The sequence below is a fragment of the Strix uralensis genome, chromosome 6 (genome assembly GCF_047716275.1).
Source record: "Strix uralensis isolate ZFMK-TIS-50842 chromosome 6, bStrUra1, whole genome shotgun sequence".
NCBI lineage: Eukaryota > Metazoa > Chordata > Aves > Strigiformes > Strigidae > Strix > Strix uralensis.
Genome location: NC_133977.1, coordinates 29,402,831 through 29,547,009, shown reverse-complemented (window position 1 = coordinate 29,547,009; position 144,179 = coordinate 29,402,831). Strand labels below are relative to the sequence as shown.

The 144,179-nt window shown below is 44.2% G+C and overlaps 1 protein-coding gene across 10 annotated transcripts; it reads right to left on the bottom strand.

The window, feature by feature from the left end:
- Nucleotides 1–42,300: 42,300 nt before the first annotated feature.
- BIN1 (bridging integrator 1) lies at nt 42,301–143,888 on the bottom strand. Of its 10 annotated transcripts, XM_074873525.1 has the most exons (19): nt 143,702–143,888; nt 99,954–100,034; nt 92,937–92,991; nt 92,404–92,498; nt 90,430–90,525; nt 85,833–85,940; nt 83,018–83,110; nt 77,899–77,984; nt 76,224–76,299; nt 74,133–74,215; nt 71,350–71,394; nt 66,378–66,528; nt 62,225–62,353; nt 59,240–59,347; nt 57,430–57,453; nt 53,766–53,858; nt 52,877–52,987; nt 51,399–51,500; nt 42,301–47,901 (listed from the first exon to the last, which is right to left on the bottom strand). In XM_074873525.1, exons 1-19 carry the CDS (start codon nt 143,783–143,785, stop codon nt 47,794–47,796), a joined length of 1,728 nt encoding a protein of 575 aa, XP_074729626.1. In that variant the 5' UTR covers nt 143,786–143,888; the 3' UTR covers nt 42,301–47,793. The 10 variants fall into 10 exon arrangements, with proteins under 10 accessions (XP_074729626.1, XP_074729627.1, XP_074729628.1 ...); XM_074873526.1 differs by lacking the exon at nt 57,430–57,453; XM_074873527.1 differs by lacking the exon at nt 71,350–71,394.
- Nucleotides 143,889–144,179: the final 291 nt, after the last annotated feature.

The window sequence follows — 144,179 nt, the reverse complement described above, 5'->3', positions numbered from 1 at the left end:
TGTGAAGATTACTTCTTTTTGTTTGCTCTAAGACTGCATAATGACAGTTTCATGCCCCAGTATTGGAAAAGGTATGGGGCTGTATTTCATTAGATTTAAAAAAAAAAATAAAATCATCCCAGTCAGTACAAGAAAGTATCTGGCCTGCAGAATACTCCAGAGACCAACATCAGAGCCTCACAGGGCATGTTGGATGTTCTAATACACACAAATCTGAAGGCTACTAGTACTTGGTTTACCTATCCCCCATGTCAAGAGCTCTGAAAATATTCTGAGACCCAGAAGAGGAAAGGTAAGGGAATAAAAGTTCTCAGTCTGAACTCCTTCTCTTTCTACAAGCTATCCATCACATTTTGAAATATCAGATATCTGATTCTGGTTTTGGAGACTTTTGTAAGCTCTTTTTCCTACATAAATAGGTGGGCTATCTTCTCTGTGTACAATATATTAAATATCATCCAGTTCTGCTTGAAATAGTTAATCCGCCTCCAAAAGCTGATCTTTATTAATCTGCTTTGAAAATCTAAAAATCAAGATTTTTTTTCTTTTGAGGCTTCTCAACATTTTGAAGAACTACTCAATCAGACCCTCAGAGTAGGTTATTTATTAATCTGCTCTGAAAACCTAAAATAGAGAATAAAATTAAGATTATCAATGTCTTGAAGATTGATGAAGGTGATTTTCACTGACTCTCTGTGGAGGAAAACTTAGGGCTGCTAATACCAAATATAGGTCAATAAATCATTCTAGTAAGAGTGACCTAATTAACACTCAAGTCCTGATTTGAATGCATGAAGCTCATTATCTTGACACAAGGTTCACTCTCACAGAAAAGAAGAAAAAAACCTAAAAAACTTATGGAAAACTTCATGGGAGCAAAGTTTCTGGACAAAATGGAAAGCAGCTGTCTTCTGTGCAAATATTGTTGCTGGTTTCACAGTCCTAGATTCTTCAGGAACAAGGAGAGATGATAGGAAACACTTTCAATTAGTCTGGTACAGCAGAGAGGTGGAGTCATCATTAAACACAGATTGTTGTTATACTCCAGCACCAGACACATGCTAGTATTACCCAAGAGAAATTATAACCTTCATTGGTTTAGCACTGATTGGTGATGACTACCTTTGTAAAAGCACCCATTCCCTGGTTGAAAGGATTCCCAGAGTGCAAAGGACATCTAACCACAGAGAGGTTGTTGTAGTACCCAGACAGCATCTCTGCAGTGACCCGTGGCCATGGAATACACAAGCATGCACCCTGAGGTCTTACAGACCTCAGGGTCTATGTCTTGAGGAATCAAATCCATTGCTTTACCCCCTCAGAGAGGCTGAGAGCCAAAGTCTATTGTACGATCACTTAGGTACCTAAGAACAAAAATGGTTCCCTAAATTATTGTAATGGCCTAAGGCTTAATCTACATAGTTTCCTGTTACAATCCCTTTCTTCCCAGCTCCAATCAGTTGAAATAAGAATTTTGTCCTCGATTTCATACTAGATTAACAATGAACAAGGGAATATAGTATGGCAGATGAACAGAGCTATATTTTTTCTGAGTATCACATGTACATTCAGAAAGATATAGACCAGAAAGTGACCAGAGCCTGCTCTTTGACAGACAAAGTGGATTGTCTCTGTGATACAAATGCCTACCATTACATCCCTGAGTAAACATCAGACATAAGGGAAGATAGCCTGACTACGGACACTCAGCATTTGAAAGAACTAAACACAAGGTAGTTTAGACATAGTTAATCTGGAAACCAGGAAATTATTTCTAGACTATGGAAGAGAGGATTTCTAAAACGAGAAAAGTAGAGATTTGAGGGTTTGAAGCTGAAGCTTGATTATATCACAGGGATTACATAGTGCAAAAGCACAAGTGTCTGCAGTGGAACAGAGCTCTTCTGTGTCCTGCCTTTACAAAATACAGCTGTGAGGCTATACGCAGATATAAACTCATGTACACGGTTCTTTTACAGTCTTTGGGGAAGGTGTATGAAGTCAGGAAACTGAATCCATTTATCTCATTAAACAAAAAAACACAAAGTGAAATCCTGTTCCATACAGCTCACTTGACTTAATTAACTAACATCTGAATCAGTGTTTGATTGCAAAGACTGCCATTCTAAACCAGAAGCCATAACCAGCAATTGTTCTTTTTCTATTAGAATAATTGAGGAGGCTGCCATTTGATTAGCCCATGGCTTTATTGATTAATTTATCATTTCTTTGTTTGCATTTGATTTTGATTGATTTTCTGTGCTCTTTGCAAATGAGCAGGTTGTCATGAATACAAAAGTGCTTCACACACAACCAGTACCGCAGCTCATTCGTTTGTTGTTTTCCTGATGTCTTCTTCACTGAAACTGCATCCTTTTGCTGTCCACCAGCTTTCACTCACAGCAGCTGCTGGCTGAACTAACGAGTGCACCTGGGCTGCAGCTTGCAAAAAAAGCAGTGTCCTTACTAGCAACACAACAGGATAGAACAGCGTGGAGTCACAGTGCTGCTTTGGTGTGAAATTAAAGTCTATTTAGATATAAACCTCAGTGCAGCATGACACCAGATTTCTGCAGACCTATGACATCTGTAGAAATCTCTGCTGACACACAATAGTAAATATTTTAGGAAGGAAACAGAGATATGGTGGAATTTTAGGGCAATACAATACCCATATCATGGCACCAGCTTGTCCTGTTTCATTTTGCAATGAGCAGAAACACATGCCATGGCTAAAGAAACGTTATTGCAGTTTTACATAGCTAGCTAGTACATATAGTGATCTCCTTGTGAACGTTGCAATGAAGTGTTATAAGGCTCACTTCTCACGGTTGGCTTAGCAGGGTGTATTAGCAAAACTATGAAATGGCCTTAGGCAGAGGATTGGAAAAGAAGTCCACTGATCAAGCTCCAAGGAGTCTTGCTCAGCATTTCTTGATCAACGTTCTTAAGCCTTTCTGATACTCAGAATACGACTGGTTCCTGGGAGGATGGCAAGGTGAACTGCAACTTGGGACTTAGCCCTGAGTTTGATAAGGGCTGGTCCAAACATCTCATTTAAGCCTTTCCTATGAGGCACAAAGCACACAAAGTGATCATGCTGCCCTCCAAGAGCAGGGGCAAGCAGAAGTATTCCACCTAGTGAACAGCTAGTTTTGCAAAGGGAGCCTTCCTTCATGAGTGGATTATCTGAGATTGTGTTACAGACCCACCATGCATTACTACCTCTCCTCTATGTCACCATCCCTCATCATGGACCCATTTGAAAGCTTGCACTGAGACAGCTAAATGTGTTAATAAGCAACCAGGAGGATGGCTTGCAATTGTACTAGCTTGGGTCTCCCACTCCTTTACCGAAGATCAGCTGCTCAGTGACAACTTGTTGAGCTGTGGTAGGTCTAGCACTGATATCACCTGGGCCTGATCTTCTTGGCTAAAGACCAAACACACCTTGCTCATGCACTGCCATTTTCTTACAAAGCCAGTGGAAGAAAGTAGACATGTCCTTTCAGAAAACTGATGTTGGAAACCTCATCATCAGCTGTGAAGGTTAGTAATTTATAATACAAAAGAGAAATCAAGCAAAAAGGAAAGGACATGCTCCAGAGTGTCAGTTCATCACAGAGTTTGGGTTTGTTTGTTTTCTAGTAAGACAGTGATGAATTGCAGCTTAGACTAATGAAGGGCAAGGGGTCTTTGGGACCTGAAACCAGCAGCCCTGAAACTTTTTGGTGTTCAGTGAATGGAATAGCTCAAAATTTAAAGCAGTATAGAAATAATATCAAAATATCCATGTTTTGTATCCTGCTTGGGGACTGAGATTTGTAAGCAGAGGTGTTCACTTCTCCACTTTGCTTTTTAGGTCTCCAGCAAACGGTTTAGTTTCTTTGCACCTAAATTTCTCCCATAAAATAGATTATCTCATTGCCTGACTGTAGCTGGGGTTTGTGAGGAAGAAATGTCCAATATGATCAATGACTGGGCTTAGATGAGTGAATGGATGAGGAGAGAGTAAAACAGAGTTGTAACAATCATATTACATGATATTAGGTAGAATTTAATTAACACTTGTTACTTTGGTTAGGTTTGTTTCTGCCAACTCACTGTAGGAAAAAGTTCCAGCCACAAACTGATCAGAGCCATCTTAATGCTCTTTATTCAAAATAAGAAGATTAAAAAAAATAGTCTGATGAAGCAAAAAGCTTGCAAGCAGTTTATTAGTCTCTTCATATTCACAGATTTCTTAGGCTAGCAGGCTAGCTGTTGTTATTTTTAAAAATCTCATACTAAAGAAAACCCCAAAGAACCACTTCTCACACACACTCTTTTAGAACTTAGACTAACTAGTTTGCATATAGCACTAGTTCATTATATATGTATGTATATGTATGAAGGTTCTTCTTGCAGTCATTAAAAATTAATCTACATTAACAGCACTTCTATAATTTTTAGTATCATTAAGGTCACAATACTTTTAAAAATGTTTTCCCAAACCTTTTATAGCTGCTTAGTCTATTCATATCTTATCAAAACCTTGATTGTCTGAACACCTAGTCTCCCAACCATCTTATCAAGATTTTCTCATCACCTGACATGAAAGCAGCCTTGCCATCCTCTAAACACATTTCAGTTGAACAAATTAACAGAATGCATGAACCTAAAGCTTCTGACATGGAAGAAATCAATTTGCATTTGTTGGGAAAAGTAACTGGCTAAATGTAGCTGATTCATATGCAATGCCAAACACCAAAGTTCCTAACCAGGTAGAACCTTTAGAAGTTGAGTTTCCTCCTATTTACTGTTACCAAAAGATATTACCCCAAAGTTATAGCCAGCAGTATCAGATGGACACACAAACAGAAAGACAGAGGATCTGTTAAATTCAGATATACAATACACGAGTTATTAAAAGTAATTTGGTCTTATGGTTAAAAGTTCAGCAGTCAAGAGACCTAGGTTTGACTTGTGACTCTCCCTTATACATCATTAGGAAGTCAATTAATAGTTCAGTGCACCCATGCATCATCAGCAAAAACAGATATTATACTCTCACCTCCTGGGAGAAGTTGTCATGAAGATAAATACCTTAATGCTATGAAGTGTTCAGACTGTATGGACCAACTGTCTAGCAGTTTATGCAAACATCAGTACTTTGTGCTCAGTTTCCTGAACCAGCAAGTGTTGTTTAACTACCATTCTGTCCACAATATTGCAAGAAACTAAATCCCAAGTGAGTATAGCTATTCTTTTATTATCTCATGCTGCACTGTTGGAAAAATTAGAGGGGTTGTGCTAATAGAAAATGAAACTGATTGTTAACAAGAAATGAACTTGAGCTATGAAGACCAATTAGGAAGCAAGACAAAAAAAATTCAGGGAGAGGGGGAAAAACTGCAGAAATAACCACTGTGCTTTCAACCGTGTGTCAGAAGTAGTGTCCTTTAGAGCAGCACCATTAGGAATTGAAGATGGGAATTATGGTTTTGTATATAAGTGCCTTTGTATATGTACACATATATATGTATTTATTCACATTTGTACATTAGTATCTCTTCAACTGGCAGTTGTGAATTCTTTATCCATCCCTCAAACATAGGTCACTGGAACTGGATGCATCAAAACAGTGTCTCTTACTAGTAATGGTTTTAAAATATAGAACAGCCAGCTTGAGGTGGTAGCAATTCAACTGTGACGGAAAGCAGAACAAAAACAATAGATTCAGGCTAGAGAGAGCAAAGGAACATCGAGCAGATCAAGAGTCTGAACCTTTTTCCATTTACCCCAGTAGAAATTCCATATTAAATTGAAAGGATTACACTGAATTTTTAACAGCATGCCATAGCACTATTCTAATGTCACTTCACTCAAACCTAATAGTAAGCAAGCCAGATTGATACAGAGAGGATGATTCTTAGAAGCCTGATAAGTAACCCCACTAGCTTTTTCAATAAAATACTACACAGCAATGAATGAAGCCAAACTAATTTTCATTAAATCTAAGGGTCATGGAGAAATAGAGAAAGTGGGATATTCTCCTTTTCACCTCATGGAAGAAACTATGATAACAATCCTGCAATACTTATCCATGCTGCCTGACATTATAGAAACCCCACCAAAAAGTCATTAAAGATCCAAATACCATGTTATATATCTAATTTAAGACATCTTTTTAAAAGTTTTTAGTTCCCCTGCTGGGCTAATGTTGTGATCTTAGGAAAATAAAGCATCATTACTCCCCTACACAAAGACACAGGTGGGACCTAAGCAGCCCTTTTTACCTGAGGACTAAGATAGCACATTGCTTCCAGTTTTAGATCTGATGCTCAACAGAAAATGTCAGAAGGTCACAAACATAATTAGATCCAAACCACAGACAAGCATATCTTCACTTCAGCCCACATCTCCAAACAGCAGCCAGTTGGCAGAGAGAAGCTCAGCAGGTTAGCCATGTCCTCTCTGCCCACTTGCTAGAACAAATGGAGCTATTTCAGTCTGCCACGGCTGCAGGCAAGAGATTAACTCTCAGGCTGATGAATTGAGAGCAGAAATAAATGAAGCAACCCAATTTTTCCACTGGGTTCTCTAATCACAATTCACCACCTAGTAGGAAGAAGTGTAATCTTAGATTTTTTGCAGCCTTTCTGCTGGGCAACATGATTATGCTGTAGAGCCATAATATAATATAATGGTATATACCTTTACGGAGCCTCTGATGGTTTGGTGGCATTGTAAGAGAAAACCCAACCCACATTACACAGCATAGAATATATTTAGGCCCTGTTACAGGGAAGTTGAGAAGATAAGACTAAACTGATCAATACAGAGTCTGCAAAACCTCCCTGAAAAAAAAGCAATATGGGAGAGGTGAACTCAGGGTGCAACAGAATCAAAAAGAATTGCAGGAGAGAAATCTTAAAATTAAAGAGGAATAAGGAGGAGTCACTGTCTGAGAAGTGAAGAAAGGAGGGCATGATGTTGACCAGGACATGGGGAACCTGAGGGAGGATTTCAAACAGACTGAACTGAAGCTAGAGAAGAGAAGATGTGGGGGTGGGAGGAGGATCAGCCAGGTATTCAAAGAAAGGGACAAGAATGGTTGCAATGGAGAGTTTCAGTGGAGGAGGCCTGAGAGAGCAAATATGGGGCAAAGAAGAGAAGAAACAAGATTGAGAAATTTGAGTTGAAAAGACAGGGGAAGGAACTCCCAGTAGAAAGGCAGAGGATCGCTGAAAGAAACAAAGAAATGGGTGCAAAGAAAAAGAAATTTATTAAAACCCAAAAGATGTGATCCTTTGGGATTGTCAAGGGATTGACATACACTGAGGCACTCACAACCTTGTTCATTGCTGGATCTGGCTTTTTACAGAAGGTTCTGCTTTTGCTTCATCCACAGCCCTAGAGGAAAAGTCAAAACAGTCATTAAGATGGGACACATTTACCATACTTATTCTCTCTGGGACAGAACAGCAGAAACCTTGTTCCTAGGGAGAAGCTGATAGTGACCTCTGATTTGAACAGGTACCTTCTCCACTCAAAAAGGCCAAACCCCACAGCCCTGCCAGCTCCCTGCGATAGGGGATGCATGCCTTCTCTGTGATTATATCAGTTTAGTTGGCTCAGAGCAGCTGGCAGGAGGAACAAGACTGATGGATGTGTTCAGATTGTTCACCTTTCACCTCCACCCCAACTGCAACCTCTCACACCCGTCCATTAACACCTCCCAGCCTGGAGAGAGGGCAGAGACTGCCTCTGCCTTGTTGCTTGGCTGTTAATAACAAAAGGTATTGGATGGGAAACCTGCAGACTCCCTGGTGCTAAAAGGAAAGATAATTCTCTCTGGCTTGTCTGACCGCCTTTCTGCAGGTTGGTTTTCAATCGACTTTTTGGCTACCCTGGAGCACAGTGCTCAGGAGATGGACAAGTCTGTTCTTTCACGTGAGCCTTTCATCTGTTATCGAGGCAAGGTGGAAATAAAAGACTGGGTCACAGCATTCAGCTAAGGTTTCTAAAGCGATTGGTTTCCCATTCCCCATGGATAGCCTGCGATCACACCAGGAAAGAGTAATAGCCACATGTTTGTTATGATCAAGCAAAGGGATTGCTGATTCACATTCTCCAGGCTCTGTGGTATGTGCAGATTGAGTCTAGAGCTAAACTGTTAAGAAATAGCATTTTAAACTAAGGTCCCCAGACCAGATAGCTGGAAAGCCCTGGACTTGGACCTTATCATTTGTATTTCCTACAGAAGCTGCTGAAGCAACAGGTCTGGTTTAATCCCTCCTGGCAGGCGACACTCCCTGAAGCACCAGTGACGCCTTGGAAGCACCTCTTCCCCCCTTACCACTAAGGGAGTCCAAACAGACAGTTTGATGTAGGTGTCTGCATTGCAGGTGGTTAAATTGGCCAGATGAGCTCTGGAGACTGAAAAATTAAGAAAGGAAGGAAAAAAAAAACAAACAAACAAAAAAAAAAACCACAAAACCCAAACCAAAACAACAGCAACAAAACCAAACAAAAAACACAAACAAAAAAAAACAAACACACAAAACTGTTTGAAACTAATCTCTCATGACCATTATAGTGCTGATTCCACTGGCCTTTACTGCAAGGCTTTATCACAAGCCATTTTAAAAAGAGGAGGCGTGAGTAAAGGATTATTGGATTATTTTTGCTTTAATTGCCTTACCCAGGTGATCAGCTATTTGAGATGAAATAGAGCAAATGTCAAGGGGAGGGACTGTCTAGATGCAGAAGGGAATCTTCTGCCTTGGGAATTAATCAAACCTCCACAGAAGTTCAGAAACTTTCCAAAAGCTTTTTTCAATGTTTTGATCACTCCAGAGATCTTGTTTACAGTAATACACTGGAAGTCTGATCTTTAGGGTGGATTGGTATACAACCTTTTCAGCAGCCCAAAACAAAGATACAATCCTGTAACAGTCTGCAATGTACTCAATGCAAAATATCTGAGCATTAGCAGAACTTACTCTGCAAATGCAGATTCTTTTGGGAATTTGTGGAACCACCTGAACCATCAGAAAACTAGAGCAGTCTGGCAAAACAGAAATTCACAAATGCTACTAAGATGTTTTATCACAGTTTTTTCCTGAATGTTTTATAAGCTCAACACATCCATTAGTCTGAAAATTGGACTCACTCACATCTGCTCAAAACCAAGCTGGGGCCAAGTTAAAAAGGCATCATGTGCATAACAGCTCTGCTTGGAAAATATGGTTTATCAGTAGTGGAAAAGTCCATTTTGCAAAAGGCAAGAATCGTAAAAAGAAAAATTCCCTGCAGTGTTTACTAACCTCAGAGTCCTTGCACAGCTCCTGCCAGTTACACACACAGGAACCCCTTCAGAGATCAAAGAACAAGTTCATACCTTCTCCTAAGAATCATCTGCAATGCTCAAGAAAGTTGGAGGTTAGTTCATATTTGCTTTTCTCTCCTATATCTTTTTTACAGTTACCATATTAAAATCAGAATTGGAAATGTAACAAACATTTCTTCTCAACCAGAGTAGAGTTTTGAGAACATTGTCGAAGTCTGCTTATAGATTCAATAAATCCCTTAACTTTTAGTAGGATTATTTAGGTGCTGCATGCACACGCTTGAGACATAGGGCCTCACACTTGAATATAACAGGTTTAAACACGATTTGCCATGCAACCTGGCAGCAAAAAACTGGTATGGCAACTTAGACACCCTTTCATCTGTCCTTATTCCTATAAGGACTTAATCCCTTACTTCCTACTAAAAAGACAACACAGCACACAGATGTTAGTCTGATGCCCAGGACATGGGGCTTTCTAATGCCTCTGAAATGGCCATGGCCCCAGACAGATGGGGAAAGGACTTGAGGGAAAGAGAACAGAGACTCATTCTTCCATTTTAAAAGTGCCGCCTCAAGGACTTGCACACCTTGTGCTCAGATCCTCTGAGATGGGCTGTAGTCCTACCAGGGCTTTAGAGGAAGGCTGTATGTTTGTGGCTTTGAAATATATGGGAGAGAAGCCCCACTGCATTACCAGCATCAAGTAGAGCACTATTCTTAGCGTGCAGGTAATGAGATCACACCACATCAAAAGTCATTTAAGACTTTGAAGCTTTGAATTCACAAAGACAAACTAATTCTTACAGTTTTTGCCTTTGCCAAGCTAGCATTTCTGACAGGCACCTGAAAAGAAATGTTAACTAGACATAGAGTAAATATAAACAATTACTGTGTTTTACCCATGTGTTATCCCAGTGGTACTTGGCATTTTAAGAGTTTAAAGTTTAATTACATTCTTGCTTTTGGTACATTGGATAGCCATTCACCTATGAAGAAAACCATCTGAGGGGGTTTCAAGCTCATTTAAAACACTCAGAAGCAAAAATTGCTGAAGCGTGTGAGGCTGGCTCTGTGTTTTGATGTGCTATAGAATAATGTATGGAATTATTTATACATTCACTAAGTGGTGCATTTTCATTGTGCTTTCAGCTAACTTGCAAACTCCACTGACCCCATCTCAGGAAACCTTTCTCTCCACACTTGCTAACACTTCCAGTAATATGCTGAATTTTTCCTTGCCCCATCGCACTATTGTGTGAAAGTAGATATTTGGAAGTCTGAGCAGGCTGCAGATGTTACAAGAAAGCAGGAAAGAGATGATCGAGAACATTTCAGTCACTCCATTGCTCACAGAATTGCTTATTTATTCAGATTTTCCACTCCCAGCTTCCTCCAATCACCTTGGTTTCTGATGCCCTTTCTGCCACTCTTTCATGAGACAGGAACTGGGGACCCTTTCACATCAAATGTCTCTGAATGCATTCATTAACAAGGAACCCTCATTACAACATTAGGCACCAAAGGTCATGTCCACAAGGTCATAACATGCCCCCCACAAGAAGCAGCGTGTGTTGAGGGGACAGAAATGGCCATGTAGAAGGCAGTTCTTGATTTTTGTCAGGGGCCAAGGAGTGTGGACCAAGACAAACAGCCATCAGTGCTACCAAGCTGGAAAGGTTGAGCAAAAGGTATGGTCATGGTATTGAGCTGTGTCACACACCCCCCCGCCACCCCCAAGCTGGGTTAGTGGAGTGGAGCATTTTAAAGCTGTCCCATTGCCCGAGAGGAAACCAGTTGTGAAAAACCACCAGGCATCAAACCCCCCTTTAAGCAGGGAATCCACATCACCAGCACCCTGGCCTGGAGGAGGCACCTGGAAACCAGAGAGCACAGTATGAGACCATGAAGGAAATAAATCCATGCAAGTCTTTAATATGTCAGGACGAAGCAGACACAGGTGTGCGCATAACACACCGCACCCCGACCCTGGTGGTGTTACAGCAAGAGGTGGCTGCTCAACACAGCAGCAATGCAGGCTTGGAAATGTCCCACCATGGTGCCTGCATGGAGCTTGTGGTTACAGTGCCGGGGGAATGGCCATCACCATGAATCACTGCAGAGGTTTCCTACTCTCCTGGTTACATCCTGAGCCCCATCACCTGCATGTCATTTGCCTCCTCCATCCCTCTCTTGCTGTCCTGAGCACTTGCTGCTGCCACAGGCATGGAGCCCCTGCTGTGCTCAGCCTCCACCAGCCTGCGCTCCGGAGTAAGTGACTTGATTTCGCTAACACACATCTACAAACAGTTTTTTCTGCTGCAGTAAATCAACACAGCTCCACAGGATCAGACCAATAAAACACAAAGCAAGCTGGGGGTCTATTTCCTCTGCCTGAAGGGTGCTCTATCATGCCAAGCTATGATTACTACAGCCCCACGCCAGCAATCTCTCCCATTTCTCAGGTCCAGTCTCAGTAGTGGGGTGTAGGAGCACATGGTTGTTTGTTTTAATCTAATCACCATTTATTTTCAGTTATCCAGGGAAAAGAGAAAATCTTTCACACACACAAAGCCCTGTATTTCTTTTCTTCAGGCTATGAGTGGGCCAGTTGCAGGAAGACGGGGCCTGGCCACACAGGTTCTGATTTGGCGAGAAGATGGAAATGCATTAATAGGCAAGAAAAGTATAAAAAATAACATAAGAAGCATAGGGAAAGATGCGATCAAAGGGAAATGGCTAAAAAAAGGTCTAAGATTTCTTATGCATACATGTATACGTATATGACTATATGTATGTAAAGTTGCTGTGTACCTATGTATAAAGGTATGCATGTGTGTATAGAAAATGCCTCCTTCACCATGTTTGGCATTCATTAGGAAAGCCCTTATTGTCATTCTAATCTGTGAGGGAAATAGGCAGCCTGGTGTGCTTTTACAGAGAAAATAGGGGAAGCATTTGAAGACACTAACTCCTACACTGCCTTCTCCCACTTTCAGTGAGGCTTTTTTCCTCACTCAAAGCTGTCCCAAGGATTCATGCATGCACACACACATATGCTTATCTCTTTGCTCAGATGCTTGAAAGGCTGTCCTGGCCAGCAGCTACACTCTAAGTCACAGGGAAAGCTTGTCTTTTAGCAGTAAACTTTGTGAGAGACCTCTGGACTTCCTCACTGTTGTTTCAGGTTTTGTTACTTTTTCTTATTTCGCTGCAGAAAATTGTTAAAGAGAAGAAGTCCAGCTCCTCACAGTGCCTTTCAAAAGCATTTCAAAAACACCCCACTGTGCTGGGACAGCTGTTTTTCCCTTCTTAGGGAAAGAGAAAAAAAAAAAAAAAAAAAAAAGAGAGAGTCCTTTTGCTCTTTTTTTTCCACCCTACACGCTTCCCTTTAAAAAGCCACATGTTTCCACTTCTGGCCAAAGTTTCATGGCTGAAAGGCAGCATCTCCCCCACAGCCAGCAGCCTCCAAGCCTCACTGTTCCACAGGGAAAGGCTCCAGAGCTTAAGACATTGCCTTTGTTTCTCTCTGCACTAGCTGGGGGCAAATCTCCATATAGCACCACACCATGATACTCCTTGGAGAAAGAGAGGTTATGAGGGCATTTTTATTTCAAGGTCACAAAGCCAAGTGTACCATGAGTCAGGACCAGCTGCTATTGACGCTTTGGAAACCTACCTGAAAAATCATGGTGGTTGGGCTCCTAATCTGTACATCCTAATCTATACCATGACTGCACGTGCTCTTGCAAAAATGCTCCAGAGAAACACCCAGGGTTAAGTGAGCACAGTGACTACACTCCTAGGATGGACAGTCCTACCAGGTCCTGACTGAGAGACCCACTAGGTAAGGATGTGAAGTTTCTCACAGGTTTGCAGAAGAAATGAGGTTGTTTGCAAGACCAAGTCATGTGCTGGATCTTGGGCAGGACTGGATTTGACTGTGGCACCTGATCAGGCCACAGAACCCAAAAACATACAGAACCAGGAATCTATCAGTTTACACGGGGCTACTAGGCTGATGAGCAATCTGTCTTGCTGCTATCCAGCTTTCTTTTTTGAGGACTCACTTCTCATCACTGCCATGGGATGTCCCCAGATGAGGCCAGATGAGTGGAATTTTAAGGCATTGGAAAGTTATATCAAATATGATTTATAATCGTAGCTGTTACAGAGCAGCTCAAATTAAAAAAATAGAACTTCTTTGACAGAAATAAAGACAACTACAGAATAACCTTTCTGAGACACTAGCATTCCCATGTAAGAGCCTGAAACCAAATCTAGACTGCAAAGAAATAGTTTTCTGAAAAACCATGCCACAGTCCATTGGCTGGGTCATGCACATGAACTGAACTCTGACTCTTGGATCTAAAGGCATCAGTCACTCCTGTCAGGGCAGCTTTAGTTGTTGTGAAGCAGGAACCAAGATCTGATCTCTGCAAGGGGACATAGACAAGTTCAGTCAATATATTATTTGCTGTGTCTACACTGACAGCTGGATTGGATCCAAGCCCCCTGGCCACCCTCTGATTTACCGGAGCCTTTTAGCAACCGCATGTCTGCTTTAGCACAGTGGTGCACCAGAATTACCAAGCCCTGCTGAGATCCCCATAGAAGGGTTGGAGTAGGTCAGGGTAGCAGTATCCATGGAGAGAAAATGGCAGGTTTCTGTCAGTGTCCAGTTAGAGGGATTATGGCAGCTCTGTGGGAACCTTTTCCTAAAATAAACTAGGTAAAGATGTCATGCCTCGAAGGCTGATTGAGCGGCTGTCCAACAATGCTGTCACATGTGATTGGATGTAAATAGTTACAAAGAAGAGAGTCATAGCTGAATTAAGATCCTTTCCTCTTGGTCAGCAGTGGATACTCGCTTTCTCATCTTCTCAGAGAAACTCCTATGCTGGATTGCCAAAGGACTGACATTGTGTAGAGCTACAGCGTCCCTGCAGAGACCTGTCTTGGTTTATTATTATGTCCAAGTCACCCTGGCCCTACTGGAGGCTCTCACATCCTCCAATCTGAAAAAGGACAGCACAGACTCAGGGCAACAAGGAAAAAGATATTTCATGGAAAGCACACCGCAAGCTTAACTAAAATACAGCGAGCTGTGAACCCACCCAAGGGACACTCAAACCGAATCACACTCAAAGCTCAGGCTCAAATTCAGGTTGGAGCAGAACCAGATCAGGTTGCTGATCAGTACATTATTACACAGCAGCTGGGCTACAGTAATTATCCTCCTCCTTAGCCCGTGTTATCATCCCAGATAATACAACATAATAATCCCCAGGAAAAAAAAAAAAGTTAAATCATGCTGCACCAGTTGCAGAGTAAAATCATGTGAACAGAGGGGCAGTCACCAGTGCCCAACTGCCTCCCAGTAACACACTGAGCTGCTTTAATTTCTAAAATTGTCTAAACCCCGTATCTCTTTTAATATGCATGCTGGAGGCTGTTTCTGATGTTAGGCTGTGTATCTTAGGGCTCTTCTGTGGTCTGTTATGGAGTGCAGTTTCCTGACAGCACCCTGTGCAGGTGCTGGGGAGGATCACAGGCATTACCCTCCATGCCAGCAAGTCATGCACCGCTCCTCTCAGGCCATCTTGCCAGCCTCTCCAATTGTACAGGAGTGATCCCTATGCTGTTTTATCCATTTTAAAGTCCCATTAAGGCTGACACTTATGCAAATGTAAGTGTCTCATCCTGATTAAAAGGGACGTTTAACTCTGAGCTCCTAAAAGAAGAATACACGTGCACTGTAGCCATCCAGGAGCCTCTCACACACCTTCTGCCTGCTGAGACAAATAGGTCATTTCCACCAGCCACCCACCTTCTTCCCTGTGAGACCAGAGGCCGCCTGCACAAGGGGCTGAGGAAAGCCAGAGACATACTGACACTGACTGACTTGTTCTGTGCCTGCACCAATGAAGGACGGACAGACATTTTAATCTTCATTAGCACAGAGCCCTGCATCTGAAAGGGAAAAATCGAACACTAGGAAAGGACAGGAGAAGCCTGAAAAATTAACACAGGGCCACGTTCCCACCCCTTTCTTATTGTATGAGGAAAGGATACTCTGATCAGGACTGTAAAGGGAGCCCCCCTTTTGTGAGAGATGTCAAGGTGAGAAATTTTTCCCCATGCTCTGTCTCTCACAGATGCCACTAAATGATAGTAATGGAGAGCTAAACTGCTATTCCTTTCCTGAAGTGATTTCCAGTTATTTTGCCTACATGGCTGGTTTTGGTCACATTGCTGCATGCGTTGTGAAGTGATCTCAAAAACCTTTTTTGAAAGGTGACTCCTAGCACTAACATGCTTCCAGAGAGGGGGAACTGAGGCATATCATGGTGAGGGACCTTCCCTGTGTTCTAAGGGATTAGGAATAACTGGAGCTTGTTTTGCAGCCACAGAGTAATTCAGGCTGCATAGTCCAGGCTGGTGGCGGGTAGCTGCTAGCACTCTCAGATTTTGTTCCTGCAAGGAAACAACAATTCTTTGATCAAGAGATTTCTCATACACTTATATCAGGCATGTACACATGGAATTAATTATAACTGCCTCCAATCTAAGCCACATGAAGTCATTAAAATTCATTCCAATTAATGGCAATGAGCCGAAAACAAACTGAACACCTGCAAGCCAGAGAGAAATCAGCAGTTACAATACTTTACATATGCCACCCCACCTTGGAAATTTTGCTGGATCTTTAACATGCAGGATGTGAACTGAAAAATGAGGATTTCTCTGCTCAGACAGATCTTCCTAGCTAAGAAGTCAAGGAATTAGAGGAGCCAGTGCCCAGTTAACTTCACTGCGGCAAACTGCATGAGCTAGTGCAGAAGTATCTGCCTGGGATAGTCTGGAAACCTTTCTCTCATTTTACAGCCGTGAAAAGAGAAGCACAGAAGGAAAGACACGATGGCACTAGAAGTGGTCTCTTCTGAGTACCACCTCGAGGAAGGGCATGCACACAGTTGTTTACCTGATCAGGGTTGGACAAGCAGGCAGAGTCTGCAGCCTCACTAGCCCATAATGCTTCATCAGGGAGTTAGGAGACAGGAATAACCAAGAAACCTAGCTGCCAAAAGCAGGCACATGCTGGTGGTGAGAACAGCCTGACAAGCTGCTGAGGTCCAGCTGCAGCCACCAACCTCTGCTTGAGACCTCTGTCGACCATATAGAGCCCTCTGGGTAGGGAAGAGAGCCTGAAAGCACAAAAGCACACAGGTTATTTGCAACAGCCCACAACATCGCAGCCTTTCCCAGCTCTGCACCAGCTTCTGAACTGGAGGGGATAGAGCTGAGTCCCCTCTGCACAACTATTTCCCTTCCCAGGGTGCTCCCCAGCTCTGGAGACATTAAGTCACGGAGACTTCACTTTAGTCTCACCCACATGAATATGCAAACTACAATTAAAGTACCATTGCTTTGTGTCACTCCATCACTGATGGAGCTTTTGGGGAGGAGGCAGGAAAAAAAGAAAAGATAAAAATTTCTGAAATTCATGTGAACTATTTCCTGTGCTTTTGTAACACAGCAGCACTTCAGAGGCAGAGTGCACATTGTGTTCATTCTCTCTCCTATCTGCAGCGTTGGTATATGCTTTAATGATTTTTTTTCATTTCTTCTCTGGGTGTTCAGTGGGAATCTTCTGCATCTCTGTTTCCCTAGCAGGAGTGAATGAACCACGAGTGCGTTTTGTATTCAGCTTAACAGACTGATTGACTTTAGACTAAGTTTCACTATTTCCCATCTGACTTTCATTACCTAGAATAAGATGGTAAGTCAACCTGAACTGAAAGTAATTAAGGGAGCTTTGGAAGGAGGGGAAAAAAGAAAAGAAGAAAAAAGCATTCTCTCTTCAAACACATAATTGTAGAAAAATAACACAAAATGCAAATGACTTATAGATGCGCCAATCTGGCTCTTTTATTGTCACTTTGAAGGCAGTAACTACAAAGGGCTAATATTTGTAATCTGTCGACAGTAGTGCTGCTAAAGTATGTTATTTACCATCTTCCAAAAACATCTTCTGGTTTGTCTAAAAGTATCTGAAGGAAGCTTAAAAACTCCTTCCCATTCAGACTTTCCCCCAAAGCAACAAACCAGGCAGGGTATGGAACAGACTCATATGGGTTAACACCCCCCATCTTGGAGTTCACACAAAGTCAAGTACAGCCCCTTTGTCAGTGAGACTGGCTTCAAAACCAGAGGAATATGGATTTAAGGACTGTGTTCAAGGTTAAAATATCTTAAATGTATCTTCTCCAAACAGGGAAGTTTACGGGCTGGTAGGCATCAGCTAGATCTTAAAGAGTGCTGAGGTAATGGGTAGATGGATGGATGGACAGACAGATATCGCTTACTGTTTTATTTTTTTTTACTGTTAATGATGAGAAACATTTAGAAGAAAACCGGTACCTTCTAATCTTAAAGACAAGATGTCACAGACATTTGGTATCATCGCAGCGAGATCTGCTTCTGGACCTGCATGTGACAAGGAGGATTTGTTGTGTAGCTACAATCAGCAGTAGGAACTTCCAACACTAGGAGATGACAAAGGTAAAAGCCCAGACACCTATAAGGGACATCACAAAATCACATTGAAATGATCTAAATGTATTACAGTTTGGTTTGGAAAAAAAATCAGGCTCATGGGGACAACATGTGCTGAGAAGGCTGGTGATGACACCCTGCAGCACTACCTGCTTCGTCCTATAAAAAGTCTCTTTTCAACAGGTGCTATTAAAACTCTGGTATTTGAGGGTAAATCAGGAGTAATTTTCGTTCAGGAGCTGTTCTACTGAGCAGAGAGAGGGCAGACAGCAGGGCACAGTGCACTCTGACTCTAGCCCAGTATAAATTACACTCCTTCAAAAAATCACCTACTGGTGATTTCAACCTAGACATTATGTTGCTTAAACCACAGGAAGAGATAACAGGCTCCATATATGGCCCATCATTCACGTTAACAGTGAGAGATTAAGCAGAAAAGACAAGGAGTAATGTCAGCAAATCCCCAGGAATGAGGCAAGAACCAGCAGCACAGGAGGAGGAATACATGGTGCCAGCTTGTTTGAGTCCTTACCTCTGACAGCTGATAAACTCCTACCATTGAATCAGCTTTTGGTCACTCCTCTAAATAATGCTTCCCATAAAGTAGAAGGCTTCAGCAAGAGAGGAAGAACTAAACTCTGACGTTAAAGCCTATCTCCATCTCAGCAGCACAATAAAACGAATTAAAGATAAAACTTGGGTCAGGGCTTTACTTTGAGGCAGGACAAAAAAACAAAGCATAGAGGTTGTCCTTCACCCAAAACATAACGGAGTAAACAACAGCCATGTGACTGCTGCAGCTGCTGTGAGATGTCTATGAAAGCAACAGATTTCTGGCCACTGTGTTTTGCTCATGATGCATGGACTGGAACCACACATTAGATGTGTATCGATAGCCTTTGGGGGCTTGCTTTTGGATAACTTAACATAAAAAAATATTTTCTGTCTTGTTTCCAGACAAGTGTGCTCTGCAGGGGATTTATCCTCTAAACAAGCTTCTCTGTCACATCAAAAATAGTCAAACCTCTTACATCTTATTACAAAGAAGAATGCATCTTCAAATAGTGTGTTTAAGCATCCAACATAATGAAAGAGGATAATTTATACATCAAATAAGAAGCTGCCACTTTGCTCTGTGATGGTGTGAAATTCATCTCTTCTGATACCTCCCAGCAGGAACTATAGGGAACATGGATGTGAGCAGAGTGCCCTGGGTAGCAGGAGTCTGCAAACCAGCATCCTCTGCCAGTTTTCTGCCAGACTATGAGACTCCAGCATGTCCTTTGGAGATTTACAAGCAAGAATTTCCATATATGAAAAACAGGAAGGGGATATAAGTGTAGGGTTGTCTCCTCACCTGCTTTGTTCGTAGGCTCTTTGTGTTTGTTGCTGGTACCTTCCTGGCAGGTGAGAAATAGTATGAACCTCTCATGCTGGGTCTTTCATCTGTGCTTAAGAAGGGAACATATTCAATGTCTTGCTTGGTCAGGAATGTGTTTTCTTCTGAGTTTATCACAAGAACAAGATCTGAGTTACCAAAGTTGCTGCAAGGCATCATGGTGGTAAGAACAAGTTATCCTCATACTGCACCTGTGCTCCAGTGCCATCAAAGCCATTTATGGAAATCAAGTCTCTCACAATTACATGGAGGGCTATTATTCTTCAAATCTAACTCTCAAATCTAACAAGGCAAATAATAACAGTCCATCCTAAACCCTACTCATAGATTCCAAACATATCTATTTCTCTGTCCTCCTGTCCTCAGGCTCTTTCTATGTCACATCTTAGGTTCCAGCTTAGATGACAATCTTTGGACAGCATGCCCTTGATACAACACTGCTTGTTCTACATGGCATGACAGTGGCCAGCCAGTCCTTTCCCACATTCTGCTAATTTCTAGTGATGCCAAGTCTAGCTGAGCCAAATGGACATCAGCTATTCATAGCATTAGTTCTGGAAGCAGTAATGCCATGAGTTGAATTTTTTAGTAGTGACTGTCCTCTCCTACCCCTACAGATGTCCTCTGACCTAAAGGAAAAAACTTAAAAGATAATTTTTTCATTAATTATTTTTTAATTCACTCAGTTTCCTGACCCTGTCCACAGCACCTTCTGCGCAAGCAGTGATTGGCTGTGCAGCAAAGATAAGACCAGGAACAAAGAGCAAGGGGAAGGAAGGGATTGAACATCTGACTCAGTATCATCATGAGAGCTTGTCTTGGGAAATCAAACCTGAATGTTCCCACCTGCTTCTGAGATTTTAGCAATCCTTTCCTCTCTAATTGTTTAACTGATTCATGTAATTAAATCAAAGTAGGACAATTGTCCCTAATGTTTCTTTACCTGGAAGTTTGCTGCTTCTGTTTCAGACACAAAGAAAGGCTGATGTGCCAACAAGTTCCTTCAATTTTATTTTTTTTTCTAGGTATGGCTCTTGATCTAGTAATAAAAGATAATATCCCTGTCTGTCAATCTTGTCTTGAGTATTTATGGTGATTATGCTACAAGGGGCTGTAGAGTTACTTATTTGTCAATATCTGCTCACTAATTTATTTGTTCATAATATTTTTTGTAATTTACCTGCAAGACTGATTTTTCCTCCTTCTTTATTTCTATTAAGCAATAGATCTTCCCTTATGACAATGATCCCAAACACCAGAAGCAGGAAAGAAGGCTCACACCATGAAAGTCCCTGGTTTTGGCTGCCTTCATGATGCAAAGGCTTCATCATGGGGGAGATGTTTCTTTGGCCTGTTCTAGTATGGTAGTTTTTACGGGTTTGTGCCCTGCTTTCTTTTGCATTCCTATGCCTATAGTGTTCACTGTGCTGCACTCACACACATCTCTCGCTGGGTACTCCCCTATAGGGAAATCTGAATTCTTCAGGATTTCAACTTATAACACTTAGCACAAGCTGGTTAAACTTGAACTAAATCTAGAGAAGCCAGGTTTGGTCCAGAAGTTCAGTTCCCTCCTCCCTCACATTCCCTCTAAATTGTGTGAGTACAAACACATAGCAGCTACAGAACTACATTTATACAGCTGGTCTCATATCCCAGTTGATGCCTTTAGGTGTCTAAATACCTTCAGAGAGCTGTCCCCAAGTCCAGCGGCTGGGAGAAATCCACTGCAGATCGCCTTCTGAGCAGGACAGACACAGCCAGCCACCACAGCGGTTTCCTCCTAGAGAAGTTATCTTCATAAATAACAGCTTCAAAGAAATTCCAGGCTAAATAATAGAAAAAAATCATGCTGAAAGCACAGCTGGGGTTGAAGGCAATGGCAAGATGAGAATCCTAGGGGAATCCAGTGAGGACAAACTTAAAGCCTTTGGGATGATGTTGGAGGATTTGGTAGATCTCTCAGATCTCTCTTCCCAGATCTACCAGGAATCTCCCATTTGAGATTCAAATCTTATACAGTAAAATCCTGAAAAAAATTAGGTTTATGAAGGTTTGGTCAAGAGGCCTTCCTTCTTTTTCACCTTTTAGTGCTGTCTGTCTCATACAAGGATCTCATAGGGCGTTCATAGGCCCTATATAGGCTTGAGCAGAGCCTCTAGCTGGAGTCATATCAATGAGAAAATGTAGAAGAGAGGGGGAAATCATTCTTTCAGGTTGCCAAAATTGTACTCAATGCAAGGAAACACCTCTTGGCTGCAGGGCATTTTATCTCCCATTCAGGTCCTTTACATTCCTGAGGAGCTTGTCAGCCTTCCTCCACTCATCCTGTTTCTCAGCCTGATGACCAGCTTGGTCCTTTGAGGGATTTTTCAGCACCCTTCCAGGTTCTTCCAGCTGAGATAAGAGAGCGACTTTTAGACAAAACCAGCTCAGTGGAAACACTGTCCTCTTTATTTTTTCAAGTACAAAAGCCTCAAAACCTTTGATTTGGATTTGCCTTCAGAGGACATTTGCATGTCTGCAAAACCTGCCTGAATGCCAGGGCTGAGAAGAATGGATCTGCATATTGGGCAATTATCCAACCGCTAATTTTGATAAACAGAGCAGTGACTGATCTGAAACGTGCTGGAAGGACAGAGCTGCCAACCACTTTCAGCGTGTGTCGGAGCTGTTGTTCCTTTAACTTTAGAGGACCCATTTTATCTCCGCACCCCAGAAGCAAGCAAGTGGAAGAGCCATGTCAAATGTGAAATAAAAATGAGCAATGCCTATAAAAGAGAGATATCATGAGAATCTTGCACTTGGGAATAATGAAAGGCTCGAGCAGGTTGCGCTGATTGTGCAACCTACCAGAGGCCTGTCAGCTTTGATAACAATGGCAGCCATCAATTCCTGTAAAAATGGCAACAGCGTGAATTGGAAATTGTGAAGCACCATTTAGGGTCGAAATGAGATTTTCTTCAGAATGCATTTGTCGGCGTGTTCCCACTCACTTGAAAAGCACTGGACAGATCAGAATGAACATGAAGTAGCCAGCATTGGGAGCTTTATTTTTTTTTTATTCCTCCTCCTACTCTTTCTTACAAAGCAGTTTTAAATGCCAAGCGCTTTCACAAAACAACAGCGATTTCAAATCTGCCAAAGGGCAATTTGAAAGTGAAAGGTATTCTCTTCAAATTACCTTGGAAAATGATACATGTTATGAAAGGGGTTTACTTTTTGGAGTGTTAAAGAGATACCAAAAATCCAATTTTATTGTCAGATTATGGAGGCAGGCGGTGGGGGTTGGAAAGAGCTGAATAAAATTGCCAGAACTCTTCTTTAGACTGCACATATGTCTATTTGCCTTTCACAGACACTTACAATGAGGTATCAGACAAGAACAAGAGACAAGGAAGTTGTGATTGTTTGGAAAATCTTTTTTGTTAGAATATTAAAAAAAAAAAAGTCAAAACTTCCACAAATGGTACATATTAATAGTGGGCAAAGCACACAGCTTGAGATAATGCTGGTCAAACTTCCTGGAGAGACAGGAGTCACAAGAAATTTTTGTATTGGTTAAGCAAGGTTGAGCCAGAAGAAAATAAGTCTGTGACCATCTTTGTCAGCTCTAGATTACAATATTTAGGATGTGGATTTTCTATGTGGTTTTCTCCCCACACCCTTTGGTGCATAAAAAGGGGTTTTTTTCTTTTTATTTTTCTAAACACCATGACATCTATTATTCCCCAAGGGGAAGAGCAAATCAAGTCAGCCTCTCAAATGTACGTTTTCTAACTGTAAGAGTGGATGGATGGAAAATAACAGCACAGGTCTTAGAAAAAGGAAGAAAAATTGAGTCTGGAATCTGAATAGAATGAACATAATCACTGTGTTCAGTGCAGAGGAGAAGGAAAACCTCAGGACTGAATTTTCTCCCAAGATGAGCAGTGAAATGTAAACCAGGGGATGGGTTCAGACCTGATACACAATAGAGACTTTTTGCTTTTAAGTCCCAGTTCTATTTTCCATCTTTTCTGTATTTCTGAATTGCTTTTGATCCTTCAGAGAAAGAAGAACTGGTAAAAAGGGGCCACTTTTCGAAGAGCCGAGCACACTTAGTGTCAGCCAGTAGACATTTCTTTCTCTGAAATCACAGAAGACTTCTTCCTTCTCTTCCAGGCCAGAGTGGCCAGTGACAGCTTTGTCCCCGTGACCAGAGATGACGCTCATCCACCCAAACCCAAATGTGACAGTAATGAATGATGCCCTTGGACAGTTTCTAGGAGAAAAATTCTAAGTTGACTGCTCTAAATCAGAGAAGTCAAGTCCAGCTCCTGCTGGGGTCAGGTGTTTCATGCACTGGTTTCAGTCCCTCAACAAGCACCAAATAGTCTGATGAGGAGGTAAGACTGGTGATAACTGGGAATCCTTTTCTATCTCTCTATTTCTTGAAAACAGAAAGCAACATGTTGCCTCCTCTCCTCAGAGAGTCGCTTTTCACATGGAACCAAATCTGGTGGCCCCTTCCTGGAGGACTGTCCCCCTGCATTCCACAGCTCTGGCTTTTTGCCTGTGCTAAGTCACAAGCCCCACTGGCAACTTTATAAAGCTGAAGTCTGTGACAGCATATAATTTGTTTTAAGATGTACTAGTACTTGCTTTGCATAACAGGCAAGAAGCCACAGCATTGGTTAGTGCTTGCTATGAGTCCTGTGGAAGGAGAGACTGAAAGCACACTTACCTCTAACTTTCCTCTCCACCTGTGACCCCTAAAAGCACATCTGCAAGAAGGGAGCAAAGTTGGCTTTGTGCTTTCTTTGAGCTCCAAGACTAGCCTTCAAGGGAGAGAAACTGCAGTGTGAGCCTGTGTGAAACACACTGTATTCGTACAATCCAGTATATTGCAAATAATCATAATGAATGAAACACGCTTCAGACAGCAACTCACTGCATTACTTTAAGCTTGTGCTTTCCTTGCCAGCTAAGCTTCTACAAATGCACTGAAGAATTTCTTTATGAATCAGATAGGCCAAAGGAAAAAGAAGGGAAAAAATTGTTTTACACTTCCCATCGTTGGTTGCTTGCTTGCTTTGCTATTTGAGCTTCAAAGTTCTTTCATCAAACAGGCTACAGATCTGTGTTTTCTGAGGATGAACCACACATAGGTGTGCACACACACCTTCACAGAGTATCAGTCCATTGCATCTGTCAACTGCAGCAGGCTCTTTCCTCCTGCCTTTTTTGGAGAAGGCTGGGAACCATGTTCCCACACTGAAGTAAAAAGCAATGTAGCTAAGATAACAGGTTCAAATTAAGGGGGATTGAAAACTTTTTTGTGAATTTATTACATTAGAAAGATTTGTTAAATTTACAAAGCCACACACCAAAATCAGGCATTAAGTCCTTCTGGAAAACAAACCCTAATTTGTTTGTAAGTAACATCTGTGCATATACATATGCACATGAATATTTTCCCACCACCAGAAGCTCTGATCATACCCGCTCTTTAAAAGCCAAAGTTTGTTGCTTCATGACTGCAAGAGAAGTTTCTAAGGAGAAAGACAGCTTGCTGCAGGAAAATAGCATTCATGATCCACATTAGTGGCAAAATTGTTTCAGCTTGAGGGGGTGGGGGCATGGAGGGGCCATTTCCTCCAGTGGGATATTAAAACACAAGATATTTGACCATTTGTGGCAAGCATGGTTTGTCAGAGACGTTACCCAGTGAGGGCCTGAGGGATGGTATTCCTCTGACTGGCTCTCAGCCTCCCTGATTACATGCTGCTCCCCACTGGCAGCCGCAACTGAACCAATTTTTTTCCCTTCATATTTTATACTCAGATACTGGCTTTTCAGTCTTACCATGTGTAGGCAACAGATGCTTCACTTTGTAGTGAAGAACATGTTTGGCAGGTAGACAGGGCAGCCTGGGGAAAAAAGCAGCACCTTTTCCAACGAGAGCTCTCGGGAAGCATTTAGGGCAAGCTAGAGCTTTGGGTACCCACTTTACAGGAAAGCCCAGAGAGACTCAAACAGCAGAGCTGGATCTTGGTGATACACACGAGTGAACAGCTTTGGGCTGTCTGTACAGCAGTCATGGCAAGAGATTTGCAGGAGCCATGGACGTGGGCTCATGCCTCTCTGGTAGTAGTTGCACACTGTCATCCTCTCCCAGCACATCCCTATATACCCTGGGTATCCTGTGCCATGCTTTGATTGTCCCTTTCAGATCAGGGAGTGATGCAGATTCAGCTCCCTTCCTCTGCCGGGGGATTTCTATTCATTTTCATCAACTCCATAAACCATCTTTCGGTGATTCATTCCCACTGGAACCAAAGGGTTTAAGCCTTTCTCCTGCCTTCGCTTCCCCATCCATCACCCTGCAGTGGCACAGTGATAATGAATGCATTAGAGGCTGGGCGATGTTCACACACTATCAGGATGCAGGAGAAGGCTGGCGCAGGCTTATTTCAGCCAGCTGGGAAAGAAAAGCCTTGAGAACAGCTTGGGGCTCAGTGTGTGCTTCCAGAACAGCAAGGGCATGTGCTACACTACTATTCGCCCATCTTTGATATTCCACTTCCATCATCATCACAAAGAAGTAATCGATTAAAAATTAATACGCCAGCTCTGAGGTAGCAGTATTATTTCCTAATGAGTTTCTTGCCAGCTACTGCAAGGCAGTAAATCTGACATGACGTGGTCATAAGAGGAAAAATATTAAATTTCACCCTTTTTTTTGAAATGTCTATTCAAAATTCACCCCCAAGCTTGCAGAAGTTTCCATGTGTAGGGAACCTTGCCCTTTCTTTCAAAGCAGTGTAAAGAGCAGTAGCAAACAATAACTAATTGTATTATTTGGCTTGATAAAGCCTTTTGCTGTGTTTGACCACACCCTTATCATTAGAGACCCCTCTTTCCCCTAGGGCACCTAAACCTCTTCATCACATTACCATCTACACAGTATCTGACAATTACTTTCGTGTTAACTCCTGGCACCTTCAGAAGGCTACACCTGAAGTGAGAAAGGTCTCATACCTTGAGTTACTAGTAGGATCTCCATTCAACCACTCTTCTTTAAAATTTTTTGCCCAGAATATTCATAACCCGTAACATAGAATTTCATCCCATTTTTTCTTGTCCCTAAGGTCTCATCCTTCCCACAGCAAAAGGATGCTGGAAGCTGATACATCTTGCCCCAAATCCTGGTGTTAAGAGCTAGAGCACAGTGTTTCTTTCTTACTAATCCCGTACCTCCCCAAATCTAGCCTCTGCAGTGCTCAGACTGAGTTACTTGCCTGCTGTGGCCCCAGTGGCTCAATGTTCAGCATCTTTAAGCCATCTTCTAGGTACAGGCAGACTCCATTCAAAGTAGGGCATTTCTAGGCAGAGAGGGGATTTAACAATTGAAGGAGGAAACAGCAGCAGTCAAAAGAAAAAAATATTGACTTGTCCATTGTGACCTGAAATGTCTAATAATAACCAATGCAGTCCCTCTACTCACCAGCCTAAAAATCTCTGCTTTTCGGATTAATGCATCATTACTCAGGCTCCTTGCCTTCATCCCTTTAATGTTTAACACAAAATATTAAAGCAGAAAACAATGCCCCCGGCTCTTTTTCAGGAAGCACTATGAAGTAAAGTATATCATTATCTGCCTCTTTATCTTTTCTCCAAGGGAAGCTTTTCTCTTCTTCTCTCATAAACCTTCCTGGTAAACTAGTACTGTTGATTATCTTCTGCTCTCCACTGGACTGGCTTTGCTATTTGCTTCCATTTAATTCTTTTTTTGTCATAGCCTTTTTGCTCTGAGGTTCAGTCCCAACAACCATCAAAACACCTGCAGAGCGCTTTGGTTTTGGACTGGACACACTGTGTGCAATCTCTTTTGGAAGAGAAGTGCTGGAGACGTCCACTCAGCTCCAACCTCCAGACAGACAGATGGGAGAGGAGAAACAATACGCAGGAAGAGATCTGACCCTTGCACAAGTGTGTGCACACACATGGTGAACTCCTTCATCCACTAGTGTGGGGTCCTCCAGGTGTTGCTGGCTTCTGCCGGTGTCTGACAGCCCCAGAAGAAACTAGTTCCTGTTTTACACTGGAAAGTGGCAAAGCTGAAAGCAAAGACAACCAAGGGCAGAGCGAGAATCCAGCCTCCCAAGTGACAGCCGGGCTGCGGCACAGCAGCGCACAGAGCCCAGACCCCCTGTCTCTCAGCCTTCTGCCTAAACCACAGGGCTATTAAGCTAATAGGCATTAGTGTATGATTTTTCCCACAGGAGCATTTATTTCCTTGTGTGGTTAACAGCTCTGTCTTGTATTTCTCGCTGCCATTGCTGTGTTGGCATTCTGCAAACCTCATTATTTGCTGTTCTTTGCCCTTCTCTCTTGGGTTTCTGTCTGCACTGGGATTGAGGTAGACTGAGGCGTATTTCATCTTGCTTGCTGTAGTAATGATGTTTGCCATGAGAGAAAGGGTTTGATCAGGGAGAAGGAGGGGTAGAATTTAGGAGAAAAGCAGTGAAAGAAACATGAAGGAAAAGCAACTCGGGCAGAGAGAAGAGATTGAAAATGTTGATTTAAAATCTGATGCTTTGCAGAAATTCTTGGTCATGTCAACTGAACAGGAGGCTTTGTGCTCCCTTTCTAGCAGCAGCAGAAGCAGAGCAGCAGCAGAGACTCGTGCTACAGACAGTCAACAGAATCTCTCATCCTCCAAAAAAGCAACTGCTGTCCCTGCTCTGAGGGATAAAATGCCTGGCCTGGATTTTGTGGGGTTTGCAAATCCTAGAAAACTGTGTTTGGCTTCATTTTACACATGGCTACTTATTCTTTGTGCTTTGTCTTTTTTTTTATTTCCAGTCAAAGAGTCTCCAAAGCCTTGGCAAAACGTCCCTGCTGTTATACGCCTATGGGAAGTGTGCGCAGGAACAGACAGCAAATCTTCTCTGTGATGGACCATTTCCCCTTGGCCAACACCATGTTTGACTCCACATAGCCATAGGGTTGTACAAAACAGATTTGGAAATAAGTAGAGATGGTCATCCACCACCATGACCAGCTCTGCCTAAGCATTGCTGACACTCTTGCTTTATAAGCACAATAATTAACCCCCTTATGGCTCAGGGTTATTACTTCACTGCACAAAGAGCAGATCCAAAGCACAGCAAGGGGAAAGGAGAGGGGAAGGGAAGCCTCTGGCTGGACGAGGAGCAGAAGTCATGATTCAAAAGCCAACTAACTGCCCTGAGCATTGTCAAAGCTCAGGGGAAGACCTGATGCTGCCTAGAACAAGCAGAGATGCTTTTCTGCCCAAATCAACAAAGCTTCAAGGATATTTCAGGCCTTAAATCTGCCACTGCTTCAGGATGGGATGTTTCCTCTGAGGCTGAAATAATCCTGAGTGATACATTACAGCGAGGAAGCATACAGCTGTATATATGTACTCGCTTATATGCCATGCCCCACAGCAGGATGCCTGCGATAGGACACCTTTCTACAAGGGCTCCTGAAAAAAATGGAGCACCACAGTAAATGGGGGTGTGTTTGGATTTATGATTCATATATAGACACATAAATGTATTTCTATATCTCTTTACAGATCCTGAGGGCTCCCTTATTTCTGTCTGTGTACTCCTGACAAATATATGTGCTTTTAAACACATGGGCCACAGGTTCCACATAAACTGCACAGAGCATCCACACAGCAGATCTACTGTTCAGGGGAAAAGTAACTACATAGCACAGGTACCTTAAGTCAGACTACACTGGAAATCCAGGAAAAATAATGGAAATTCTTAAAATCAACGCAGACAATGATTTTTGGGTGGCTAAAGTGGACATGCCTAGTAGAAAATGTGATTTCCAATTGCCGCCTTCTCTATGTATGCAACTGTATCTAATTAGGTAGGCAGGTAGATGGTGTTAGATAAATAGATTTCATAGATAACAAATTGCACGGGCAAACACATGAAATATATGTAGTAGGCAGATTTTTCATCCGTGTATCAGCTGCTTGAAGTTTCTCAAACATGTAAAACACTGTCAGTCATTCCCAGGAGACAGATCAGTGCCGAGAGCACAAGCGGAATAGCAACCAGCGCGCTGCGAGGCTGTGTCCATACCAGATGCGTGTGCCACTGCTGCCTCCCAGCCAGATGATGTGGAGATGAAGTGCTGTCCTTCAAAGGCTACACTTTCCTTTGGGACTAGGCAGTGCTAATGATCAATGGTGTGGCATTTTACATTGCTCTTTTCCAATGCTTCCTACAGTGGTTATACATTTTTTTCTTTCTATCAGTTGTAGCAGAAATGTGTGTTTGGCACATGTAGTCACTCCAAACGCAGAAAATAGAAATAACATTCTCTTCCTACAGGGCAGTGATTTAATACTGCCAGATGTGAGCCCAAACTCAGCCTTGCCATAAAGTCACTTGAATTCAAACACATTGTGACTGCAGAGAGGTGTTACTGAGCAGGGACTTTTTCAGCATGCCCTTAATTAAACCCAGCATGGTGGGACACAGATTTCTGCAGTTTGCATCTGTGTTTTTTTCATATGAAACCCCTAATGCTCACTCTGGGGATACAACTCCCTGCGTGTCAGCAAGAAAAAGAAATCAACCCAGGAAATGGTTCAAACCACAAGGCAGCACTGCCACCCTGAGCTGTTCCTGTGGATATGCAGACCAGCAAGGCAGAGCAAGTTTAGCTGTGTAAGGCAACAGGATCCTTGTGTTTCCCAGTTTAGGCAGCAGCTCCCATAGCCCTGAAGAAAGGTCTCAAACTTCTTCTGGCTTCAGGAATTCCCTCTCCTCTCTGCATCAACTTTGGGTTACACCACGGAAGCCACAGATGGTGCGGGACCCCAGGAATGACACTCCAGTCCCCACGTTCTTGCAATGGTGTGGGTATACTCAATGGTCCCAGCCTGGCCACTCGTGATTTGCAAACTCTCAGACATCTGCATCTGTGGACTGAGTTGTTTTGGAGACCTGAGCAGGGATCATGCTCCTCTACATATACCCCACTGCTTCAAAGTCATCGCAATGCCACCCATCCAGCATCCATGTGGCTGATGATCTGTCCTCTGAGGGTACTCAAGGGTATGACTGATCGCTCACGTGTGGGGACTTGCACGAGATTTCGGCTCAATATCGACAAGTGTCAGTCTTACATCAGGTGGCTGAACTGGAGTGTAAACAGGACTATTAGAAGTCATCTTTCTCCAATGATACCCACAGGGCTGAAGGGAGAACAGGTCTAAATTGGTTTAGATATGAACAGATCTGACGTGCCTAACTTCTGTTTTGGTTGTGTGTCCACAAAGGTAGTACGACTGCTCTCCTGCTCTGTGTGAGTGCATGTACTTAAAAAGGTGTGGAGGTGTTGGCTGAACATGGGAAGCTTCAATCCTCCTTTATGCTCTTGGAAAAACTCAAACCATTTCTGTCCACACATGGTGCAATTCAGCTCCCCACACCTAACGCAGGCCACCTTGTTGCTGCTATCTATATCTGAGCTAGTTGGCTCAATTCCTCTCCAGCCAATGGGGACAACTTTGTCTGGTCTACACCAGGCATTGTAACCTATAGGTGCTTTTCCTCTCCCTTCCTGGGCACTGGACTGCTAGCTTAGCTGTAGACACCTTCTATGAGTTTCCAAGGTGGATTACATATATCTCATTCCTAAAGTCCAAGTAATATGTCAACAAGACATTGCACCCATATCTGCACTGTCTAGATAAAAGCCTGTCAGCTGTATCATCAGTCCATTGATCCAGATTCCCTGGTTGTTCTGCATAGCCAGAAAGTGAAGAGGAAATTTGACAGAGCTATCACTGAACCTCCCAACCTTCCTTAAGGGGAGAAATTCTGTAGTTCCAAAACAGATGAAACATGAAGTGTTTAAGGGAAAGAGACTTCTCTTGACACCATGACATAGAGGTCCTTACCCATACCTGGGCATTTAACTATAAGCTGTGGCTATGTCTCAGCCTTGACTGTAAGGCCTTCTGTCCCTCCCACAGAGTGCTATTCCTCTTCTGTCAGGGCCACCCTTCATGCATCCTCCCCTGCTCACAACCTGCCTCCTGCAACTTCCCCATGGCTGAGAGGCCACACTGCTCCCAGAGGACCTGGTGACCTCACGGGGACTATTTTGCTTCTTCACAGGGGCTGAGCCATTTCGAAGGAAGAAACATGCCCTTGCACAAGCGTGTCAGTAAGACACAGAGGTTCCCTGAAGGGTGGTTCCTGGAGATACCCTGTCTGCAGTGCCCTGTACAACACTCAGTACACTGACTCTTTAACATTAGGCTGAATTCAGGAGCAAAAATAATGATATTCTTTATAATGCACAGCTCACTGCCATAAATCTGTCCTTTTATAAGTGCCTGGTGTGATCAGCTCTTTCGTTACCATTCAGCATGGCCATAACCAGTCCTGTGGCTTTCACTCACTGCAGGGTGTTGCAAATGGACTACTTTGGTCCAGCAGCCCAGGCACTTTTACACCACCAAAATTTGTTTTGTCACAGAGTCCATTAAGGGGAAACAGTGCCGTGCTGCAAAGCAACTCTTTTGTACTCCCGTAAAATCATATAAAACTACCAGTCTCACTGCCGGGAGAGACTGCAAACAGGCTGAGGGAGTTCTGCAGGAAGCAAGGGCTATTAAGTGCTACTAACTGGACTTTAAAACACAGGGCACTGCCAGTTCTTTTAAACTCCGTGGTAATGACTGTAACACACACACCCCAAAGGTGGCCTTGTCTTCTATTTTTTGCTGAAAAACCTGCCCAGCTGTCATTATCTTCTGCCCTTCTCCATCTGATGACCGGGCCACACTCCTGGGTGCAATCCAACCTCAGACAACAAAACTTTTATCCTCTGAGGAGCAGACACCACAACTCGCTTCCCAGTAGTAAGAAAGCAGAAAAGAAATTACTAAGCTGACAGCTGTAGGGCTTTATCCTAATTACAGAGCTCTTTTCCCCAGCTGAGATAAGGCCTGTTAGCTTTCCTCCATCCTATCCCATGGACCAGTGACACCTGCAAGACAATTTCCAGCCACAGCATGAGGCTGGACATGGGGAGCATGCCTCTTGCTGAGGCTCCACAGCCTCCCTCCCACTCTGATTTTTTCCTCCCAAATGCAGAGTTGGGCTGAGACACTGCAGAGCTGAGATCTGGATGAGATGTTTCTGCTGAAGGAAGGCAACTGCAACATGGTAGCAGCAGCAGGATCATAGCAAAAGCCCCAAATGCCATAGTGGCAAGTCCTACAAGAACTGTAAAGGAACTGTTTGCAAGCAAGGACTTATCCCTGTCAAAGCCCAGCTCCTGAGACAGCCATGACCCTGGTTGTAGCAAGAGAAGAGCAAGATCTGACTGTCGTAAGGAAGAACCAAGCCTGAAAGAAGCCAGAAGAAGAGGGTGATGCTTGTTCTCCATGTCTGACAGCTGAAGATGGCCTGCTGCCCTGTAACCTCATATCTGAAGAAGCTGTCATACAGTACTGTCTCTGGTAATGACGAAAGACAATTTATCCTTTCTGCAACGGCATTTACAAGACAGACATGTTTCTTCCAGCTTGTCCCAAAAGGAAGATCAACCCCTAGAAGACGTACATCAACCTAGCATGATACTTGGGCTTTTTGTGACAGGTTTTCTGCTGAGAAAACATGAACAGTATCACTTCTAGAGATGAGAAGAAGCCCATCTCATCCCACAGGAAGCCCCTGGCTACTCCCCAGTGCCAGCCAGCACAGAGTAACCATCACCCTCAGCCCACAACCTGCACCCACAGCAGAAGGTACCAGCATAGGGAACGCCAGGTCCACTTTGATGCAAAACCCTTGAAGGCAGCGGTGAGAGATGCTACATGCAGATACTTCCTACACAAGGTTGTTGTGCACGTAGATGGCCATCAAGGGCAGGTTTTGCACATGGAAAATAGCTCCTCAGGCTCCTGCCTGCCCAGTCGGGCTGAGCCCAGGCACGGGGCCGGGCTTCCCCCTGCAGACCAGGGGAACAGGGCAGATAAAATCTTCTGTAACAGAAAACCACATTTTACCCAAACGTTTAAAGGAGACGAGACCAATGTCTTAGTAACTCTTGATGGAAACTGGATACAGTGGCCATCAAAACCTGTTCAAGGACTAAAGAGGACTTGGGGGAGGAGACCTCTAAACTAGCCTCAACTGCTATGTTTTTAACAGGCTGGGCCTCCACAACCTCCTGTGATCACACAGCAAGTCTGGGGCAGGATAAAGAACAAAGCTAGTTCTCCTGAAGCCTGCTCCATCTGAACTTTCTTTCCTGACACATCTACCCTTCCTTGTAGATGATCGCTAATATTTCAAATCCCTGATCCAAATCCCTTTTCAATGGCAAGGGCATCAAATTATATATTTATCTTTTTTATTCTACCTTAGCATTAAGTATTTTTGTAGCTGCCACCTCTCCATGACACAAATTATATTACCAACATTTCTTCTTACAAAATAGGACTTTCCAGAAGCACCTCAGCAGCTCCGACACCAAAGCACCCATGATTTCAGCAAGATTTAGGCACAGAGGCTTCTCAGGCATTGTCAATCCCCACATGCACTTATGTGAGTCTTCCAACACCTAAACACCTTTGAAAATCCAGCCCAAACATCGCACTGTAGCCTCCCACTAGGATGTCTGAATTGTTTCATAATCAGCACGAAAACCCAGCAGCCTCCATGCAATTATCCAGCTGACAGCTGCTTCCACTACAGCAGTGCTAACATTTGTATGAGTGAGTATCAAAGTGGGACAGCTTTTGTACATCAGCACAGGAATATTTGGCCAGAAGACTACTAAGCAGCCTATCAAAGCTGATGCATGTAACAACACAGACAACAGAAGATGGTTTCCAAGTACAACACAATGTATTCATTCACCCTTTTTTCCCCCCATTTTCATTGCTTTTTTTTTTTTCTTTTTTTAACTCAAGCAACTACCTAGTGACTCTGTCACATCTGAAGGCAGGCAAAGCCAAGGTGCTTTAGGACTGCCATTGCTGTGAGACACCCCATGTTTGTCAGCAGCAGTCCTCTGTCGTAAAGGCTTGCCCTGGCTATCTGTCCTGCAGAGAAGGGCTGCTGAGAAATTGCTGCTTTTGCTACTGTTGTGCCAATGTGTCCCTTCACCTTTAGCCATGGAGAGCATAATTTTTTTCTCAAGATCTTTCTGCTCAGCAAGTGGGATAGTTGACACCAGCATTGACCATAAAACCAACCCCTCAGTTTTAAAAAACAGGCTGAGTTCAGTCCTTCCTCTGAGGCCAGCAATGGCTTGTTGAAGCATCCATGTCCCTGGTCATACAGACTAAGATGTGAAAACTGCTTGGATGTAAAATTAACAGTACTATGCACAGGCCTAGGGAGGGCAGAGGCAAGAATGACTTTAGTGCTATATGTGCATGGCGTATTACACACACTCACAAAGTATTTCAGTTGCTACAGGCTCCATATAGAACGATGCAGCCATAATAGCTAATACTTTAGGAGGTTGTGTCTTCTTCAGGCTACACTGAATCCTTTCAGTGGCAGCATCATTTATACACCTGCGCATTAATAAAAAGGGAATATTGGAATGACCATTCCTCTCCTTGTGCAAGTGCTTTGATAGAACCTAAATGAGGCCTTGCAGGAGTTAAAGAACACCAGAACAGTAGAAAGTTCAAGTGGAAGTGAAGAAAAGTCATTACAGATTTAACTAGCTGTGTAAAACCCCCAAAGCTTAGAATTAAAAGCTTTTAAAAAGCCTTGGCTGGACTCACTGAGTCATCAAAATTTAAAGGCAGAATTATTCCAAAGGAGATGTTAACCATCCCTTTAACTCAATGATGGAGAAGGAAGTGGGGCAGGAAAGGATTTTAAAAATAAAGAAGAGAAAAATCCCTTCAAAGCCACTACTAGACTTGGGCTGGTCAAGCTACTGATAGCAGTACTTCTGAGTGGCTGTAAATCCCACACTTAATCTGTATGAGGAAAACGTGCAACTGGAAATTGTACAGAAAAGGCTTGAGTGTGCTGGGTCACTCACACAGCACCCGTCCAAGCAGCTCACCTCTCAAGGGCTTGCAGCCACCACACCTGAGTCAGTGGTCCTGTGAGGTCTCTAATCCAACAACCAAAGACAGCAGTGGACATTCAAGGCTGGGAAGGTCTCATGGGATTCATGCTTCCTATGTTGTATCCATGGCTGTATCCAGGAGTCACAGCAACCAAGAGGACTGGTGCTGGTTGTGACTCTGAACATTGGCTTTCATCAAATTTCCCCTGCCCTTTCATGCTCTTTAGCCTAAAAATATAAGGACTATTGCATTTCAGGGTTGGGTACATCCTTCTTGAGATTCAGAAACAAGGCTCAGAGAGAAACAGAGGTACAGACAGCCCCAATTTTAACACCTAAAAAGTCTCCATAGGAAAATGCCTTTTGGGCATCCTGATTCGTACTGAAAAGCTTAGGGTTTAGCCCTTCCCTTTTCTGGCTATTTTAATATGATCACATATAATTGAGCAGACAATTGCACTTTCTTTCCCCTTGGGTTTCTTAACGCACACTAAGCCCTACAGGATTCCCTCCTGCTGATGGAGGTGAAAATGGTGCAAGCCTGGGGCTCTTCTCCTGAGGAGTACTCCTTTTATAAGTCAAACACAGCTGGTCAGCACTCCTTCAGCTGCATCACCTTATGTCAAAAAATGTTGATTTAACAGAATCATAAATTTTTGCAGAACTTCACTAACTTTCCTGAGAATATCCGTAGTAAAAATGTTATGGTCTAGTGTATTGGGTTTGATAGCAGTTTTCACTTCCACAATAGCATCATGTAATTAAAATCAGGAAACAGATGTTTATAATAAAATTGAAAAGTTGAAACAGGAAAATACGGAAAATAGGAGTTTTGTATTTGGCAGAATTATATTTTGCATCAGCTCATTGAAACTGAATTTTAACTTTTCATCTCAATTTGCTTTTAAGGCAAATTTGGAAGTCTCAGGATAGCCCACAGGTAGCAAACTTTTGTGTCCTCCAACCCACATTCATCCCTGCACCACCTTCATCACCCAGAATTTATTTGATCAGGACAATAATGGCAGAGGAAGACCCCATTTTTGGCTTTTGCCCAAAGTTCCAGCATTAACAGGCAATTCCTGTGGATTGAGAAATCTGCAATTCCTGCAAACGGACCTGGAAAATACACACAGAGCTCTCCAAGTCTGCTAATATGGCCTCTTCATGTAGTTCACGTTCTCTGGATTGCAGCTAACCCTGTAGTAGATCCCATGAAAAGCCAGCGTAAGATAATACTGCTTATAAAGAGCATCAAAATGAATCATGATCAAGTAACAAGTCACATGAATAGCACCTGAAGGGAGGAAGCCAACAGCATGGTCTAGTTTCAGGCAGAGAAGACCTTCCTGGCTGTCTCACACACACATCAGGAAACCATTTGTTTATACATTATTATTATTTATGATAAATGGAGTGTGCTGTAAACCCAAGGCCGGAAGAAGCTGTGCAGCTGGAATAAGATGCTCCTCAGATGGCTGCTCTGGGGAGACTGAAATGTTTTTGCAGAGCTAATTGCCTCATAAATTGGTTTTATTCTCCTGGCTGAGGCTAATGTCTTCTTTTAAAGTTAATAAAAAGAACTCAATTTGCTGATTGTTCTGGACTGGTACTAGCAAAAAGAGCTGCTCAGGGACTCTGGAGGGGCCCAGACAATTCCTCAAAGCCATTGCAGCTTGGATGCTAAGTGGTGACAAGCAAGGTGTTCCCTGCCTGCTATTTAATCTGCTTTCCAGCGATGCTGTCACATTGGGTGCCTTGGGTATCCCCATAAACGTCTGAGGGGGAGAGATTACAATTGACAGCCTCCTGTAGCAGACCCCAGGGCTTGGGGATTGAGAGAACAGAGCACACGTTTATGCCAAGAGCATGTTATCAGCCGGCATGATATGAGCTACAGCATCACAGCAGCACTCAAAACCCAGCCTAGCCTCACACAGCTTGGTGCACAGTATCATGGCTTCCTCGTGCCCACCCCATTTCATGGGTCAGTGCCATCAGCTAACGAGCACACCAGTTAAAAGCGCATCCCTCCAGAGATCAAAGTCTGAGCAACTCTGCAAAGGTTTCTCAAATGGGGCCCATACAGTTTTATATAAAACTGATGCTCATTGACAAAACCCCATGGGCAGGCAGGTATTATATCCTGCCTCACCAGCCCCAGCTCTCAACCATGGCCAGAGCCTGGAAGCAAGTGGAAGAGCACCAGCATGCACTTTTTTGCCCCGGTCAGGGGCTGATCATTACTCTGGCACCCAGAGCAAAGTATGAGCTCCTCACAATACAAACTCCCTGCTTTTCTAGCCGGGAAGAAAATTAACTCCCTACCCAACACATACCTTAATGAAACTCCCAGTGAGATGCCATGACCCATATTTAAAAATCTGTGAGCCTCCTTTTTATTTGTTTTCAACATTTCTTCTTTTCTGCTGAACAAACTTGTCTTCACTGAGGGGAAAAAGAATACCAAAACCTTCTGTCACATTGGTGCTCTAAGCAATAGCATGAGGCTCAGGGTGAGATTTTTTTCTGAGGGAACATCAGGTCAATCACCAGCACTACCTTGGATTCACAAAGATTTCACCCAAATGCCAGTGTGGATAGTAAGGAACAGTGGTTAACTGTTAAGTTAACCTTAAGTTAATCTTAAACAGTTAAGATAGTACATTAACAGCAGGTTAGATTGGTTCAGTGATGAGACAGGAAAGCTTTCAACAGGCACCTGTCAGACTCCCAGCACTGCAAATTCTCGGTGCCTTTACCCAGGGGTGCTACACACAGAGTCATTTGTATGACACTAAATTTGCCAGTGACCTGTTAGCAGAATAATCATGGGGCCAGAAAGACTTGGAGGCAAAGGCAAGAGCAGAAAACCCACCACGTCCTCTTGCTGGAGTGGTGGCTGGATGCTCCACACAATCATTGCAGCACACTTACACCAGCTGCAGCCACCACGCATAGGGAGCTCTTTGATAATCTGAGATAATCGGGAAGGTGTCAGACCTACAGCTTCTTACATGGACACAAATTTCTCTAGAGTTAAGCAGGGACTGACTCAGGGAAGAAAACCTTAGCAAATATCCAAGGAGACTGCTTAAAACTTGGGCCCCTCAGCTTCCCCTGGGCATTGAACGGATCAAGTCCTCTCCTAGTGCTGAGCACAGGGAATTCAGCTCTGACGCTGAGCTTAATTAAATAGAAATATGAAGTAAAAAGGAAAGTCTAATTAGATAGAAATGCAGAGTTACAGGATGTGAATGCTGATTAACCTAATAATAGACAATAATGTTGTTAAGGGGAGTTAAATGGTTTGTTTAATGGATGGAATGATCTATAGTATATAATATATAAAGTACTTAACAGTAAACATTTAATTACCAACTTCAGTTGCATTTTTCTTCACTGTGCAGAAGAAAAGCATTTCATAAAAGCGTTACTGGATGGGAGTAATTTACACTCCTGCAAAAACATCTGTATCATATGGAAAAGAGCAACAATGCTTCACAGACACAGCAAAATGCCTGAGACACAGTGACCAATACTGGGAGCTGCCAGATAGGAGAGGGAAAAGCAAAATGAAATACCTGTCCTCTTGATCTGAAATATCACTACCTCTGTGGGACAGGATGTACAGCCTTCCTTGACATACCTGCCCATGGGAAAGAGGGCTTGGGAGGCAGAAGATGAGCACGAGACTTCACAAGACAGCTCCAGGAGCAACTTGCTGAGGATTTAGGAAGGTGGCCACTTGTCACAGAGGAGCAAAGTCAGCCTCTGGTGTGGGCTACAGAGAAAGCCCTTAGAGGGCTGAAAGCATCTCTGGCTAATGCGATCCTTCATGTGATCAGCAAAAGCAAAGCCCTGGCCCAGCCACTAAAACACCCTGCTGGCTCCCAGCACAGATGTGCTCAGTATGAGCTTTCCTCAGAAGAACCAGAAGTCTGGCATACGGAAAGTGTTCATCAGACATTCAGGATGTTTTGTACCGAGGTATGGCACGTGCAGATTTCATGAGTGCCTCCATGTGGCTGGATCACTGCAACCACAGCATTGCTTTAGACAGCAAACACAGCACATTCTGCAAAATCAATAGTCAGGTCTTTCCTGGAAGCCTCTAATAGAGATGTACAGTGGCAATCCTGGACATTAGAGAGGGGAAGTCACTCCAGGAGGCTCTCACAGCTCTCTGGATTGGAGATAGGAGAAATTACAGTCTGCAGCACAGGGGTTTCCAAACATGCTTGACTTCTGCCATAATAGTCAACACTGGGGCAGTCACAGAAGGTGCCCTAAAGGGGAACACAATCCCCTTTAGGACACAGGACAACAGGCTTGCACTGCTTCTCTTACTGGCGCAGCAGCAGCCCAGGTCCCATCACATTCATTTCACACCTTGGACTGTGCCATGCTGACCAAACAATGTGAACGTGTGCAATTTAATTTTAATACCTTGCACTTCTGCTAAAGCTCTTCTTTCTCCTACCTCATTGCAAAGCAGCTGGGACAAAGGTGATGACCTGTACTCGGTGGAGCTCAACCCCTGCCTGGCAAGGCCACCCATGGAGCAGATCATTTCATCCCACTTATATTTCAAAAAACAGCCTCGCTCACACGTCCTCATTACTGCACGGCTCTATCACCCCCCCATGCCTGATGTAGCATAGGTGGTACCTGAATTTCTATGTATAAATTTATGAGAAAGTGCTGAGACAAGCAGAGTACATGTGCAGAAGCCGCTCAGCCTCAGTAAGAGGGACCACTCCCAAATACAGGCAAGAGATGGGATAATGCCACTGCTAGGAAAAGAAAACCCGATATTAGATTGGGAACCTGCCAGCGAGTTGGGTACCTGGCTCCAATAACTAGCAACCACTCTTACAGATCTATCTCCCCAGTGTCTGAAAAAACAATCTCACCAAACACCTATCAGCAGTGCATCAAACCAGCTTGCAAATTCTGCACATTGCTCCTGGCAGAGGGCTGCACCTTGGCCAGTGAGAAGTGATGCCTAGTCCATTACCTGCACCACGGGGCCAAGGAGAGCAGGCTGGCCATTAACTGCCTGTGATGAGCTAATTAATCATGGGCACTTGCTGAATTCCTGTTCCTGCACCATTATTAATGGCTCTGTGGATTGGGCTGTGCGGCAGACGGGCAGCAGAGGCTCCTTCACCTGCTGAAGCAGCAATCCTGCTCTGTAAAAGGCATCAGTTTCACCCAGCCAGCAAACAGAAGAAATTGCTGAGAGCTGCCCCAAACTCCCATCATCTCCTCCTCGGGTTGCAGAGTGACTCCCAGCTCTGCTCTGGGGCTCAAACTCCCTGCCACGGGGTCTCCCAGGCAGTGTGGGCTGCCACTCAAGGACAACCCTGGTAACAACTTCTCCCTTCACACAGGGATGCTGTGGGGCGACTGACACCAGTCAATGCCAGTCCCCTGCAGCCTTGCCCACTCCCCAGGCACCCTGGCCTCACCTGGTGTCATGTGTGCCTTCTCCATCTGTAGAGGTTTCCTGCTCCCACTGCATTCCCGGAGCGAAGCCCAGCTGTCCCTGCAGCATGGCAAGGGCTCTCAGGGCCAGATCTAACAGTCCATGAGCCTGTTTCTGCTCCAAACATGCTGCCAGGGCTCACATGACCACAGCCTGCACATGGCCAATGAGCCCAAGCTCCGCTTGTTTGGAGCAAGACGGCATCACTGGGAATGAATTATGCAGCTGAGCAGAGGTGGCTGACAATGAATTATGCACAATGGTCCCCCTTGGCCACCTTCTCCCCTCCCCTGTTCTCTTTATCTTTCTGGGTGATAGGAATGAAACTGCATGAGGAAGGGCAAACAGAAGGCATGCACAGAGCCCCCACGCCTCCAAGTTTTGCTCCTGCCCTGCAAGCTCCCAGCCCCATCAGAGCTGGCCCAGCTCAGCCTGGCAGAAGTCACCATGCCAAGCCGAGGCAGAGCCTGAGTCACCAACTGCAGCAATAGTTTCAGGGGCACAGCCTGCCTCTTTCCCTCCCTCCGCCACAAGATTTGATTCAGGTCCATCCCAGTGCCACAGAGGTGAGAGGCTAAGAGGTACTAAACCCTCCGAGCCGTCTGGAAACAAAGGAACCATGCAAGTACAGTCTGGCCAGCTCCCCGCACTGGCTCTGAGGCTTGCACACCCGCACGCTAAAGCAGAGGATTCTGGCAGTCCATTCATCAAAGTGCTAATTGGTGCATATTTGCATCAGATCATATTCCAACCTTTGGCCAGCACTTGCTATTTACACACTGCATCCTGCGTGCAGCTGCGCCGAGCCTATCTGGAATAAGGCATCCACAGGAGTGGCCCCAAGTTAGTCAGCTATGAATTGTGAATCCCCCTAATCTTGTCTCTCACGGGTCCCAAATCACTCTGGTTGAGGGGCAGAAACATCGCCTTTCTATAGAAAACACCCCATTAAAGAGCAGACCCCAAAGACTGCCTGAAAACTATGGGCTCACACAAGTGTGCGAACAGGCCAAAGGGAGCTAGAGACGTTTGGCCAGAGGGGGCAGGGTGCCCATGAAGTGTCATACTCCCATCAACAAACTTGCCTTAAAGGATGTAGATCACATCACGTTGGGGTTAGTAGCTATTAAAAAGTAAAGGTCTCAAATCCTTCCATACATTGCATTCCTGTGGTGTCAGGTCCTCACAACAGACTGGAACAGAGACAGCAGCTAGAAGAGCTTATTCTGCCGTTGTACTTGTTCAGGGAAGGACCAGCATTGCCCTCTCCATCTCCTGTGTTTGTAAGACCAGTGTTAATTGTGCCTGGACAGACCAAGCTTCTTTGAAGCTACTCACCTTTTTGAGGAGAAAGAGGTCCTGAATTGTTTCAGTTTCTTAATATAAAGGCGGTTAAAAATAAGAGAGAAACTGACGCGGGACTTAGGATGACACAAATTATATTTCTGAACATCGCCAAGAAACAAAATGGGACAAATCCATCTAGTACTTGTCACTGGAACTGGGCATCACAGCTCTGAATACAATGGGAATTGTTCAGCTTTGTTTAAACAAAACAAAAATTAAAATAATTAAAAAACCACTCAAAACCTAAACATTTCTCAGGTCACTGTGGTTAAACTCAGAGACTGAATTAACAGAAGGAACAGAGATTGCCAATACATTGCCAAAGTCGTTGCCATTTGATTCAGTTAAAAAGAGAAGCAATAAGCCCAGGACTGCATCTGGCAAGTTTCAAGTAGGGACCATCTACATGAAATGCGCACTAGGAACAGGATTAGCAGAATATGCTATGAGAACAGGTGAAGGAGTTGTAGCCATAAGACACATCAAAGTACAAGTTCATACAGACCAGTTTTCACAGCTGTAGCTTCTCCATCTCGTTTCATAAATGAAATTTCTGAAATGGCCTTCTAATTCTCAGCCAGCTACAGACCCCAACTTCACGAGGGCTGATGGCACAATCCAGCTCTGGGCACCACACAGGACCCCCTTCCATCAGAAGTTTGCTACTCAGAAATGTCTAAACTAGAGCATGCAAGCAGAGACGTGTCTGCACCAGTGCCAGATGGGATGGTACCTGTGTGGCAAGTAATAGCTTCCCTTTGGCAGCCCAGAGAAGAAAAGCTGTTGCTTGTTTTCCTCATACCAGCATTATCAAGCTGCATTATGTAGGATTTGCTGGTGGACACGTTTGTGCATTTCCTAGCTTTGCATTTTAGGCTGGTGGGAAGTGCCATACGCTACCGTCATCCTGGAGCATGGGAGGAGCTGGAGAGTGGGGTCAGATGCTAAAAGACACAGAGGCTACTGAACTCAGAGGCTACTGTGTTAGAAGCACGCAGGCCTTGTCTGTGGAAGATCAGTAGCTCTTCCTAGAAAGGGCTGAGACAGACACCTCTGCATCCTTCAGCAAAGGACATTCACTGTTTTAGGGTAGGGACTGCACAGTATCCAAAACATCTCCAGTAGTGGCAAAGAGTGTTCAGTCTGTCTGGCACAGAGCAGGAAAGAGGAAGCTCTGAAACCAGTGTCATTTGCAGGAGAGAGACACTTGTTATCGTATTGACCGTGCACATCTTGACCACTCACATTTTGTTCTCAGTCCTAAATAAAGAGGTTTTGGACCTCCCTGGAACCAAGAGGTGAGGCAGTCAGCTCGCCAAGCCAAAATGAAAGATAATGTATCATCCCTCTGTCCTCTCCCGGCATCTCCTTAGCCTTAGGCCTTTTCCCTTGTAGAGGCTGTTGCAAAACTCAACTGAGCTGACATCCCAATTCCAGGCAGAATATGGAGCCCTCACACCTACTCCAAGTCATAAGAGAGAGAGACCCCTTTGACTTGGGGGTGTTTGCCTTGGCCACAGTCTTTGGATAGTGGGACAGGAAAGGGTTCTGCAACTGTGAACAAAGCTTCAAGGACTGTGGCAAAAAGATCACAAAGCAGGACTAGCTCCGAGCAGCTGGAATGAAGCCTGCACGATCCTTTTACTGCATCACCTTCACAGCCAAGAAACATAAAGGTGGTAAAAGCAGACAGTTGAGGAATGCCCATGGAAAGTAGCACATGGAAAGGAGTCTCGCCTAGAACAACGCTTTCATCTTTACCCTGGGACCTTTCCCTGATTCTACCTAATAAAGATATATTACTGAATCTGCTAAGATAGAAAAGGGGAGAAAAAGTAATGCCTTATTTCTTTCTTACCAGTTAGGCAAATGATAATTGCCACTGCACAATGGGATTAGGCTCAAATTGGAGTAGCATCATAAATTTATAGTCATAAATCCGTGACCAAACTGAGACTGACAGAGCAAGAATGTCTTTCTAAGCCAGGCTACAAAACCAGTCAATGGGATGGGATCAGAGATGCTTTTATTGTTCACCCAGTAAAACAATAAAGTGGAAGATTATTAGATGGGAAAACAGCAGTTTTGCTGGGCCAGATACCAGGTAATGCCTGAAATGTGGCCAGTGAACCTGTCAGTACCCTGCAGAACTGGGCAATAGGCTTCTTTGGGGTCTCTTCAGTGGATAATGTATTCACCAAAAAATTCAGTTTAGGGTTAATCGAAACCAGTCATCGGGTTAAGAAAAAAGGCAAAGGCAAAAAGACTACTAACATTAAAACATTTTCTTTCAGCATTTGCAAAACAAAGTTTCACATTTTTGCTTTAAAGCAACTTGTTACAGCCCAAGTCAAAATGGTTTTTTAAAAAGTGAAAAAGCAACCCTACAAATGAATGCTTTGTTTTGGTTTAAAATTATTAATTTTTTTTAATGTTTTGATTTTTCCTTTTTCATTCCACTGAGAAAAAAAATTGTCTCAGGTCACCCTTACAACTCTTTTCAGTTCAGCCTGCAAACTGAAAAACCACTGTGGGATCAGCCTACTTGGGAGTTTACTGTCCCTCTTTCTATTTGAATCAGTTCTAAGCCAAAGAAAATGAGAAGTTTGCTTCACCAGATAACACCAACCAGAATCAAGGTATTTTAGCAGATGTAAAAATACTGAAAATGGAAGGAGTTGTGGTTGTTAACAAGGGGCTGAACATGGCCCAGGAAATAAGAGATCTGGCTCCAAATAATACTGCCTTCTACAAGCTTCCTGCTATGCCATCCTACCCTCATATAAGGCAATTTATAAACTGTGGGTCCCATCCTGCATTTTCAGAATCTGACTGAGGTGTGCTGACACCACTTATTTGCGGGCAATGCAAGACCCAGGTAACCCACCCTACCTGCTCTAAGCAAAGGGCTTTGGGGGTTGGGGGGAAGCAAATGGAGAGACACACAACATCCTCCCCACTAGCAATGTTTGAGCATCACTCATATGACCTGAAAACAACATCCCTTTTTTGCAGAGTGTTACCACTTCTGCAGGGACAATACAGTACTGGATAGTTGCTTTGCAAGTTCAATAAAATGAAAAGGCCTCACAAGGATCTTTGTTGGGACAGTCATCTGGTTCAAACACAGCAGAAGACAACAACAAAAACAGCAAAAAAACCCACAATAAATTAGGTATCAGCACAGCTTTCTAAATGCTCTAGAACAATTACTTGCAAGACAAAAAATCACAGCTCTAGTACTTCGAATCTTCTCTTTTTTTAAAAAAAACCAATAATCCACAGGTTTTGCATAAAAATAAACATTTTAAGCTGACAGCATTATGTTAATTGGATCAACCTGCTTTTTAATATATATTTCTATGTATATTTAAATGTATATTTTTTTCTATGAATATTCTTTAAAGGAGTAATGGGAGTCACAAATGCATAAAAATAGATATTTTTGGAAAAAAAGAGTAACAATAAAGACAACCCCATGAAAAGGAAAGGAAAAAAAAAAATCAAACAGGGCAGTATTCTAAAGCAACAGCTCACCATACTATAACTTGCGGAGTCCAGTCCTTCTGTATTGTGAGCAGTTACTCCTAAATACTATTAGGTTTTGTAACAGTGATGTAAAATAGAAATTCCTGCATGTTCATTTAAAAAAAAAAAAAAAAAGGAGAAGGAATTTGGGTATATAGAACAGATTTTGATGCTTGTTACATCGCTGTAAATAACTAGCACAGACCATCTCTCACATGGGAAACAGAAGCAACTCCAGCAGTTTTTGCATCTGTAAGAATATATTTTCTAATCAAAATCTAATCTGTCCCTCTGAACTAAAACTTAAAAAAATATCCACTTTTGCCCTACAATGTTTTTTCTGTTGTCCTACAAATAATCAAAACAGATTGGAAAAGGTGGAACCTTCAGTAGTGTGTGTCAGCATTCCATGCATCTTTGACAAAAGCCAGCTCCTAACAGTTAGGAAGATTATTTCAGAGAGTGATCCTGTCCCTTTACAGCAGGAGGGAACCTCACTGATAAAAACCCCTTCATGGCAAAAAGATCAGGGAGGGGGGTGGTAGGGGGGGAAAGCCATAAAAAATTATAATAGCCTGACCCGCTTGCCAGCTGCATCAGTATTCAAGTAAAGTTTAAAGTACCTTTGTGGGACTTCAGAGTCTTGGAGGGTCAGACCAGCTTATTTTAACAAGTGTAATATGCACTTTGAAACAGCCTTATCATCTGCTTGTTTAAACTAAAAAACAAAACTCAAAAACAAACGGGAGGAAAGAAAAGGCATATGAAAGGTCTCAGCATCAGTATTAGACTGCAGAGTGTCTTCTTGACACTAACACTTGGATATTCTTGCCTTCCTTTCTAATGCATTAAAATATTGTGAAGTCATGCAGCCATTTTAAATGAATATTTCAAAAGTCCAGTTTTTGTAGAGGTTAACTTGATCACCAGCACAGCACTGGATAAAGCTGATCTAACAATATTTCACTTACAGAAGTCTTCAAAGGAAAACAGAAATACAATTCCACAAATAACAATGCCAATTAAAAACACAGAAAGCAAATTGTTTTTTCCTCGGTGTTTTTCTTTAGACATTCTTTCAGAAAACAAAAAAAATTTCTTCCCTTATCTCTTTCTTTAAAAGCCGATTTTCTAACCAGTCAGATTTTAGAGCTACCTTCCATCTACACGAATCTAAGCTTTTCTGAAACCACCTACGGGGTTTTGAGGGCAGAGGATTCCCTCTCCCAAACTGCAGAGCCATCTAAATGGCATCTGCTTGTTTTGTCTTGTTTCTCCTCTTGAATTTGTCCACTCCCCTTAGCATTTCACAGGCCAATACTACTGCGAGAATTTAGGTGTCTGCATTCAAAAGAACTTTGGACTGAGCACAGCTTCACACACTTCATCTTCTCCATGCCCTTTCCATATAGTTTCTTTTATCTTTACATGTACAAAATCACAGTTTGTGTAACGTTGTTTTAAAGGAAGAAAATAAAATACACACACACACACATTGTATTGGTGAACACTATACACTAAGTATTTTTTTCAACAGCATAACAGAAAGTTTGGCCTACTGTAGGTTGAACACGTAGGGAAGGCTGAATTTTTACGGTTGCCATGCAAGCCACCTTCAAGACAAAACAGATGAACCCGCCCAAGAGCAAATGCAGCTTCTACTCTCAAGCTATTAGACAAATACTGCCTTTCCAGGGATCAGACTGACATCTCGCCAATTCAGTCAATGCAGTATTTAGAGAACCACACTGAGTTGCTTCTGCATCAGTCCTCTGAATCCAAATGCTGTTAAAACCAAAGGGGGGAGAGGGTATTTGACTTGCCTTATTATTAATACATATATATTTTGGTAACACTTTCAATTTCAATTTACTTCTGAAACCTCGTCCTTTGAGAAGAACACACCCTTTAAGTTGACTATTTTTCCAGGCTTCTGTTCCTTTAAAATTCTCTCTTCTCTTCATTTCGCTGTTCTTTTTCAATTATCTACCAGAAAACTTGCTTTCTTCCAGCAGAAATGCAGCTGGTGGGCTTCGTCTTTCACTGCACTCGCTCTGTGAAATTCTCTGGGAAAACCCCTCGGCATTGGTCAAGTTCCTTATGCTGGATCCAGTCGGACTCCTTCACGCCCATCAGCCATCCTTCATCCTGGAGGAGAAGAGAGAGATCAGATGCTGAGGGATAGATGTGAGCAGGGAGTTTTCTTACAGAGTGCAGGCCAAGGAGGTGTCAAGACATTATCAAAGCCATGCTCGTATTTGGCTTGGAGACAATCCAGGAAGATGATGGGGGAGAAGGAAAAAATGCTTTTGTTCCCTTTTAAACAGGGAGAAGGCTACATCCCACCAGAGTCAGTAGCAAAACTCCTATCTGACCCAGAGTGTCTAGAGGCAGTGAAATTGTAAGCAATTAGCAAGTGTAATAGAAATATGTCATAATTTACACCCACTGAAGCAGGAGAAATTCTGCCAAAGAAAGTCTGTAGAGCTACAGGACGGGAATCACGTATCTCACCTTTCAATCTAAACATAAGGGGTCTAGCATTCTCCATAGTCATAGAAGAGACAGGCACCTCCACAGTGCAATTCATCCCATTCATCTTGGGCACAGGTCTTTGGAAAGGATGAATCATTCCCTGGAGGTGCTCATCCCCTGCTCCAGCCAAGGCACCTGGACGATTAGCATTTTATAGAGGCGGCATAGGCAAAATGAGTCTTGTTTGCTGTGCTGAAATTCTGGTCTATGAGAATTGGGAGCTGAGGAGCCCAACCCACCTTCTCAAAGCCCAAGCAGTCTGTTGGGCTTGATGAAAGGTGAGGTTGGCAAAACTCTCAAACTTGTGCTATGCATGATGTAAGACTCAAGGTCTCTCACAACGGTCCTCCATAGCCACCAAACCTATACATCTATAAAGAGGGATGAATTTTCACTGAAGCAAATGGAGTCCTGCTTGGTAGAACCTGCTCAGGAGGAGAACCAGACTTCCCACCCTCTGACTGCAGGGTGTCTGGCATCAAGATTTCTGCTCTACCTGAAGCACTTGAGAGAGACAAGATATTCAAGGTGGGAAGGCTGCATTGCTTGCAGCTCAGGTGTGCAACCACGCTACTCTCTGCATTCCTTAGAGCTGCCACCATGGAAGCACCCCTTCAGCATGCAAATAGACCCACTCACGTGAGTCATTTGCAGTGGGGCAGCCTATGGGTTAAGACTGCAGCATGAGGTGAGTGCACTGCACGGGGCACCGCTGCCTCCAAACTCAACAGCCTGCTCTGCATCCACTTCTGGGCAAAGCATGCACCAGGCTCATTTAGAGATATGTTATCACATTCAACTACATAACTTGCCAGGGCAGAAGTGCTCAGGCAATCAGATGCTCTAAGCTGTGGTGAAATGAGGCATTTGTGCCTGTGGTTCACACAGTTGTTCTGACACTTCTGCTTTCCTGGAACTGGCAGGAGTTACCTGGGTATTTACCTAAGGCCAAGTAATGCTTCCCTTGAAACATGTTCTTTAAAAACATACCTGCACAGTGCAGGAGTAATGCAGCCCTCATGAGGGGTGATCTGTGGGGCACGTACTGCTTTCCACTGCCAGTTTGCAGCTTCTGCCCTCTTGTCCTGTTTTCTGCACATTTCATGTGGCAGCAGCTCAGGCCAGCCATTGTATCCGAGTTCCCTGCTCCTTGTAGGCTGTACTGGGTGCCTGCAGGCTCAGTCAGCCCTTGCTGCTGCCTTAGATTTGAGCATTCAGGGGATGTCATGGGAATGGCATGAGACGGGAGCCCATCTGCAGCAGCCAGCTGCAGGGGCTGTGGAAGGACTGACATGCCATAAATCAGGAAGACAAACGACTAGGCAGAAGGCGCTGGGCCCAAGTGTCTGGAAGGCAGCTTCCAGCTCACAGCACTGCAAGCACAAAAGCTCATCCATTTGCACATAGCGTCTGTGCCATACCACATGCATCACTCCCACTGCATCCTGCTACGAAGGGCCTCCTCAGCTACAGGGATTAGACAGGGGGACCCAGATTGACCCTTGCCAATTTTGAACCATGTCACTTGAAGTGACAGCTTAGAAGTGTTACTGCTCTCAACCCTTTCTTCTGTCAAGAGAGATGAATCCAAGCCTGGCTGATGTACCCACAAACTGACACCTAAGCTGCAAGATGGGGACATGGATCACAGTCTCTTATCCTAAGCTTCCTCCACTCACGTGCACAGTTCATGCACATGTTAACAGCCAACGTTTTCTGGCTGGGTATGGTCAAGGTTAGGAAAATGAGCTGTAGCACAGGATACACTGTAGGAGGGTTAGAGGGCTTCAGTGCAGCTACAGCATCATGTTAGCAACACTCAGAGCTCACCCTCTGCAGCTTGGAGAGTCTCGAGTTCATGGCTGTTGCACCCACATCCAGCTAGAGTGCAAACATAGGGCATTGAAAAACTGTGCTCCACAAATGCCATCTCATACCAAAGAAACTAGGGGAGCTGCCACTCATTTCCCATCCAGAAAGCTTTCTGAGAAAGAAATGCTCGCAAATGCTTGTGCAGGGCAGTCCCACTCAGTGAAGAGTCTTGTCTCCAGAAGGAATCACTGCCTCTTCCCCATAAAACCCTTCCCCCCAGAGTACCTAGCTCTGAGGGAGCTGTCACCACATTATAGCTCCCCATTTCACAAGCAGCAGCAAGATCTGCCTCCATAATTCACAAAGTCAACAGCTGAGCCACAAAGAGGATTCATATCTTCTGTGGCCAGTGAACTACACCTTCCCTTTACCCCTTGTGGAATCCCCAGGTCTTCTCTGGACTTGGCCAAATCCAAAGAGCTGGTGACTACTGACTCGATTTGGAGAATTCCCTTCCTTTTCCAAACAAAAACCTGGAGACGTGAGCATGAATTTTATAAAATCACCACCTCCCTCATTCAAAGTAGTAAAACTGCTGCAGACTTTATCAGCTAGAAGCCCTCAAACACAGCAAGTGAGGATTTACTTGAGGCTTCTAGAGATAGCTCAGATTAAAGAAAAACATTGCCAATTAAATTCAGGTTGGAGATGGACAGTAAGACTGTTCTCTGGGGCTGAGCAACCTGCTTCAGCCTTTGGTTCTACTGCCATCTCCTGACCAAACACTGTCTTTTGGAAATAGCCATTGTTGCTATGCTTAAGTGCAAGACATCATCCATAGCAAGCTGCTTTCTCAGAGCTCCAGCATTTCTCAAAAGGGGAGAAAACATCATCATAAGCTGAGGGTCACTCCTGCCAATGCCACAGTCTGCACTGCAGTGGTCACAGGGAATGTGTATCAAGTTTAGGAGCACCGTGGAGGAAAAGTATGGGCTCTCTTGGGCTCCCTGATCAAGCAATTGTTTTGGCTCAAGTGCCCTGACAGGGACAGGAAGCCACGGCTATTTCACATGCTTTATGCAGGATAATGTCTCCACTTTCCAGTCACAAGCAGAGTCCTCCCCTCTGTTGCAGGAAGCCAATCTCAAGCTCAAGTACAACCGGCTGTCCCGCCAGCTCCCAGCCACAAACTGATGGCTCTGCATCCAGCCAGCTGACTGTTAGTGGAGGAAGAAGCAGCTCTGGAAATCCCCTTGGCTCTTCCCGGCCCAGGCTCACACCCCGTCTTCCCTACTCACCTGCTCTTCAGGGTTCTCAAATGGAATCACAAGCACCACGTCCCCGGCCTTCAGCTGCAGCTCATCACTGTCAGTGGCCGTGTAATCATGCATGGCCTGGACCTATGGGGAGAGGAGAGCAGAGCTTGGGTGAGGCCAGGACTCTCTCATCCAGCTTTGTAATGGGTGACAAGGCTTTTCACTTCATTGATTCACTGGATGATTCAGGTTGGAAGGCACCTTTGGAGGCCATCTGATCCAACTTGCTGCTCGAGGCAGGTCAAGCTTGGATCACAAATGCCACATGTACGAGAATAACCACTTCCCTTAATCTAATGGCTACATGCTTTTCATACAGCCTGGCACGCAGCACGCCTTTGCCACAAGGGCATCCTGGTGAGTCTCATTCAACTTGTTATGCACTTCCCCATCCTTCCTTAGGAGGGTTGAATTCCCATGGTTTGGGCCTAAAAACCTCACAGGGTAGAAAGTGTGTATTCATTCAAAGGGTGCCCTATACTCTTTCTGCAGCTGAACAGAGATTATAGCCTCCCATCTCTGTCACAGCAAGCAGGGAGAAGAAACATAGGGAGGAGTATCAGTTTGAATCTTAGAGTGATTGTATTCTGACATGTTTTCTCTCAGGTATTCAGTTTAATTCATATCAACATCTGCGTTACAGCTTTTCTACTTCAAACCACAGCTCTCCACTTTGATCAGAACCGTCCATAATGCTGTCTGTAACCAGCCTAAATGTGATGAGTCTCTTATTGTTCTTCAGGCTTTTGTCATTCTTCTGCTTTTGGTAGAACTCCCAGGAAAAAAAAAAAAAAAAAATGCATGGACATGACTAAAGCAGAAGAAAAGCATTCCTATAGCAGGAGACAGTCATCTCTGACTTTCAGGGCATGATGCATCTGTGCTGTCTTGCTACCATATTCCATTATGCATGTTAAATTTGTGGCCTATTCTCACCCAGAATCAATCCTTCCTCCACACCTTCGAAACAAGCTGCAAGTGATCTTTGGCATATTCAGAATACCCACCTAATCCTATATTTCTCCCTGTTCATCCCGGCTTTCTCATTTCCCCAAACATTAAGTCCTCTGTACCTACTGGTGTTTCCAACTCTTCTTCACTTTTCACTTGCATCAAAGTTTAACCTTTCCAGTTTGGAGCACAACTTCTTATCTACTATCCAGAGTCTGTGACTGACACTATACCACACCATCAGAGACAGAAATAACTGCAGCAGAGAGGAGAAGGGGTTTTGCTATATAGCACAGCCAGACATTTAGACACCAATGCTCTTATACAGTCCTTTGAAACATCTGGAACTGCATGAAGCTGGGCTGGCTGGAGAGGAAGGCGTATCTCTTGTTCAACTTCCTTTCTCCCTTTCAATGTGGCATAGCCCACGGTCATGCTGAGCGAAAGCAGTTAATTCATTACAGGAAAAAAGCCATGAGGAACTCTGTGCCCCACCACCATGCACTCACCTTGAACAGAAAACCTGGGGGCATGTCAGCTCTTTCAGATGAAGTGCCTCCTTCCACAGTGCCATTGACGGTAGCAGGGAAAGTTTCCACAACGACAGCAGGCAGAGAGCTCTGGTAGGCAGCAGCAGTCAGGGGAGGAAAAAAAGCCATTAAGGAAAGAGAATCCAAAATTGCAGGGATCCATCCTGGAGGATCCACATCCCAACCCTACCCATGGCTTCAGTGGGTTTTCCCAGCACACCAGTCAGTGACAAAAACACTGCAAAGGACAGCAGAGGCAGCAGTGAGAAGGCAGGAGAGATAACCACTGTCTTCCTTTGCTTAAGGCTGCAGAAGGGCAGAGAGGATTTAGAGTTTTTCTGGAACCATAATGCCCAGCATTTCCCATTCACTGTGGTCACAACACAGCCGCTTCTTGTAGAGTCCTCATGGAACTCAACTGGGACAGCCTATAGGAACCAAGCAGCCATGAGATAGGACCTACTCCAGTCCCCTAAAAATGTGGCAGTGTCAGGAAAAAAAGAGGAACCCTGGATATTCAGGGGACACCAGCAGAGCCCAGAGGGCAGAGCAGGTAAATAGCAAGCAAGGAGGAATCCAGCAGACAAAGCAAGCTTAGCACAGGATGGGCTTTGGGCTGGCTTCACCACATGGGTGAAGGGACAGTTCTTTTGGTGGATCTTCCAGCAGAGCTTCTCCCTAAGCATTACACACATGAAGTGTAACAGCTAAGTCTGGCCCCTGAATAAGAGCATTGTAACTGCTGGGATGGCAGGGATGTGTTTTTCCAAGCAGTCACACATCTGTTTTCCCAGGACAGCCTCCCACATCTGCTGATGACAAAGGAATGTGATAGAGAAAAGGGACTACAGTCCCTTAAGGTGCTTACCGATCCTGCATCAGCTTCATTTTTAGATGCTTCAGCTCCAGCTGCTGCTTCTGATCCAGCTGCTTCAGCTCTTGCATGGGCTGCTTCTGCAGGCTGCAATACAAAAGTCATCCAGGTGGAGAGTTATGCTTGTTACACCTACGTGTAATGCAGAAAAGTGCAACTCAAGTCTGTCCAAGCGCTCTATGCTGTTGACTGCTGCCATCTGCTGACAAATAGGTGAGAAACCTCATGGTCTTGCTAGGTATCTGTCTCCCTCTTTCTCTGCAATCCAGTGAAATCACAGTAAAGCTTGCATTCCCTCACTCCAGCCACGCAGCAAGGAGTACTCCAGAGGAAATCAATGAAACGCCAAAAATCCTGTGCACCTCTCTTTTCACGATCTGAATCGCAGACGTACTTTACACAGGCACAGTATCTATTACATACAAATTGTCCACTTATTTGTGGATACAAGACTGCTCACATGCAAAGGCACAAGGATCTCTCAACAGGCTACTTCCAAGGATCAAGAATCAAGGAATATTTAAGCTTTTGAATACTCCCAGAAACAGAAAAGCATGGTTATAATGTGTCCAGATATGGAACTTAGTCTGGACCCAGCATCTACACGATATTAGCACTGAATCAAACTGAACTGAAAACTGCTGTCACTCAATTTGATTTTGGATAGGCCCAAAGAGTCGTTAATTTGATTTCTGTTGTGAATATTCTATTACTAAGAATTTGGTACGAATATTCCGCATGGTGTGTACACACATGCACACATTTGTGTTGGTGCAGAGAGGAGTTTACTGCACAAAAGCTGCTACCACCATGGAGAAATTTTCAGCATCACCTACAAATCACTGTCTGGCAGAGACTGTTCTAGGAAGCCTGGGGACAGCAGTTTCTGTGCACAACAAAAGACCAACTAAACACCTCTGATACACTTCCAGTGGTTCAAGTCTTTATCCTCCCTTGCCTGAAGTCAGCATAACCCTGTTTTAACACAAAATTAAAGATATTCATTTGCCCCTCCCAGAAACTGCAGCAATGCAGGACATAAGTTTGATCTAGTAGCATCAGTGCTGCAGATGAGCCCCTTGGGAGACTGGCCAGGCAGCACCTGGGCAGACTCCTGACAAGAATCTCAGGGGTCTAGTTTGCAGCCCAAGTGTCTTCATGGCCAGATGAATCTAACCAGATGCCCACTTTATACTTGCACAATAGAGATTTCCCATGTTTAATACCTGTGAATAAACCAGCTTTGGCATGCCTACATGACTCATACATTTGATAAACACATGTACCCCTGAATATAACCATGTTCAAAACAAGGCATTGTCCAGATTCCTTGATATTGCGATTCTCATAGTCCCAACCCTACAAAAGCTCAGTGTAAAGCCACAACCATGGTAACCCTTAACTCTACACCCAAATGGCTACTAGCCATGCAGTGGCACAATGCTCCAAGTAGTTTTCTAATAACAGTAGCAATAACAAAGTAGTAAATCCTTGGTTTAACAAAAAGCCATTACTTTACCTTCAGCAGCTCCAATTGTACCATTTAACACATGCTTTCCTCTTCTATCACATCCTTCCTCATGTCTCCCCACCACCATGTCCACAGGCCTACACTGCCAGAGGATATTATAGACAGCAAAGCTGTTCCCATCCTGCAGAGTTTTCCCACAGCAGCTTTGGTAGTGTTAAGGTAAATGTACGCATATGAAATACTACAAAGGCTTCTCGTGTTTAATTAGATTCACTCCCAGGCTGCTTTTTATTTGGATTCAGTGAAACTGGAACTGGGACAGATGCATAGTTTTTACGTGGACAAGTAAAAAAAGAGCTTAACGTGAGCTCCTTTTTTAAAACCAGCTAATTTGCAAAACCAGTCTTTAATAGTCAGGGAAACTGAATCTAAATTAATCCCCTGGATTTCAACAAAGGGCATTTTCATGTCAGCTACTTATTTTTCTATTTTATGTACCTACGGGCATCCCAAGGCCTATAAAAGCATTTACAGTCATGGAAAAATACTACAGGGAGAATAGGAAGAATTGCTCACTGCTATTGCCAGTTTTGAAAGATCTGCTTATTCCAACAGCAGCTTCATACACACTAAATGCAAGTTTCCCAGGCTGCAGAACTAAGCAAGTTCCGCTGCATCCAAATTTCTATGCAGTTGTTAACCTCATGGCATATGGGACTATGTAACCATGCCACAAGTCTCCTCTCATCAACAGCTAAGAACAACATTAGAACAAAAACAATTCAGAAGACTTGAAGAGCAAGAGGATTCCCCAGCTATAGGGAGCTCTGCTCTTTAACCATGTAGTATATGCCAAGGTGAAAAATGGTGTAGTGAGAACATGTTGTCTAGTAGCATTCCCCAGTTGATTAAATTGTCCTTTGGGTGAAATCAGTTTTCAGGATGGGGGAAATGGCCCAAAACACTTTTTACACCCCAGAGTGTAAGCACAGCTCAGTCAGATACGGTCATACCTCATCCCTACCCATCCACCTGAAAGGCACGAGATCTTTCTTTGCAAAAACACAGACTTCGTTTCTTTCTTACTAAGACAGACTGACAATGCACATACAGGGGAATGACAGATGTTAAACACTGATGGCTGATAAAACATACAAGGGAAACATCTTTCTTGACGTGACCCAAGCTCATATGAAGGACAGCACTGGCCACAGTGAGTCCTCGGGCCAGGCTCTCAGCAAGGGTTAGGCCATGTCCTCCCAGGTACTGACTCTAGGTGGTGATCTGGCCCTTGAAAGCTGAAAGGTTGGCAGGACTCGATTCCCCACCATAAACCAAGGACATGTGCTTACATATAACCCCACACCATGGGATATAGCCAGCTCAAGTAGCAGGCGTGAGTACCCAGACCAAGCGCTTTCTGTCCACACTGCTGGCTGTTTGTCCAGAGGTGCTCCAAAGCAGTTGGTGCTTGAAATATCTCCCAATGGGCTAATCTGCAGCAATCTGAGACCTTTCCAGGCCCGATATGTCTGGAGGGCATAAATGAGGGTCTGGTTTTGGTTCAGAGACAGAGCATGTGTAGGGTCTCCCTTGTCAGCAGGCTCCAAAAGCTGAGGTTGAGGCAGATGTCAACTAAGTCTTGGGCCTGCACTTAACTTTCAGTGTAGACACAGGCTGAGCCATTTCACATCAGCCTTTTTGGCAACAATGGTCAATAAACAGCAAACACCACAGATAATTCCAAACATGTATGTATACCCATCCAATGGTACAGGCACAACAGGTACAGACAAAGGGCAGCTGAGACATTTACGCATCGCACACAAGACCAACAGGATGTACAGAGTTTAGGAAACAGGAGTGAGTGGAGGGTGAGGATGATGCCACAATGGGATTAAGTTCGAGGAGAGCGTCACAGCATCATGCCAAAGGACAGATGAGTGAATTAGCAGGGAAAGGCAATGTGCACTGGTGGAGACATGAGTTTCAGAGTGCCAGACCTGACTTGTGAACATCTGGCTGCCCCTGGGGCTTCACAGAAGATGCAAAAGTGGGTTCAGCAGCACATGGAACAACTTTGGTTTAGGGTGTGCAAAAAGGAAAAGGAGATAGGTATGCGCACAGAGATGGCACTGGCACATGCACAGTACATGATGACAGATGAAAGCCATATGAAGTTCTTACCTCCCATAAATCCCAAGGTAAAGACTAAGCATGTCAAAGAGCAACAAAAATAAAACATGTTTATATGTGATTATTTCAGCGAGTACAAACATTACAGATGCTGATCAGACTGAAGCAGACATACACATTCAACAGCACTTATCTCTGCATGTTTTTAAAATATTTTTTTAGTACCTGAATTTATACACCCATCCCCACTGCATATTCAAATTTAAGTACCAAGGCAGTTGAGTAAGGGTTTTTTCCACCTCTGGTGTGAAGGGAGACAGTCAAGCCACATTCAGTTATCAGTGGCAGACCACATAGCCAGAAAAAAAAAAAACTTGTGGTCCACCAGGGTTAAATAGGCTCCCATATATCCACACCCAATAGTTAGTATGATTTCAGAACAAAACTTCAACTGGTGTCTTTGGATCAGTAGTGAAATCTCTTAACCCCTTTGCCACAGTGCCCACCATATAGGAAATAAATTTGACTGCTTTGAAAACTAGGTGGTTTTTGATAGGTTTTGTAATATGGTTACCATTAGAAAGTATGGATTTCAGACTCTTAATGACTTCTGAAGCTACTAATAAATACATTAGAACACCAAATATGCTATTGCTATGAAGTTTTAAAAACAGTGTAATGTTTGTTGCTTGCTGGAAGGGTAAAAAATAATTCTATTTTAAGTCAAATTTATACTCATATCCTATGCCAGTATACCAAATTATTCAAGTTATAACTGGTGATTAAGGAAAAAAAAAATCCCAGTAAATAAATTAAAAAGCTTATCCTGGCATGCAACTTGTTCTGTCAAGCAAGCAGACATGAAATGCCAATCTGCCCACTTAAAGTTCCAGAAAGTGGTAGCTTGCCATATTGGTGTGTATCAAACTATGATAATAACTAGTATCTTGCAGATACAGTATTTTAATTCTGAAGAATCAAATGCCTAATGTTTGATCTCCCTAATAAGAGAGGTCTTATGGCTACAAAATCTGTGACATACAGGCCTACTTGACATGATGATACCAGAGAAATACTGTAAACATCCCAATTATGTTTATTACAAATTTTAATGGCAACCACACGCAAAAAATAACCATGTCATGGAACATCTCGGTGAGGACAGCAGCCAAATTCAAGAGGCACTTCAAAGCCAGCAGTCATTTAGACATACAGTGAAGCGCAGTGCACCTGCCTCCAGCAGCGGACAGGACCAGGTACAGGACAGACCAGAATTAGGCATCTTCCTTTTTGATACTGCACTCCACAGCACTGTGCTCAGGGAGTAAGCTACTTCTTAATTATGAACCAAGGCTATGTTATACCCAGAAAAAGAAGGGCTTCACATCACTTGAATATCTGTCTACAGCTTTTTTCACCTTAAGCAATTGCAGATTATCAGAGTGTCTGTTTATTAAAAATCCCTTTGAGAGCAATTTCTAGCAGCAGCACAGAACTGAGGCTGAATTCCCATCCACAGAGTAACAGTTTAAATCCATATAGCATACAGAGGATGCTAATCTAGGGAGGGACATACATTAAGTTGAATGAGTTGTCAATCACTAGATCATCAGAGCAAAGCACAAGCATCCCACGAACACCCTAGTGCCAGACTGTAGCCAGGCTAATAGCCACCCGATTCTCACTGGACTTACACATCCAGCAGAGAAGACCAAGGTGCCCATCTGCAAGGCACAGGTCTGGGCACCCAGCCCAGCCACCCACAGCTCAGGTCCACATTATCGTTCACGTGGGTGCAGGTCACACTACACTTGACCACAAGTCAGTTATGAAGGGAGAAGGAATGGTGATATGAACCAACCTGGGAGGCGGGTGTGGGGGTCTTCCCCACAGTGGCATCTGGTTTAATGGGATCAAAATCCAGATCCAACAGGCTGGCTCCCTCCTGGAAGGGCCCAGGGGCATCAAACTTGGCAGCAGTGAGGAAGAAAAGCAGTACGAGCATTAGACACACACACGCGCGCACAGTTGAGGAAGGGTACGTGATATCCAGGAGCTAAGGTTGCAAGCACAGAAGACATGGTGGCAATGCAAACACCTGATGTGACTCCTGACTGCTTGCTGCCTATAATCACGGGCAGTTCGCACGGGTGCCACTGTAGACCAAACCTGAGCCTTTTCCAGAGGAGTCATTCATCTTCACACCTGGACAAATGAGCCGACATGGTGTAAGCACCTGACCTGCTGTGGTCAAAAGGATCATTGCCACAGATGACTCAGAAGGGCTTCTCCCATGATGAAGGGCTTCCCCATAGCTCGTCCATCTGCCTTTGTACTGAAGGCCCAGGACAGACTCCCTCAGCCACATACGTAAGAGCTGCCATCTGTACAACTCATCTCAGGAACACGGATCCAGGCAGAAAACCACTCAGACTGCTAGAAGGCAAGTCTGAGAGACCTCAGAGCTAACTCCCAAAGCTTCCAATTCTCTCCTGCCTTCTGAGACAGAAACACAGAACATGGCAGCTCACCCTACCTAAGCAATTTAAATCACTCCCCAATCTAAAAAAGCTGTTTTCAATGGTTTCCATTTCTGGACATCCCAGAAACATATACATACAAATCTTCTAACAAAGTATAAAACTGATGGGCTTTGCTACTCTCTTCAAAGTCAGCAGAGTAACTCCCTTTGGCTGATTAACACTCTCATTAAAGACAACAATGGCACATTCACTGATTACCATTAATGAAGCAGTCACTACAGAGGACACGAGTCATTAGTATTCAAAACTGAACTATCACTTTTGGTTTTTAGATTTAACCTAACCACTACAAGACTCTTCCTTCTACTCAACTTCAGAGGAAGCTGCTCTCTCCGGGAAGACTTGCCCATTTCCACTGACCTCCCAGCTCACTGGCCCAACTGCTTCAGCTACCTTTCCAACACACACAAAGTGTGGCAGGTTGGTCTCCACGGTTATATCATAGCCCCACAATAGAAAAACTCCATTTGGTATAGCAAGAGACACCACTTAAGAGACAGTCCTCTGAATACAAACCATACCACCACCATTTTCACCGCCTCTAGTTTCCTCTTACTCCAATTTTCTTACAAATTTTTCTCTCCTTTATTAACATCTCTTTGAAATCCACAGGGATGAGGACAAGGAACCAAGCTCTTCCACCTCACAATAATAAACCCTGACCAGTAAGGAAAATCCAACTGTCATTCTAGTATGCTCCTTCAGCACATCCACTCATCAGAGAGGCCCCAACCCCAATCTTTAGTTTTGTTTGGTAATGCAACATCAAGGCTTCAGTCATGGAATAATCTTACCTGCCATTCAAGACTTACATGCAAGGGCCAGCATCCCTTGCCTTTACCCAGATCTCTCACGAGACAGCTCATTGGAGCTAAGACATTTGACAGGAATGGCCCTTGGCAACACACTGAATGCTAGTGGCTGTTGGGTGCTTCAGTGAAGATTGTTCTGGCAATCAGCATCCTCCCTCAGAACTCTCATCTGATTGAAAGTCACAGCAGATCCCATCCTGGGTCGGAGCACTGATCAGGTGCAGAAGAGTACGTCTGACTAAGGGCTGGCGTTCACATGGAAACACATGATACAAACCATGGAGCAGACAGAGCTGTCCATTACGATACAGGAGAAGGAAGCATAGAAAATGATAGAGTTACTCAGCTGCCTGTGGGCCCCACCTTCCAACATTGCTGTCAAATCATCTCTCTGCTCTGCAAGCTTTATCTACTGCAATGCAAAATCTGACATCAACTTCTTTCCCTCCCCACTCTACCTCTGCTCCTCAGCAGCTGGGTGGAAGGTGGCAAACCAGAGGCAATGGAGCAGCATGATGCAAGGAAAAGTTAGGGAATGAGTCACAGATGAGCACTGATAAAGATATTACTTGTGCTTTAACAAGCATTTAGGAAAAAAATTTAAAATATATATATACATATACATATAAAAAAAGTAGATGCAGGTATCTCATGATACAGCCAGAAATCTGGTCAGGCTCCTATATACATAATAACTGCCATCCTCCTAGATCCAACACAGAATTCCCCACCTGGGCATCCAGTGATGTAAATCAAAAGGAAAGTGAAGAGCTAAATATATAATTTGAAAATGTTTTTCCTTTTTCAGCACTTCAGAAGGTGCCACATGACAAGAAAGAAATATTCTGATGGGAACCACTTGCTGGTGAAGAGTGACAGACTCTGTCAGCAGTCCTGAATTCACAGCAGGCCCAATCCTGCCCATCTAAACTGGAGGCACCTATTCTCTGCAAAGAGAACTTTATGCAATTCCTATTGGTCTTTCCTGTGCAGGTATGGGCTTTAAACCACAAAGCCCATGCGTGAAGGCATAGAGAGCACAAAACTACCTTCTCCCAGAACTGGCACAGATGCCAGGTTCAGCACTTGGGGATGTACACAAGCAGAAAACACATGCTTCATTCACACCCAGGATCAGTGAGTCTGGAGAGAACATATCACGGAATATGAAGGGAGTCCTCATAATCCATGTGCACTGCTGCTGAACAGATGCAGTGATTACCTTCTGGCATCTTCACCAGTTGCATTTCTCCTGTTTCTTCTATGAATGAAAGCTCTCAAAGGGCATAATGTTAGTCAAAGCTGCCTTCTAGCCACCCTCCCCTCTAAGTTAGCCTCCTATCTAACCCTCTGCCTTCTGAGTTCTAATGCTGACCTTGCCTTCATCCTTCACCTGACCAGGTTTCATGGCTTGACACCTCCAAAGAGAAAAAAGGTCAAAAGAAAAAGTTCAGAAGCAGACAAATATAAGGCAGGGCATTAGCAGCTAACCTGCGAAGGGGTTGTCACACTTATCTCAGGGACAAAATTGTCATCAAACAGACTGATGATGTTCTCCTGCTTGATCTCCTTGGAGGGGGTGACTTTTGGAGGCGGAGGCACCGGAGGCCCTTTCCTCAACTGCATGCAAATGAGCACACAGCCACAGCACAGACGGCGACACCCAAAAAAACCAGAGACAGGAACCAGGTTAGCCACAAAAACTGAAGGTGGGGGAAATCACAACCACAGGCACAGAGCAGGGTCCAATCAACTCCATCTGAAGAGAGAGGAAGGGAGGTTGAAGGGCTGAATTGAAACAAAACAAAAAAACAACCACACGCCTCCAGAGAAGGTTTGGCATCATTAGTTACACTTCAGCTGTGGGCAAGTTTCCCTCTGCAGAGGAGAAGCGTAACACAATTAATATGCATTGACAGGACATGCATACATAATTAAAGCATGTGCAACCTTCAAAAGAACCACTGGGAAGGGGAGCAGATCAGTTACTGAGAACACAATTCCACAGACCAGGTCAGTACTGCCTCCCTTTGCCGTACTTACCATACCTAAGGGAATGAAAGACCAGACTCAATTTGTCCTATTATGGGTAGGTGACCATAAGGACAGACTCTGATCTGCCCAGTACTGGTTTCCTGGTGCATGGGTTATCAATGTACCGTAAGAAATGTCTGAAGGATCTTTTGATAGCATCTTACTGCTTCTCAGCTTTAGGCAAGAACAATTCAAACTCCTGAGAAGCTATGACTGCTGTGGGCCCAACTCTGCTCTCAGTTTCACCAATGAGCATTGACACTAATGAAGCTGTGTTTCCCAAATGGAGATCCCAGAGAATGCATAACAAAGTCTGACCCCATAACTCTAACCCATCCTAATACCTACCATCACACTAGAAGACTCAGCCTGACACTGCATCCAGAACCCCATGGGAAGCTGTGGTAGACCCTCCCTAGATCAACCCACCCATATCCTTTTCACATTTTCCTGTGTCCAATGCTCAGTGATTATTTCCAGATCAAATCAAACTTTGAGGAGCTGCTGCTGTGTTGGAACAAAGCAGCCATACAAGTTCCCAGCACCACAGCAATGCTCAGCAATAACAATGCTTTCCATTTACAGTAATGTTTTACAGTTACTTGATTTTCTCATCATACCTAGGATCCCAAGGCAGCAAGTCCTGACAATGGGCACCCAGTATATCAGCGTCGGGCCCAGATATGAAACACAGCAATCCCCAATTCCTAGTCCTCTGTTCACACTCCTCCAGCATATAACTGAGCTCTACAAAGGCATTTATTCTGACTGCTGAGGATATGCCCAGTTTTCTACTGGGTTAATGTACTTTAGAGAGTGTGAGTGAGTATGCAAACACGTATTTTCCATTGAATGGCTGGCATGGGGAAATAATGAAAGTAGTGTGTTCACTTCTGACTTTTCACTGTTTGCAGAAGGTGGTGTGTCCATATTCCCTGAGAACAATCCCTTCCTGAAAATCACCTGCTTGACAGTTGCAAGAAGGGACCAGAAATTTCAAGGAGAAGCTATTCTCAATTCTCTAATTACAAACTCTTAAGTCAAAAAGATCCCAACTCTTCTGCTATTTATTTCTCTAAAATAGTCGGTCTCCTTTCTTCCGATGCATTAGTGTCTTGGGAGACCACCACTTCCACAGTGTCCAGCAGTCTAAAACCACATTTCAAAGACAACAGGATTGCATATTGATGTTGGGTTATAACTAGAAATTCACAATCAAACAACATCACCACCTAGAATAAAACAAATCCTCTACAATTTTTCTGCTGACTTGGATCCCACAGAGCTTTACCTGTCTAAATTCAACATAGTTGCACAATTTCAAAAGTGTCATTATAGTGTTTCAGTGGTGTAACTGAGAGCAAAAGTCTGACCTTTGAAATGTCACAGACCCCTGAAGTCCTGTGTCATCATCAAATTACTCAGTGCGGAGAGCTGATAGCAGTCACTTCTTCCAAAAGACAGAAATAAGCTGCTTTCAAGAATTAAAGCACAGTAAGAGCTATTTTTTGGCATAAGGAGTTAGTATTTATTTGGTCTCTTCTGTTTTGTTGTCTTTCGTTCCACAGCCTTTGCTTATGGTTTGCATTAGTATTTCAGAGAGGAAGAGGCCAGAGAATTGTACTAGCTTGTTGCTTTTTGCTCCATCCTCCCACAGAGGATGAGGCCCTTAGCCTCCCTAGGAGGACCCTAGAACAAATCCCTTACCCATAGGTCAAAAGTAATGACACCTGTGAAGATTTCAGTATTAAAGGCGACCACTGTTACAGTGGTAGTTGAAGACTACTACTAAGAGTAGACACTTGTGTTTTCCAGCTGGCTGGCAAGCTGACATACACTTAGTTTCTAGACTTTATCCATACAGACACCAGGCTTGGCTCTGAGTATGAAACCCCTGCCCTTGACTTCCCTCCATCTCTCAGCACCTAGTACAAATATGGAGTGGAGCTCTTGTTCTTCACTGTAGTGAGGCCCGGGAGCATGAATTTAACACAGATTGGGAAAGAGCTGCCAGGCGGTGGCAGCATTAGCTACGAATACCATTTCAGTCTTGCCTGTGCCCCATTTGAGGCTTCAGCCAGGGCTGCACTGGAATATTCTGCTTGGTCGACAGGAGGTGCCTCCAAGCCCCATTCCTGTGGGCAGGAAGGCAGCAAGTGAATGAGAAAGCACTTGCAGGCTGGCAAAAACATGGCTTATATGTACTACTTAAATGAATGGGAAGAAGCCAAACTCAGCAAGACAAGTCCACAGGCAGGGTGAGTGAAGTCTGCAAGTGAACAGCTCAATAAATTTGTATGATTTCTTGTTCCAAATTTCAGTCAAGATATGGCAATCTCTGACAAAACGGGAAGGCAATTCTAGATGCACTATCCTCCCTCCTCCATACACATACGCTACTCCAAGGCCCTAGCCAGGGCAGCGGTAAAGCCACTCTAGGTTGTGCAATGCTGAGTGATGCAGAGACCCTGGAGAAGTCCTGAAAAGACACTGCCAGGCACCCATACATCTCACAGGGCTGTAAAAGACCCTTTTGCCAATGTACGAACATCTCCTTTTTGCCCGTAGATAATCCTGAAAATCAAAAATGCAGTGGAGACAAAAATATTGTGAGCAGCAGTCCAGAAACAGGAGACAGCCTACACCACTGGCCTAGATTTGGAATCACATTGCTATATATGACAACAGCAAGGAAGTTCTGAGTTTCACCCATCTCTTTTCAGAATTAACAAGTTCTCTCTTATCAGTTTGGTCAGAACACCTCTCAGCTTTAATTCTTCCTGGAAGATTCCTCCCAAGTGTCCCACTGAAATGCCAAGGATTGGCACCAGACATAAATTCGGCCTAGTTACTACTTTTCCCTACTAAGCTTTTCCCCACTCAGATGGGAAGAGGAAGTAAATGTTTTATTTTCCTTAAATCCCCAAGTAAAACATATCATATGATATGCTGAGTAGCAGAAGTTACATCTGCTATTTTAAACATGCCACTAGGTATCTCCTGTGTAAAGAAAGGACTACCAAAGGCCACATAGAAGGTATCAGACTCCATATAACAGACAGTCTTCTTCCTGGTACCCACCTAATTTATAGCATAAGAATATAATGCCTTTATTTTTAGCATAATATTTTATCTTGGGATTAAAGTAAAATATCATGAAAAGTACAGATGTTCTCCTTATCCCTATTAAACTTTTTGCTTTGAACCTTCCTCAGCTGGAGAAGTTCTTGAAAAGAAACTGGACCACTGAATTCTACAGGTTAATTCAAATGTAAAGAACAAACTTCCTGGCCTAGCTACAACTCCCTCCTCCCTGGATCTTCCTGGCCATGCTACCAGACAGCAAAAGGTATTACTGGTCTTCCCCCTGTAGAGGCATTCAGAAACAACTTAGTTCTTCCCAATCTGATCTGTAGATGACCAATGAGTAACTTGCATTCTCAGGAACCTTTCAGGAATCAGTGAAGGAGAACAATTATCATGTCATATTCTCTGTGGTCAGTAGCAAGCAGAGGTCCAACAAAGCAAACAATGGATGTCCTTGACTCTCAGAGCCTGTATCATCAGCGGTCATACTGCAAAGACATGATCAATGTCATGGGGACACTACCTGAGATGGTGACTTTGGGATGCTTGCCCCGGGTGCTTCCAAAGTGGACGGTTCCAGCTCATGGTTGACAGTCTTGGTCTCAGGGCTGGTGATAGGAGATCCATCTGGTGGAGGTGAGGGGCTTTTATTTGCTTTTGCTGGGGTGCTGTCACTGAAGAAAGTGGAGAGATAAAGGGAAAGAGGGAAAAAGAAAGAGAGAGAAGTCTGAGCCAGGCCTAGGAGGATTTATGCCAACCAGCACAGATCGGTGGGCCTCCATTATCTCTTTGCTTTGCTGCCCAGACACACAGTGAAGATATCTGAAGCCTCTACAAGCTGCTGAGAAGCATCTTTGCTGAGTCATTTGCAGTCCAACACACTGCAGCAGCATTACTGTGCAGCAGGCTACTCACTGAATTCCTACTGCATGGATATACTTTGCCTGAGACACAGGAAAACAAACAAAAAAAACCCAATCAGGCATTCTTAATTCTGCTAGATTCTAAAATAAGTGCCTGACATTAAGTCATAGTCTTTTAATACTGGGGAAGCAGATGGGAGAAGGAATTCTGTTGCAGCTCATTTAGTTGTAGATTGTACAGATAAGGATTTTTCTGCATGGTGGCGTACTGACACCTGCATGGGTTTTGACTAATAGATTCACAACACCTGTACTAAGGCTGTAATCATAGAATATCATATTCCTCTATGTGGTACAAACTGGCTAAGCTGGAAGAGGGGCAAAGTAGCCAGAGGTTTCACAGATTGTTCCAGACAACAAAGAAACAGTGAGATTCTGGCTACTAATAAAAATTTTTCTATTATGGAAAGTCTCCCCAGCCCTGTTTTCAATGATGAACCTCTTCTGCCCTTGCCTTTGCAGTTGGTCTTTATTCCAGGAGTTTCTGACACACAGTCAAGAGGGATTCTTCAGGGAATTAAGATGCAAGGAGCATATGCCAATGGCATTTGTTGGTTCATAACTTGGTCAGATTTCAACAGATTTTTCAAAGGAATGGCAATAGGCACACACCTTTCCCTAAGGGTACACCCTGGCCAAGTGTCAAGTCTGTGCTTCAAAGTATGGAATCATGAAAGGTTTACTAAAAAGTTGGTTACCAGAGAATTCCAACAGGGATAAAGGTAAAACCATTTTCCCAGCCTAATTCTCAGGAACAGCTGAATCATCTTGGCTGAAATTCAGCTCCCCAAAAAGCAACTGATCAATTCATCTCAAGTCATGCAGAAGCACAGACACTGGTAGGAGCTATTTTAGCAAAGAGGTTACAGTTTGGCAAAACTATACTCAGCTGAAAACAGAATATTACAGAATATTGCAAAAGGGCTGTGCAACCTCATCTACAGGGAGACATATTTGCCTCCATTTATAAAGCTGCAGTTCTTGCAAAGTTAAAGACCTTGGAAGGCTGAAAGGAACAGATCCTTTCCTACAACTTGAGACAATAAATCCCAGCATAGAGCCATGACTACTAGAGCAATGCAGATCTGATTCTGCAGGGACACCAAGTCAGTTATTTCTTTGCTCTGTCCCAAGAGAGCCCAGAGCTCCAGACACGTACATCCACTCATACTGGATGGTGTGGTGGTCATTGGTTAACAGGCATGATGACCTCATTCCTAAACACTCATGAGTAGGGTGACAGAGGAGGAAGGGACAGCAAGGCACTTCAACAAACCTCCCCTTCCAAGCAAGCATCTCCCCCTGCTCAGCATTCCAGCTTTCAAGCTCCCCACCCCATTCCCTCTTCATTCACTTCGCACTCACCCATTCCGCCCACTTTCTCCCCATATCCACATCCCACGCGCACATTTCCCCTCAAAGCGCTTGTTCTCAGGTCCACATGCAGGTCGGATGTTTCTGATGACACTGATGCCAGCAGCACACCACCATGATGCAACAAACCCAACTACATTCTCTGCCAGCAGCTCTCAACCAGGGGCACACACACCAAGGGAAAAAAAGAGGGAAAGGAAGAAGAAAAAGGGAAGAGGAGGAACAAGAACATGTATGCCAACCCCTGCAGCTCTTCAATTTGACTGATATACCTACAGTGTCCTTCCTCAGAGGTCCCCAGAAATCACTTCAAAACAGTAGGTTGTGTGAAGGATTCTGAAAAATTGATAAGGTCGTGCTACAGATTAAAAGAAGTAATGGTTGGAGGGTGAAGGTAAGGAAGTCCCGCTCTAAATGGGAGTCACCAGGGAACAGCAGGAAACAACAGAAAATGTCTTCTGATGCTAGAGCTGGGGAAAAAATTACATGTTACCTTCTCTGGAGTTGAAAGCACTTTGGAGAAGATGGGGGACAGCGATCTATAGCTAGACTGCTGGGACTCCTCAAACGCCCAGACTACATTGGGAATATTGGGACTACTGTCTGTCAGCTGGCCTACCAACACAAGGGTAGACTTTTCCTTCTAAGGACCTGAAGAGGCCATTTCCCCCAGTGAGAAAGGAATTCAGGCTTATTTTCTAAAGGCCATGAAACAGCTTTTTAGTGACTTATTTTAGGTGCCCGACAGTGACTTAATTTGGAGATATATTGGTAAAAGGCTCCCACATGAGAGGCAGCCCAGTTTCTTCCCCTCATCGTACAAGGGCTGAGAGGGCTCCACACTAAAGCCTTTATTAAGTCACTACTATTTACAGCTTGTTTGATGTGTTGGCTGATCCCCCTTGGAAAATGCCAGTGCTAATTTTGGCTGACCCTTTTCCAGTCCCCTGAGCAGCACCTTCATTCCTGCACTTGTTGCTTTGCACGCATTTAGCCAGTGCAACCAGCATCAAGTGAGCCTGTCACCAGGATCCTCTGTCCTTCATGGGTCCCCAGGGAGCACACACTGCCCACACAGAGCAAAGTCCTGTCTCCAAACTGACTGCTTGCTCCAGGAAACACAGGGAAAAGCAAGAGTGTGGGTACTGTCCCCACTGACCAAACGTGAGTACCACAGTAAAACCAAGTCAAAACAACAAGGTCATTGCTCTCTCTTTTTCCTTCCCATGAGCAATTGGGAAGTGATGCCAAATCCAGGAATATCAGGCAGGGAAGGGAAGGGGGTGTCAACTTTCTTCTGCAAATAGAGAGCTGGGAACAGGGTCTAATGCAGTTACTAAAGCTGAAGGGAAAGCCAAAATCCCCCAGCCTCTTTTAGTGCTGCTGAGCTCCCAGATCCATCATGGGGCCACCTCATCTGTTCTAGAAGAGCAGAGTAACATCTGCAGATGGGGTTCCCATGTGCTTGTAACAATCCTCTGGTAGAGGATGAAACCTGCTTTTCAATATGGCGAAAACAGACCAGTGACCTCCTGCCAAGTTCTCCAGTTAAAAAGAAAAAGAGGTTGGCATCTCAGCTAAGGCTCAGACAGGGCTTTTTAGCCAAAAGTAACTTTATTTTTTAGCACCAAAGCAAGCTGGTGAATTACTTTTTTTTTTTTTTAAAAAAAGAGGGGGCAGGAAAAAGAAGGAAGAGGCACCTACATACCCAAACATACAGCGGCACAAATGTATATTCTTGCTGCAGATCAAAGAGTGACCAAGTCCCAGACCCTTCTTCCCTGCACCAGGGGTTGCACATTTCTCTGTGACCCCCGCAGCTGCTCTGACAGCAGAAACCCCCAGCACAGCCCAGGTGAGGCACCTTAACTGCTGGACCAGGTGGACTTTTATGAGGGCAAAACAGGAGGATGTTGTGGCTGGAGCTCACAAAGATGAGATTTACTAGCTCTCCCTCTGCTGTAGCATCCATCCGTTCTCAGTGACTGGAAATACTAGACCTCCTGCCTGGTGCAGGTACAACACTGGTCCAACCAAGGACCAGGGAGAAACATCCAGAGAAGTACTACTGGGAATGGTCTTTTTCCTACAGCAGAAAACCTCAGAATAGTAACAACACAGACATTCCTTCTGTTTTTCATTTGAGGACATAAAATCAAAATTTGCCCATCAGCTTCCCTGTGAAATTACCATTCCCCACCCTCCAACCTCCCACTTTACAAAGGATGCATAGCAGAGACAAAGAGAAGGGTTGTGTGACTTGCCCTAGTCAGTGGGAAGCCCAAATCAGAAAAGCAAGGATCCCTATTCACCATTATTGCTGGCAGGACATCATCTTGGGAATTTTTATTTTTTTTCTTCCTATAGGGACCCCATGGAGAGAATACCAACACAAAGACTAAGGAAAAAAAAAAAAATCAGAGGAAGCTTCCATGCCATTATGCAGCAATTGCCACTTTGCTCCACAGCATGTTCTTGTCAGAGTCCTTGACCTTGGCTACGGTAACTCTAGGCATAGTAGCTATCCAGTTATTCAATGCCATCACTGTCTTGAAAGGCAAGATGCTGACATTTGTTTCTTTATACAAGACAACAGGCTTTCTTTTCCTTCAGCCCTGCACAAAATTTTAAATGGATAGAGCAAGATATTGAGGATCCTCAAGAACAGAGCAAGTAAAGAGCAAAGCTGGAAGCATCCTTCTCCCATCCCATCATCCTCCCAGCTGCAACAGGTAGATAGGACAGGACTTCTGAGTTTGAAAGACCTGCCTCGTGGTCCTCTCTGGCCTGGCAGGGAATGAGAACACAGCATTTCAGACCTATTTAAAAGGGCAAGCTCCACTAGGTAAAACTAGTTGTTAATCATTAAAATTGCCCTTATTTCCCATGGAAAACCCAGCACTGCGCTCTTAGTCACACAAAAGCAACTGAACAGACAATGTCTGAGCTTTCACACTGCCTTCTTAGATAGGAAAAGAAGCAAGGATTCAAACCAGGCGCACAAGCAGTTAATGGGATTATCCAGAAACAGAGAGATCTCAGCAGGACCCAGCAGGCCATGAACACATCATATCATGCAAAGACCCCTCTCCCATCACAGGGTTAACACGTGCCAGGCTGTTAGAGTCCAGCAACAGCCTCTCCAGCTTTAGGAACTAAATCAAACATGTATCGAAATGCTGCTCTCCGTACCGGTACCTGCTCATCTTTTTCCTGAGCCTGGCGAACAGTTTAGTTTTCTTTCTGTTGAGGATGGCACGCAAATCATTTCCGTTACAGGATGGCACAGTCAAACCAAGGAGGAAAAATTAAGCTTCTGAGCAGCCATTCACTTGGTGCCACAAAACTCACTGTAATCAAGATGAAAAGATCTCCTCTCTCTCTCTCACACACACACACACAGACACACACACGGAAACACGTGCACACTTCCCTCGGTTCCTAGAAAGCTATGGCCTGCTTTCTAGGAGAGGGCTTTTTGTGACTGGCAAAGATCTACATATATGTGAGCAAACTACTGTTTTCCCTGCTCTTTGGAATATAGGGCCAGGGTGCACACCGAGAAGAAAAAGGAAACTGTATAAACCAGCAGAGAACTGTAAATGTCTTTTTTTCCACAGGTAATCACAGCTCCTCAGTCTCCCCTGTAAATATTGGTACACAAGAAACAAGCTCCCCATTCCCCTTTACTTATGTGATCTGTGCACAGCCTTATACATGGAACCTAGTCAGCAGCTTTCCTACTACATTTTTTTCCAGTTTGATCATACTAGAATTACACTACAGATCTCCTAGGTCTTCCAGGCATCTGAGCCCGGAATGCTCAAACTCTTTCAGAAACAAATCCCAAACATACATCTGAGGTTTCCATCTCTACTACTGTGCTACACAGCCAGCATCAGATACAGAAATACTTCTGTAGGGCCTCACATGAATGTCATAATGATGTGCACAGATAATTGCCTCTCTTCTCACACCTCCTCATTCATTTCCTGCCATTGAATCCATCTCCAATCCCCTTCCCAGTAGAGAAAGGTTAGGGAAGCATCTGCTCCTGCTGCAGACCACAATAAGCAATCAGATCAGGGGCTATTTCCTCCTGCACACTCTCGCTCCAGCCCTGCACCACAGTGAGAGGCCAGATGTGCAGGAGAGAAAGAAGTGCCTCACAGCATTTCCTGGTCACTGCAAAATATATTTACTATCCTGGCAAACCTTTGCTATATCCTCCTACAACACCCTGCTCCACTGTGCTCAGGAGGAAGAAAGTTGCTCTGGGGCAGGTCTGGCATCTCAGCCGAGATGCAGGGAGTAAGTGATGAAGCAGCAGCACTCAGATTTCTACCCGCACAGGGACCTCTGTGTGTGCTCTCGTTTTCAGTTTTTAGGGCCATGTGGTCTTGTAGCCAGCCAAAGAGCACAGAACTGCGGCTGAGACACCCGTTACAGCCCCAGATGAAGCTAGTAGTTTGTGGGGGTGGAAATCGTGAGGACAGGTAATCTATTCATCGGAAGTTCTTTCAGGCCAGAAAACTTCATGCCACAACAATACTGAACATGTCTGGGCCAGACTGTCACTGCAGCCTGCCATCACTTCCTTGACGAAGAAAGGAAGGAGAAGGAAAGAGCTGGAGAAAGAAATGGCTACAGCTTTCAACTGTCCTGTTACTTCATCCTCTTTCAAGGACCCTGGAGAATGCTGCTATCAGAGACAACATGGCACATGGCAGCAAGAGGCTGGGCACCACAGCCTCCTCACAAGGCTTCAGTCTTGTTGGGTTGTGATGATCAACAGACACCACATGCTAATTTGGGAAGAAGATATTATTTTCGCAAGAAGCACTCCTACTAGCATCTTGGAAATTTGGTGTTAGCAATCCAAAATTCAGGGGCCAAATTCAACTCAAACATCCTCTTTCTTTAGAGCTGGAACAAGACACACAAGTTGTCTATGCACAACTGCAATAGGAGGTTAAACTGGGAGGAGAGACAGGGAAGCACAGAGGCCTCAACAGCTGATCTAGCCCTTCCAAATCAGTGCACTCCGACCACAGCTTGCCCTTATTTCATGCTGACTTCACCTCCTCCCTCCATCAATACACCAATTGAGGACTTGGGCTGTGTTCCTGCTCACACGGCACGTGGGATTAGCAGCAGCTGGAAGCCAGAGCCCGACGTTGTTTCATCACTCACGCATTTGGATGGGAGCCAGACAGCCTCATCCAGAGTCGGACCTCTCCCTCCCCTCTCAGTGCTAGAGAATGTGCAGACTTGCACTTAACCATACAGGACTGGACCCCACTGAGGAAAGAAAACTAAAGGCCTGAAGGACACCCACTCCTTGCATACATGTAGATTAGAAGTGCTCTGAGATCAGGAAGCCTCATATTAGTGAGGCTGCAACTACTTCCACAACTCACACAGAGGAAACACACCTCAGCTGGGTACATAGGAGGGACTATAAGGCTTTGGCAGACAGGTGGTTCCAAGTTTGGAGGGCCAAAGAGGAGGCTGGGGAAACAAATGTGCTCTTGTTGCTCAAGCTCCCAAGCTGCAGATACATGGTGGAAGCTTTTGAGGGAAAGAACAGGACAGGTGCTGGGCAACTGGACCCAGACGGAAGGGCAGCTCAGTATTACATGTCAGTGCATGGAATTCGACTTTAAAAAAAGCAGAGCTGAGAGTCAGTTGCCTAACTATCAGCACCTAGTTTAGGTCTATCAGTTTAGGTCTCTATCAGCACTAAAGTTTAGGCCTCCAGATGCTATTCTAGAAAGGTAAGAGGTATTACATTGCGTCACCCAGCCCCAAGTGCAATCTTGGACACACTCTAGGGAGTCTCAGGAGAGCACTGGCTGGCTATATGCAAGCAGTCAAATCACTCCCCAGCTGACAACACGGAGGTTTCAATACCCCTGGTAGAGAAATCCCTATTCCTCCTCCCCTGGTGATGGAAAGACACTACTCCCACAGTTACTGACCTGGGCTGTGCTTTAACGGGGAAGGCATTGCCTGAGTACTGCTTGTCTAGACCCAGCAGGACATCATGGAGATTTTGGTTCAACTGCAAAATATAAAAGAAAGAAAAAGAATGAGAAATGAGCCCAAGTGCCAGAAGAGAGCCTGGGCTGGCCTGCACAGGCTTGTGCCCGGACATGTACACATACTCAGCTATCCCAAGAGAGGACAGCTCTACATCTGTTTCCACTCCTCCATGGAGTATGAAATGCTAGAGTACTCAAACTGTTGAAGAGCTGCTGATGCCTCGTGGGAATGCTCTGTCTCCCTTACACATCATCCTCTCTGCTTCTCTATCACCTGCCCTCACTGGTGTGCTGCCAGGTACCATTGCAGAAGGGGGCAGAGTGTTTGCCTAAGGGTCTAATGTGCTAGAACTGAAGTTTCACTCTGGATTTGTAGCCAAAGCTGTTCCTCAGACTGCTTATCAAGGCTTGGGATATGGCCATTTCAACTGTGGAGCCAAAGGCAGCTGGACTTCCAGTCAACAACGGGCCTTGACTTCACAGGCTACCTGGGCCATCTATGTTTGGGCACCTAGGTATCTTTGCAGAGATGCAATATTAGGGGTTAAACTCTCCCTGGCACCGAAGGCTGTAATATTCACTCCAGACACTCCTATTCTGAAACGTCCAATTCATAAACAAGACAAGATGCCAGATTTATCATTGGTAGGAGGAGGGATCCAATGCAATCAATGTTGGAGGCATCATGCCAGCAACACCAGCAGTTAATTGGATGCTATAGCAGTAATAAGAAACAGATGGTTCTTAAGGAATAAAGCAAAATCCCTGCTCTCATACAAAACTCCTCAGGAAAGAAAAATCCAAGACATGATGCAAGAAGAGAATTCCTGTCTAACAAGCATCTTTCCCATGTTTTGCTGACTTAAATTAACAGCAACAAATTGATAATTATAACAATCCTCCCTATTCTTAACAATCAGTTCATCCCTCAGTGGGGAAAAGCAGGCTATTAATTGGAAAGGTCCCCATGAAATGTCAGCAGGGCTCAAAATTGATGCATTACACCAAGGCAGAGGGCCCCTGACTGCTTGGAATTGAAGGACTGTAATGTTGCTTGTTGCTTAGCGGCTGTCTTGTTGTCAGGATGACATTGGGAGGGGAGGGAATACAAGAGTTCTCCAGCTGGGCTCTCAGTCGTTCATCAAGATTAGTGCAACCTTTACAGAGGGTGTGCAACTCTTAGGAGCAGCATACAGACCTAAGAAATTCAAGACTTCTCTAGCTTTTAAGTGAAAGAACAAGAACATATTTGTAAATGAAATTGGCAAGGGGGGGCTTTCCCACAGACTGTTCCTGAGGTCTCTGCTGGGCACTGACACACAGCACCAGGATCCGGTCTGCCGCTACCAGCTTACAACACTGCTTACTGCTGTGATTCCCAACTTGTGCCCAACTGGTAGCCCACGCAAGCCCATGCTAAGAACTCAAATGCCTTCTTTTGGGTCACAGGGCAGGAAAGAAGCCAAAGCAGAGAGGTACTGCTGGTCAGTGCCTTTCTGAGGGACCAGAGTGAGGTGGGTCTCAGTCTTCAGCTGACTTGCAGATTGGCAGAGTCCCTGCTGTTTTCATCCCCACAGCTACACAGATGAGGGTTCACAGCAACTTGCTGCCAGGCAGCAGAGGAGGAGGAAAATAGATACCAGGCTGAGAGTGCCCAGGTTACAGATCTGTAATGTAGACAAACTAATAAAAGACAGCAAGAGATAGGCCTGCAAGTTGCTTCCCTTCCCTCTGTAGATCTGCGAACGAGCCCTGCCAAGTGACACAAACTCCCCACTGCTGCATGGTCCTGTGGTCTCTTCCCTGTGCTCCATCCCTTTATATTACGATCTCAGACAGCCTTTCTCCCAAGCGGCTCATAAAAAAATAAGGGTTAACATTTTTCTCTGATATAGGGCAAATACTCTCTTCTCTCCAGTTGTTTTTTTCAGTTTGGGGTGATTTTTTGTTTGTTTGTGGGTCTTGTTTGTTTTTTTAATAACAGTGAGAAAAGGGTATATTAGTAGGATAAGCTGTTAGTTGCCTTACCTTGCTCATTTCTTTATGGAAGTTCTCTTCTAGGCCTGCTATACTCTGGAATGTGTTGACATAGAAACCAACACGACTGCCAAATGAAAAATGAGACAGAAGAACATAATGGACACAATGCTCTCCCAAAACCTTTCCATTCTGCCCCTTCTGCTACTTCCCACCCACCATTCCCATTCAAACTCTACTCTGTCAGGTCTGGTACATGCTGGAAGAGAAGGGCAGCAGAGAAGAGTGAAGGGGGTGATGGAGCAAAGGCCAGGTATGGGGGGATAGGATCTGAATATGTGCTGGGCTAAAGGGAGAGGGAGGTGCAGGGTGGGGAGAGCAAAAAGAAAGAAAGAAAAAAAAAAAAGAGGATATTAAAAGAGAGCCAGTGGTAGGGTGATGGAAAGGAAAAGAATAGAGGCTGTGACGCAGATGGAAGTGTGGGGAGAGCTAGGGGAATTGGCAGGAGGACAAATATTAATTCGCTCTGAAGTCTCTCGGCTCCAGGAGAAGCAAAAAGCATGAACTGTTTGCTTCAGGGGCATAAGAGTAAGAAAGCACAGGACAGGCACAGAGAGCACCAGGAAAGCAAAAGGATCAGCTGAATAGCAGGAGCCTCTGAACAACCTGTGGCACCTTAAAATTCCAGCAGCTGCTTGCCACCCTCCTTCCTCTAGCCAGCTTGCCAGCTGCCAACAGAGTGCTGTACCAGCACCCGTCTGGAGGAACAACAGCAGGAGGGAGATGCTCTCTAAGGCCAGCAGCATCACCATTCTGCACATGGAACCACCCAGATGTCTAATCCCTCCCAGCTCCTTTCTCAGTCAGGCCTACACGCTGCTTTGAGCGGAGAGTCCTGACCCAGGCTGGGAGGAAAGGGAAGTGAAGGAAGACATCAGCACTTTGCTTTCCCTTTCCCGCCCTGCCGCCACCCACTCTCTTCATCACCCACAGACCAGCACTGCCAACCCAGATGTGATCACTGCATTTAAAAATAAGAAACTGGAACACCCCTAGGAGGATTTTGCCTGCTTTCCACTGTGCCCTCCCCATATATCAGCTTCTGCTGTCCTCCAGTTCATACTCCAAGCTAAACATTGGTCCAAACCTGAAAGTGGCATCCAAAGCAGAGCACCCTCTTGTCTCATCCTCCCTCCTGTGTTAAACTTGCTGCTTCATGGGGTGCTCACAATCTTGCATGGTGAAACACAGTGATCAAGGCATCACCTCCTGGCTCTCTCCAACCCTGGTGACTGTATAAACCCTTCTGACATCTCATTTTCCCTTAACTAGTCAGCTGACATACTCAGCTGCAGATGTTTCTTCCAGCCAGCCAGCTCCACACCCAAAATCTTACTGATCCACAGCCTGCTCTGTCTGCCATCCACAGCAGAAGCTGGGCCACTGCCCAGGAAAGTTGGGCAGAGTTGGTGGGGCAAAGGGATTAATCAGATGAAGCATAGAAACAGTTTCTCTTTGTGGTAAAATTGAGTTTTTCATGAGGATCATGAAGCAAAGCACAGAAAGCCCAGGGTGAACCTGGCTGGGGGGAATTCTAGGATGGATTCTCTGAGATGATCCAGAAAACAAGAGCAGACACCCAGTTCAAACTAAGGACAACAGTGATACAAGAGCTTGAGTCTTCGCTTCCTTCCAACCAGCCCCTGGGAAAACTTCCAGCACTCACCTATTCCACAGTGAAGGCAGCTCCTCCTGCAGATCAACATTCATCTCTTCAAACACCTTCTGAGCCTTTACTAACTCTTCTTCAGCCTTAATAACAGAGAAGGGAGATTGTCAGATCCAGCGCAGACAAGTATCCTGCAGGACTGGGACAACTGTGACTTTTGACTTCCTTGGGACACCAGACAAAATTCTGGCATAGGGTAATCCCCATCCCAAATGAGGGAACCAGGGTTGCATCACAAGTGACTTGATGCCCCTTCAGTTTGCATGTGTTACTCTCAGGTTTTCTCTCAATGGATTTCCCTGTTTGGATACTCAGAAAGTAATTCAAACATCTACTAATGTGTTTTAAGTTCTCTAAATTTCCCTGGCTTCAAAAACTGAATGGAACTGGTCAGGCAGTTCGCCTCCGGCTTGGACACAGATTAAACTAGCAGTGGCCCCTGTCCCTTGCCAGATCTCTGAAAGAGTTGAAATCCATCCCAAATGGCATTGAAGAAGAGTCCTCCCTCGTGGGGACTCTCTCTCTGCTCTGGTGAGGTCATGCCAAAGCCCCATCTCTTCCGAGGACAGGAGGAGGTCTGCATCCTTGGCTGATACAGCACTCTCACAAAGCTGACTGGAAAAGCAAGGAAGGGTATGCAAAGCAAGAGTTGTGCCAGCAGGAGGCCAAGCTGGAGTGCTTGAGCAGCAGGTCTTGGTTTCACATACTCTCATCAGTGAGGATCTAATACAAGAACAATCCCTGGATGGCTGTTGGCCACCAATACCAAAGGAAATATGCCTTATACAGGACCGCTTCCTCCAGTTGAGAGTTTAAACTTGGTCTGTTCATTTGACATAGACACTGACAGACCCCAACACTGATGCATGAATTCTGCCAGGTTTCAGTGACAAAAAGGATGATCCTGGTTTCTGTTGCTGACAGCAGACACCAGCAACAAGCACAGTCCCCTTCCCATATTTGTCCTAGGTGACCTCTTCCTCTTTTCAGTGCTCCAAGTTAAACCTTGAAACTTGCTAATTAAAACATTTCTATTCTGTAATTTGTAAGAGCATAGCATTCTCCCATAACCTTGTGCAGTGGGATGCAGGATAGCAAATCCCTGCCTGAGCAACTTGATAACACACCTTAACAGGAACATCAGCATGAGTGCCTAGTGTGTGACAACAGTAGGAATGTCACGATGACATGGGGCTCTGCGGAGCCCGCAAGCCACTGGGGAATGGGATCTCTCTACAAGCCTGCACTCAGATTCCTACCCCTTCTACAAAATTAAGTTTTATCTTCTTTGTGCCAGCTTAATTACAGAAATCCAGCTCACAGCTCCTTAGTGACCAGTATATGCAAAGATAGAATTGATAGGAGAAAGGACTTAAAAATATTTTGCAGTTCAGAGTCCTGTTCCTCACTGTGTTGTGTGAGACCCTTATACTCTCTATTTCTCTCTTGTCTTATGAGCAAGCCACAGAAACTCCTACCTTCCAGCTAGCTCCACCTTTCAGAGGGTCGCCCACTGCTGCCAAAGGCAATGCTAAGACTTTGTACTCAAGATCAGAAGATAAAGTTTCTCCCAGAAAAAGACATAACGGGGAGGTATTCCAAAAGTTAAGCAGACCTTGTGAGGAACAGGCAGGGGGAGAAAGGGCCATGATGCTTCTACCCAGAAACCCCTGTATTTCGCTACTACACTCACTGAAAAACTCAACATTTTGAGAGAGTTTGCAGAAAACAAACAAAAAGCCAATTTAAACAGAGAGACAGTTTATGCTGGATCACAGATGATGATCACAAAGACTCTTTCTGCCTTAATATCTCTCTACAAATGAATGTTTCTAATATAACCATTTTAAAGGAAGAAACAAATTCCAGTCCATCCTTTGGTTTTATCTTATTCTAATTTCCAAACTTGACTGGAACCAGAATTAACCCAGGAGATGGGATAGCTGGGAGATGAGGCACCACTGAATGCTGTTAGTTTTTCAGATACAATGGATATTAATAACAGTCTTTCCCTCTCTCGTTTACCTGTTCAGAAGGTCAAAGAACCTAGAAAGCAACATGTGAATATTGCAACATCCTGAGGCAAAGGCAAAATCAGCAACAGGCAACGTTCACTCCAGAGTAGCTGTAGGAATTGGGGATCCATCTAGTGCCTGTGGCTCAGGTAGTGCTCTCAGTCCCAGGTACTGCATTGAATTAATTCTTCACTTCTTTGTCAGCCCTTTCTATTTCAGCTGTCATCCTTGCCAACCTGATGGAGAACTGAGGCAGAAGGACATAACGCCCAGGCCCATAAAATGTGATCTCAGAAAATTCTTCCTTTCCCTTCCTAAAAGGGGGAAGGTTTGAGCAGGAGCTGGACAACACAAATGCTTTCCTGACCTTTCCCCTAGCCAAGGCTCAGAGTGCCAAGCACAACCAGTTCAGTTGTGATAAGGGGGCAGTTATTCCCCATTACGCTTCCTACCATCATGCATCCCAGCACTCAGGAGTGTCTGGCAATATCCAGCCTGGTGCTTTCAGACAATCTGGTGACCATTTCTCTTCAAACACTATGCTGTGAACTGTGGTAATTATACACTGCTCAGTAAATAGTTTAGACACCCATGAGGCAGGGGTAAGGAGGAGACCTGTGCACCCCATCCCAGGCCCAAGACCCCACCAGCCCCAGCCAGACCTGCCTCTCAGAAGGGCAGCACAGCCCAGGACTCAACTTGCTGGCTTTCTCCTACAGACAGAGATTTAGTTCTGTTATCACTGCAGCACCAAGGATGTTGCTTTTTCCTCTGTATTCAGCATTTCAGGGGAGCTTAGCAAAAAGGCAAGAATTTGCTGGTCTAAGCCATTTTCCCTTTTGTTTCAAAAAGCTAAGTCACAAATTTGTAACTGAGAGCAAGCAATAGCAAACACCCCAGGAGACTTTACAGAAGATCCCCACTGTATTGTTTTTGTTAGTATCTGCTAAAGGCCTAAAAAGCCAGCAGTTTGCACTGGAGGGTTTACAGTAGAAATAATAGGTCTTGCTGACGAATTTTTGCTTGGAAGTTGTAAAATTATCAGGCAAGAAGAGACAGCAACACAGCTGCTGGTAAGGGGAAGGACTTTTTTTTTTAGGCTTAACATTCTGAAGCTCTTCAATAAATGCAGTGTCATCAGCCTTCCTGCTTTTATCAAGACCTTAATGAGATTTAGGATTCTCAGTAACACCTTCAGTCTTAAAAGTCATGCAAATATAAAAACTGAAGCCTTTTTTTCTCCTGCCTGCTTGTGTTTGTGAAGAAAAGATGGAAACCCTATAGGTACAGAATACTTTGAGATTTTTTTTGTTAGTCCCCAATCAAAATTAAAATAAAAAAAAAAAAAACACAAAACCCAAAAATCACACTATTAGAAACAAAAAACTAAGGTTGCCAATAGTACTGTTTAGTTCAAGAATGAAAGAGGAAAATCTTAAAGGCGGACTTGATTTGAAAATATCTGGGGTGACTGAAAATATTAATGGAACGTAGCAGGATGTCAACACCCCCAGAACAGAGAGGGTAGAAAGACTACATGCCCCCTTGTCACCTGCTTTAGAGCAAAGTCACGCAGTACAGTGAAATTACTGAATGAGTCTCAGTAGCCTAAGATCAGAGTGCAAGGGATGAGGGAGAACTCTTAGGTACTGTTTCTCTAGGCAATCTGTGGGCAGTGGTATTACTCCTTGTCACCCCAGCCAGTCTGGGAAGGGCAAAAATATCCAAGAGCCAATTTATTTATTTGTAGCTTGAGAAACTTCCTATACCTGCTTTCTAGTCCTCCAGAAATACCACCAGCCAAATGGACCAGTCAAGAACCACAACCGCGCAGATCATTCCCAGCATGGCAGAAGAACAGGGAAAGCCCTAGCAGCCTGCCAAATGTCCTTCTCCCTTCCATCCAGAATGGATACATATTTCCTCCCTTTGCTATGCATCTTAAGCAGGACTGCTAACAGCTGTTCTTTCCCCAGGCTTTATGGATGTGGTAATCTAGTTTTTTCCCTGATCTGCAATCATAAACTGACTGTGAAAAACCCAGGTGCTTCATAAGGTGAGAGCAATTTAGTGTTTCTAAACTCCAATTCATTCACTGACAAGGAAGGTGAAGATGTAGGAGCATCTGAATGAGAACAGATTAGCTCACCAGGAACTTGTGAACAGGTAACCGGCGGGCGCTCTCCCAATTTGGGTAATGATTTACTATCCCTTGCCCATTGAAAGTATGTTCTTCTCTCTGACTGTTTTCTGTCAGCTCCCTCTTATCCCTTAAGGACCTCGAATGTAAATACCAAGGGAGATTTTATCAGGAAGCCACACTTCTCCTATGCAAGTAGGATTGGAATTCTTAGTCCCTACAGTTTCTCTGAGCTGCTCTCATTTCCCTCAAGATGCTATAACCTACACGTTCAGCCAAGTTCTGCCACATGACGCAACCATGACCTCAACCTGGAGCTGTTCAAATATATTACACGGGGTGCAAATTCCCTGGTCTGGGCTCACCTCTTCTACGCAAACTGAAACTCTGTATATCTGGAAACAGCTCTTTAGACCACGAGATCCAGGACAGTGCCCATTTTGGAAACTTGGATTTTACCACAGGAGAATGTCACAACCTAATTCAGCAGCCATAGAAATTGCTTTTGAAGCAATGAGGCTTTTTTTCTGGCTTTACTCAATAGCACAAATGCAGAAGCCAATTTTTCAGTGTTTCCTCCTTTTTCTCTCTCTTTTTTTTTTTTTTAACAGCAACAATAAAAATTGACTGCTTCTCTCAGAAGAAAAAGAAAGCAGTAATTGGAGAAACTACATCACATCACCCTCTGCCTTGGCATTGTTCCATAGCCTTTCTTCATCACATTTTATTTCAGAGAGAGAAAAGAATAGTCCAGTATTAACACACCTGATTAGAAATCAATAGGGCAGGCACAGATTCACTCACTGGTCAGCAACTTCCATGTGTACACCTGTGAGTCAGGAGTATCAAGGACACACTTAAAGAGGACTAGAGTGAACGTTGCCTAAAGATTAGTTGCATGGTACAATCTAGAGCCCAAAATAGCACATGCAGGGTTAGAGCCAGGTAGATCAGCAGTCACCTGATTTCGGAGCAGATTAGTTTGCGCAACGAGGTGAGCTTGTAGCTTCCCTTGACACCACTGAGGCGCAGCTTTCTCAAGCAGCGAAACAGGCTGGGGGGAGGGAGCATGTTTGAGTGAAAAGAGAAAAAAAATAAACAGAACAAGAGAGACACAAACATATATCTTTTAGGATAAAAAAATTAAAACCACAACAGTGAGTGTATTTAGAGGCTGGGTCAAACCAGTATCACCAAGGCGAGAGAAAAAACAAACATCCCGGGATCAATCAGTTATGAATCCTTTGAAGCATGCCAAGTTTAGCAGTAATTAATGCTCCAGTGTGGGCTGGGATACTGCAGACCAGCCAGGCAGCTGCAAAGAGCAACAGATACAGTTGTTAGTGACCTAGCACACAGACAACTCTACTCCAAGTCATGGCTGTGAAGTGGGAGCTCCTTAAAGAGAGGTCAGGATTAATTAACCATCATAATTATTTGCATGCAACAGCTGAAAGTCCACAATGCTTTATTTTAATGGCAGATTGTGAGTTTAGCAATAAGTGGCAGGAGTCCTGAGTGGGAAAAGAACATTCATGTATTAGAGAAGAAAAAAAGAGACTATATAGCGCCAAAAAGTATTTGCATTGCTGTTTCTGTTACTATACCATGAAACATCAATCAAGTCAGTTGCCATTTGTATGCTGTGTCATAAACATGATTTCCCTTTCTTAGGGGCTTGTCATCATATTCCAGAGTACCTTACGCTGGAACAACCCTACTTCAAAGGTCACATGAGCAAAATTGCAGTCACAGGAACAGGGACGAGAACTTTCTATGTCAGACTAGTGCACGCTGAGCCCTGGCTGCTGCCCACAGCCCTGCAGAGCTGCGTGACTGCAACTGTGGGAACACAGCCTGGGCTGTGAAACCGGCCCATTTGGGAAGAGCATACATACGTAACTTTCAGGGACTCACTGCTCCCATCTTTACAGGACCAGGACAATGTAATGTGTCACATATTATCCCATGCATGAGTTTATGGCCTAAAGCACAGAGGGTGGAAAAATCTGATCCAGCACACAGTTTGGCTAAGGCGAAGAGTCCAATCAAGTACTAAGAGACACTTGCACAGGCTGAATCAGGAACAGAGAACCAACTCCTAAATCTCAACATTTCACTCTTCAAGCTGCACTGTTCTTCATACTTTAACAGAAGAGCAACAAACAATCCCTTGACAATAACATCTTATGTGAGGATTTGGGGCAATGTGAGTGAGTGCAGCAATGACAAAGAAGGCCAGCCTCTTTGGTGCAGATCACCAGGTACCAACCTGAGTAGATAAATTCCTATAAAAACCATTTCCACTGCAGCAAAGATCCCACAGGCACACACCAATAATAACACCACGCCCCAGCGAAATTCTGCTCTTACCCCCAGAACACAGGGAAATACTGCTTTGAACAGGAGGCACAACCAGCTCAGTCTCATGCCTTGCATATAGAACCAAGACTCGCTTTGCCACACAAACGATGCAATGACACCTGAGCCATCAATCTCTCTCCCCTTTATCTGTCAAGGTTAATCACAATGCATACACTGGGTAGACAGATGACTGATGACTTGCAGCTTAAAATTCAAAGTACTGTGGCCATTAAATGCAGATCTTGCTCTTAGGGAACAATGCATCTTTATTTCTTCCACACGGGAGAACCACATAGACCCTATTTGCCCCTACTAGAGAGAAATAACTCTAAGCAAAGGATGACAACTCTTCTTAGCCTGGTTAAAAGATACAGATCCAGGCTCTTTCTTTCCTGCACTGCTTCTACCCTGAAGAGTCCTAATGTGCCACAGGCCACATTCAAGAGAATTAAAGATGTGTTCTCATCCCTGGACTATTCTATTGCCTTAAAACCTGTCCTGCAAAGTGGAGCACATAGGTTCAGATCCACTCAGGGCACAGGAGTAATCCACAGCTCATTTTCCGGGCAGGTATTCAAACCATGCACCTCCTCTAGAACAAGGTTAGCGCTATTATGTTTCTTCAGCTACATTTAAAAGAAAATCTAAATCTTAATTTTAATGAAATTTCTTTTAATTAAAAATAAAATCCTTTACTTGTGTGTTGGACATGCTCTGCAGTTAACCCTGGATCAAGCAGTTCACAGGCATGAAAGAAATCACACCCTGACAAGAGAAAACTCTTGGGTTTCTGCTTTCAGCCATATTTATTATTCAGTAATTGTGACCAATAGACAGCAGAACACAGTCATCAAGCCTGCATAGGGTGCATTTCCAACCATGAACTTGTAACTCACACTCCTAAGGGTCTCTGTGCTAGAATATCAGAGGACTTCACAAACACAACCAACCTCGGGCAACACTCAAACACTTACTCTCACCACCGCTCTAAGATGGGGAGACAGAGCCCCAAGAAGTAAACAAACTGGAAAATTTTTCTGGATCACTGCAAGGTTTTGCTCCCCCAAGAGGCACACGGGCTTTTCTGATGGCAGTTACTGGTCCTGCAGCATCTGAGGAAATGCATGCCTAGGCCTTGGACTCCGAGAGATGCAGACTGATAATGGTGGGTCTGAACCAACATAACAGGGACCATCCTGCCTTCCAGAACTAAACAGATGCGAAAGAAATACCTAGCAAAACCTCACCAGTTCATGACACTTCAATGATCTTAAAGGTCCTTTCCAACCTAAATGATTCTATGAAAACACACCCAGTGAAGAGGTACAGGTGCACTTAAAACCTGCTCAATAGGCAAATGCAAAGGCCTCCCAAAATGAAAGGATGGCTGCACATCCTTCTGCTTGCTTTACCTTTGCGATTTTGGTTTCGTCCTTCTTCTTTGCAGTTTGCAGGGCTTCAAAGTGGTGTCTGGCACTGTCGTAATCCACAAGCTTCCTTCCTCGCTTTGCTATACGAGACTAAGAAAGATGGAGAAAAGAGTTGTGACAATCTTCCCCAGCAGCCAAAACCACAAAGCCTCTCAGGAAAAGCACCCTCTTCTTCACCCAACTTCCAGAGCACCCCATGCACTGCCCACACAAGGACACTCACTGGATACTCCACACAGGCTGCCCCAGAGAGGTGGCCCTGGGAGCCACCTGTGGCAACCACCATTGTAGAGGGAGCTCCTCAGGAGGAGACAGGGAAAGCAAAAGGATCCAACCAACAACAGGCCCCACCTCTGGATGACATTTAAGTTTTCAAAACTGTAGCTCCCGTGCTTCCTAAGCCTCCCCATGTGCCTGCTTCCTACAGGCACCTGCTTCATCATTTTCAGGGCTTCCTGAGGGCTGCAGCCAGACTCTAACTAACCAGCTCACAGCCCTAGTTCGTGTGGAAACTCAAAAGATTAAGTTCAACAAAAGAAGGCATTTCTGTTGCCAGCACGCAAAACCACTCCCACATGCTCAGGATATGCCTAGGACAGCATTTTAGACCCTGCAACAGGAGGTCCAGACAGAAGTGACCACAGCCACAGGCAGTAGTCCATTGTAACTAGCTATTAAGCAAGACAAGTGGGAGGGGAAAATTGTATCATCGTATCACTAATAGGCAAGACACACTGAAGCCATAACAAATGCAAGGAGGGACCAACTGTGTACCAGACTCGTGTTCAGGAACAGAGTCCTGACAAGTCCATCTGTGAGAATCCAGAATGGACAGCCAGGCCTGTGGCCTGATCCGCCATTACCCTTTTCTACCTGAGGTGCCTCAGGCTCTCTCCCCCAGTAGAATTTCACCTTGGTGAGGCTCAGGCCTACTGGGCTACCCTGTTTTAAGAACCATCCATCCCCCTTACACCCTCACCGCCCACACTCCAGACTAGCTGGGTTGAGCACATATCTTCTCAGCCTGACCCTAGCACCTCCCCAGCTCACAGAGCCTGGTTCAGTGTCAGTGATCAGCAATCTAGAGACAGGCTGTAGAACCGAAAGAGATGGCAAGGAGCCAGGAGAGTTTCTAATTAACCACAGCACCCAGGGAAATTGAAAGTGCAAGATGAAGAATCAGCATTGGGATTTACTTGCAAAAGAAGAACCCCCCCTTCACTACACTTGGCAGAGAGATGCGGTCTCCTCTCCCTAGGCTCCTGCAGATAAGCTGCAAAACCGCACTCAGGGCTGATCTTTCTGCCAGACCAGCTGGGACCAGTTCGCACGTCTCCCACACATGCTCCTCTGCACTTTCAGCAAACGCTGGTGCAGCTCTGTGTGAGTCACAGCGGATCTGCAGGATCTCAGCCACACGCACACCCAAACTGATTTCAAAGCGCTCAGCTCACTCCAAGAGAGGAATCACGAAGAAGCTGAGCCACCCTGCAGTCAAGGTCACTAGAAGACACCTCCCAGACATCACGCTGCCAGCTGGACACAGAGACAGAATGTCAGAGGGGGCTTCCAGCAGCGTGACAATCTCAGATGCTTGTTAATGTGTCTTACACACACACCAGATAAATCCCAGATTTGGCCACGTGTTTTGAGAGGATTTTTCCCCCAGATCAGACTAGTAGAGATAGCTGGAGTTTTGCCCACCTCTGACACAGCAAACAGCCACTTCCAGGTTTCCCTGCCACCCCCACCAGGGGGTTTGATACAATGTCACCCATCTTTCAAATTAGGTCACTCCTGCCTTTTTTTGTAGCTCCTGATCTTCTACCTCCCCACCCTCACAATTTCTACTAGAGTAAGTGGAAATGCTGCAAGGTACAACTGCACTGTGTGGGAGTCCTGATCACATGACTGCCTGCGATGGCAGTGATGGGACTTAGCGAGGTCATGGAAGGCTGGAGGGTAGCTTCCTTGTATGGCTCTAGGATAGTTGCAGGTACCCACCACTATCTGAAGGTAAAAGCTGAACTTCAACAGTTTACTGCTTTGCAATAAATTTATATTAATTTGAGCTTCCTTTAAGGGGGAAAAAAAACAAAGCAAAAAAAACACCTAAACCACAACAAAACACTCCCCCCCCTTACTGATATTTGGTTTTAAACCTAGTAGAAACAGGGCACTGGTTTCAAAGTAAGATGTAAAGTCACTAATTCCTCAGCTATTCAGAACTTGGTTTATGGTTTATCTTCTCTGGGCCGGCTGCAGAGACCTGTACTCTTATTGCATACTCTGCAACCTCAACCAAAAACTCACTCAGAAATATTATAGATTATGCAAGAGTCCGACTCCAATAAGTTAAAAATACTGACCTGAAAAGAAAGGATAAAGTATTTTTTGCATTCCTGTTCTTCAAATTAGAAAAGATAGAAAGGCTTTTTGTTACCCCTCCCCCCACCCAACATTTAAAAATTATTCCCTTTAACTTATAAAAATTCCTTACTAAAGGAATGCTATGTTTTCACATTACTGCTGTGGATCCCGTTGCAAGTCCAAAAAATTCAAGGGAATTTTTCCAGCCCCTCAACTGAAGAAAGATTCAGAATATGTTAGAATTTAACAAAAAATAATGCATGCATGATCTAACTCATCACACATTTGAATTACTGGGCTGTTAACAAAAAACAGGCCCTCACATAACTAAATTAAAATCATCTTCTCTCCATAAATCATCTTTCATTATCATAGTAATTCCAGAATTCCAGGAAAAGCAGAAAACTTGCTTTTGTGGAAAATATAAAACAGAAAACTATTACCACAACAACAACAAACTCAAATATTCTGTAAATCACGTAAGACTTTTTTTTTTGTCTGCCAACCTCAAAAACTCTAATTCCTTATGTGAAGCCAAAGTACACTTTTGTACAACTGTAGCAGCCTTCAAAAACAGCACTTACAGGAGTTTCTACCAGTTGAGGCAAACATAATTGATTTGAGCCACTTCTCACTGCTTGTGTAAGGAGGATGATGCATCCAGCTGAATTACCAATAAAAACATACTGACCTTTCTTAATGCATACCATTGTTTTAAATGGATTTTTGAATAGCCAACTCTTGTGAAATATATCCATGTCTTATTGTAGGTACCAACAGAAAGCCAAATTCTCACTCATTTTATGAAAGAAAGCAGAGGTAAGTAATGCTCCTTTTCAAACATTAGTTAAATTGTGCATAAAATTGCTTTAACTTCCCATTTTCTAGAGCATCATCTGAAGACTGAGAAAGGAATATTAACAATAAATACCTTAGCAGCTCTTTCAGAAGTCAGAAAGGATCCATGGGAGCTCAGTGCCTAACACCTTGAGTTTTGGTGCAATTTGGGTGGTCCCAGTCTTGCACTCCTTTCAAAATCCCACCATAAAACCTCAGTGGGACCCCAGTAGAATTAAGAGCTCCCAAAGATACTCAGCATGGAAAAAAGTGACACTCTGAGGTGACCCAATGCACAGCTGACAAGGCTGGTAAAACTGATTTGGACTGAACCAGTGCAGAAGTCTGAGTCTACAGTGAGCCTGAAATAAAACTTTCTGCTTAGGAAGCAGTGCACGAGCCTCTGCACTGCTGAGACACATGGCAACACACTACGGGAAGCAATCAGCTCTACAGCCTTGAGCAGGTAGAAAGCAAGAGCAAGCCTCTTCGCCATTCCCCACTTCAGACTTTCAGGGACAGAAGAGGCTGAAAAAACAAAGCAAAACCAAGGAGCCCCAGGAGGCAAGGACACTGCTGTTCAGGGCTCATTTTACAAGCCTGTGACCTGCCCCCCTTTGATACAGCATGATCCTCCTGAAGCAACAAATATTGACAAACGTTTTAAGAGACATGTGGTGGGGAAAGGGTTGTTTTCACTGGGAAGTAGCCAAGCTGATACTTCCCATATGGTGATATCATTACTAGTGCTTCCATATGGTGAAGACATTTCCTGCATAACCTTCTCAAAATGAATGGAGAGGAGATAACTGTGGGGGAAGGGAAGCTCACAGGACATCATGCAAACCCAGGTCCTTGGATACAATCTCTCCCAAAAAGATGCCTATCCAGCATTCCCCCTTCCCTGTAAAAAGCTGGTTATACGCACAACAGAACTTCACGGAACACACAGAAATCTGCCTTCCACACCAGCCTCTACATATAATGCACATTTGCCACTAACTGCTTCCTCAATGCTTTGTGCTTACAAGGAAGTTAAAAAAATAAAGGACCGAAAAGAGAGACTGAGAACTTGTGAGTTATTGCTGACACTGCCCTGCACTCTGATACAACAGAGAATTTTATGGATCCTCCTCTTTTACACTTATGTTTTCTCTTCAGTTTCCCCTGGATTCTTCACTCTCATTTTAAGCCCAGAAGGAGAACATAATATTTTCATATGACCCAGACCTGCAAAGATCTTGGCTGCTCTAAAAGGAGAGCTTGCAGCAGCACAGCACACACTAAAGAAGATGGGGATGCAAGAAATTGACTCTTACGAGGTTTCATCTGTTGTGACACTCTAGATCAAAAGGTTTAAAGAGATTCTTACTTTAATATCCGGAAATTGGCCAAGGTATGTATCCATGGTCAGAAGTGCCTGATCCACCAGCTTCTGATGGAAATCCGTCCAGAGGAGATCATTGTTCTGAAAAACAAAAGCAATGAGCTAACTATTAAGAACACAGAGCTCTGCATTTCTGTTTTTCTCTGTGAGTGCTACAGTTGACACTTTCAGTCTCCCAGAGCTCTTAAGAAATAGTAATTTCTTTGGAAAAACTAAGGAACATAGAAGTTAGTTGAAAACAGAGGTCATGCCAGAAATGTAGAAACAGAGAAGAAAGTCTGATGCTGCTAATTCAGGTGACCTCTCCAAGGACACAGCACCCTTTGTGAACTGTCCTTTGAAGGCCTGTCTTTTCCCCCACAATGCTAGTTCAATGGAAGGGAAGATGAACATCAGGCTGGCTTTACCTCCTTCTCCCAGCAGCCACAAAATGGGACACCTGCCACCACTAGGCACCATTTTCTGCTTTCCATTGCAACACGACTTTCTGGAGGATAATGAACAATAACAGAAAGCTATTCTAGCAGTCTTCAGCTCTCAAACCACATGCCTCCACAGCCCAACAGAGGGCACATCCAAGGCTTGCACCTTAAGTTGTGCAGGCTCTATACTTGGTCTTATCTCAGGCAGAGTAACTTCCCATCAACACCTTGGATGTGGTGGAAATTGTCCCTCTCTCCTGTTTTTCCAATTGAACAAAGGGTTTTGGCTAAAATATTCAGGAAAAATTCCCACTGTATGTGGAAATTTTTATTTTTTGGGGGCCAGGAATAACACTTTTGTCCTGCCTGTCTTTCCTGAGAGAAATATAAACAAAGGCATTAAAGGGGGAGGTGGAGGGTTGGAAATATTCCTGCAGACCCTCAGAGTAGCTACAGTTAAGTTCTCAGGACTCGTGCTCCCTTTGAGCTCTCTGGCTCAAATTCTCTGAAGGGAACATCTCCCAGGAGGTACCACAGTGGCTCAGGAAGAAACAAGGCCAACAGAAAACGTGAAGCCAAACCAGCTGAATTACAACTCCATTATTTATTGCAACAGCACTTCCTAATGGAAAGTTTCCATGTTGATGCAAGAATTGACCTGGAAATGTTCAGGTTTTGTTTAATTTATCTGCTTTTAAGTCAGTATTTCCTAGGCAAGATGCAGATGTTATGTCAGGTGAGATTTTCTGCAGGGAAAACCAGGGAAAGGAAAGAATCCTTCTCCTGCTCTCCTCTCTATTCCTTCCCCACTGCTCCAATGCCATAGACAGCTGCAGACAAGCCCAGTCCTACAGCCTCGTGGCAGATCGATCCACAGAGCTGAACTGCCACAGCTGCTGCTCGGCAGAACAGCTGAGCAAGAGAGCAGAGGGCGCCTGCGTCCAGCTGGACCCAGCACACGCACATGCCAAGGGAGAGCCAAGCTGTCAAATGACAGGCTGTGCCCTAAGCTCCACAGAAAACACCTGGGCAAGTTGGACAGGCATCACCTCACCAAAGGATGAGAAGAACAGCAGGTTGGGGAGTCACATGGCTCAGTCAAACAAGGTGGCAACTAAAATAAGGCAGCTGGTGGTACTGCTCTGAGTGGGTTGTTTCAGCTACACAACGGTTGCTCTGACCATAGATTTAGTTTCCCCTTTGTCTTGCACAGAGCATAAGCAATCATCCAGTTGACCCTGCTGACTTTCTTTTGGCATCCTCTGTCCCTCTTTAGCCACTGTTGGGGGAAAAAATTGCTTGTGGGCATAAGCACAGGGCTCTGTGTAGTGTTCAAGCTTCTGGGGACAGTATCCTATACAGACAAAAATACAGGCCACATCTCTTCAGTTTTCCCTTCTTCCCAATGCTGAGTTTGTCTCCAATTCTTCTGCAAAGTCATGTGCCTGAAGAAATGTGACACACAGACACCGCTTCCAAAGCTCATCTCCGCTGAGAGACCAAGCCTGGTGACCCCACATCCTGGACAGAGTCTTACCTCTGCTATTTTATTTGTGTCATCTCTCCCAGGCCAATCCGGCTCATAAACTTCCTGCAAACACTCTGTTAGCTTCTTGGAGGCCTCGTGCATGGCTAGGAAAGAAGAGGGAACTGCTTCAGAAAGAAGGAAATAGCGTGTTCCTCACCGTTTAAGCCTCATCCTGAGGAATGGGGACACAGGAGGCTTATAACAAATGTTAAGTTCTTCCTCACAGAATGTCTGACCCTCGATAACACAGAGATGGAAGGTAACCCAAGGGAGAAAGGAACCAAGGATGCAGTCGCATCAAACCCTTGTGTTCATCCTCCCCTAAGCAGAAGATATGAGAGTCTATCTGCTAAGAGCACAATCTGTTTGGCATCAAAGCACAAGCCCACTCCATGTCAGCTGATCCTGAAGGATTATGAAAGATCCCCCACCCAGACCAGGCTAACCTTTCCTAGAACTCACACCTGAGGAACACCAGGAAAGGGATGGCTGCAGAAACCTCACTGCATAGGTAAACAATCATCTCCTTATGCAGACCTTACCTTTTACGGAAGCCAAGTAAGTTCGGAGGTCCTTCTGCAGCCTTGTGCCTTCAGACTGTGAATGTAAGGAGAAGACCATCATTATTCTCTCATATAAAGAAAGTGGAAGAAGGAGTCGTCAAGCATTTCTAAGTGGTCTTGCAGATGGGCTACACGCCAGTCCTACGACCACATGAAACATAAATGTTAACAGGGAGACCACACAGCCAGCAACCTGCAAGCACATTTGGCCAACAATACCACCAAGGTACCAAGAAACTTGATGTAAAGCTGTGATTTGCTCTTCCCAACAGAGCCACCTTTAGCGTTTTGATTTCATACAAGCAACTAGAGAGGGTCTTAAGGGCAGCAATTAGTTTAGAGGCCAAGGGCTAATGGCTCTATGCAACCAATATAACTGAAGAGAGTCTGTAGGAGATAGATGCAATTGATTTCTGTACTGGTTTGGGAGCAGTTTAGCTCACCACTTTTTCCTGCCACACTGCAAACCAAAACCCCCATACAAAGTGGGTACAAGGGACCCCTGACCTGCTCAAATATCCTGTCTAAATTGTCCTGTACAGTAGGGTTTGCAAATACAGAGTTAATAATCTTTTTCTTTAGCTTCACTGTGGAGGTGGCCTGCCAGCAGCAGATCTCACTCACTAGAAAACAAAGGATTAAAACCAGAAGTTGAGCTGAGTTTTGCCAGTTTGAGCCTTCAGGTGACACAGCTGAGTGTAGTACAAGAACCCAGATTAGAAAAGGTCATGGAGACTTTTACAGCAAAGCTGGTTCAGACATGCACATGTACGTGCACTCATGTCATTGACAGTTGTGCAAAACAGACAAGGAAATACTCCCAAATCCAGACAGTGACATTATACAAACAGAAATGAAAGGAAGAGAAAAGCAAGGCTTGAGAAGTTGATCAACGCCACCACAGAGCATGTCAAAACAAGGGAAGGAGCAAACATTGAGGACATCTGTACAGATAACCTCTGGAGTATGCAAGAAGTACAGAAAAAAAATTGAGACACAAAGATCTCTGTTATAAAAGTGTTTCTCTTACCCTGCGGGATCTCACTGGATCCTCACTATCCCCCAAATAAGGTGTTAAAACAAGAATGCAGGGAAGCACAACTACACCTCACACCTTCCGCACAGCCTGCTGCCATTCCATTTCCCAGTTTGTGTCCCACTGGGGGGGCTGCCAGCATAATGAATTTTGACAGCTGAAGATAACTCCAGAGATGGGGAGCCCACAGGACATCTCTGACAGCTGTCTCAGAGCTACTAGCTTCAAAAGCAGATGTTTCCCATCAGCCCTCCCCACCACACAGGCACCTCTTGCCTCAACTGAGCTCATGCTGTGATCCTTTGTGCTCTCAGTGCAGCTGCGCTCTCCAGGCAGAGGCTAAATCTGCCCAGCTGTTGAAGTGGCAGTGCCAGCATAGCTTTGTGGAGAAATCCATCTGCTTCCAACACTACGGCCCAATTTGTTTTCCTTGCCTCGAAAGTTCTGGATGAGTTCACATTTGTTCTTTTCCTACTGCCATCAACAAAGGAAATGAGGGATGGGAAAGAGCTAGCCGCTTTTATAAAAGAAAGTCAAACTCCTAGAATCTGGAGAAACATTGGGAACTGACCCAAAGGAATAATGACCACATCTGCTGCAAAAATCCTAGGGGTTCTTAAAACACAGAGCAAACAGATGTAGAGCTTTTTGCTGGCTTAAAGTGAATGGGGGAACCTGGGCAGATGTGGCTTTCCTAACAGTGCAATCAGAAACCACCAGGGAAGAGGTGCCAGAGTAATCAAAGAGCACACACAGAGGACCATCAGGGAAGCCAAACTGACAAGCAGCAGTTCAGTCAAGCTGCAATATGTGTTTGCTTGTGCCCCATACAGGAAGCAAGAAAGTCTTAGAGGAAAGCAGTGCTGTCTGCCTAGAATTGGTCCATGCTAGGAATCACAGCCTGGAACTGGCAAGATGAGATGTCAGAATACAAGAGGAAATGGCACAGAAGAAACTACCATGCAAAATCCCTAAGATGGATACATTATCATCCTGCATCTGCATCATTTTTAAGAATGACTAAATTTGAACACAGAACTTTGAGGTTATCAGAAACTAATCGGTAGGGAAGGTCCTCTGCCAAACTTGCCCACCACACACACACTGCAACATCTAGAATTGTAAGTCTCAAAACCATAGCATCTAAAAATCAGAAACCACCTCTAAAATTGTGGCCATATTTGCCCAAGTCCTGCCACAGCAACACACAACACAATCCAAATTCATGAACTCTTCAAGTCCCAATAGCCAGTCCCAAAGTCGTAAGGACAAAAGTATCCTCCAAGAGATACACTGGCATCACAGTTAAACATCAAATCAAGATTTTTAGATAGACCACCTGAAAAATCTGCAAGTCAGGGCCCGAATACATGCAATTGCAGCAATACACAACTAGCTTTCTGTGTTCTCCAGGCATCCTCAACACCACTTGTCTCACTGCGATGTGCAGTCAGCCAATATGCAGTGCTGCATCCTGCAACTGGAGTGGTCTCTCTCAGTCATCTCTTGCTGATGTTTAAAGTCAGAGTTACAGCTGATTTCTATGACTGGGTGGTTACCTAAGTCCCTTAAAAGTACCAAGCCTGTCAGGGAGAGCAAATAGACTTTACAGCCTGTAAGATCTGCAGCAAAAAGATTTTCAGAGAGGCCCGTGTTCAGAGTTTTGCCATGAATCCCATTTCCCCAGCTCCTCTCGGCACCTAGGTTCTCCATCCAAGTCTCTCTTTGACTTTTCCATTGCTTTACTTCTTCTCCACCAGTAAAGCAGTTCCCTCACTTGCTGCAAGGGTTTCTTTTCATTATTTTAAGCATTAACGCTTTCCCAAGAAACTCTGGCAACTGTTTTGTCTCTGTGCATGCAGCACCTGCTTTCTTCAAGCAGGCTATAGCAAGCTGACAAGTACAGCCACAGTTCTGCATAAACACCTCTCAAAATGCAGTTAGACACTGTCAAACACTGTATAGAACAGAAGCTTTCAACATGCTTGCATGCACATTTAAGAGATGCTTTCTAAACTCAAAAGTAAAAAAAAGTAGGGAAGAGAGTTAAACCAGAATCTGGAAAATTAATCCACTTCCCAGTTATTGAAGAGTTAGTTTGAGTGTTCAGAGGGAAGCTATAGAGGTATAGTTGAATCTAAAGATGTTCAAAAATCTAACAGCACCGTAATTTTTACACTGCAAGAACATAAAGAAGAAATAGCATGTGTGTGTGTATATATATTTATCAGAGTAACAGAACTCCAGTAACAGTGTTATCAGAGTAACAAAACAAAAGGAAAGTAAAACTAGGACAAAAAAAACGGAAAATCAGTGCCAATTCTGAATCCCGTATTCATTCCTCATCCCTGTGCACTAACAAACTGACTTAAAACCTTTGCACAAGGGCAGTGTCACTGTGTCTTGATGTAGAAGTGATCACAGTAAGTTGTTTTACTCAAACACCCAAGTGTTGTCTTGTTTGAGCAGATATTGCCATACTTGCAATCACAGTGTAATTTAACCCTGTGAGCCTATAACACAACCAGGTATAATATGAAGGACAGTATGTACAGGAAGATGAATATTTAAAAATAGAAGTGCTATGCTTGGGAGGCTGGAAGAGCTGTCTCTCCAAAGACCTAGTAAACCACCTATTACTTATAGCTCTGTGAAAGAAAAACACACAAGTGGCTTGGTATCTTTTTCTGCTTTCTTGTTTTGTTGGGGGGTTGTTATTTACAATACTTTTCACTGAGCCTGAGCTAAATACGTAATCTTTCATAGAGCTGTTTCTCAGTAGTTGAGAGGTTTCCTAAAACCCTTTTTTCCCCAATCTTCAAAGGAAATTCTTTCATCGTAATATTGGGCTGCAACCCCTACTTTAAATAACCTCCCTGGTTTTGCAGTTCCATTGGGAAGGATTTTTATTATCAGGAGAGATGTTCTACACTTGAGAGGGGCAGGTAATGTCCTGTTTCAGATTAGATTAATATAGGGCTGGAAGAACAGACTGTGGAATTACTGGGGAACGGGGAGCATTAAAACAACAGCTCCAGATAAGCCCCCACTCAGCAAAACTTCAGAGCTAAGACACAAAGCCATGAACAACTAGTGAAAAGCTCCCATCCTGGGGTACCAGGCAAGCTGTTAAACTTGTTTGCTACATAGGGCTGAAATGGAAACTGCTGGGCATACAGGGTTCTTGCCTGAAAGAAAGTCTCTCTCTGAGCTACTGACTGTAATAGTCCACAGCCAAACCTACACTGCAAGAGCAAAGATTAAGTCCATGCTGCCTGCCCTGCAGGCTGAGGCTGTGCCGAACGCTGTGTGGTATGGGCAGAGATGGATGCAGCCCGTGCCAGCAGCAGCTTGCCTCTCATGCATTTGCTGTGAAACACTATAAACCAACCCAGAACTTCCACATGACTGACAGCTCATGAAGGGTATCAAAATCCAGCTATTCTGCCAGGCAGAAACACAACACAGTGTCAGGTGCCAGGAAGGCTGCCACCAGCCTCCCACTCTCTGTCTCTCCAGTATTTCAAATGCAGGAGATGAGAAGCCAAAGGCTAGCAAGCCCTCAGGCAGGGGCTGTGTTGCAACTTTGCTGCAGGCTCTTACTCCCAGTTCTGTGAGGACAATTTCCAGGACAGATCCTTGCCTGAATGCAAGTGACACTGGGAAAAGGAAGGAGGGGGGAGCCTTAGAATGAACTTTTTGGGAGGTTAATTGCCAAAGATAATCTGTCATAAGGGAGTAATATGAGGGCCAGTTGTGCTGCTCGCCAAGCCTTCAGGAGACACAGGTGAGCCCTGTAGCCCTGCAGAAGCATGGTTACATCCAGCTCATTTGTCACCCAGAAAATCCATCTGTCTGAGCTAAAAATCTCCTACCATTCAGAGACCTCAGAGTGATGTTTTTATATGAACCTGAATGGACAGAGAGCTGGGAAGTGCAATGCTTTCCCTTACGTCCACTCAACCACCATTTGAGAGAACCACAAGATGCCTTGGTTGAAAATAAATAAGTGATTTTTAGACCCGCTCTCCATTCATTGACAGTCCACGCATGGGAACATGTGTCAAAGTGGCCCAACACAGTTCTTAGAGTCAGAGGAGCCTTTAATGAAGCACCAAACAAGGCCACTCCCTGGTCACACCCCAACCATTTCCACAGGAGAACTGTTCTGTCACAAGCCTGAAGAAAAAGATCAGCTTTCCTCCAGACTTACCTTTCCCACTGGAGCAGACTGTGTAAGCAAAGGCCACAGAAATCTCACACATAGCTATACTACACACACATATCATACATATAAAACCAAAAACCAGTGTGTATATATGCACATATAGCTGAAGTTTTTTTCCCTAGTCTGCTTAGCAGCATAACAACTCTTCAGCCCTGGACAGCCTAACAACACAGCTAACTCAAATTTATGGTTTGCCCTGTAAAATGGGCAGTGTATGCATTTATTCTAGTAATAGGGAAACTGAGGGCCAAGGCAAAACCAACAGACCCCAAGCAGCAAATACAGAGCAGCCTTCAGCTCCTTTGATAAATTATTTGGGAGAATTTAGTTCATAGCCTGCCCCTGCAAGACGGCAAAATAAATTCAGCTGTAAGGGGTACAGAGGCAGTGCTTCTTTAACAGGCTTCTTGGTGCACCACTGGAACTTGTGGCTTTGGAAATTGAAAAGGCGTCCCAGACAGCCAGATCAAGAAGTTTGGATTTGAGTTTTTTGGTACTTCTCCTTTAAAAAGTTTATTTCCTGACTGCTGATACTTAAAAATGATGCAGAAAAGTGACACCTGGGAATGTCATGTCATCAGAAAGAAGCCAAACTGTATTCCTCTGTGTACAAGAGAATATCATTGGTGGACATGCTATAGAGATGTTGCATGAACTTCTGGAGCAACAGCTACTATCACTGCCAAGAGAACAAGCACTAGTCTCCAGGAATCTGCAGTCAGCTCTGGTTAGACATAAGTCAAAGTCAGACTGAAAGATTTTCATTATATTCAGCTGTGGCAAATCCCTTCTCAGCTGGTTTTGCGACACATAACCACATCTGCTGAGTCTTAACAGACACGATGCAGCTGCCTCTATCAGCCCCAGAAAAAGGTCCTAAACACGTGAGGGCACAAGGGGCTAAAAGATTTCTTCAGCACTACCTGAGCTTTGGTGTAGCACACATTTCCTGCCATGAAACGGAAGCAACACTTCCCCTGACACCAAGCACCAGCGTGCAAATCCTCTGGGGAACTGATGTTTTCCCCTTCTCTGGGTGGCTGAAAGCTCCAGATAAAAAAAAACCACTAAACCCACACCCAGTTCAAGATATAAACTTAGTGTTGTTTGAGTAGGAGGGTGGGGGAAAATTGCTATACTGTTGAAATATTTTTGTGTGCTAAAATACAGGGATGAAGCAGACGTGTGAAAGAATACTGACTCAGGCCTGACACAGTGATTGTGCAAGAATGGGGAGGAAGTTAGACTTAGATCTTAGCCATGGAAGGATGTTCCCGTTTCACCATTTGCTTTCTTGGTCTCTTTTGCCCTCCCCTGCACTTAGAAAACTGAAACTGCCTTGTTCCATTTTATTTTTGATTTCTAATCTGTTTCCCATCCTATCCATCTTTCAGAGGCACAATGTTGCTCTTGTATGTCTGCTTCCAGCCCAGCAGGAAAAATTACATTACAAAGCAGCTGCTAACAGAAGGAAGTGTTCTGAGTTACTTCTTTTCCTAAACTTGAGCCTAGAACAAGTATTATTTTTCAGCATACACTCTTACTGGCTCCATAATAGGGACACTGGAAGACACAGTGTAATTTCTCATAAGTGAACAGCCACAAGTTGTGGGTCACTTCAATAGGCCTATAGCATCATTTAATTTAATGGGCTTTAACTGCATATGGCAGCAGATGACTGGAAGCTAATACTGAAACCCAGGATGTAATTACATATCAGCAATTATCTTACCAGCTGTTTGTTGAAGTTCTGCACGCACTGTTCGAACTGCTCATCTTTTGTTTCATCTGCTTTCCCAAGCTTCTGAAGGACCTGCAGAAAGAAAGGAGAAAGACAGGAGACTTCAAACACAGATATAGCAAAGAGGCAAAGAAACAGTTGCAAGCTTTTGCTCATGAGGCTGAAAGAAGTAAAGTTAAAAAGTGTCCCTTATTCTTGCACTCAAAATTTCTGGAATATTTCTCCACACAGTCATAGCTTGAAAAACGACTTACAGACGAATCAAGATGAACTCAGACCTCATTCTTTGATGTACTGAAGAGCACGACTGAGGTTTGTGCTTCACTGGTCTAATGCTTTCTGCAGACAAGGCAATAGCAACCCAGCTGTTTATCTCCTGGACCAGCAAGAAACAAACCACATCCCTAATATGCCTTGTGTTGTGTGGTTATGCTTATCCTGATTTAAGACTAGTCTCTGGTCCAGACAGGGTGGGGTTTTTTGCTCCCAGAACAGCTGGACTGTTCTCAAGGACAGAAAGCCATGCAGAGACCTCCTTAGGGAGAGAAGGTGCTGGAGCAGTGAAGGTCCCACCTTCTTTCCACCTTTTCTCACTATGCACATGCTTGGCAAGAGATGGCTGTTGAGAGCAACTGGGGGCCTTACACCATGAATCTACATGACACTCAGTCTAAGCGTCGCCTGAGAGTGTCAGCAGCCAATCCTGTTCCTCTCACCACCTCCCTGCACAGCACAGCTCCCCACAGCCTGCAAAAAAAATCCTTATCAGACTACTTCCCTTATCACCCTCTCTCTTAATGATCTCTCCATGCAGCTAAGTGGATTGCTGCCAGGCTTTCTGGGCATGAAGGTAGGTCCATCACAAGAAGGCTGGGCAAACTGCAGCTGTGGAGGTGGGCAGCAGCTATTTCTCATGCCCCATGTAACTCCAGCAGCAGGGAGACAATAATAACTGGTTAAGCTCAATCACAACATCTTTGTTAATCAAAAATAAAACCTGACCATGACAAAAAAAAAAAAAAAAAAAAAAGCCTTGTCTCACCAGGCCAGTAAAAACAGAGAAAAGCCCACACAGTCCTCAGTCGCAGGAGATTCTGGGGAGACAGAGGTGGGCTAGAAAGGGTGTTGAGGGAACATCTCAAAAAGCAAAGAAACCCTGGCTGGCAAGAGCATGACTGCCCAAGAGGCAGAAAGCACTGGAAAGCTGAAGTCTCTCTTGCTCTGCTGAGCACAGCAGTCCTTTAGCCACGTGTTCAGCCCCTCTTAGGGAGAAGAGGGTTCAGATGGAAAAGCAGGTGCATGTTACTGTCATCAGGTCTACAGGAAGGCCACTACTAAGTGGCCCCAGACAAGCTGCTCTGAGGCACTGTCAGGTAGCCATGACAGCCAACCCACCTTCCTTCACTCAGCTCCCTTTGCCACCCACAGATCTTCTCAGAGAATGTAAAGAGGATTATTCCCCTGCAGGGCAGGGATCAGACTTTCATGTGTGGTCCTCAAAATGGCATTGAGAAGGTCCATGCAACAGGATACAGAATAGAATAGAACAGAACATTTTCCATTGGAAGGGACCTACAACAACCATCTAGCTCAACTGCCAATGCACCTACTCGCCAACTCTCATTTTTTCACACTGCCAAAGGGGAGGACATTTGTGTTATGTCTGTTTGGCTAATCTCAGTTCCCCTCTCCCCCATATAAGCACAGATATTCCCATCTCACCCCTGATCACAATAACTGACTCTAGCTGTAGACACAATAAATCAGTGCAGTCATTCAGCACCCAGCTCATAAATCCCCTTATTTAGGCTGAGATTGAATGCCTAGGAGGGAACCTCTGTTTTTCATTCTCCCTCTGTTCAACTGTCTCTCTTCACCTCCTGAAATCACTGAGGTATTCAAGAGTCAGCAAAAGGAGGGGAAAGGACATATATAGATGAAAACTGTCCTCTTTGTGACCAAGGGCTGAACCAAAAACCTCCAGAGTTAGAAGCACAACTTTCTACAGCTCAAGCGACAGCAACAAATACTGCAGCTACAAGCGCCTAACATGTTTGGTAAACCTGTCTGCACAGCAGGACATGGACAACATGAATATTCCCTTCTTCCTCTCAAACCATTGGCACATAAGAGTTTGTTGGAGAGAAGGAGCAACATTGGTTGGACAGGCAGGGGCCTGTACAGCAGCCACTGGTGCCTCCTTTGCTTATCTACTTCAGTGAAGGGGAGCACATGCCACAGCAACACTGCTGCTGAGGCTACACATCCCTCTGCCATGCCAGCAGGAGAGAAGGGTTCAGTATGGCCTCATCTTTCTCATCACCATGGTGTAGTGAACCTCTTCCAGAAAGGATGCTGCTTGAAGGCTGTGTTCAGCTGTACTCCCCTAGGCTACCAGATCTATGCAGCATGGATTTTTTCCACCTGTTGGGTGACTTTCTAGATGTCCAAAGAGGCATCATGCCAGTAGCACCCATCACTGATAACAATAAAGCACGAAAGCTGCAAATTCCAGAGCAGAATGATGTTCCCAATGCGCAGATCAACAGAATTACTGGCAACATAAAGGAGCTTTTTATGGTGCAATGCCTCTGTCTGGCTAGGCAGGAGATGTGATGCTTTCAGGCCTGGAGGGAAGGGAAGGAGACCATTTAACTGGGAGGAATTTGGAGCATGTTGCTGGGGTCAAAGGTTTAGAACAGCCTCAGTGCTTCCTGGTGTAAAACACGAAGCAGCACCCACAGACTATTCATTGTGATGCCCACGTGCCTGCTTCCCAGATGTCCAAGAAATTAATCTGCAGTTCCACTGCTCCTTGGCGGACAAGCACACGGAGTCTGGGGTCATCTGGCCAGCTGGGAAGATCTTGTTCCACTATGCTGAGGTGCTCTGCACAAGTCCTGCAAAATGCTGGGTAGTGGAAAGGGCTCTAACTCACAGACTATCTCTAAGGAAAAAATTCCTGCTGCAACAACAATGCTCAACTGATAGCAGTTCTGAGTGAGAGGGGGGAGGACGTGATAAGAAAGCCTTCATTTTTCCACAGTGGTGACATGGGGCAGGTGAAACAAAGGACTCGGGGATGCCAGCAGAGGAACAAGGTAAGGAAAGCAAAACCAGTTACAAGAGAGAGGCTGTGAGAAGTGAATCCCTGGCTACTCCAAAAAACCTGCTCTTGCTTCCTACACTCTTCCCCCATCTGGTAGATGAAGGCTTGTGCCCCACATCTGCTGGCCCTATAGGTGAGTCCCAGCCATACAGCCCACTCTGATCCCTTTATTGCTATGACACAGCAGAGAGAAAACAGCCCTAGGCTGCAGTAGGGCAGGGGTTATCTTCTCATGCCACTGTCTCTCAAAAACAGCCTAGAGGTCAAACCCTAACATTTAAGCAGCATAAAATGGTAGCTCCACAAGGCTGGCCTTCATGCCTGCTCCCAGCTCTCCAGACAAAGAGCCACACAGGCAAGCTGTACTAACAGATTCCTCTGGACCCCCTAAACCAGCCAAGGATGGAGCAGATGGCCCTGGGTGTGCTACTGACTGCAGGCATGTCTGTGCTCACTGCTAATAACCCATGAGCTCACAGGACAACTCCCATCCCCAGGCTGGTAGGTGCCGTCATAGGTCAGGCTATTCCGGGTGAGCCACGGCTTCACCTCCCTTCCCCTGCGACAGTCTTTAATCCTCCAGCTCACTGCAAAGCCAGATAAATTTGGATGGAAACTTCAGGCTCTTTGATAGCTATTAATGGAGCAGATTTACCAGGGTAGGAATCAGGACCCCACCACAGCTCCCAGATCTCAGGGCAGATCAGAGATGGTGTGATCTGTCAGCTGCTGTCCGGAGGCAAACCACACCAGGCAGCAGGCATGGATCTGGCATTTAAAAGATTAAGAAGCAACCATGGCTAGGCTCCTTGGTCTGCCCTTGACCTGAGAAGTCCTGAATAGGGACCATTTCAAGACACCACAAGCTTGGGTGAAGGAGGGAATCCTTTGTATGAATCCCAGAGTGGGGCTCTGGCGTTGCTGTGGGTTCCAATCTTGGCTCACCCACAGATCCACTATGACAGGATTGGGATGTCATCCCAACTAACGTTTTTGGCCTCAGGCACCAGACATATTTGGACACTTAAACATTTTCCAGTGTTGCACAGAAACCAGGTCTCTTCCAACAACTAGGTGGATCTACAGATGCCCTGTGTTTCTCATAGGACCATAGACACCTGACCAACTACTGCAGCATCTCCAAACAGCCAAATTCCACCCATGGAGCCTCATTTTCCCTGTATTTGAATAAAAGCAACAAGGCACACGAAGATTCAGAGTTTGACTGAAGTTCTAAAAGCACTTTAAGATCCTAGGAGGCAAGATGCTATTAACAAATAAATAAATTATCACAGTCCTCTCATATCATGGATGTATTTGTAATTTCCTATTGCAGGCAGAACTATTAGCAGTAAGCTTTGAATTTATATACTTTGAGAAGTGAGATAACACAGAAGTGACAGAAATTCACAGATCCTCTGTACCGGAGATCTAGCATTGTGCTAGCAATGGCCAGAAAAGTAAAGGCATGAAATAACCTTTAAAACAACTCTTCCCAGCAAAATTAAAGGTTTGCTTAAGGAAACCCAAGCTGGAGGTTCTTCTCAAAGGCAAGACTAAAATTCACAGAATGACTGAGCATTACCTAAATACCACAGCTTTGTAGGACTCAAAAGGAAGCATCTTATCTGGCTGCAGTTTACAGTCTTTTTTCCAGGCCTACAGGGGGAAGCATTCCTAAAGGGCAAACCGCAGCACTGCTTGGTACAGGGTCTCTGGTGCTCTGCTTTGAGCACTGGGCATGAAGGAAACTGAGATCTGGAAATCAGCCCTGTGACATAGAACAGCAATCACCATTAAGGACAAACACTTGCTGGCAGTGCGGCAGCAGCTAGGATCAAGAAGAAGTTATCAGACAAAGTAAAATGTAGTTCTGCTTTGCTCTAAAAAGCAACAGTAACAGATTCATGTTTATGCTAATAGAGAAATACAGGGTAGCTGCTTAATCCATCCACAGTTCTCAGTCTGCACCTTCCCTCACTCTCTTTTGAAATATCAGCACCACAACAAAAGCCCTGAAAACCCAAATATTCTCAGCAAACCCCATGTAGACCCATTATGTGAACCAGTAACCTAATAAAACTCTACTTTTCATGGCATATGAAAATGCCTGGGTGACCCAGGCCAAAGACCAGTTTAGAGAATGCAAGTAGTCAGTAGGAAGGCAAAAAAATGCAGCTTGTGGATCCCAAACAGAGCTAAATCTGCATCTGAAACATCTGAATTTAGGTTGGTCCAGCCCTGATGAAGTCATTAAACCCACAGCCAGAGAACCTGAACCCTGCAGGTCCACATCTTACTCCCCACTGTATCAGAGAAGGGGCTGTGGTTACATTTTATAGTTACAGGCCCAATGCTCCTAAACCACTCCATCTCCTGATCTCCTCCCCTCATAAACGATGCCTCTGACTTTTGCTGTATCTGCCATCTCCAGTGCTTAATCTCCAACTACCAAATGGGCACAGAGCCAGTAAATACTGTGACTAATTTTGAATTGCAACAAATTGGCATGTGCCAATGGGTCAACTAGCAACAGAACAAATAGATCTTTGATCTTAGGCTGCTGCCTATTCTTCCATGGAAGACATTATACTCAGAAGAGGGAGAGAAGAAAATAGTATCCAAGTCAAACGGAAAGCACAAAGCCACATAACTTAATAAGGTACAAACAAAGGAAGTTTCATAAGCTTTTTTTTCGCCTGGCTTCTCTGCCTAAATGAAATGTGACTTGCCCAGTGAAGTAGATATGTGCTCATGAAATGATTTGGGTTTACGCACTCAGACTCAGGGAGAAAAGCAAAAGTGGCAGTGGGAGTTCTGCTCCACCTCCGACCCTCCCCAGCAGCAGGGCATGTCCTCCTGCCCTCCATGCCTGCCTCAAGGCTGGTTTTGAGGACAGCCTGGCTTTCCTCATGCAAGCCTGGCACAGTTAAGTCTTTCTTTGAAACAATTGGACAAAGGAGGATGGGGGTGGAGAGGAAGAAACTCCAAACATATTAACACTTCATTTTAAATTGAGAAAATTATTCCCATGGCTGAGCAATCAGCAAGACCTTCGGATCACTGGAAGATGGGAAAGGGCAATGTCGCACTTGGCATGGACAGAGCAGTTATTGTTTGTTTCTTACTTGCTAACAAGGTTCAATAGATCCTGCAAAGACAGGACGCTGCTGCCATCACTGGGCTAAGAGTTGGGAAATCAGAATTCAATATGGCATTTTGTTAGAGACTTCCTGAATGACCTGGAGAAGCCATGTCCAATGTCACATCCATCCAGCTGTAAAGAAGAGTGTTTGTTCAGCACGTCAGAGTCACCAAATTTATCCCTGGCATCTCCAGCTGGCAAACGGGAAAGAGAGGTACAGAGAGATGAGATGATCACTTTTGAGTGCTCAGCTCAAGACACACCAAGTTTGATTTTCACAGGCGTCCCTCTAATTAAAGTACGTGAAAGTTTGCATGCTTAGCCATATTCTAAAACCCAACCTGAGTAGGGGGGAAAAAAACCCAAACTAAACTAAAAATACAATTTTCTGGTCACATTGCAGTGTTGAAGTCTCAGAACATCCAAAAAAAAAAAAAATATGTTAACAGTGAAGAATTTAAATCATTAGAATAGATTGCATGGAGATCCTTTGCTAATGAAAGACTTTTAAAAAGTCAGACAAGCATCTCAAGTGTGATTTAAGCCAGACTGCTTCCACTCCACATAGAGGACAGACCTCATAAGGCCCCTCCAAAGCTAGTCTTCCCAAATCCTGAGGATGACAGCAACAGAATCACTTTGTTTCTGAACAAATATCCTCCACAAAAAGACCTCAATCCTTCCTCCATATCACAGTTGGAAGTGTAACATACATTCAAGCGTGACTAGATAATAATGGCATGTATAGCCTGTGGTCAAAGAAACACATGTCACTGCCACCTTCCCTAAATGGCACTACACTGCAAAAAGTTCTGTAGGAGCAAGAGTCACGCTGCATTGCCTTGAAAGCTCAACTCAAATAACTGCCTCTGACAGCTACTAAAGAGCAGCCTCACCATGACCTGCACCTTTAGGACACACCTCTCAAGGTTAATGTGACTCAGTGTGGTCACACAGGGTTGCCTTACAAGGTTCATCCTTCTCCCTCACTTTGTAGTCAATAGGGAAACAAACAGGAGTTCCACTTTCTCATTCTGAATTATTTCCTGAAAAAAACCTCCTTCCACATAATGGGCTCAGAAAGAGTTCATGGCAACAAGTTTCCCCAGGCTGAAGTCAGCATCTTAAGAATACACCCCTGTTTCTGATCATGCCAGGTGTAAGACAAGATGCAGAAATAAGCACAGCAGGTGCAGGACTTTTTTCAAGTCTAGTGGCTTGGAGCGATGGTCAACTTATCCTTAAGGCTGAGTCATAAGCAATGAGTAATATCCCTAAGAAGGGGGTACACAAAGGACCTGTCCCACTGTCGAAGCTGCACGTTGCACCATGCTCATCTAAGAATGCCTGCTTTATTTCAGCATTTTCCTTTGAAAACACTTCTGAAGACTCTCCTTTTTCTATGAAGCATAAAAAGAGGATTGTTTGGCTACAGAAGATTCTTCTATAGCAGTTGCCATCCTCATTCCAAACTCAGAGGCCTTCCTTGAAGCAACTACAGGGTACAAGCCTGTAGCAATGGCCCTGTGGGGACAAGCTATTCCTAACTGCACCATGTGCTTCACCCAAGACCTCAAACAAATCAAGGTTACTGTGCTCAGTTTCTCCCCATGGGGCAAGGCAGCTAGTATCCACCATAAATAGATGCGAAGACTCAGCTAGCTGCTGCACTGAAACATCTCAAAAACAAAAACATGTAGAAACATGTTAATCAATACTACTACAGGGAGGATATCACTTTAGTATTTGCATTCTCTGTTCTGTAAAGGTATTTGCATTACTGCATGATATTCACTATGAAGACTAATTGGGACAAGACTGTGAAATCTTTTGCTCTTAAGGTGCTTCCTCATGTGCTTGGCTCCCTTTGGGGATGCTTTTCTCAAGTTACAGGCTATCAAACAAGGGATTTGGATCACTCATAGTACTGGTTATCAAACAATACATCATTATACACAGTACATCATTATCAAGTGTCCTAAGACCATAGGTAAACACAATGAGAAGAATTGGGCCTAACCCTCACACTTGTTCAGCTCAGAACAGCCAGGAAGGGGAGAGAGAAGGTTCTGGGTACTTTAGCTCTGCACATTGGTCGATCTCCCTGTGTCCACCCCACAGCCTAAAGATATAAGGAATGGCATTGTGGCACAACACAGGGGTAGCAAGATTCCAAAGAGTGCCCAAGGTCCAGAGACTCACATTCCTCCCACACTACCTCCAGGAGTCTAGCAGATCTCCGGCTGTTCCTGTATCTGGAGCTGAAGAAGCTGGCTCCCATGCTCTTGTTGGAGAATTGCTGTCTTGCTTTGTAAGTCAAAATTGCTATGCCCATGGGTAGAGCCCTGTGTCCAAGATAAAGGGCCCTCTTGAAGGTGGGGCGAGAACCTCAATTCATCTTCTGCACTAGGAAAAAGGCCAGAGTGATTTTCATTACCCTGGTTACCTCCTTCTCTGTTTCTACTGCTCTCAGCATCTGCAATAATATCTGTAGACCACACTCCCTATCTCAGTAAGACCAACATCTCTGAGGACCAGCATAAAGAGCCTCTTTGGAGTAGAACCTGCAGCAGGTTCCCCCCCAGCCCATTCCCACCCTAGTGACAGTACTCAGTTCTTTCTGAGGGAGCTGCTAAGCACTTTGCTTTCAATTTCCACCCTGTGATTAAATCACTTTTCTAAATCGGGCTTTGACATTTCCCTGCCTTAATGCCACTCACTCTGGGAAGCCTTCCTTACCAGGATCTCCTAACACTGTCTCTAACTATAGTGTATTATCAACAAGTAAACTAAAGGAAGGAAAGAAAAGGAGCAGCACAATGGGACAGGCTATAAGCTCCATACCTGGCTAGCACAAATTTCTTTACAAAATCCCTCCCTCTTAGAGAAAGGAGTCTGTTGAGGACCACCACCTCCAGAGCAGAGCGTTTTCCTCCAAAAGTTGAAATTTCCTTATTCAGAAGTCAAGTATGATGACTTCAGAGGATGGAGAGAATAATTTTGCCAGCCTCAGTTTCCTGCTCCCCCAAGTCAGAAAAGTAATTCCAGAACCCTGTTCTTGGATACTTATGCAGGTTGGAGGTTTCTCCTTCACCACCGAAGGCTTTCCACATGTTGCGTACAGGACAGGCAGCACCTTTTTGGAAGTTCAAGTCACACTGCTCAGACAGTCAAGTGTAACTGCTCTGAACAGCAAAGATAGGTTCTGTATGCAGCCCTCCTTAAGGCAAAATCTTGTATGCTACAAGAGTCAGTCACTGCGTGGGTGCCCACATTGCTCAAGTCTTCTAAACATGCATATATTCACACGTGTATATTTCTGTACAACTTACCAAGACTTTAGGACCCTAACCAAACGGAACCACTATAGGTGGCTGCCTTACAGAAGACACTGAAGAAGACACAGTCCAGAGACCTGTAGTAATACACTTGCGCACATCCTATCATATGAATTTAGTCTGTCCACAGACTATCCCAGCTGCATTGAAGGCTTGTCAGCATTTACTAACATTGATGAACCCATGAAAGGTTATGCAAACTGTTACGGAAGGCAAAGCCATAATATGCCAGCACGTTGTATAGAATAATACCAAAAACATCCAAAGTGTTTCTACTTATATTATCCAGTCAGTCTTCAGAACTTAACCAGCCAAGTTTCAGAAAGACAAATACTCCAAAAGAAGGCAGAACCAGGCAAATCCTCATGATCTAGAAATAAGTGGTCATATATTGAAAGCAGTAAGTTAAAAACCCACTGAGAATCCTAAAAATCTTCAGTCTCCAAGGGTCTTGTTTTTTCTCCTCTCTTTGCATGTAACTGTGGACAACTACTTCGGGAAAGCCTGGGAGTCCACTTGCCTACAGGTCTGAGCACTGGGAATCAACTGTCCGAGGCTTCAGTAACTCCCTTGCTTCACACTGCCTGGAGCACTCCAAGAGCAACAAGCTAATAGCTTCTATCTTGCCTTTCTCCAAAAACTTCCTACTTACACCAGGAGTATCTCTCAGGCTACTACAAGACAGTTCTTTTTATCCACCCATCTTTGGCCATACAAGTACCTCATACTCAATGCTATTTAGCAGGCAGGAAGGTTAAACCTATCACCTACTCATCCTGCCCCCAGTGGCTAGCTGCTCCCTGCAACACCCCTACAGCTTCCTGCTGCTACTTCATGAACAGTTTTGCATTATGCATTAGAAGCATTTGATCTGTGAAAACATGCATAATGCACAGAGACTTCTGAAATGTGCCCTTATTACTATAAATATGGGTTAAAGGAGCAGTGTAGTGTTGAGTATTTTGGGGGTATTTTTTTCCTTCGATGCAGAAAGGTCATTCATTGATCTAGTCCTCTTTTCAGTGTTTTCTCCAAGTTCCCGGGATATCATCAGGAACCTGAACTAACAGACAGTTTATTCTATAAATCTTACATAGGATTCACAGCATGCTGGCATCCAGATAGTTTAATGAGTGCAGTACAGTTACCCAGCAGGTACAGAGATGCTTTAAAAAAAAAAAAAAAAAGTGTTCATAGTCTTTTACCTTATTCCAAAGGCTCACTGCTACTTCCCACACAACTGGGCTACAATATCTAAATCTCAGCAAGTTTGATTGGTTGATTCTTGTCTTTCCACAAAACAGCAGTGGGACTTGTCCTGCAAATCAGAGTTCTGAAACCGTAAGGCACAGGAGGTGCGGCTAATCTGTGCTAATTCCAGCCTAGTACTGGCTCATTAACAAAAGAGATAAAGATGACATTCAAATGTACACAAAGCCCAGGGGCTCAGTCAGTTTTCTGTGGCATCAGCTTTGGCAAAAAGCCTATAAATAACAAGATCTTTCAAGAAACAGAGAAGCTCTATATGTACTCCCTTGCTTTTACTTCAGATAGCACTTTTAATTGAACAAAAAAATGTTTATAGTACTTTTGAATGGATCCATCTGGGTTTTAAAGAATAAATACATTCAAACAAACAGAAAAACAATACAAAACCAAAACCCCAAAATCAGATCTTCCCAATATCCCTGGTATATATTTAAAAGCTACACCACAAGCACATTGTTCCACCTAAAATCTTACATAAGGTAATTTTTTTCTTGGTTTTTTTTAAAGTCACAAATAGAACTGCTCCTCTAACAGTAGTATGTCCAGTAATTTTTATTAGCTGTCCTAGGAAAAATCCAAAATATGCTTGCAAGGTCTCTTAAAACTGGCAATGTGAACGTCTACTTTTATGAAAGACCCTACAGTAACACCCTCGCAGTGGTCAACAGTGAAAAGACATTTCTGAGCAAGTCATCAGGTTTTTTTAGTCATATGACCAGTCCCCAGATTTTCTTCAGAGTTTAAGAACAGGTTGCCAAGCACAAGCCCTCTCCTTCCAACAATAACTACTGTGAACACATCCACATCAGGCAGGTTTGCTCTATTAGCTACCAGCAAGATGGACGTTGAACTTGGAGATCTTCAGAGGGAAGATACCATGGAAAGACTAAGCCAGAACCACCTGGTTGGCCTGGCAGCAAATGCTTCCATCACACCAAAGGTCCAATCCAGAATGCTTCACTCTCTTCTCCCAAAAGCACAAATCAAAGGTGAAGGGTACAAGGACACCTGACATACCCATATAGATACACTACAAATGACACATTGGCTTGACATTGCCATTTGTGGAGAACGGGGCCCTTCCACACGTCACTGTCCCGCCCTCAGTAGGCACAGATTTACCAGCAGCGTGAAAGGGGATGCTATCCCCATGTTACCAGTCACGTATGTGTTCCCACAGCAGGCAATGACACGAATTGTTCAGCTGCCCCCTCTTCCCTGCTGATCACAACTATGTCCTCTACACAGTTCTGTGCAGATTTCTCAAGTGACTTTTTCTTAGGTGGCAGAAGATGTAAGGCCAGCTGAGAGAGCCCAGCTCAGCTGACACTACCATGGGGCAGAAAGAGTGAGGTGCTGAAGCTCTGTCACACTTGCACCAGACGACAGGGTGGTGTTGAGCACCTGTATCTGTGAGTTTGGCATATGAAGCCAGAGAGTGGGAAAGGCACCTCAGGGTGCTTTTTTGTTGGGGATTTTTTTATTATTTTTTTTAAAGTAATTATTTTTTTAAGGGAACAGAACAGAGAGAGCTCCTTCGTATGCTAAAGCAGCAGCATTGTTTGCTAAATCCTGAAACAGGGTACAGGACAGAGCAATTCAAGGAAAATAGTTTTTCATGCTCATCATCTTCTCTCAAACCTTCACATCAAGATCTCCTAGCCAAGGCAAAGCATTAAGTGCTCCTAATTATCAACTCAGTCATTTCTGTCCTTCACAGTTTCCAGTTCTCAGATAACCAGATCTGATTCAAGCTCAGCAGCTTTTATTTTTGACGGCAGTCTCAGAGCTCAGTTACCAGCCTTGGACAAGAAGGCTCTCTGCTCAGCTCCAGGCTGCAAGAGCGTCAACAGATGCTGAATATATTACGAACAAGTGGACGTGAGCTGTCTCTCCCAAAGGAGAAGGAAAAGACTCACTGAGGAAACTTTGTCACTATAAATCAATTGGAGGGGGATCTGTTAAAAGATCTTCGGACTGCTTTTATTCTTACTATGCACCATACATTCATCAGCATCAAAAACAGGTCCATGAAACAATACAGGGGTGATCATTTAAAACTGCTGCAAAAGATTTCAAGGAGAGCATTAGGGAGGTACACGGCTACTGTGAAATGGCTCAAAACGTCTCTTTAATCTGATGAGGTGTGACAAGAAAAAAAAGTTTCCCATTCCATCTTTCTGCAAGAAAGGCAGTTCCAATCTACCACTCATATCTTTCTAGATGTCACACAGAATACCCAGGGATTTTGGTACTATCTCATAAGTAGCTACTGAAATAGTAAGATTCATCAGATCAGCAGATCTCTGCACCTTTCATTCACAGGAGTGCTGATGGTCTGAATCCTTCCTCTCACCCATACCTGTACACCATGTCCCAGAAAAATCCCAAATCCAGGCAGTCAGGATTGCTGATTACAGCACCAGTGCAGCTGCAAGCCTGGTCTGCTTTGCATCATCACTCACTGTATGGAACCCCAAGGCAAGAGGCCTTTCTTGGTTTAGATTTGTTTGATGACAATGGGATCCCAACCCTGGGGTTTTACCCTTCAGAACTGCTGCAGTACTAATGCACTATCGCACTAACAAGAATGAATCTGGACCACGTGTCCAGCTTAGCAAAGGTCAGAAGGGTTGCAATGCACACAGAACTGAAAATCCCTAAGTCTGCGGACAAAACATGCAGCTCACTCAGCAAATATCAAGTGACAGTGTAAAACACTGCTAGCACTGCTTATGTAAGTGTCTTTTTTGCAAACTTACAAAGGGAAGTAGAAACAGAGATGGAAAAGAATGGTAGAAGAAAACCCTCTCCAGCAAATCTTTTCCCAGCCATCACAGGTAGCCAATTGTTCCTGAGAGGGAACTTAGAAGCGAGGTAAGGTAGATGCAAAGATGTGGACTGCTGACGTGACAGAGAAGTTCTGAAGGGGCTGATGCAATCAAATCCCTTTGCACTGATTGTGCATTTGTGCCTTTATTTTACATGAAAAAGGAGCCAAACCTAGGAGCTTTTCTTCCCTATAATGAATGGCTGAAACCACTTTCTAAATGCTAGTGTTGTTCTGAAATAGGTTCATCTGGTTTACACAGACAGCCTCTCTGGACACTACTTGCCATTACTTTTTGCCTAAGTAACTCTGTTAGCGCTGTCTGAAGTTACAGGTGAACTCCCCAGAAACATGTGGCCAGTAAGTTGTTCATGATGTTCACAAAGGGCTGAGTTTTGCCAGCTTTCATATCCCATTTTTCATCGTAATGTCTGGGGAACATTGGTACAAATCCTTCATGCATCTAGTGGACGATACAGAGTGTCTAGCCCTCAGGGCCAAATCTAAAAGGCAGTTATTTCTATTTGGGTTATATGACCTGCTGCCAGACCAGGCCTTGGAGAAGACAGTAGCAGAAGAAAGTCATGTTCCTGAAAGAATGAAGGCTTACCAAAGGTCTGTAATGGAAGACAAAACCATTGCCCTTTAGGTCATTCATCTGAAATAGGCTTCTAAGTGATAGCAACCAAAAGCTGTTCCCACTCAACCACCATTTAACAGCGTAAAGTTATGCATAACCTCAGGGCATCCCTGGCTCAGCCACCACTGGACAAGGATCTGCTCTCTCATTCAACACTACTTGCTTGAGTATCAAATGGGACAGGCTTCCCTGACAGTGCTCATCCTTCAAGGCAAGGCTGAGAAGCACATTACCAGCTCTGTTCTCCTGGGCTTGTCTGCTGTGGGAGGGAGGAAGATTCTTCTCTTGTGAGGGGGTTCATTAACAGAAGCTTTTGATAGAGTAACATGGATGGATGGCAAGAAAAGTCTCAGCAGTCAGCTAAGATCACATGCTATTTCCAGATGGCTTATTGACATACACCCACAATACATGTCATTAGCTCTGCACAGGTGGGACTAAGGCTACCAGCCAATTCCAAGTGCAGCTTGCCCAAAAAAACCAAAAACACCCCATCAAACAGACAGCCCCATAGTTATTAGTATTTACCACATACTTCATGAGCGCAAACCAAAAGTGTCGAAGTAGGTAATAACCCTTCAACACTCTAATATCTTGAACAAGGATCCACAGCAACCAGTCCATGAAAATCCACGCAGGTTTAATACCCTCCTCTTTCACATTCAACCATGGTTTGAAGTTCCTGCTCCATTTTTATTTGCAGAAGCTCTCTCCTGATTTTTTATCTTACTATGCACACACATGCAGACACAAAAATCACCACCTTAACTTAGACTGGAGAAGTTAGCTCTGCTGTAAATGTCAGCTGGTTTAAGCCATGGCTGAGGGGAGAGCATGTTTGTGTTACTGTCAGTCAAAAGTCAGGCAGAGACATACTGCTGTATCAAACATCATTGTCAGCTGTCTCCTCTAGAGCAAACATAGAGTCTATTCTCAGAACCTGCGAGCCCTTGCTGTGGCCATTAATAACCAGGGGAGCTGTCAGCAACCCAAGGCCTGGCTCCACACACCATGGCTTGAAATCTAAGTGGACCTGCATCACTTCTGAAAAACAAAAACGTTTTATATAGGAATTGACACGCCTGCCTCTGGTCTGCAGAACAGCACACACAAGCAGCCCAAACCGAGCCTGTGCTCAGCTCATCTGCATCATCACTCAGGTGTGTGCTGCAAAGTACCAGCACCTGCTTTTCACCATCCCATCCACCCCATCACATCCTATTACAGGTGAGAGGGAGGCAGCCTTTCATCTCTCAAAAGGGCTCTCTGAGAATGTTAGATTCTTTGGTAAACAGGTGGATTCTCAGTGATCTGCGAGAAAACCCCATTGCTTTTGGCTGAGTGATTCCAGGTTTGTGGCAGTGCTTGTGGACAAAACACAGCCCACTCACTACTGTTTGCACTTCAGACATGAAAGGGTGTAGAGAAGGGGAGGTCTTGTTATATACTACTGACTTTAAATTTCCAATACAGACCTTTTAAGGCAGAGCAGAAAGAGTCCCTAAAGAAAAAGTAACTGAAAAGCAAGATGTGATTTTCCGCTTTCTGCATGGAGCTAAGTTGGGCAGTACTTAAACGAGGGGATGTATACCCCACACCCTGGTCCCTAGGCATGCATATCACTAGAACTACAGCAACCAGCATCTGAGCACCCCTTGCCCACCACATTACTAACTACCTTTCTTTTTATCCAATATCTGAAGATCATCCACTAAAAAGCACCTGCGTGTTTACAGTCATCATAGTCATTCCTTCAATCCTCTGTCATCATAAGACTGATACAAATATCAGCGAGAATCATAAAGGTTGCTAAGACACCCACGTGTCTGCAACGCACTCTCTCTTGGCCTCCCTCTTGCTCTGTAATCTGTTGACCATCCTCACATGCTTTTATTATGCAACTGGTATACAGAAGTAGTGCCACCATTTTAAGTGGTCCCAGCTCCTGCAAAAAGAGTCAAGCACACAGTTCTCACCCTTCCTGCACAGCTGACTTTGCTCTTAGCACATTTTCAGAAGTGGTTCAAGGGGCCTCTTGGAAATTCAGGGATCAGAGTCTGGGCTTCTCTGTTCCCTCCTGCAAATGTTGTGCAAATCAAAGTCCTTTTTAAACCTCTTGAGCTGTTACAATGCAGAACCATAAACTTATCATGGCCAGATAAAAAACAAGAGAGGAGAGATGTAAAGTCACAAGGAGGATAAGTTACTTTGCCAGAAATTATTAACTCCAGTCACATTTTCATTAACAAGCCAGGATCTCCACTTTTAAAATACAACTCTTTCTCATCCATCACACTACTTGATAAGCTAAAGCCACCTGGTATTTACATAGGTTAATGTTTCTCATTAAAAAAAAAAAAAATTAAAAGAATTCATTTCAACACAGGGAAAATTCCAGAACATTTTCAAAATTACATAAAAACCGATATTTGCAGGGTGGCTCTGATTTTATTCCTTTGACTGTGACAGTTGTGTTGTTTACAGTAAGTTTGGAATGGAGATAAAATAAAGGTATTCTAGTCTGAATCCTAGCCCACTCCTACAACAGGAGCAAACTCTGCTGTGCCCTCTGCACTTGTGGCATAAAGGCCAGCCGTGATCACAGAAGCAGTTAAAAGAAAGGGGAACATCTGTGTTGTAACACACAATCTTTATTTAGCAGAGATTTCATTTATTATGGAGATTCACCTACTTATTGATACTATGAACACTAAATCCTCATGCTGGAGCAATTGTTACCAGCTTGCAACCTGTAAGTACGCAAGTGAAAGCAGCCCAGGAGTCAAAAACAAACTTGCCCTCCAGAAGAAAATCTGGTATAACTTGTAGCTTCAACTGTGATGTCCACTGTCCCCTCAAACAGGAAGTTCAGAACTACCTCTGGGTTCACCACAGAGCTAAGGAGAAAGCATCGTTTTCTCTCCCATCAAAAACTTCAACAACAAAATCCTTTTCATGAGTTCTCTGTGAGAATTTTCAGATTTTCATTTAACAAAAAAAAAAAAAAAAAAGGGGGGGGGGGCAAAAAGCAGCCTTTCAATGTTTAGTTTTGATTAAAGCTGAGAGTTCCTACAGAAAACACTTATCGCTGAAGATCTGATTTTGTCAAAGTTTTCAGCCACATTCTGTCATGATAATGAAAATGCCTTCATACCAACCCAGTTACAGAAGATTAAAGACCACCTGACTTGTTCTGTGAGTCATTTGGTGCTAATCTTGTTATACAGGCTAACAATAAAATCAGATGTCTGTCCAGAGCCTAAAGGCCTTGCTGACCTTCTGTGGTTAAAGCACATTTATTCTATAGCTAGCAGCGCTCAGAGGAAAAGGAAGGCCAGAACTGCATCTAGTTGCTTTTATCTCCTCTTGTCTAAGAGCTTGTTTGCAAAGGGTTACCAGGAGGCAGCTGAAAGCAAGTCCAGGTGAAACTCAAGCTCAGTCTCCAGATCACAGTGAGACCCTCTAACCACATCACTGCTGTTTAGTAGATGTCATTCCCATTCACCATTGTTCACCCTTGGTTGTACCACCACCATCTGCACAGCTGTGTGAAGTCCCCTCTATTATTCAACATGGGCTGTGAGAGCACGTCCAGAAGGGTACCTTCATCTCCAGTGACCAAATCTATCTTTGATGTCAAGATTTCAGTATTTCTTGAACTTTTTCTAGATTCCCTTTGCAGTACCAAGAGACAGTGCCTTGAAATTCCACATTACATAGCTTAAGTCACATAGGTTTTAATTTGGCATGTGTATACTAGGACAAATCAAGAGATTTAAGGTGGATCTGAGTGCTTCTATACATCTATCTGACATTATACGGGCTGTAAACCCTCTTTGCTCTGCATCACATGAGAAGAGGATGTTTTCATGGCTATAGACCTTCATGATTTACCATGCCAAACTGTACATTATCTGGCCCACCGGCTGCTACAAAGCTGTCTCACAGCAGATGAACCAATTTGCTGGACTGGCTGAGAGCTGGTGTATGAACATGCTTCCTGCCCAGGACACAGACCACAGGAGCTGCCAGCCATAAAACATCACCCAAAACTCTCAAGCACAGAAACAGTGCTTGAACCAGAGAAGACCCTCCCCATATCTAAGAGCATTCACAGCCTCTTACATTTCATTTCATATTCAACATGTGAAAACTGACATGCAATAGACACCTTGCACTACACTGATGACCAAGGATTCAAATACACCATCTACTTAAGAAGTCAGACCAAAGAACCTGCTAATACATCTCTAGTCCTAGATTCACTCTGCAGCAATATGGACATTCATGCCCCAGCCACCCACAGAGCTTTGAAACAAGAGCCAACTTAGTGTAGTATACTTTCTATCTCATATTTGAGATGTTACAACCACATCCTCCAACCAGCCAGGCTGTGCTCTGAGACCAGCTCATCTTCTGTACTGCAAAAGAAAAGCCAGTTCACCACCACAGTAACAAAAGCACCACACTGTGACCTTGAGGTAGATTCACCAGCAGAACTCTTAAACGCCAGCACTCCATTCAACTCACTCTGCTGCACAATCATCTTCACAAAGTTTAACATGAAATCCAAATAGCAAGAAAGGAACAGACAAGCTTTTGTGCTTCTATCTAACAGGATACATTTAAATGCTTTGTTACAACTAACAGGGCAAGTTATCTATTCTAAAGCCTGACTCATTTAAACATTAACTGTCTCCAGTCAGTCATGTACAATTTTGGGTAATAATCAGTCTCCCAACAGCTTTCTGAAAAGCTTCTGCCTGTGGAACAGGGAGTACCATGTTTGAATCTTTACAGTGAAGTCAACATTTTAAGTATTTTCATCCCAGATTATTACGTGCAAATCAGTTTGTCCTCCCTTTTCCCACACACGAAATACAGCAGGGGCCTTTTCCACTTGCCCAGTTCCTTGCAGTGGATTTGTTCCATTGTTAACTTGAGATTTACTTTTGTTTTGACACAGTCCCCCTTATCCTGGTGGTTCCCCACTCTGTTCCTGTTCTTGCTGATGCTGAAGTCAGGGAAGAGGCAGAACCAGCAAAAGAAGGGAACTAAGATTTCAGTGACTAGAGTGATTTAAGGTTTTGTTCACCTACTCAGAAAACTAAATTCCCAGAGAATGAATCCTGCAGTGCAGAGTCCAGATCTATGCTGAAGGGGAACAGGGAGGGCAGTGGTCAAATGCATGAAATAAGGCAGAAACAGCAACAGATGATCTGGCACTGTAGGAAGCATCAGAAAGTTGCCACAGTTGACACATGGGAGTTGCTGTAGAAGTTAGCTCCTGCTTCTCTGATTGCTCCTGAAAGCAATTATGAGTCAGGAGGTGAGATGACAGGTGAGACAGCCAGGAAGACACAGGCATCAGCCAAGCAACCTCCACCATGAATTGCCAAAAAGCATCCTTCTTGGCAGAGACAAGGGGATCAACGAGGGATGTGTTTGGTGCAAACCCATTTCACCACTCTGGCAGCCAGATCTGAGCAGGTAATTTAGCTTCGTCCATGTTTGGAAGGGCACAGTGACAAGCTCTCACTAACATACTGTGCTTCTGGTGGTTCAGCATGGCCTGGACGGGGGTCACCAGGTTTTAATAAAGCAAGTACCTCCAAGAATACAAAGGACACATGAAAGGTACACTGTCAGTATCCATTTAACATCTTCAGAGTAGAGAGAAAACCTCACTGAGGTTTTAGACCATTGCCACAAACAAATCTGCTGCATCAGGTGCTGAGCCCTGACTGGGCCAAGAGGATTCCAGATGCAGGAGACCATGTTAGGAACCAAATAAAGGTCCAAGCTCATTCTGCAACAGTCATGCTAGGTTTTGGTTCGGTGGTTCAAACTTTTCCAGTTTGCAAGTACCTAAAAACATATTCCCATGAGGGTACAGACCCTCCAGAATTTTCCTGTACATAGAAATCTGTCAGGCAAAGAAAAGCAAGTTCGTTTGAGTGACACAGCATCATGAGCTTTATGCCTGGACCAAGAAGGCCATACCAAAGGGCAGAATTGAGAAGGAGGCCAAGAGCAGAGTTGTTCCCCCATGTATCATCCTCAGGGCTAACACATGCCACTTTTGTATCCTGCTCCACACCTGTCTTCACCCTGATCCCTGGCCGACTCAGCACCCATGGCTCCATCAGGATAACACCCCTGAGGCACCTTTGCCCAGGGATCAGGCTATTCTGCAGAACTAGTGCTGCCAAGAGTTCAAGCCATGCTCAGCTCCATATCCCAAAACCTCCTGCCAACGAAAGGACAGCAAAGCTGACACTTTCATTGTTCTCTCCTTCCTTTTTAGCTGAACCAGAAGGGAAAAATTTAGGGGAAAGGAGGGAGGAAATATCTTGAGGAAAAAAAAAAAAAAAAACAAACAAAACAAAAAAGCTGGTAGGGGAAGCAGCAGTGGAAAGAAAGCTGCCTGTCCTTGAGATCCCCCTGCACAATGAGTAACCAGATAGATACTGCCACAGTAGCCATCAAGTGCTGCTGCTCACAGCCTGATAACATTAACCAAAGGGAGGTAAACTACTGCTTCCACTGAGTCCTATCACAAGGTGACAGGCCACCTGGAACAAAGAGATGTGGGAGAGGAGTAGGGTGAAGGGAAGGAAAAGCTCCTATCTATCAGCCAATCTGTGTGAATTTGAAGAACAGCTCTCAGTGCACAAAACTGATCTCAAGATCCAGACTTGGAGTAAGGGGTGAAGAGAGTTCACATAGAGACACATAGAATCAGCGCCATATGCACAGACTTCAGCTTTTAAATTAAATTCACTTTCAAAAGAGGGAAGTTGAAAACTCTCTGCTCAGAGAAGCAGGCTGGGGACAACTCAAGCACATGTGGAAGGACTGTAGGTGCCCACCTATGCATTACTATTTGCTTAGAAAGTGTAAACAGCAGAGAGGGTTAGACAGCAAAGCCAGAAGCTACTGGGTTGAAATTACAGATCTGGTAATAAACATAAGAACGTTGCATGATTTTCAGCATATGGTCTGCAGACTTCAAGGCCCATGAAGAATCATGGAATGCAAGCTGTATCTTTGGCATTTACAAAAAAAGCCAAACCCCTGGAAAAGAAAATTAAGCCCCTGATGATCCAAGAAAAGGTTTGAAGCCCTGGTCTGGTTCATCTAAAGCATGGATGAGCATTTTTTCATGAGGTATATTCCTCATCATGGTTTTAAGGGAGTCTCCTTCGATCCCACTGACACATTCACACACCACCCAGCTAAGTAGATGGAAAAAAACCCCACCACTTCACCTTAGACACAACTCACAGCCTGTCAGGTCTAACCCCTTCAACAGGAGCCAGTACCTGGTGTGTCTGAGAACAGAACAAGCACCTCATTAGACTAACACAAGACAATCTGTTCTAATTATGAATAAAGACTTAAGCCTGGAGTGAATGGGGTAAAAAAATGAAGAACCATATTTCTTTCCAAAAAACTTATAAAATTTCTTTGTTTTCTATAATTCCCAGGCAGAAGTCAGGGGAATTGAGTAACATCCCTTTCTTGATCCCCAAACACAGAGCTGTGCCAGGTCTGCCAATACAGCTGTCCAAACATGGCACATCCCATGTTATACATCCAGGAAGGCTCCTAACCCAGCCACTAACCTTCACATTCAGCAACACACATGTTGCGACTGCAGCGAACTGCTGCGAGCAGGCGAAGACATACCTCCCTCCTTGGTACAGAGGGCATCAGCATGACGTGTGCTAACCCACACAGATTCTTTCCAGTAGTCAAGTCAGCCTCCTGGGCACCTCTTACATCCTAAATTTGGCTTGGCATGATTTTAATAAAAATTAATCACGACAGCAACCAACAAGTGTTCTACGACTGCTGCTATCCACACTAATAGCTCAGAAAAATGAACATGGCATGTGCACACCACTCTATGCCTTCGTTCCCATGAGGTATCACCTAAATACTTCTACCATCACCTGTGAGAAAGAGGTGTAGGCATTGAGGTTGCCATCAATAGTTGCTGCAGCAGCTGCCCAATTTCCCACCACACTGGATGATGCTGCAGATATCTGCTGGGCATGGGAGACAGCGTTTCAAAGATTAAACACGAGCTTATGAGATCTCATAGGCAAGAGATGTGCTCTGCCGCTTCCCTTCCTCACCAGCCACTGACACAGAATAAAACCTCCCTCCCGGATCCTATCCTGCCACAGGTTTTGCTTCCCCCTCCTTAAACAGCTCTGCAACCATAGCCAAGCAAGGACGGAACTGGTGTGCTCCCCACCGAGGGGAACAGAAACCTGAGAAGGAAGGAGAACTTCTTCTACCAGGTGGGTGTTCCCTAGTTCATGCCTCAGATCCCAAACTGCTCTTCCAACTCCCCTCCCCAGCAACCACTGCACTTTAGTATTAGTGATGTACAGCCTGTAGAGCTTCAGAAGTATTAAGTACTAGTACTGCCTGAACAAAAACGTTTTAGAAAAAGAACACCAAAAAAAAAAAAATCCACAAAAACCCACACACCTGAGATTTAGCTGCATAAAGGATCTTTAAAAGTGGAGATAGAAGAGATCAGGAAGAGAACAGGGACAAAGTCTATTTATCCCTATTGATTCACTGTTTGTTATCTGCACCTGGCTATAAAAGGTCATGTTCACCCAATGTTTAGCTTTCTCTTATGCAAATCTCAACCACCACTTTACTCATGCCTTTTCTCTCCTCCCTCTCCCGGGACACGACAATGGGAAACACTCCCTGGCCAGTGCAGCAACACCAAGCTGAGGGACATGCACCCCAGGAGGCAACGAAATCATTGCGTGATACCCCAGAAGAGGCAAGTGCGAAGAAGCACGTCCATGCGGCTGGCTGCAGCTCCCAACAAAAGGAGCCTTTATCCCCTGGTGACTTTCAGCACGGCTGCGCCAGAATCAACAGGGATCGATTCCAGCAGTGCTAGGAAACAGGATGGGGCAGGAAACAATAGGCTGGGCAGCTCCTACCTTCTGTGCACCTCTGACTTGCACTGAGGGGGGCTGCATGCTGAAGGAACCTGGGCTCTTAAGAAATGTATCATCCTAAAAACCTTGAGGCACTGGCTAGATGTGGAAGCCAACTTCTCTAGACAGTTTATATATACAAAGCATTCAAAAGTACTGCCACCTAATCACTTCCAGGTGAGAGATCTCATGCTTGAAGTTTCCAGGGTGAAAGCTCCTGCTCTAATTCATCTCTTGCAAGAAACAATAGGACCTTCCTTTGAAGTACATTCTCTAGCACAGATGGATAGAGCATCACCTCCACCCTCATTTCCAGAACAGAACTATCCTGCTCAGGAGATGAAAAGAAAATTTGCCTTGGACTGGAGAATTCCACAAAGCACAGAGGAGTCTTTGGAGAGGTCACAGTTTCATGAACACTTAAAAGCTTTCCCAACAAGGCCACCAAAAGAGTCTTATTTCCCACTCTTTCCTGCCTCTACATCACTGTCTCCCCTTGTGCTAACCCAAGAATTTGAGTGGCTCTATGCTGAACAGGACTGAGAAATGAACATCAATTAAAAAACAGCAGTACAGATTGGGTTAAAAGTAACCAATGGTTTCTGATGTCCCAGTCTGGCTCACAAGGGGTGGAACTGATGCCCTCAGCAGCAGTGCCTACTTAGGCCCTCTTGCAAAGTGTTGGGCCATTGTTTTCACTAAGTCACACCGACTGTGAGGGTGGATCTTTGGCTAAAGGACTAGATTCAGTGGCTGGGCAGTTTGAATAGAAGGTGTCTTGTTTCTATCCATGAAGTCCCTGGAAAACACCAAGGTTTAGACTTGCCAAACTTGTATTTCAACAGAACTAAAAATTCACTCCCATTTCTAAAGAGGAAGAATCACAGCCAAGCCTGTTTCTATTTCAAGATAAGCCGGTGAATTCTGGTCTTGGCATTTCAAATTTTTTTAAACTCTTTATAAAGGGAGATGCAGATAAATTAGCCACATTTTCAGACAAACTCATTCAAATTCAGAGTGGTTTAGGGACTAGTTTATTTACTGAAAACTTTGGCTTCACTCACCAAGAGTCATTTCCAAACCTCAGGTTTTGCACACTTTCTATAATGAATCTCAGTGAAACTTGAAGCAAGTGTTTTGGTTTGGGTTTTGTTTTTGGTTTTTTTTTTTTTTTTTTTAAAAAAAAAAAGGGGGAATCTCCTATTCTAAGCCACATTCAGCATGACCTAAAATTATGGAGATGTATCTGTAACGGCAAAACTCAAAACCACTTCTGTGTGCCCAGCTTCCATCTAGCCGCTCCACAGAAACAACATCCAGCTCTGGGACAGCCCCAGGAAAACAAAAAAACTTACAGGAGGGCAAAACTCAGAATCCAGAGGTTTCAGAGGTATCATGAACTCAGTGTCATATCTACCACATGCCTTTAATTTAGGTATAGTAAATACGAGGAGTAACAGGTATTACCGAGCAGGAAACGCACTCCTGAGCATGCAGGGTCCCAAATTCCATACAACCACTCCAGAGAACAGAGACTATTGTATATTGCCCAAATCTCTAATTACACTTTTGGATGAGAGAAGAGCCAATGCACCTTGATATGTTATTTCCTCAGTAACAACCACAGCCCTATTATTAAATGCAAGGTAGGATCAAAGAGGCAGCTTCATTTGGATTCTGGTCTGACTGCACAGCTGCCACAGGCAAAGATTAAAGATGATGAGAAGAGAAAAAAAATTACAGCAAGAAGGATCTAGAACAACAACTAACTAGATATTACTGTGGAACAACACGGATCCTGAGAAAGAAGTCTTAGCTTGGAAGAGGAAGGGTTGCCTGTGTTTTGGCTGGTCTATAATTAGAGGACAGAAAATCCGAAGAGTTGTTTGATGTGACAGCTTAAGTTTTTCCAAGAGCAGAAAAATACAGTTAAAGCAGGTACACTTTTTCCTACAACAAAAAGGAGCTGGGAGCACAGTGACATGACCAGGCTCCTAGGGCTTCCCCTGGATCTCACTTTTTCTTGGGAGCTGTCTGATGAGGGCATCCAGGCCCTTGGCTTCCTGCTAATACCGTGATGGCTGGAGATCATCGTGTGGGATTGAAAGGAAAATGTGATTGAAGGTGGAACTTCCGTGATGTGCAGCTGATGTTGTCAGGAAGTTAGGTGCTTTGCTAAGCATATGAAAGGACAGAAATGTATGCAGAAACAGAGCTGATCACCAACATCTTGCGAAGCACAGGTATCCAGCTGCAGCTATTTTTCCACATGCACCTGCCAGTGTGCGTGAAATGCTAGGACATCTTCCCCTGAAACAAACACAGAACATTCTTCTGTATCAAAAGAAACAAGTGCATCACACAAAAGCACTGGTACTGCCCCAGTACACTGCAATCAAAACAAAACACTTTCTTTCTCATCTCAGACTCCAGAGCAAGGACATAAATAAGCTAAAGATGCTTGCTGAAAGCAGGCGATCTGTCTCTGCCAATCTTCACCACCACAGACAACACAAGCCTAATAAATTTGTGATACCGAGAGCAGGGCAGTCTTATCCACATTACAACAGCAGCGTCAGGAGGAGAGCAGGTTATGTGCGATGACTTGCTGCACGTATGCATGCATTCAAAGATTTTTTTTCACCCCAGCACAGAATCTCTTCCTCTTTATCATTTGCAGATGTCAGACTGAGACCTCTAGAGAACAAGTAACTTGACCACAGCTATACAAGGAGTCTGCAATAGCAGTATGAAGCAACCCTAAACTAGATGTAAGTCAATACTGAACATTAACCTTTATTACAGAAGGAATGGAGAAACTGTCACAGTCCCCTTCAAAACCGGGAAAAGCTGCACTGAAAAATTGCCTTTGTCACAGATGCTCTGTTTGGTTTTGTACAAATCATGATGCCTTTCCATATCATGACCTTTTATTTCTATCATAGTGGGGACTAGTATTCTCACATAGCCCCTGAGAAGGTACGATAAAAATCAAGTACATGATTTCACAACTCCTGAACACTGTTCCTCACCGTTGCTGAGACCATTGTGTTATCAGTACACACTTGCAAGATAAGATTCCTGACACATAGGCAAGCCCAGTTATTGCTGGAGGAGACAAAGATGTTGATTGTGTTCCCAGCTCCCTTTCAGCCTTCCAGCTTTCAAGAACTGGGTGACGATGAAGGCAAGATGAAAAACTGTTTACTTTTGCAACCTTGAGCCAGCTTTGCATAGGCTGGGCCCATGTAAATATATATCTCAGCTATATCTCAGCTACACAGGGTCTTTTCCTTCTGAAAAGCAAGGACACCAACTGTGCAGTAAAAGCCAGTCTAAAGAGTTCAAAAGAACATTCCCACATGGTAATTCTTAGACAAAGTGAGATTTACTGCTTGAGAGAAACAGGGTTGAAGCATCCAGAATGCATAGATATGAATCCCAAGATATACTAACACAGGTTTCTCCAAGACACTTTTTTTTTTTTTTTGGCCATCCATGTGTTACTAGCTAGAACTAGTTCTGAAGCCCAAAGAAATGAGTTGTATCGGTCCAGCGTGCCTCATGGACAAAGCACAACAGGAGAACTGACTGACCTGACATCACCTCCTGCTCCTCCTTTCCCTTCTGAAAGACTCTCCCAGAGCAGCCACCACAGCTGACTTTAGCAGAGGATATCCCAACTTGCAATTATTTTTTTTTTTTTTTTTTAACACAAATGGCAAAATCAATCCAAGGCATCCTTGACTGACAGCTAGAAGAAACATTAGAGAGAATGACAGCAACAAACAGAAAGCAGATCAAGGAATTTTAGTAAGAAAGCAGTAGAGCCAAACAGTAAAAGCAGCAGAAAGCATTATACATGAATTTTCATCTCTCAGCCTGTCACCATGAAAACATTCTGTTTTCATACATCTTCCTCAAGTTTCCAGCCACTTGTTACATCCCTGCTTATCCTGGTCACAGATTCAGGATAACACACTAAAAATCTATTCAGGTTGGTGTATGTTTATGAGGTTAGTAGAATAACTACCATTACCATCGGGGACAATATTCTATAATTAAAAATATCACCAGAGAGTTAACTACAGTCAGAAAATTAAGGAAGGTGGCAGCAGGGGGAAGAAATGAAGGAAGGATTTGTTCTCTTGCCACACACACCCTTTTCCATTTTCTAATCTTCATCATCCAGAGACTCTTTATGGGTGAGAGCATGGCACAAGAGTCTATACATCTTTCAGACCCCCAGGTTTCCCCTTCCTGTATCTTCCCCAGCTGCTTCACCACAGAAAAGACCTTATCTTGGGGGGGTGGGGGGTAACAGGAAGGGCTTAGGTAAATACAGACCAGCTCTGAAAAATCAACCCTACAATAATAAACCAGAGCAACTGAACAATACACTCTGCCTGAACAGGGTTCCCCCAGTCCAACTTTTTAAAAAATTTTTAAGAGAAACGGACATTAGTCAAGTCTTTGATTTTACGATGTGCAAGGGATCTGAGGTTTACATTAAAAAGACATGTCTTAGTGCTACAAATCCACTAACAGTTCAAGGGGGAACAGAGCTCTGAAGCTCTGAAGGCAGCACATTCCAAACATGACAAATTCACCTCCAAAAACAAGTACTTGTTTCATCTGATGAGGAAAAAAAAACACTTTGCTTTCTGTTCTTCACTTCACAAAACAAGGAATTAATCATTCCTTGAAGAGGGAGCCTGGTTCCTCAGCATCAGGAGACTGAAAACACAAGGACAGCTAATTTTTTTCTGGCCCCTTCAACCCTTGCCCCTACTCATTCTGGCTAAAAATATCCATCAATGCTTTTGATACCCTTCCACATCTACAGCACAACTGGCTTCAGACCCATGCTGTCCCCCGGCCTGAAGAATGTGTTGCAGGGTGCCTCCCTCAACAGAGCCATCAGCTGTCCCTTTGCCTCCCGCTGCCCATCAACCAGGGTTGGCAGGCAGGTACTGCAGGCTCAAGACAGACTTTATTTCCAAAGCCTGCCACTCCACTGTCCCATCCTGGTTTTCATTCACAGTCCCATTCATGATGGTGAAACTTTAACTCACCCAGGAAAACAACTTGTGTTACTGCTACTTCACTGGACCAGGGGACATGCATATCTGTGTCTCCAGGGCTCTGAGGACAGACACGGTTAGCACTGCACATGCAGCCTCTGCCAAGGTCAGCAGTAGTGTTAAGAGCCTGTTCAAGGCCAAGACTCAGTAGTCCCTACAAACACATGCTCCAAAAAGACATGGCAGACCATCACTCTCTAGGGATTTCTTTGGCAATCCCTTTCTTCCCTGTCCTTCTAAAGTAGCACTTTTCTTAGGTAAGAACTGGCACTAGCATCACTTCCCCTGCAAAAAGCCTTGTTTCCTGCTCTGGAAGCCACACTCCAGCCCTCACTCTCTCCCATTCTTCATTACCCCTAGTGCAGGTGGATTATGTTCCTGTTCAGCTCCCTAAAAGACATTTGTTCCTTCTACACAATCCAATCTTCTCCTGTGACCAGAAGAACATTTCCATTCCCTTCCTCATCAAACAGCTTGTACAATGCCCCACACACTGCTATTCTCAGCCACTGGACATCAGAAGCTTTCTGATGGCCAGGTCATTCCTTCATTCTCTTCCACCACACAGCCTCCTCTGTCTACCACAGAGATGGGCAACTCCTCACCAACCCTGCCCACTCATGGCTGGTGCAGAGATCAGGCTGCTGTGCAATGTCTACTGCCTCCTATTTGTGATCCCAGTGTTCCACCAGGTAGGACTCCATTTCTCCTACACCATGGGAGCTAAAAAGCAGAGGTTTTAGAGAAATTCCAATTTAGCTACCAAAATCTGGAGGGACAGAAAGATCTTTTTTTTCTTTCCACATTTTATTCCAGAAGACTTTATTGAGTACCTCAAACACTACAATAACCCACTAGTGATAATTTTAATGGCCCAGCTTTCCATACAAGCACCTTGCTATCTGCCTCCTCAAGCTCTTCAAGGCAGGACAGTTCCCCCAGACCTGTTTCTTTGGTTTACTTTCTCACAAACAGACCACACTGTTCTGCAGAACAAGTCTGCCAACTCCAATTCACCTCCCTAGAACCTCTCCCTTCCTCCAATCATCCATCAGCTCCCATTAATCAAACCTGCTGGATAATCAGAGTAATGCTCTTTAAACACGTAACTATGACAGGGCAAAGCCAGCCTCTGGCTGCTAGAGGGCACAGTGACCCTGCAGGTAATGTAATTTGGAATATTACGCTCCAGAGCCTCCAAACAGTCAATTCCTGGAGTCAGCTCCCCAGAACAGGACATCAGCACTGCAGAAAGGGCACTTTTGCATAGTTTCCTGGCATACCCAGAGATACCTGGCTGGATAGCAATTTACTGCAGTCCTGAACTGAAGTGTTCCCTCCTCTCCCTCAACCACCCCAGGGCATCTTCTCACTTAATTTAAGAGTGACTTTGAATGAATCATTTATCCCTGTGTGAAAGAAAATCATCCTGAGAAGCCTAGCAGCATCATTTTCCCCTCATTCCCTGGTAAACTGTTCAGGTCACTGGCATCCACACTCTCCTGCAGTTGTCGAAGTCGATACGTTGGGATACTGAAGGAGAAGCCACTCAGCCTCCTTACTATCAGAACAGACTGCTTTTCTGAACATTAACCACTCCCTGGTAGCAGCGGCCTTCGAGCAGGAACCAAAAAAGAAGCCTTAGCACCCATTGCAGAAGAAACCACACTGGTGCAACATGAACAAGCAGAAATTGGAAGCTGCCGTTGGCACCTATCAAATATGAAATTAAATTAAGGTGGCAAGGAACTGCAACATTGTTTTGCTTCCTCTTTTGTCCCAGAAAGAGAATCAGTTGGATTTCATTAATCTGTGCAGCCGTAGCCTCACTCCTCATTCCCCTTTACGTGCAGAAAGTCACAATCAGCTTACCATGCGCATGAAAGGGCTGAGAGTGGGGGAGATTTTTCACCCATACCTGCCAGCCCAAGTTCTGAGATTCACTGTGAATTCAGCCAGGAGTCTGGCAATCAAGGGTAAAGCCAAAGTTTTTTCATTTGACAGTAACAACTGATTTTTGCTGCCACTTATGTTAAAAACGAAATGAAATGGGGGTGGGAGAGCCTTACCTGTTAAGACAGGGCAGTAACATTAAGGATGTGGTTACTTAACTGCAGATAAAAATCCCTCAAGCGACTTTCAGAAATGACCAAGATGCAGCACGAGCCTCTTTGAAACTGCTCTCACAACAAACAGGCCAGTACAAGTGGGATACTAGCCCAAAACCACAGAAACAAAAAGTCAGCCATGGAAATAGATGAACATCAGTTGTTTGATCTAAACTGAAATCTGCGTAGAAGCAAAGATCTAGCTGAAAAATCTGCATTCGTTGTTGCAAGTGAAAATTAAGACACCTATATTTCTAATATCAGCCTTTAGGATGACTGCTTTCGACAAGATGACAGCCATGCTGGCAGTCTAAGGAAAATACACAATACATCTCCAGGATGCAAGAGCTATTTTCCTAAGGCAATTCTACAGCATGTTTACAAAAACACACAAATAAATCCTCAGTTCCCCGGATGTTTTGCAAGCGTTGTCTCTCACCCCCTTTGCACATGGCAAATCAGTTAAGCAGAAAGGTTCTCTTACATATGTAACCACTGCCTCAAACCAACCGTCTCCTCTCCCACAGAGGACACTTGGAAGAAGGACAAGTCTTGAGCTAGTGAACCGCCTGGGGCCGCCAGTGTGCTTATAGCACTGACCCAAATCCTGACGTTCCAGAATTTTCTTATATGAAAATTTTAGCCCTTTGACTGTTTTCAACATTTTAGGTTGTTTCTCCCTCCACCCACAGTTTTTGCAGTTTAGCTTCTAGCATCAAGTCTAAATTAAGTCATGATGCAGAAGGAGTAGTGCTGTGACAAACAGTATAGAAAAGCAATTTCTCTTCTCACTGAACGACATCATAGCTTGGTCTCTACAGTCACACTGTGCTACCCTCACACACTTGCATGCAGTTCAGTGTCCATCTACCCTTAGGCCATCCAAGCACCATCAAAACCAGGCTCCTTTCAAAGGCTCCTGCTACATTAGCTGATTTAGTCTTGTTATGTTACTCCTATACCTCTCTCTTATTTCTTTAGGTAATTTTGCATTATGCCTGCCCCGTACAACAGGTACAGCCCATGCACTAAGCTTGTACCCTAGCACAAATTCAAGGGTTGATTCTCAGCTATAACCAACAGTATACAAGAAAGTGAAGGAAGAATTATTTCTTGCTTTTTTCTTCCTTAGATATATCTATGTTCCCACCCCCAAACATTCGACTGATACATCATCTTCCCTCCAAGTTTAAGTGGACTTTTTTTTCCCCTTCTATAAATGCATGAGCTCGCCTTGCTTTATGAAAGTTTATTAGGAAAAATATTGGGGTTTATTTATTCATCTTTTCCTTTGCTTGACAGATTTTAGCAGTTAAAAAGAAAGCATAGATATCTCCCTCTCCCACCCTTTACTCTTCAGGCTCCTATTTATCTTTAAGAAGAACATGGAAACACCCTGCTTTTTCACCACCCAAGCTTCTGAAAATAAAAACAAACCCTGGCAAATGTCATTTAGACTCCACTTTCAATTTTTTCCTCATCTATTTTATAACCTTCAGTTGGGGGTTTCAGAGAGTCACAATATAATGGAAAGAGAATGTAAAATTAAGAAGTTGGTTTATAGCTATGGGTCTAGTTGAGCTGCACTGGGGAAGAGGCCAGTGCCCCAGCTCAGGCACCACCCCACTGCCCCGTGGTCCTGCTGATTCAGCCATACTTGGATCAGGTCAAAGCTGGGCTTACTTCCACTTTACCCTTACCTCAGGGCAGATCCTCTCCTGAGCACTCTGGATTGCTAATCTTTCCCCTGTCCCTGTACTTGTTGCTGCCCCTCTAGTCTGCCATCCAGAACTTACTATCAAATGCACCTATTTGTGAGGACTGGTAAAGCAGCACAACCAGAAGGATGATAATGGGGCAGCAGCATGCAGAAAGGAGGAGAAAAGAAGCAGCTGGAGATGACACATCTCAGTGGTAAATGTGTTTTAAGAGTGATGTGAAACTGCTGCTCCAGTGAGAGTAGCTGTGTCATTTCAAACTGTTGATCTGACAAAGACAAGATTTTATTTACAGGCAAGTGGATGGAGACTCACACAAAGTGCTCTATCATCAGGTGTGCTGAGAAAGAAACAGGGCAGCAGGATAACCGTTCAGAAGTGGTATCTCTTTCACCAGAACAAACCCAGAGTCAGAAGCAGATACCTACCTCGAGAAGTGTGGGAGATTAAGAATCTTAAGAGGTTAAACCAGAGTTTTCAGACTCTGAATGCTTCAACCTTGATACCTTAAGCAGGTGTCCTGATACCAGAGGTGCTGAAAACTCACAGCTTCACCAGAAGACACACAGGCTCTATTAGGGTCATCTTGACCATTCAGCCTTGGTTTGTCGAGTTTGGGGTGCACAAACTGCCCATGTCTACCACTCTACCACATAACTGCCCAAGAGACAGACCACTGAAGACACAGGTCTTAGGCGTGCTTGTGCAACCAAGCCATCTTGGCCACATGCAGTTGTGTGCGTAATTCATAACTTTCTGAGCAATTTTTTTTCCACTTGGCTTGCTCTTAATCAAAGCAGGCAAGTAAAATCACTGAATTCACTAGAGTTCCTGCTTTTCTGCAAACCAGAGACTAGGGAGAATATGTATCTATAAATACCCCGAAAATAAAGAAGCAAGAAATGTCAAAGAGTCTCCAATAAAGCAAGTACGTTTCCACCCTACCTTCTGTCTGCCCCAGCCTTAAACAAATACTAAATCAGAGATCAGATAAAGTGGGTAAAACTGTGGAGCTGGTTAGTAGCTACATTACAGCTCTGTAGTTACTAAGGCCAAATGGCACCACTTAATTCAGCTGGCATCAATGTGACATTCCAGGCAACAGAACTTCAGCAACATTGATGTCTATTACTTGGGTAGGCATTTAACATAGCTTAATTAAACCCTATCTATAGTCAGCAGTAACACTAGTAAGAGGGATAGCATAAATAGTGCTGTTTGCACAAATCCCCCTTCTCAAGTCCTCCGCCTCCTCCTCTGCAACACTCATTTTAAATGCTGATACATTTGCAAGAAGTATTTTTATTTTTATGCAGGCCCCAATGCAAAATGAAACAACCAAATTGGGACAAAACATAAAAGGCATTTGGGGCCATGCCTGAGCTGGAGAAAGAGATAAAGAAGCAGGTGTTTGCTGGGAGGGAGGAGAGCAGAGGAGCTCTTATAAGGCAGAACGATGTGAGAGAGGGACTCCAGAAGGGACAGGCTGGATACAGAGCCCTTAAGAGGGTAGGAAAGCTCCTGTACGGGTTCACGACCACCTTGATGAACAAGGATGGGAGTTCCTCAAATCTGGAGGACAGATCTGGAACATGTAACACGCACAGTGGGGCAAAGGAAAAGACATGGACATTTGGATCAGCTGTAGGGACTCCATAAGCCAGAGGGCAATAGCTGCAAGGGATCAGGCATAGGGGAAAGATTTAGAAACGGTGCCCTCCAAGGTCAGGCTGGGTTACAGAATGTAGCTTGTCCCACGGAAGTGGGAACATAAAGAACAACACAGATGAGCAGCTCTTGTTGGTTCTTCCCAAGTGGCTTTTGAAAAGCTCTTCATCCTTTCCACCTGAGAGGACTGCTTCTACTTAGAAGAGCTAAAGGATGAGTAACAGCAAATTTGAGAACTGGGATCGGTAGACCAAGTTCTCCTGCTGTGCATGAGTGTAAGCCCACTGCCTTCTTTGCCAGAGTACTTGCTGAGAATCTGGGCCACCTTGTCTTTGGAGAGGAAAAGCACCACAATGTGTTTCCCAAAGAGCATCCTCAGAAATTAAGGCCTCAGCTGGAGACTTGAGACTCACAGCTTAGAAGACATTGCAGCTAAAACCAGCCTAGCTCTAAGTCAGTCACTTTCATCCAGCACAGCAACACAGCTTTTTTCACCTACTATACCCACAGCCTCATTGTAAGAGCATCCAAGCCCTGACAGCACACACTTCCTCCCTGAATTATTTATGTTCACCAAGGGTCAGGGAATAAGGAGAGTGAAAGGTTCCACCTTAGTAAAAAGTTCCAGTCTAGCAACTGACTCTGATACCCATTCACAGACAAGCCCCAGACCATGAGCAACTGGATGTAGTGAACCACTACAGGGCTCAACTGATCACGTCACCCCTCTGACTTTTTCTGACACACCACCACCACCACAGTCAGTCTCCAAACCCTCCCCTCCCATCCCTGCACATACAGCTGCTCTTCCTCTCCAAAGAAAGCCAAACTCTTTTTCAATTTCTTCAGCTTATGTATTTTCATGAAAATTTTGCTGTTAAAAAAATAGCCCTGCACCCTTGCCTATAAAACCATCCTTATCAAACTGCTACAAAAATATCTCAAAACACTTTAAGTCTTCTGGAAGACAGAATTTTACTGAAATAAACCAGAAGCATCTTAATTAACTGAGGCTGTCCAATATTTACATTGGAACTGTTTCAGGATTTGAAATGGCCTTTTTTGGTAATATATAATACAATCACACTACAGATACTAACAAATAATCATACTGTCTGTATGCATGATGAGGGAAACATTATCAGAGTGGGTACATTCTCTCAATGGCTCAAGTTTATTAATGTCCAGCTAGATCTGGCCTTTTGCAATGGCTGTTCAGTCTAAACAGACATAAAAGAAAAATCCCTCTTATCAGAATTTTTTCAAAATATATTTTCAAAGCAACCTTTCAAACATGCTGTCCCCTGCCGCAATAACTCAATCACCCCTTTTTGGTCTCTCATATCAGAATTAACATTTGGACCAGAGGAGTCATGTTGCACCCACAGACAGAGGGAGAAGAAAGTATCTCCCCAAGACACCACTCAAATGCCTGAAAATTCAAAATTAATGAGGGAGCACTCAAATTCCAGGAAAGGAATTTCCTGCATTTTTAAAATACATTATTTTTTCCCCCTCAAGTTTTTGCCCTTTTTTTCCCTCACAATGGCTGAGAAAGTCTGAATGGAAATAAGATTGGTCCTTCCCCACTCAGACCCCCGGAGATGGTAGGATCAAAAGACTTGCTATAACTTGCAAGAATGGGTAACATTACCTGCAAGAGTACGAGAGCGCTACAGGATCAGCACTTCTGCTTTTTTCTTCAAATGTCAATTTTTATACCTTATTCAGTAAATGTTCACATCTGTCGCTGGCACCATTCCAAATAAATCCAATGGGATAGAATTGCTAATTCATTCTGTAAATACTTTCAAACTCAGCTCTGAGTTGGTTAAGTCATGTATTATTGTTTCTGGCCTGATAAAATGTACAATCAAGCCAAGTAGCATAAAGGCAAAAAAAAAGCATAAAGACTTTTAGCTGTGTTTTCAAACACTGCAGTTACTGTACCATTGAAGTTCCCTTTCCGTCCCTGCTGGCAAACAAGCATTGCAGTTCTGTCTAACACAGTTTCAAAGCAGAGTATTAACAATTGCCCAGTGAAAAATGTTTGTACTTCATCTATATCAACCTCTAATCTCCCTCCTGAAAAGGTAACTTTGAAAAGAACTGAGAAACTAGTGTGGCTCTTAAAGCAAGTTTAACAAAAAGATCTAAATCTGCTTAAAATAAACCAAACATGATCAATGAAGAATTAAAAAAAATAAATTATTTCAGAACAGGTTACCAGCTTTCTGAATCTGCACGTCAAATGCTTGCAGAGAGGCCAGTACTTCAGACTTTGATATCTATGTATCATCAAGAGATTAAATGCAGCCCATGGTTTTCACAGAAGGATTAGTTGTTGTTAAGTACTGCTTTCCTCCTTATTGGTGAAGTTTGCACTCTCCATCCTGCCTGGCAGCCTATATTAAGAACAAACTGCCACCCAGACTTCTCCTTTCTTCTATAGAAAAAGAAAGGCGACACTGTCTGGCTTTTATGACTCTCTTAACTGCACCCCTCTGAAAATGCTGACTTTCAAAAACTTTAATCTGCCAGCCACAGGTCTGAGCAAAGTTTATTCCAGCACAGCCTAAATAGTAGAAAAATCTATGTTATACATGTGTACTTGCAGAGGTCTGAACAAACACAGTACTTATTTCTCATTTCATAAAGCTGCTTCATAGTGATTCTGCGAGACCTCTGTCCTGGTCTGTGTAATGCCCCAAGCTCTGGCTTCCAAATATTCCTCAAAATATAACTAGCATCCAGAACCTTCCTGAATGCAAGCTCCCAAGATAATCAAGGAGAAACTTTAAAAAAAAAAAGGGGGGGGGGGGGAAGAAGTGGGGAAAAATGAATTAAACAACTGTACAACCTATTCAGGGTTGGACAGTTTCTATTCCCATTTACCAGGGCTGTTCCTTCAGAGCACAGAACTACAAATCTAAAGAGACACAGAGTAGCAGATAAGAAACAAAACTATGCAAGGAAATTGGCATAATGAAAATGTAAACCTAAACCAAACAAACAAAGATTCATTAATCTTATTTTCTGCTAATAACCATATTTACAATTTTTCCCCAGGAATGTGGGATGGGACCTACCCTGCAGTACTCGCCAGCTTTGTGAAGATCAAGCAGCTTCAGAGGCTAGCAAAGCCAGGAGATGTTCCAAGGGAAACCTGAACTGTCTGAGGTCCATCAGTCACTTGCATGCACCTGCTGAAAAAACACCTGCCAAGATTTATTCATCCCTTGCACCACTGCCAACAGTTCAGGCAAATCTACAGAGGTTCCTCACTGCTGTTCTGACAGTGCTAGATAGTCAACTAATGCCATATTTAAAATTGATTTTAACTCGCAAGACAATATATATTACTTTCTTCTCTCTTCCAACCCCTTCCTGTGAGAGATTCCCCCTTTTAGCTCAGCAGTATGAATGCCAGACTGGTACAGGTTTGCTGGCACTCACACATTCAATACTGCCGTTGGAGAAAAGCAAATATACAGTCCCTCAAGACAAGGCTATAAGACAGGCTGATGTCAAAACAGACCTCGATGCACTATTCCACCTGCCAGCAGCTCTCAGAGGAGGCTTTATTTGTATTTTAGTATTTGTTCCCATCTCATTGCTCTGGGGTGGAGAATGCACAGTCTCCTGGTCAACATTAATACAGTCTTATCCCACAACAGAAGCAGCTGGTCTGCACACTGAATTTGCCAGCCCACTTAGGGAGCTGAGCTGTGGTCTGTTGAAGAAGACAGGCCTACAAGTCTGCTCTGCTTGGGCAGATTGAGTCTATCTTCGTGATAATGTCAAGTTGCCATTACAGCACTTCTGGGAAGACATTCTGACCCCTGCATGTACAGGTAGACAGCCAGGACTGTAAGACGATCCTTGCGAAGTTGCAGAACTCGCACAGCGGGCAGCTCAGGTGTCTGAACACCATCACAACAGCAGAAAAAAATAGCCACTCTAATACCTGTCAACCTAAGCTACCCTCTTGTCACTACAAAAGTTTCTAGAACCAGAGCTTTACGACACATTTGATCCCAAGCAACAGGGTCTTGTCTCTGTCCAAAGAGTCAGGAACAAAGGAAAACCTGCATTATTCCCAAAGACCCCAGTCCAGCTAGATGCTGAACACCTCCGGCTTCACACAGCTTTCCTCAATGGCTTGGCTAGCCATGTAATTTGCTAGTCACGTGCCAAGAGCATTCGTGATGTTGCAAAAAAACATTTCTGCCTGGAAACACAAAACCTTGCTTAACAATCAGCAATCTATGATGGAGGGAGAGGACAGACAAGTTTAATGGCACCCTCCTGACAGATGAGCTCTGTAACACTAACTCTATCCTGCCTAGAGCATCATCAAAAGTTTTAAAGAAGGATCTGGAAGATTTCAGTTATGAACCTGATCTCACAAGAACTACACTGAAGAGGAATGTCTCTACAACTAGAATTTACAGGGAAGATAAAATGAGCAGGAATAGGGCTGGGCCTCTTACAATCGGAAAATGCATCCATCTGTGAGATTCGCTTCTTAAAAGAACTCTGTTGCCAACACCCAGACAGAGGGGCACCTTCAGCAGGGCACTGTGCCCTACCAATCAAACCATGCCATGGGCAAGGCAACATGTGGAACCCGGTTTCCTATTTCACCTCCTCCCTGCCCCATGCAGATTATCTGATACCTAGTAATACAGTCTGAGCTCATACTGGAATCATCTGAACATTAGGGGAATTAATTCAGATCTATCTCCTCCATCCAGTGCTTGTTTTCCAGCAACCTTTAGGCACAAAGTACCTTCGAGACTCTACCCATTACCTAAGCCCTGCATTCTTGAGCAAGCAAGCTAACAGATACAAAGTAAAAAGCCCTTTCTTTGTCATCCAGGGAGTCCTCCAGGAAAAAAAAAAAAAAAAAAAAATGTCAGATCAGCAAGAGAACAAGTCTTGCAGCTCTTCAGGCCATTTCTACTTCACTGGCACAAGGCGGCAGATTGCCACCAAACCATCCCACCCTATGCAAAGCCAAGAAAAAAAATATAGAAGCTTTGAAGAGACAGAAGGATCCCAAAGGAAAACCAGTAAGGAACTTCTCCCAGGTAGGTAGATGTGATACTTACTTCTCAATAAGAGAGCTTTCTGCATCTACCATTTTTATGTAAAGCGTTCCTCCCCATCTGCAGAGGTTCTACAGATCAGGCAGCCTTTGACAGCTGAATCCTGAAGTCAGCTGTATTTAAAATGGGTTTAAGGTTCTTGGGTGCTGCTCATTGGTATAGACTCACAGTTGCTTCAACAGGGCCGTGATTTCATTCTAGGTGTTCTCACCTGCCATGCTCCACCTATTGGAGCATGCCTTCTAAGGGGGAAAAAAAAAGGTCTTCTCAGGGCAAACTCAAAATGCAAGCCATGCTTTCTGTAAAGCCTGTTCCATGCAAATCACAACCTCCTCATGTCCAGCAAGGGATTACAAGGGGAAAGAAACAAAGCCTAAGGTTCGGGCAAAGGAAAAGATCCTTTCTGCACACAGTCTGTGCTACTACAATTGTTACATGAGACAAATTAACTGGGAAAAGCATTGAGGCGTCAGGCCACAGTGGTCTGCCAAAAGCAGTCCTCCGCCTTCCTTTTCAGGGCCAGTGTCCTTGGTTATTTCCCCTTGCCGGCCTGCAAATTCTTTAGCAAAGCCTTTGGTTTACTGGAATATAATTTTTTTTTTTTTCTTCACTGTAGCCAGCACGGAATAAGCATCAGCAAGCCTAACAACCAACAGCTATGGTCATACTGGCCCTACAAGACACCAGGACTACAGCCCAGCCTCCTTGGACTGTGCAGCCAGAGGACAGCAGAACTTTGCTCTGACAGAAGGTGTAATCACAGAAACTTCGAAAACATGGATGTGGGTAAACATCAGTGGGATAAACAAAGTAAACCAAGAACAGAAAACAGAAGTGACATCTCATGGCAACATGGCAAGTCAGTGGCAGAGTCCACAACCTAAATGATACCCCCTAACACAAGGGAGTTTGGATGTCCAAACTAAGCTTTGCCAGGTCTTGGAACAAATCCTTTCCCTTTGGTTAGGGACAGAGAGTAAGAAAAGGGGATGCCTTGGTTTGTTGGTACATCACAGTAAAAACTTGAAAAAATATGACAGCCTATTCGTGTCACAGAACACAGACTCCTCATTTTGCCCAGCTTTGTAATGGAAAGAGAGCAAGAGACCACCACTCCTACAGTATAGACAGAGTGTAGGAAGTTCCTAAGTCTAGAAAGGGACAAAAAAGTTCATCCCTTTCTACACAAAAAAGCTCCCAAGGAAAAACCTCTCCTTCCAATGTCAACTTTACAATTCATCTCCTCAGATGCACCTATTCATCTGTACACAATTTAAATGGTCAGTCAGTGCCTGCACAGCCAATGTCATCTTTCCACCCTGAATCTCTGCCTAACCTGCTGGAGAAAAGCAAAGAGCTTGATCCTGTGAGGAGGACCCTCACTGCCAGCCAAGCAACAAAACTGCAATTCATTTGCTCCTGGAGCTCAATGCTCTCCTGGAACCCCACAGGGAAATTACCCTTGCACCAGGATTGCATCAAGTCACCAAGATGCTGTTTCAATTTGTTCAAAGCAGAAATGTTTGTGCATGTGCAGACTGACACATCCAGAAACAGAATACTCTTCAAGAAAAATAAGAACTGTGGAAAATTGGGGAGATTTTTAAAAATTTCAGAAGTATAAAATAAAAACTGATCACATAGCAGAAATATAAACTTTAACCAAGATGATGGATTACAGACAAAAAAACCCTTCAAATCCTTACTGGCAAAGTTTAAAAGGGCTTGCAAACACTAGGCTCTCTCCAAGACACCATGACATTGAAGGCATTACAATTTTACTCTATTTTAAGAAGTTTAGAATCATGAAGAGTTCAGAGCTTAACATCTCAGTCTGAAAACCCTTCAGCTAACTACAGGATGAACAAAGCCCAACTTCCAGCCTAAATCTCTTAATTGTTAGTTGCAAAGGATGATATATGAGTTAGCAACAGTTGCATGGGTCCTTCCTGCTAGGTGGGTTCCTCCCCACCTGGGACAGAGGCATCAACTTATCTGATAGACTTCACTGGACAATGGGCAAATTATTGCAAACTCTTGTACTTGAGGCTACCTTTGAATAGAGAGAGAGGTTAAAAGGGTGCACAGCCCATTTGCAAACAGCATAGTCAACCATTCTGCCCCATATTTCCTGTGGAACTGAGAAAGCCTCTTCCAAAAATAGCCAATAGTTTTGCTGAAAGGCTCAAAACAAACAGTACTTCTGAAGAAATATCTTACATACTTTACATAATAGCCATCTCAGAAGGGAAAAAAGGATGTGTACAGTGTTTCAGTGTGAATTCTGCGTTGAACAAAGAGACATCATTCTTTGCTTAACACAAGGCTTAAATTCACCATGAAGGAAGCTGAAGTCAAAGCCTCAGGGCTCAAGTTGGGAGGGAGATACCACTCTGAAGGGAAGAATTTTTATCCTAGATTCAAATCCAAATAAGATACGCAAAAGGAACACTGTCAGCTTGTTTAAGCCTCAAAAAGGAAAGTTCCCTTCACAAAAATCTAATACATTTTTAAGTGCTTGGTCTGTGTGTACCCAGATCTACCTCTGCACACTTCCACTTACCTTTTTTTTTTTTATTATTATTTTTTAAACACCTGGTCGTTATCTCCAGATACACGGTTTACCCTTCCTGCTAAACATAGTATCACAGTTTAAAGCTAAATGCCACAAGACTAACACCAGTATAGGGTCATAACCACTGGTGCCTTCCTTGACACTTCCTATTCAGCTGTCTTTCCTCACAAGCTGAAAGTTAACTTTCACATTTGCCTCAGTGAAAGTCTGTCCCTTAGAGACAAGGGTAAAATACTTAACACTCCACGAAAGAGGAATTGTTAGAGGTGAAGCTGTAGCAGTATGAAGGGGCAAGTCAGATGATGAAGCAAGCAATGCCTTTTTTCTCTTTACTGAGAGCCCAGAGAGCAAAATTGTTTTATTTGCATTAGTGTAACAACAGCTGAAGGGTCCAGAATTTGTGATAACTTATTAAGCAAGTGTTTTGGGTTTTATTTCCCTCCAAGGAGAAAAGGAAAACAAGCCGTGCTTTTTCTGTGTAAAGAGACAAACAACCGATTTCAGATCGTGCAAATCACCTGCAATACACAGCTTAACTCTCGATTATTATTGTTGTCACAGTTCCCACATCCCCAGTCACCACCAGGGAATAAGCAAGGAAGTGAACTGGATCTCCAGTTGACAGGAATTTGTGGAAAATTCTCCCTAGGAAAAGAACCTGTGTGCGTTCAGATAAGAAGCCAGGGAAGGGCCTGGCAGGCCACACTTGGCTCCAAGCTGCACCAATAAATACAATAACTTCATCAGCAGGCCAAGGAGCTCAGCCTTTACCACCTAACTTAACTAAAAATATGGTTGCCATCTGGTGGCTAACACAGACTGAATTTAGCATCTGTGTTTCAGGGTGGACGAGATACCAGGAGACAGATTCCCTGTCCTGTCCCCTCCTGGAACCACAGTAAGGGCCAAAACCACAGATGTGGCCACGCTCACTCTCGTGTACAAAGCGAAGCCAGGACCTTGTTGCTGCAGACAGTTCCACACCGGATCTGCTCTTCACTTAGGTTTTTTCCCAAGCAATCTGGCAAGTTCAAATCAAGCTCCTAGTCTCAGTAAATAAGTTTAAACTAGTGGAAGCAGCATGTGCAACATTAGGCCCGACAGGTTTGGGTTGCCATTCTGACCCAGCAGCATTTTGTAACAGTGTCGTCAATTGGTACAAGACTGAGGCCAGCACTGCATCCAATCCCAAACCTCCTAGATTAAATCTAGCTGCTAAAGATAACTCTCAGGGAACAAGAGCAGCAGTGGGCAGATCTGTTCACCCTCCTCCCTCCCTCCCTCGAAGATGCACCATTCCTTATTCAGTCAATGTCATCTCACAGCAAATCACTGAAAACCAAGATGAGCGTGCCTGAGATAAAAGCAGCTGATCAATGTCCCTGCATAAAACGTCTGATAATCCCTACACAGAGCAGGCGTCTGGCATCAGATGCAGCATGCCAGAGATGAACACGAAAAGTATCCATTGCATATTCCTGGCACCTTCGCCTGGCACAGGGGTGGGTGGAGAGCAGCGAAAGGGCTCCCGGGATTCAAAAAACACCCCTCCCACAGCAGACAGCGGCACAATCTTTAAAGCCTGTATAGCTTTTGCTTTACCACCATTCCAAAATCTGGAGCTCAACGTCAGTAAAGCAAGTAACAGCTATCATGCTATGCTGTTGGAAGATAAGGAAGCAAGTGCCCATCCATCTCGTTTTCCTCACCGCCTTTGAGGTTACGTATTTAGCGCTATCGCAAAAAACCCACAGTACTGCTCTTGAAATTGCCGCATAAGCACAACCGAAATACCACAGAGAGAAGGTCTCCTCCTGCTGAAACAATAAGCATCCACATATCTAAAACAAACGTGCGGCTCTCTGCCCTCCCTCCCCCCCCCAGATGAATCCGATGCCATGTTTCTCCCTATCCTGAGCGTGCAGACGGATGGCAAACCCTCACGGCTCACAACAGCGGTATTTCGCATTCTCGGGATGCAAAAGGGCCCTAAATCCGCAGGCAGAGAAGGCAGCTGCCAGCCCCCCGATGGGGCGGGGGGGCAGGGGCGCCGCTGCCCCTACTGCGAGCCGCATCTCTGCTTTGGGGAGGGGTGTCACCCCCGCGACCCGCATCGCCCCCCGCATCCCGGGGAGGCGGCGGCCCCGCACCCCACTTCTCCCCTACCTTCTCCTGCGCCCGGGTCAGCTTCTTCTGGACGTTGCTGGCAATTTTCCCGGCGGTGACCCCTTTGCTGCCCAGCTCGGCCATCTTGCCGCCTCCTCCTCCTCTTTTTAACGGGCGGCTGCGAACGACGGGCCGGCAGGAAGGGGGGGAAAACCCGGCGGGCAGGCGATGGCCCCGGCAGCCGCCACCGCCGCCGCCTCCCGCCCGCCGCCTTTTAAAGGGACAGCGCACCCCGCGCCGCCTTAAAGGGGCCGCGCCTCGCCCCGGGAGGGAGCAGCAGCAGCACAGCTGGGTATCTCGTCTGCCAGGGGTGCGGGGAAGAAAGGGGGGGAGATGTTGGGCAGATGTTGGCCGGATTTCCCCCACCCTGCCTGCCTCCTCTGGGAAAAATGGGGAAGCATCGCAAGGAGGGAGGTGGGATGGAGGGAGAGATGCCGAGGGGCCTCTGGGTGAAAAGGAACACCAGAGCAGCGAGCCA

Bases quoted from the DNA above. Each gene is read 5' to 3' on its own strand.
- BIN1 (XM_074873525.1), bottom strand. From the start codon at position 143,785: ATGGCCGAGCTGGGCAGCAAAGGGGTCACCGCCGGGAAAATTGCCAGC. The intron at 85,941-90,429 runs GTAAGAATCTCT...CATCTTTCTTAG, and splicing joins GCCAATTTCCGGATATTAAA to TCTCGTATAGCAAAGCGAGG. The intron at 66,529-71,349 runs GTACCGGTACGG...CACTTTCTTCAG, and splicing joins CTCAGGAAAAAGATGAGCAG to TGACAGCACCCCAGCAAAAG.